Consider the following 121,330-nt stretch of genomic DNA (forward strand, 5'->3'; position numbering starts at 1 on the left):
ACATATGAGTAGTACTTAAGTCATTTATAACAAAAATGGATGGATTTGTTTGTTCTTCTTCTGTGATGGTGTACGGAGGACTGCCCTGTTGACTGATATCCATAGTAGGGCCCGACCGATATATCGGCCGGCCGATATTGGAGTCATTAGCAGTATTGGCCAAAAAGACGGCTGATGTGGCCGATATTGCGCTACCTATCCAGCAGTTGGTGCCAGCTTTATGAACTCATGTTGTGTGGCTCCAAGAACTTTGAACACAAATTATTGTTTTGGAACTTTTTTTAAATGTATTCTTATGTTTCTTATGTGCAATTATTTCCTGACCAGGGTGAATAAGTTCACCAATGTTAACTTCCACAGAGTATTAATTTGTTACAAAGCACAAGTATTACATTTTATTTATTGCTGCATTTTTATTATTTTAATATTCTTATAGGGATCTTCTGTCCCTAAACTTGTTGTGTGTTGTTAGATTCCCCAGAGTTAGCTAAGTCAGCAAAAACATTTTGTAACCAGTTGTTTTAGCATAAAGAAATGGAAGGGAAGGCTTGCATTCACCTACATAAAAAAAAACACTACAATGTAAGTGAATTCACTTACATTGTTTTATGCTAAACTAAGAAAACCAACTGCTGCCAGATCATACTGGGTTCGTTATGAAATGCTTTTTCTGACTTGTCTAACTCTGGGGAATCTTAACAAGACACAACTTTACTGAGTGGTGGAATATTCCTTTAAGTTAAAATGTATTTATGGAAACCACAGTTTACAAGAAAAAACTTGAATGTTAGATTTATGCTGTGACTGAGTTTGTGTGTTCTGTTGTTTTTGAGATCTGCTAAATAAATCTTATTTGCATTACTTGGAAACGCTGGTGAGTTATTGACACAGTTCTTTGGTGTGTAATAGAGAAATAAGTTTGCATCAAAAAGGCAGAGAATGAAGGGTTTAAGCTTAAGAAAATTTTTTATTCTTTTTTTTGTGAGGGAGATTTATCGGCCATTATATCGGCTATCGGCCTTTGTTAAAAGTTTTATATCGGTATCAGTCCCAAAAAAAGCATATTGGCCAGGCCCTAATCCATAGTGGTCAGCACAACGTCACATTCGTTGTTTTGTTTGGTCCTAGCGCTGTCCAGTTGGAGACATTTTGAAATACAACCATAGATATCGCACCACAACAGGCTTTTTTCCATAACTTGTGGCCAGACGACATATATAGGATGGCTCGCCAGGCTAGCAAATGCATGCTGAACGTGAAGTTTTTCTTCAAAGCTATCATCTGCATTAGCCACAGTGAGGAAAGTATGGAAAAAAGATTTGGTCAGAAAAAGTCAGTCTCTTCTATGTCACAGAGAAAATGAGCAATCATGGCCCTGCCCATCCTGGCTTGTGACCACTCACGGGAAGGAAAGAGCAGATTGCGTCTCGGCTAGTAGATGCTAACCATCAGCAACTCCACATCATGGCAGAACACGTTCTGTCTTTTGTTACTTTTTACCAAAGAGAATATATTTTACAGTATTCTGACTTTTGTTAACAAAGGTAGCAGGAGAGTAGCATTGCTGTTAGCCAATCAGGGAAGAGACAATAGCCTTTCAAGTATTTTAACGAGTAAGACTTGTAATCCTGCCATTTTCCTCCCTCCGCTCCTTTGATAAACGTCTAACTTGAAACAGGAGTGCGAGAGTTTTTGCTCCACAGAGAACAACTCACAAAGCATTCACATTTACAGATTCTAGCAAATAACCATTGCATGTTATGGATTTGATTTAATTTAAATATATGAAGCAGATGGACAATGATCCCTTGTGGCATGAATTTGATTTTAGGCCTTTTGTAACCATAAATTAATTATTCAGTAAGATATAAGTGATGGATCTAAGAATAACAACACTCTCCTCCAGGAATGTTTCCTATGTTTCCTCAAGTTGGTCATCAGGTCAGCCAACGGGTTTGGAAGCAGAGGAAAGGTCTCCATCATTAACAATAGGTACGGGTAATAAGTAAAGGGGTGGAGCTTGATCAGATGTCTTCTTCCATCTGCTTCTTTTCGTTCGTGGATTTTGTGTTGAAATTTAATATTTGGTGATTTTATTTTAGTCTTGTTTTTTACTCCTTTTTGAATCAAACAAGCAGATAAATAGTACACCTGGACAGACACCAAGGGACTAACCCTCCTTGCTGTGGACATTGAGACACAGCAAATGTATCAAATGCAGAAAATAACTGCTACCCAAGGAAAGGACAAAACTATAAAAAGCCATTACTCATGTAACACTTTTAACTAATCAATAGTAGTTGCTTGGTGTTGCCAATTTTAGAAAAAGTAATCATTGAAATGTCAATGTTTATGGTTATCGTTAAACAGGAAGTATTTATGCTCACTAGCTCTCCAACATTTAGCATTTAGGAGGAAAATTAAACAACAATCTTGCTTTAAATCAGAAAAATAACTGAGTCTGTTTGTGCCAACATCAATGTAGATTCAAATATTCAAACCACAGATTTGTCTAAACAAGAAGCCGATTAATGCCCAGCATATAATACATACTGGAGAACATTTTAACCTTTAAGCTCATTGTCCATATATATTCATCCAAATTTAGCGAGTTTTTATGACCACAGGAAAACTAAAAGAGCTGGAGTTTAACAATCAGTGAAGTGAGACTATGATGGACTTCTTTATGCTTCATGCAGCCGGCTGATGTTGCAGCTAAAACGTGGGCTGCTCTTTAGACGAGTCTGCTTTATGAAATGTGAAATTGAAGCCGACAGCCTTTGCAAGCGCCCAGGAAGCTGGCAAATACGGAGGCATCAGTGTGACACCAACTAAACTTTCTGTGGATGTTAGGTTTATTTACTGCTGCCTCTGCAGGATTTCACAGTCTGGAAATACTGGTGTTGCACACGCTGATAGATGATCCTGGCATCCAGTATTTCAAGAGAAAATCAGCACAAATCAAGCGGACTAGTGGGAATGCATTTTGTGAGTTTCCAGCACACAATCATACTGGTTCAATCGCTGCTGAGCCAAGAGTCCAGCTATAAAAAACAACACAATGTGCAATGAAACAGATTCCATGAGCCATTTTATCTCAGATATCTGTTTCTTGCAGACTAAAAGGGCTAAAAGCACATGTCTGTTAATAGCAACAGATAGTGGGGAAGATATGTGATGATAATGAGAAATGTGTTTTTATTCTTATGAAAAAGACAGGTCCGCATTCACAATCCTGCTCTACGAAAAACCTTTCAGCAGCAGAGCAGGAAAAGCTAGGAAGCATTTTTTATTATTACGAGTGACCTCTTCCAGCTTCCAGAGGCTCATTAGCTGTTCACGGCTGAAAGCCCTTCTGTTAAATGAGTTAGATCTGACTTGGATTGCCTCTGTGATTTAAAAGCTGTTATGGGAGACATTGCTGTAGGTCACTGGTACCTGCATTGCAGGTCTGTATGTGTGCTACTGCATGTGTGCTGCTGAGGTAGTGAGGGTTTTAAACAGCTGTTCCAGCTTTACAAGCAGCTCCTGACAACCTCTGAAGGTTCAGAAAGCTCGATCTTGCAGCTGAAGCAGCCCATCAGACTTCAAAACAGCATTTCCAGCTGTCACCATTCTACCAACATGACTGTTGCACCTGTACGTACACGAGTTTCAGATTTAAGTCGGTGCTCTCAGGCAAGTCTACAGAAACTCGCCTTTTTTCCAAGACACTAATGCCTTTCCTGGGGATGTTTTTGTGCTCGTAACTTGCACAAAGCAGGAGAGTAATGGTTCTGGCTCCAATTTGAAGAAAATGTTGAATTGAATTAAAACTAAGACATATTATTCCATTAAGGAATGCATTTTGCCACTTCTCAAACCTTGGTTGGGAAAAGATAGATGGGTATCGTAACTTCCAGCTCTTGCAACATGAAACAACAGCTCAATATCTGTGAAAATGAACGTTACAGACATCTTTGTGCCGATTCTAAAAGGCTAACTAGTAGATGTACACCCAGGCATTACTTAGATGTACACCCAGGCATTACTTTGAGAGTTTCATACAATTCTGTTTAGTGATCTGTGAAAATATATTGTGAACACACACACCAGCAAAAACATTATCACACGCTGCACAGCACACAAGTTAAAGGATACAAAAGGAATTGAGTGACTAGAAAATGCAATGATGGAGGAGAAAATGACAGAAATCAGGAGGAAATCCACTGAAGCAGCCTGTTTTCTAGTAAATACTGCAAACTAATTCTCCATCCCCTGCATCCTCCCTCAGACTGAAAGAGATATCTGGCAGCACACCTCGTTTCTAGTTTCCCAGGACTCTGCAAACTTGGCAAGTAGCTGCATTTTTCCATTTCCTCACAAAAATATAAGAACACTAATAAACAAACGTTTCACTACAAAACAACAGATGTTCACAGATGTTCTCTGGAACTTCAGTGTCTATGGTCATACATTGTTTTTCTTTGTGATATTTGCAATAGAAATGTAATCTATCACTTTCTGATTTTCCTTTTGGCAAAAAAGGATCTAACTAGGTAGTCAATAAACAAAAATATTTTAATGGTCATGGTAACGTTCCCTATTTCCATATTTCATTTGATTCATCACATTCAATAAGGCAAACTGTAAAAGTCTCTAACAGGAACCATGAGAAAAGAAACTGCATCAGGGAGAAAATTGACATGCATGCTCATATTTTTCTCTTCTCACTTCCTTTTCTTGGGATCTGTGTCTGCCAGGGACAATTTTCCATGACATAAGCTTTGGTATACTTCAAAAGAAAAGTTTACACTGCCGTCTCAGGTGTTTGGAAACCTTAAAAACTATCAAAATGTTCAAAAAGTCCTTTGGATTAAAATATATCTCCTTTTAGAAAACAGGCAAACTACTTTTGTTTGTTTGCTGACTAGGGCTGCAACAAACGATTATTTGGATAATCGATGAATCGGATGGGGTCTTGACACGATTAATCGATTAATCGGATTACATGGGGACATTTTTAAAAACTGCTAGGGAAACGTTATTTCTCTCCTTCCTTCACTTTATTAAACACAACATTATTGGAAAACAGTTCAATAGCAGAAACACAACATGCCATCACCTAAATTGTCTTATAAGGTGTATAGACAGAGACCCTAAGCTACACCTATCTGTGACCTAAAATGCTTGGTCCAAGTTAAACAGCTTAAAGAGCAAGTCAACCCCTACCAGAGTCTAACTCCACTCCCACTTCATGTTTGAAAAATGTAACAAATGCTGTTGCCTGGCAGACCGAGAGGGCGGAGCCGCTAACAAATACACACACACTCAGGCTCACGACAGCATTGTGACATCATAGCATCATAGCATACTTCTTAGCCAATAGCGATGGCAGATTTAAATTAAAATACAGTGCAGAGTTTTTACCTGACAACGGCACAACACTGCCAGTTTTAGGCAGAATATTTAAATTTGAACTAAGATGCACTGAAGTGCCAAATTATTGACGACACGTGTCTGCAGCACGATTAGACACTCATTTATTTAGTTTATCAGCAAAAAAAAAATGTTTATTTGGGGGTGACTTGCTCTTTAAGGGGAATTCTCATCTGTTTTGTTTGATCTCATCTGTAGACATTTATTATAACTGGGGATGTCAAAGAACTAATTTTTAAATGTAATTAAACAAAGGCTGTGAATTAATCAAAATTAATCACTACTTCCAAAAATGACTGAAAAAATACCAAATAAAACAAAAGTAAATGAATGCCATCCTCCTAGTGATGATGCCCTGGGCAAATGCCATAAAGTCACATCAAGAAATGCTGCTGATCATTCCAATGATCCCAAATAGTCTCACATTAGGCCACATGAAAGCAAATGAACCCAAAAATACACTAACCAGTATATAACTGCACTCTCACAACACGCCTGCAGCAACAGTTAGTACTTCTCCCTCCCTTTTAAAAGCGTTTTCGCTTCCAAGGACATTGTGGGTTGTAAAACCACATGGCCCCGGTGTGATCAACCAGTTTCTGCGGGAATGTGACGGCGGAACCGGTTTGCAGCAGCGCGAGTCCCCCCCCCCTCTCCCGTCTTCCTAATAGCGTCGCGCTTACGATTTTATAGACTTTTTTTTACGAGCTTAGGGCATGTCTAGCCTGTGTAATAATCCGGGGCTTGGGTGAATCACTTTTGAAAAGTTTTTATCTTACTGTCCCGGACACAGAGCTCTCTCCCTCCTCGCTGATGATTCGGCAAGCTTGCGTTTAAGATGCTGCACCGTAGTACTCCCGTGCCATGCTAAGTCTGGCCTACAAACGTTGCAGGTAACGAATGTCTTCGCCTGATTTAACTGAAAATGCTCCCAAACTTTAGAAGTTTTTACTTTTTTGGGTCTCGCTGCTTCTGCCATGTTCCTCTTCCGAACACCTGCCGACTCTCTCCCTCGCGCTGATCTGACTTGCTTCCGGTCTGTGCGCAACGGCGGCCGGGGGGGCTTTTGGAAGAGTTGCGCAACACAACAAATCGATGACGCAATTCGTTGCCAACGCTTTTAGTAATCGATTTTCATCGAATTTATCGATTCGTTGTTGCAGCCCTATTGCTGATACAACTTATTAAAGACCAAGTTCACTTATTCTTTCAACACATTTGCAGTGGTCTCTAAACAAATTAATGCCTTGTGAGTCGATTTATGAGAGCAAAAAAATCCAGAGCAGAGCAGAGCAGACTACTGGATTTAAGTCTTATTTCCTGATATTCGGTGTTCTCGTTTCTGATTGGACAACAGCAACATGACTCTACTTCGGAGTCCATTTGCTCTGCAATGTTGATGTTTATTCCCCACAAATAACACAAGCCTGAAGGAGTTCAGCTCTATGGTGAAGTTGCTAAAGCTAATGGTTAGCTTCTGTTAGAGAGGAGTTCTGCTCTCTCCTGAACATTAACCTATTGAGCCTATTTAGCGTGCAAAGGCACACTGAAAATAGATGCTAAACAGTCTATTTTCTAGCGTGTTAAAACTCAGAGTAACCGATCACATTTCAAAATCAAGTAAAAAATGGTTTATCAGTGAACTTGGCTTTTAATTCCACCACAAACAAGAAAAGTAACTCTTTATATCAAAATATCATCATCATAAATATTTAAAAATGTGTCATGTACCTGCATCAATGTCTAAATTTACCATGAATACCAAAAGACAGATTACTGCTGCCTGTAACTGAATAAAAGCAAATAGTACAACATCATTTAATGATGGACAACCTCTATTCTATCAGATAATATCAGAAAGGTCTGGACAGCCAATTAGAATGATCTAGTTAGCCAGATCAAAGTAAAATCTTAAATTAGCATCTGGCAGCCAATAAATAACTGTCCAGTTGAAAATGTAGTAAATAATACTAAAGATGAGTTCAACTATGATGATATCTGCACATAGCACTGGACTTTGCACAATAAAATCAGTCATTTGATAATGTTTCTTTTGGCAGTGGTTGATCACTATCAAGAATCCATCGGATCACTCTACATTCACAGGCTACTTAAGGACGGTGGAGGCTAAGGTGATGCAACATGAACAGAGAGGCTGGCCATAAATGTTGACTCATGTCTGGATCAAACAGTGTCACTGTGAGAACACGCTGAGCTTTTGCCTGCCTTGTTAGAGTCGTGCTCAGTTTGTGATTAAGAACCTTCAGTGTCAACAGGCTTAAAACCAAACAGGCAGAAGACAAAAGAGCCTTTGTGACAGGTGTCATAGGGACGGCTTTCATGTGTCGCCTCAAGAACAAACGGAGAATGACTGAGTTTATCTTTCAATGAGCTTCTGACTGATACAAAATAAGCTGGATTTAAACCGAAAAATACATAAACGACTTCATCATTAGTAAAAGTAACGAGTTTGCATCCGAGAGCTAGAAAAAACAGGATAGCTTCTGTTAAATCAAGTTTAATCATAATCTCTCAAAGAAGACATAAAAATCATGACGAGTGCTGTTAGGAGGCTGTTCCCAGAGATTTGCCTAGTTGTCATTAAAAACAGGTAAAGAATGTTTGTGTTTGTGTGTGTGTGTGTGTGTGTGTGTGTGTGTGTGTGTGTGTGTGTGTGTGTGTGTGTGTGTGTGTGTGTGTGTGTGTGTGTGTGCAAAAGAAAAAATGAGCTGTTCCCACTCTTGCAGTCCCAACTGAAGCATCTCAATTCAAAAGTAGACTAAATGAAGTTTGTTTAAACATGTTTAAAGACACATTCATGGAGGACGTTTTAGAGACTCTTTCCACTAAAGACACATCAGTGACCATGATAAGAGGCTCCTCTTATAAATAAGTACACTGAATATTGTGTGGGAACAATTCAGAGGACAAGTGAGTTTATAAAGAGATGCAACAACAAAAAAATACACTTTGTTTGTTGCATTTTCTGCTTGATATCAACTTCCAGGCTGCTGACGGCAGCAAAACGCTGTGTGGGAGAGGAGCTCTCTATCTGCAACAGATAGTGTTGAGAGCTGACCGTCAAATCCTTATCCGAACCCACCAGAGAAATTCCCACTTGCACTCATGTGCATTTTTCTAATAATGTTTCAAAGCTTTTGCGTGAATTAAATTAATTCAAACAGAGCAAAAGGATTTTATTTCTTTGTCTCTAAAAGATCCTGTGGACATCTGATTTGCTCAATCTCCACAGATGAAACTCAAAGAAAGCACACATTTTTTAAATGAAGTACAAAATCTGTTTATCTTCCAATAAATGTGGGTTTCAAGTCAAATTTCCTCTCTAATCGAGTCAAACTTGAGCTCTGTATTTGCTCCTACTTACAGTTTGTTTCCTCTGAGGGCGGCGTAGTGCAGCAGGTTGAAGCTTGGTTGGTTCTGCAGAGTAAATTCAATGTTGGGAACCGCCACAAGGATCTCAATAATATTTCTGAAGTCTCTAGCGATGGCATCGTGAAGCGCTGTCCCCCCGTATAAACCCTAAAGAGAAAATAAAAACAGGCTTAAAACAAATCAGCCTGTTTTCCTGAATTGCATTGAGCCGAGGAGAAATCAACATTCACCTAATTAATCATTGTGTTAACTAAAAGTTTTAATTTCTGGTCATTCTAACAAAAACAATATAAAAACAGACCATATTTATATTTCCTCACACAGAAAACCCAAATAAACTTCAGGCAGACATGTTTTTAGTTGAGTAGCTGCAACATTCGAGCAGAATGAAATGAGTTAGTCAAATTTGGGCCTGGTTGCAGGCGAGTTTACACTAGAATTCCCAGAGAAGGGTCATTTAGCATTTCTACCTTTGGAACCCAGAGATGGGTCGAGTGACCTGAAGGATTTTAGCTAACATTGTATAATGAGTTGTGAACAGCCACTTTTGTTTTGTAAATAAGGTTTTCCAGGTCCAGCTGTGAGCAAAGACCAGAAGCGTTTGTGTCTAAGTCAAGAGGACTGAAATTTCAGCATGAGAAATATACAAAAGAACAACTGTTATTAGTTTCCATGCTTTTTATTTTTGTCATAAAAATGATCCAAAAAATACAAGGAATAAAACAATTTCACACATATTTACACTAAGCTGCAGTGGGTGCTGTGTGTGTGTGTGTGTGTGTGTGTGTGTGTGTGTGTGTGTGTGTGTGTGTGTGTGTGTGTGTGTGTGTGTGTGTGCGTGCATGCGTGTGAAGCCGGGCGTACACTGTGCGACTTTTTCACTTTTTTGAGCCGATATTCCAGTCGTGCGAGAAGCCACGACATCGGGGCGAGTTTTGCGCCGAGCGGTCGTGTAGTGTACAGGGGGTTACGAGAGGCGATTAACACCACGTGACCAGCCGCCGATCAGCAGTCGTGAGGTCGCAGGGACTTCTGGTGTGTTTAATATTTCGCTTGTCCCTCGTGAGGGTATCGCACTGTTGAAGCGGCGCTGCGAACAGCTACGATCCAAAAAAGTATCAGAACCGCTCACGGCGCATGCGCGCGCAATCCTGCATCAACGCCGGTCGCTCGCTATTTCCCTAATAACACACGCTGTTCGTTTTTGTTTCTACACGTTTTTTTTACTCACAGATTGTCAAGAAAGCGTGTTTGTCGTGTTCATGTCAAATTAAACTGATCACAAAACACAGATTCACTTTCTTTATTTCGTTTTCCTCATCCAACCCCCATAAATCCCTGTGTGTCCTCCTGCAGCTCTCCCGAAGGACAACAGGCAAGACAAAAAAGTCTGACGTGTTGAGTAAAAACTGCTATTTTTAGCACATTTTTAGGGCCGACGTGTTGCTACCAGACGTACAGTGTGAGCAGTCAGGTCGCATGCGAGAACTGGGTCGTACAGTGTGAGCACACGACTCGTGAGATCTGCTCTGCGAGGAAGTCGTACAGTTTGAGCTGAAGCTGAACGCTGCGAGTGAAAAAGTTGCACGCCCGGCTTGAGTGAGTGCATCAGTCTGCACTGTCGGAACATACCTGGCCATGCCAGGGTATGACTCTGGTACATTTGCCACATGTACATTTGTAGCAGTCAACACATCTCACAGTTGCACAATTGTTTGTGCAACGATGGTTGACCTGACACTTTGCCCTTTTGCCAGGGCTGGGTGTGGAAGGTTTTAGCCGAAGCAGTTTCTCCTTGCATGCCTTCTTCTCACTCACATGACCGTCACCCAACTCTTTTGCAAGCTCAACCAGGAAGTTCACCCATCTCTCCTGCACCCCAATGCATGCCTGATAAAGCACATGTGCATTCAGTGCTGCCATGTCAATCATGTTGTAGAACACGGCGACTGGCCATCTCTGTGTTCCTGCACGCACGCTGTACTCCCGCACCATTTGGTCCATCACATCCACAATGGCCTTAGCCATTGGCTCTCCAGCTGTGGCGTAAGGTTATATTGGAGTGATATGGAGACATGTCCCCACTTGTTTTTCACACCACACAGTGCCATCTTTTGAGGTCTCTGTCAGCTCACTCCCCAACCAAGCTCTCTTTTTTGGTAGAGTCGTCTCTGCATCTGCAAGATAAACAATTTTAAATTAACTTTTTGTTTGGTTCTAAATAAAAAGAGAAAGGCAGGAAATGAAAATAGGTAGTTTGAGAAATCTAACCTGAAGACAGCTCAGAGTCCGAATCTGGTTGTCTTCTCCATCTGAGTCACAAGGGTTGGCCTTGCTCACGATCAGTTCCAATGCCTGTTGAGTGGTTAGCCTCCTTTGCATTAGGTGAAGCAGTCACCTATTTATCCTCCACAGCACTAAAGGCTGCATGCAAATTTCTGTAGCTGTTGCTTAGGATAGCCCAAGCCCCCACAATGCCGCTCTAAAAATGGTCCCATCACGGAAGTAAGAAAAATTGCAGTTCCACTCTCATCCGCTGGGGGCTGGTACCAGAAGCGAGCAAATCCTCATTGACCCCCATGTTAAAAATGCCATTTTCACAGCAGAAATAAACATGTTTACAGCCTGGTTCAAAAAATGGTTTTTTGTCTAAATTATCTAGTTTATACTCATGACAACTCTGAGGGGGGTGAATTTTTTTCTCACTCTTCTGTTTAAGTGTATTGAAAGCCTAAAATTCTGTATAATTAATGAGCATCCGACACACGTGACCGCCGCCTCAGACCCACGTGACCACATAGCTAGCTCCGTGGAAAGGCCTCAGTACAGCCTCGGTCTCTCCTGGAAACTGTGTCGGGATTTTGAGTCTCTGTGCTTGTGAATTCTGTTTTGGATATTATTGGTGCAATTGTTGGACAAAATGACTTGCTGTGGTATTAATTGCACTAATAGAGCGTCCAAGGAGTCTCCACTTCATTTTTTTCGGTAAGTTAAAATCTATATTTGTATTTTATGTCACTGCTGCCTAGCTGAGTTTACCGAAGTAGCTAGCTAACTATCATTTTAACGTGTAGCATGTACTGTTTAACCATGAAATTTAAATGTAAAATACGGTAAAATAATTAATAGGGCATATTTCGATGGGTAAAAGGGTAAAACCCAGTGCATTTAAGATAAAAATGGGTTGAAAGATGACGCAGCGCGCCGCTTGGAGGGACACCTGTGCTCCATTCTTTCATCCGGTAATCCCCGACCGATCCGGCGCCTACTTGCTGCGCCTAGCTGCTGCGCGGTCTGACCGCTCGTGGAGTTTTTCATGTCTGACTTTAACCGCATCTAATACTGTATTACGGCTTGAGCGCAACAGCGACAACTTAATATCGATGTGTAAGCAGCCTGAGTGGTAGGGTGTTTTCATCTGAACCCTTAAAACCTCCAGCAGGCTACGCTGCACTATTGACGTGTTAGCGCGCGGCGCTAACAACTTAGCAACGTGACATGTCTCTGAGACAGCGTAAAACACGGACGCTTCTTCTGAAGCGGAAAATAACACTTCTTCTTAAGCAGAGCAGGATGTCGCCTCGGCTCGTTCACGGCCGAGCCGGACTGAGCTCGATAACATTGACCAAGCACAGCCACTTGGTCGTTGTAGCTGCCACCAGGCCTGCTGAAGGAACTCCAGCGGGTTTCATCAGACTCGTAAAGTTTCTTGTTTTTGCTGGGGATTTCTGTATTTTACCGCTCCCTCCTGCAGTCTTCCCCTATTAAAATTTAAAATGTGTAACTTTATGTATTGTGATGAATGACTAATATTCATGTAAAACTAAAACGTTAGGCATTTAGGGGGAAAAAACAAAATAATAAACATTATACAGATGTCAAATAAATCAAACTGTAATTAAACTATATATTTTCGAAGTCATATAGACAGCATGATGGTTTGTGTGATCCGCGCGGTTTCACTTACACCCCTTTAATGATCAGGCTGTTTTTTATTATTTTTATCAGCTGATAGCAGTTAAAATTATGGTAAAAAATACTTTTATCTGTTTTTGATAACTTAATGCCCAGGAAGAACATCTTCTCTAGACATTAAATATAACCCAAATGTTTTCTTATGAGCAGATCTGATGAAGGTGTAGACAAGCAGTCTGCAAAGTAAAACTTGTTTAGAGTCCAAACTCTTACTAAAGCTTTTGAAAAGAAAAAATGGTTGAATTTTGAGAAATATCCACAACAGGGGAGCGAGACCTCTGAAAAATGTATATTTTCTCTGAATTCATAGAATAATGTGAAGATTCTGGGAAAAGTTGGGATTCTGAGATTAAAACGTAAATCTTTCTAATCATAATTCTGGCAGTTTTTGTGTCCTTCTGCTGTGGAAAGTCGTGCAACATGAAGATACTGAGAAGATGCTTAAAACCTGTATTTTTATTCCATCCATAAATAAAATCATGAGCTATTTTTTTAATCCAAATTTGATCCAAAGGGCCATCGTTGGTTCCAGACCCGTTCTAGAACATTCCTCTAATCTTAAAGTCATCATCAGTTTCTTCCTTTTAACAAATATTTATTTGTTCAAATATTTAATATTTATAACTGGAATATTTGTTCCTTCCTTTCCCACTGCAGTTAGTCCTGTCCTGCAACCCTGTTTTTGCAGCTTAGTGAAGCCAACCATCACTAACCTGGGGGTGGTTTTGGACCCAGAGATGCGGATGGACTCCCACATTAGCCAGGTGGTTAGATCCTGCTTTTCCCGGCTTCGCCAGCTACCAAAGATGAAGTCCATCCTGAAAGACGTGTCATATTTTCTCCCCAAGCCGGACCTGACCGTCATGTATCGGTCCAAAATAGTGTGATGATATTGTGTTTTTTGTACATAACAGACTTTTTAACAGACAAATTTGTCGCATTCTCCTACACCTCTTCACGGGCTCGCCACAGTAAATATTCTATTTGGCGAGAGATAAACTTTATTGTATTTATCCTAGTGAATCTATAATTAAACGGGTAAACTAGTAGTAGCACATCCAACATCAAAGAAAGTAAAATGTTACTATCAGGAGAGGGAGAATGTTTAAGTGGTTAGCAGCAGTGTGCTAGATGATGGCCCCCTCCATGAGGCCACCACAGCTCAGCAAAACGTCATTGTAGCTTCTTCTGGGGAGAAAAACACTTAGAGAAAAAATAAAGTTAACAGCTGAAATAGCAGGAAATAATACAGTTAAAGAGCAGATTGTAGAAGAAAGAAACCCCTGGGTTAAACTGGTCTGTCTACTGCATAATGCTGAACTCTAACATGTGTCCTCAGGGAAGGACCTGATTGGTGTCCAGAACCTGCTGAAGAAGCACCAGGCTCTGCAGGCTGAGATCACAGGTCATGAACCTCGCATCAAGGCTGTCACCCAGAAAGGAGAGACCATGGTGGAAGAAGGTAGAGCAGGTCTGGTCCTGACATGTTTCTGAGGTGTCTGCAGGTTCTGGCTCACTTTTTTTGGGTCCAGGTCACTTCGCTGGTGAGGAAGTGAAGACTAAACTGTGGGAGCTTCATGGACGTTGGGACACGCTGAAGGCCAAGGCGTCCCAGAGGAGGCAGTACCTGGAGGACTCTCTGCAGGCCCAGCAGTACTTTGCGGATGCTAATGAGGCCGAGTCCTGGATGAGGGAGAAGGAGCCCATCGTTGGAAGTCCAGACTAAGGGAAAGACGAGGACTTGGCCGAGGTATGGAAGTCCCTTCCTGAGAAACTCCAATCGCTTTTCTTTGCTCTCTTTCCAGTCCTTCATAATTAGTGTTTCTGTATTTGTCATTTCCTTCGGTTGTCTACCAGACATCGTTGCTCGTTTGAGCGTCTCATGGGTTAGGGGTAGAAGTGCTGGCCTCGCACAGGAAGTGATGACAAACGTGTTCCCGTCGCTCTTATTTCAAACGGTTTACAAGCTGTGATGTGTGTTCCCGCTGCAGAGCAGCCATGACACGTGGCAGCCGGCAGAAGGCTCACGCTTTTCCACTAAACACCCGCAGAGCTGCGTCTGCGGTGAACTGAGCAGGGTTTGTTTTACAGTGGCGGATCCGATTGGACCATCGCTGCGAGAAAGCTCCACTTGTGTCAGACGAGCTGAAGGTTCTGATGTTCTGCTCCACAGGCTCTCCTGAAGAAGCACGAGGCCCTGATGTCGGACCTGTCGGCTTACGGCAGCAGCATCCAGGCCCTGAAGGAGCAGGCCCAGTCCTGCAGGGTGAGTTCAGAACCCTCGGCCCGTCAGAACATTCTTATCCACCACGTTCTAACACCAGACCTGTTAACCCGACAGCAACAAGGTGATCAGCAGGTGCTTTTGTCCTGCAGGACCTGAAGGCCAACGAGTCCCGCCTGAGGGACATCAACAAGGTGGCATCTGAACTGGAGTCAGAAGGTCTGATGGCTGAGGAGGCTCCTATGGTTCAGGCTCAGGTGAGCGTCACCTGTCTGCAGCAGCTGGTCCCTCTCACTTCCTGGTTTAACTCTGCTCGTCTCTGTTTGTAGCAACAAGAACATCTGGGTTCTGCTCCTGGAAAGGTGCATGTTGTCCTCCGCCTCAACCAGAACCAGACGTGGTGTTTATGTTACCACTCATTTGTTTGTTTGTTTGTTTACAGGATGAAGCCGACTCTAACACGGCGTCACCCTGGAAGGTGAGTTCATTCAGCTGATCAGAGGTCACCTCTGATGGCAGCAGTCACGGCCGACCGTGCTGACATCACACAGGAATTCAGGTGACCCGGCAGGCACCAGGTGCTGGTGAAAGTGGGGACATGTCAGCTGGTTGCCATGGTTACAGTTATCTTTATGCATCTGTATGACTGCTGACTGGTGTGTGTTTCCTGTGACCTTTGACCTCAGACCGTACGGTTGGGCGTTCAGACGACGGCTATCTTTAATTCCATCAAGGTAAGAGGAAGCTCTTCCCTTCCTGTCTGAGCGATCCGTCTCCAGGTTTCCTCGTCCGGCGTCCAGCCCGCTGGCATCCACCTTCATCTCATCTCACTTCATTTATAGTGCAATACTTTCACATTATCATTTTCCCACACTTCTGTATACCTGTATTTTGTTGTTTTTCAATAAAGAATGACAAATTATTTAAGTTTGGTTTTTGTTGCACACAAATATATATCTAGTTTCCTTGTCCGGGGATTGGACCGCCAAGGCTCCCGCCTTGGTCTGCCACCCGATTCACATTGCACCGGACCCTTCATGTTCCTCCTGCGGGTGGTGGGTCCACAGTTGGACGAGCCCATGTATCCGGTTCGGGCTGGGCCCGGCCGGGCCCCATGGGCGAAAGCCCGGCCACCAGGCGCTCGCTCACGGGCCCCAACCCCAGGCCTGGCTCCAGGGTGGGACCCCGGTAACCCTCCGGGCCGGGTACTCCGACTCTTCGTTTTCACCACCATGAAAGATCCTAGCTGTGGTCGTAAGGTGGCCGGTGCCAGTCGTGGTGGCAACCCCCGTACCCGCTGGTGGACACCAGAGGTTCGGGGAGCCGTCAGGCTGAAGAAGGAGGCCTACAGGGCGTGGCTGGTCTGTGGGTCGCCGGAGGCAGCAGACAGGTACCGGATAGCCAAGCGGGGTGCAGCAGTGGCAGTTGCCGAGGCAAAATCTCGGGCGTGGGAGGAGTTTGGTGAGGCCATGGAGAAAGACTATCGATCGGCTCCAAAGAGGTTCTGGCAAACTGTCCGGCGCCTCAGGAGAGGAAGGCAGCAACTCGCTCACACTGTTTACAGTGGGGATGGGGAGCTGCTGACGTCAACTGAGGCTATAGTCGGACGGTGGAAGGAATACTTTGAGGAGCTCCTCAATCCCACCAATGCGCATTCCGAGGAGGAACCAGAGCTGGGAGGCCTGGGGATGGACTGTCCGATCTCGGGGGCAGAAGTTGCTGAGGTAGTCAAACAACTACACAGCGGCGGAGCCCCGGGGGCGGATGAGGTTCGTCCTGGGTATCTTAAGGCTATGGATGTTGTAGGGCTGTCATGGTTGACACGTCTCTACAACATTGCGTGGTCATCGAGGGCAGTTCCTAGGGAGTGGCAGACCGGGATGGTGGTCCCCATCTTTAAGAAGGGTGACCTGAGGGTGTGTTCCAACTATAGGGGGATCACACTCCTCAGCCTCCCTGGAAAGGTCTACTCCAAGGTACTGGAGAGGAGGGTCCGATCGATAGTTGAATCTCAGATAGAGGAGGAGCAATGTGGTTTTCGTCCTGGCCGTGGAACTGTGGACCAGCTCTATACCCTTGCAAGGGTGATGGAGGGGGCATGGGAGTTTGCCCAACCAATCCACATGTGCTTTGTTGATTTGGAGAAGGCTTATGACCGTGTCCCCAGGGGCACCCTGTGGGGGACGCTCCAGGAGTATGGGGTGGGTGGCTTTCTGTTAAGGGCCATTCAGTCCCTTTACCAGAGGAGCGTGAGTTTGGTCCGCATAGCCGGTAGTAAGTCGGACCTGTTCCCAGTGAGGGTTGGACTCCGCCAGGGCTGCCCTTTGTCACCGGTTCTGTTCATCACTTTTATGGACAGAATTTCTAGACGCAGCCGTGGTGTGGAGTGTGTCGAGTTTGGTGGCAGGAGAATCTCGTCTCTGCTTTTTGCGGATGATGTGGTCCTCCTAGCTTCATCCAGCTCTGACCTTCAGCTCTTGCTGGGTAGGTTCGCGGCCGAATGTGAAGCGGCTGGGATGAGGATCAGCACCTCCAAATCTGAGACCATGGTTCTCGACCGGAAAAGGGTGGCTTGCCACCTCCGGGTCGGGGGAGAGGTCCTACCTCAAGTGGAGGAGTTTAAGTATCTCGGGGTCTTGTTCACGAGTGAGGGTAGGAGGGATCGGGAGATCGACAGGCGGATTGGTTCGGCGTCTGCAGTGATGCGGACGCTGAGCCGATCTGTCGTGGGGAAGAGGGAGCTGAGCCAGAAAGCCAGGCTCTCGATTTACCGGTCGATCTACGTCCCAATCCTCACCTATGGTCATGAGCTTTGGGTAATGACCGAAAGAACGAGATCGCGGATACAAGCGGCCGAAATGAGTTTCCTCCGTAGGGTGGCCGGGCTCAGCCTTAGAGATAGGGTGAGGAGCTCGGACATTCGGGAGGGACTCGGAGTAGAACCGCTGCTCCTCCGGATCGAAAGGAGCCAGTTGAGGTGGTTTGGGCATCTGGTCAGGATGCCTCCTGGACGCCTCCCTGGGGAGGTGTTTCGGGCATGTCCTGCCGGCAGAAGGCCCCCGGGTCGACCCAGGACACGTTGGAGAAGTTACATCTCCAATCTGGTCCGGGAACGCCTTGGGGTCCTGCCGGAGGAGCTGGTGGACAAGGCCGGGGTGAGGACGGCCTGGAGCTCCCTAGTTGGGATGCTGCCCCCGCGACCCGGACCCGGATAAGCGGAGGAAGACGAGACGAGAGACGAGAGACGAGACAAATATATATCTGTAAAAAATATCTTCAAAGCTAATGTTTACATAACAAGTATGATTGGGTTTGGCAATACGGCACTCAAGTTTATTTTAGTAAGATTTTCAAACCAAGTAAAGTTAGTAAAGAACACATTTCTATTGTCTGCTAAGAAACTGTTGGGATTTAAAATGGGCCTGTTGTACAAATAACTTGTAAATGATTATTCCTCACTTTTGTCTTAACCAAAGAAATTCCAGTAATTGAGCAAAAACATTTATTTTTAACACTACATTTTATAAAACAGGGCACAGTGTCGGCACATGTATGTATGTCGATGGTCCGCCCCAACCAAACCAAGAGACACAGACGTCAGGGAGGCCAAGGTTGTCTCTGCAGCTCTCTGGGCACCACGCCTCACTCAGCTGTTCCCAATGATCCAAATGGCTATGGAGGAAAAAAAAATTTAATAAAAGAATGAAACTTAAAAACTCCCAGACCTCATGTCATATTTACTAATCAGCTATGGCTGATTTGTTTGGATCACAGTGAGTTACACTAATTCTAATATATTTTTATTTCTATTATACATACATACTTTTTAACTGTTATTTTCACATGACTGTTATCAGGCTCTCTTGTTCTGGTTCTGATGATAACTCTGTGTCTTCCAGTAAGTTATCTTGTGCTTACTTCATCTGTATAATGTCTCTTTACTTTTGGTAAATTGTACTGAGTCCAGAATAAAGGCTAGCTGGCTGTACAAGATACAAACAAGTATTACGTTTTGGAAATATATGAAACACCGCCAGCATCTGTTAGAGCCTGTGGCGGGGTGCTGAGGGCCGGCTCCAGCCCAGGAATGAGCTCTACACGCCGGCCGGGAGGGTTTGAAACACCGCCATCCTCTCCTCTGCTGGCTGTTCATTCTGTTATGGTTACCGGTGCTTGTGTTGCAATGTGAAACGCTTGGTCTCAGATTTTGTAAGAAAGATAATAAAATGTCCCCCCAAAATACGACTTAAATATATTTTCTCTTCTTCATGATACATTTAATGGCTGGTGCGACTCAGGAGTGATAGCGCCGAAAAAAACTACTGAAAACTTGCTCAAAGCAAAATGTATTCATTACGGAAATAAATTATAAACTTACCGATTTAAAACTTTTTTAATACAGGTACTTCTCACGAACAGGCGCAGAAAACCTCCACCTAAACACCGTATGAGGTTCAGGTCGATGGGTGTTCCAGTTAGCTCCGGTTGGGTTGAAGCTAGGTGGCTACATCCGTTAGCTCGGCTCCCACCTCCGCTTTAGCTTTGGGTTAGCCAGGGTTAGCTTCAGGTTAGCTCGTAGTAGAGCCCTGCACTGAAGCCCTTCGGGCCAACGACTGTGTAATTACCTCGGACACGGGCCGGGCCGGGCGCCTTTATTTTTATTCGAAATCATTAAAAAAATTAAAACACTTAAACGCAGCAGTAGAGCCCTGTGCGGGACTGTTTTCTTCATCCCGCTCCGCTCCCGCTGAATTTCTGACCATTACAGCCTGCAACCGCAACCCACTCCCGCCCGCACCTGCAGCGTGCATGTCTACTCCCGCCCGCACCTGCAGCGTGTCTTCTATGGCGTTTAAAGCGTGCCACAACCCGTGCACGCGCATTGGGTCCACAGCGCGCGTGTGAACGGGACTCGCGAGCGGAAATATACATGGCGAGAGGTCATTTGTGCACTGAGAGGGAGCAAACTGTGTCTGTGAGCGCACAAGGATGTGCACAAGTGACAAACCTGCGTGCGCGGGTGGTCAACGAGCACACGGCAGAGGAAAACGTGCGCGCGCGGCAGCCTCTGTGCGCGCTCGGCTATGGCAAGCCAAAACCGTCACAATACGCCACTTTCCCAACCCGTCTAGTTAAGAAATGGCGAAAAAAACGCCATTTGATGTGCCAAGACGTCGTAAAATATGGCGAAAACTCTGCCAGAACGCCGTAATTTACGCCGTTCTGAACGGTCCCGTAGAACGCCCGTAAAATACGCCGTTTTTTCCGGACATTGAACGCCGTTTTTTACGTCACCCTAATCCCAGACGCGTTCTCTGTGTGGGTGGCGTAAAATACGGCGTTTGGTACGGACATTGAACGCCGCTTTTTTCGCCGTCCTGTGACATAAAACGCCGCTTTTAACGCCACTTTGTGACAGTTTTAACGCGTTTAAAATTCAACTTTACTCTCATTTATGCAGAGCCCTCCCCATGGGTTTCTCATCCACTTAATTTAAACTCCAGTGACCCAATGAAAGACGAGGAGGTTGAGGCAGCACTAATTCATCCCAGATTCGCCGGGCTGTCGGGCTGTGCGGACTCCTGTTTTCTAATACAACTCGGCTCTGTTTCAACTAATTTCACTGTATTGAAAAAGCCTTTGTTGGTCTCTCTTCCTTTAGACCAAGCACGGGTACGGAGTAGATGGAGTTAAACACCTTTTAAGTTGACAGAACGAGGAGACAAATGATCAGAAGTCCATTCACTGTTTCGCCGCTCATGAGGGGGAGAGCCTCTGCAGCAAGTCCCGCGACCTGCTCTTGCCAGATGCTTCGGACAGACTCTCGCCGTTCTGCTGAAAACGGCTGATTTTTATTGAAGATTACAGGAATGTTACATACATAGTTTGCCATACACACACGTAATTCTGCCATCATCTGCACCTGCAGACGCACGTCAGCTAATAGCCTTGTTAATGAAAGACCAATTCATCCCAAGGACATGCAACCTTGAGATGATCAGGACACATCCTGCAACATCCTTTGCTAACAAAGACAGTTGTTCTTGAATTGAGGAACTGAAGGAAGGAACGCTTTCACTCCCTTATGCAGCTGTTCAGCTTGAGCAGAAAAGGCACAGAGAGGTCTTTGATATTATAACAAGATTCCATGAAAAGGCATATAATAATGTATTTATGATAATATATAAGGGGCAAAAGTGAGAGATACATATTTAATCATATAAAAGAGCTTATAATAATATATGAAAGAGCTTATATGAGAGATATATATTTTCAATCCCCCTTTTGAACTCTTTTAAGAGTTCAATAAAGATATAAGAAATCAAAACAATAACACCAAATTCCATCAAAAAGAATCCAATAAGCAAAGTTTTTAAAATACCAATACAAACAACCAATCAGATTACATTTACTCATCTTTCTAGCAGTAAACTAATACAAAAAACATGATCATACTTTCAACTGAACATGTTACAACATGTATGGATCGCATGCAACTCCATATGAGGGCGAAAAACCCTAATTATCATATGTTTATAGGGAAAATTCCCTCATGTCCCCCCATTTGTCATATCTCAATTTTGGGGCGAACGCCTGTTGGCATAGAGTGTGCATGCCTAGGACATCAATGATCAACAAAAAATAAAACAAAACAAACAAAAAAATCATAAAAATGAACTGGTGAAGGGATGGTTACATAAATCACTGAACATTCTCACACTCTAACAACATCTTCTTCATCATGAGAGTCATCACTATCATCAGAGAGTTCCCCTCCCAAATAGATGTTAGGATTGGCTAGTAACAAGGGCATCTGGATAATTGGGTCAGCAGGTGGAGGAGAGATGGCAATGGTAATCGATCTCTGGACTAGTTGCCTAAGACAGGGGATACAGCAACAGCCGCAAGTAACAAGAATGGCAGCGAAGACAGACATGGACACCAGGACGGAGGAAACGAGGGATTTGTATTTACCAAATACATCAAGCCAAGAGTCCCACATGGAGGTGTCTACACCAGAGTGGGATTTCATTTTTTCTGTCAAAGAGCGGAGGCCGTCTAAGGCCTTAGTTAAGCTACCGTCCGAGGCCGTATTGTTGGGGATGAAAACACAGCAATCCTGCATCAAATGAAGGAAACATTCTGGAGGGATCGGAGGTGGTACAATACGGAGAGTAGGACGAGCTGAGAGGCAAACAAGACAATCCTGATCAGAAGCATTAGCTGCTTGTTCAGCCAAGAGTAACCAATTATCTGTGCTAGCGGAAATGCCGGTAACCGTCTGAAATGTCTCATCAACAGAAAGGTTTTTAGTCTCAATAGTTATCGCAGGAGAGGGTTTATTTACTTTAGCAATGTCAGTTAACACAGGAGAGGAGGGAGATTTACTTATCCCAACAATATTAAAGACGGTGGAGGTAGGTGAAGTAATATTACGGACACAGAGGTGCACTGTCCAGTAGTAGCTCCCACTAATCCAAGGAGCAAGTACAAATAGGGTACATCCAAGGGAGTTTATTGGACTAATTATGAAAGTCAAAGGGCCTGTTTTAGATCCGCCTTGTTTTATCAATTTGATTCTGGTACGCCAAGTTGTAGCTACTCCTTTGGAGTAGGATGACCAATCATCGCCTGTTTCAGCAACAAGACTGCTCCACTTCCATTGAGAGTAAGATCCCCACGTTAAGTACCAAACATGTTCTTTCAGATCAGATGGCGTGTAACGACCATGTGCAGGGTTCGAGGGCAAAACATCGTAGGGGAGTGTAACCGTGGTGGCTGTGGATAATGGGATACACAGTGTGATTGCTTGGGTTAAATAGAGAAAATCAGAGTTACAAGGAGGTGAGGGGGATGGAAGAGGTAGGGATCGCTTGTGCCGGTCAATAGGTGGTGGAGGATGGGCCGTTGGTGTTAGCGGGGTAGGCTTAGGGGATGAGGGTGGCAAGGGTGGTAAGGGGAGATCATTGCAGAGAAACAAAATAGCCAATGGGATGCATAGCAGGATAACAGTGAAAAATAGGATCAGGAGACGCTGCCTGCACGTGAGGATGGGAGGGAATGGCCAGGACATAATTAGGCTTATTCAGGTGTTAATTTAAGAAATTGTATGGGTTATAGCTGCTGTAATCAGTACCAGAGAACGCACTATATGCTAAAATTGCTATTGTTACCAAATCTTCCAGGTCAGTGAAATCGCAAAAGTATCTGTCGTTCCACAACCCCAACCTGCTGTCCCTGTATGCCAACCGGTTTAGTTTACTTGGATACCAGACTATTGGAAAGGATTCTCGTTGAATTATGTTACCCTCAGAATCTTCTTCCGGCCAGGACAAATGAGTGATCAGAATGTACATTAAGTTTGTATAAATGCAATGAGCGCAAACATATATCTAATACTAAACAGGTAAATGAGTAATAATATAAAATGAGTAGAGGGTATAAAATATAACCCTTGTAAAATAAATGAGGGTGTGAAATAGAACCCAGATAAAATAAATGGAGGGTGTTAAATATAACCCTTGTAGAATGTTCATAGGGTGGTTACTTCTTCCCCCTGTTGAGGTCCCTCCACTGGCTCCAGGCAGCTGCAGGGGGTGATGATGTCACGATTCTCGTCCTGCAGGATGTGGTGGCAGCTTGGCATGCTACTGTAGTCAGCTACTTCTCTTCCTGGTTTTTTGGATCCTTTCTCTGGTTAGTCAGATGTCAGCTGCTTCTCTTCCAGGTTAGGCTCCTCCCGTCCAGCCGGACAGCGTGTGACGTCCTCTCCGTGATCCTGTATGGCTCAGTCCACCTCGGTTCCGTCCACTTCCTTTTGGTGACTTTTAGCAGGACCCAGACGCCTGGCACCGAAGGCGAAGCATCTTCGTGTGTGTAGTTTTGGTCCAATGAAGGCTTTCTCGGCTTGTGCAGTCCTTGATCTCGGCAGATAGTTGGTAGGAAGATTCACACTCCGGCCGGACCAGAAGTTCCCCGGACCGATCGCCTAGGGATTAGAGGTTATGCACAAAAATGTCCTAGCTCTTACTGACCCTAGCCTCTGATACCTTCAATATCAGACACATACAATTACAAACAGCAAGCGCAATTAAAGGTATAGTGACATCACGACATGGACACACACAGACACACAAACACATACACATGCACATACACAGAGAGAGAGGGAGAGAGTAAGAATGTGTGTGGGAGAAAGAAATGAGTGGGATCCACTTTGCCACCAGCATCTCCACCTGTGTCACAGAGAAAAAATTGCAAAGAAATTAAAACATAAAGCAAACAACAATAATTCAATGAGTATAAATGATCAAACTAAAATATACAACCATGCATGGGTTTTATAACAGTTCCGGCAACACTGGAGAGGAAGCCTTGTATAATGAATTCTTAAGATGTCCTTCATCAATTAGAGGTTATAACCAAATTGTTTCAGGATCCTGAATTTGAATTTGAATTGGTTAATTTACTCAGAATAGTCCAATGTCTTTGTTGATGTTTCTCAAGGCTCGGCCATGCCCATATAGATAAATAAGCAAACAAACAAGACAAACACAGTCAAACACACGGTCCATACACGTCTCTGTGCCCTCACACACCAAGCAAATGTCAGACTGAAGCGAAAGTGTGAAATACTTAACCTAACGCTAAATCAGTGGAAAGAAAAAATAAGACCTAAAGCGTGTAATCAAATTAATCCAACAAAACTTCCCATAACTGCTGTTCTAAACTCACGTTGCGATGTGATCTCTCCAATTAGAAATTAGGACAATCACTTTACTATCAATTCAACCAAAAAGTTTCAGGTTGTCCCTTACCTAAACTACTTGTCTTTCTTACCTTCTTTATTTTATTTTTTTTTTAAGAACCTCACTTAGCACAAGAAATCCTAAGAATTAATTCACTACTTAAGGTTAATTTGTAAATAACGAAACTGCAGTTACAGGTTTGTTTGTGCATAGTATTGGTAATCAGCAGTTTTTTTTTTTTATCTCCACATCTAGAAGTGTGTTTCTGTGCTACTTCTCCATCTATAACACAAGTTAGTATCATCCTTAAAGCATCTGAAATTAAGCTGCATTGCTAAATCAATAACGTGATTTGTGCTAAGAAATACTCCCCTATCCTCTTCCTTTTTCCAGTGGCACTGAATGACAGATTTTAGATCAATTTAACGTTTTATGACTATTACGTTTCATTTAATTAATTTTGCTTTTTCTCTCTTATTTTTATCTATTTATTTATTTATGTTATTTATTTATTTATCATGCCATCCTGCGATGATAATCCTAAAGACTTGTTAGCCAATTTGTCGTCAAAAAGGCCAATTAAAAATATTATGTTAAAGATTTCACAAGATAAAAAATGTGAACATAATTTTTATCGAATGAGGGGTACCATTTATTCAATATCTTGTAACATTATTTTCTACCTCACTATTGTCTCGGATGAGATGTTCCATGAATCATTTAGTCAGCTGAATGCCAAATTATTTATTTAATGTTTATTTTTATGCAATGAATGGAATGGGATGGAACGTTACTATAAACTGTCCGGAAATTTGCGCATGTTTGCTCGAAGGAGAGAACTGTTGAAGCCTAAAGCGTTCTCCTAGACTTATAAATAGACACCGTTTCCTTAACTAATGAAGATAAGTGATGACGCCGATGAATGACTTTTTGAAAAGAAAATAAGGCTTTACTGCATGTCCGCTGCAGCTGAGAATCCTAAGACAATAAAGATTATATTGACGTCCAATGATGAGTTGGGCTGAAATCCAGGTTACTAATCCTATTATTTATTTATTTATTGTTATTATTATTATCTTTTTTTTTTTTTAGGCTAACTTTCTCAGTTAACTATGTTCTACAGTAGTTTAGTAAATTTTCCACAGTTCTGACATTTCATCAATTCAACTGGTTGTTGCCAAAAAGCCTTGTTCATTACCTGACTGCAGCAAGCACTCTTTTACTGGGTGTAACCATAGGAAACAGTCTCTTTTGAGCCTCTCTTTGTAAGTCCAGGATGACCACCGTCATTGATTGAAGTTCACATGTTAGCACACATGCTCCCCCTTTTGTACTTTGTTTCATCAGCAGCAGGGCAAATAAGTTTTCTGCCTCTTTGTCCATCTTGTAGTGCTCCCCGTCTTTATGTTATGAGTCACAGTTTTTGGTGAGGGCTTCCAGGTTCTCTTTGTATAGAAGTCAGACCCAAACATTCTTTGCAGCTGGTTGTGACAGGCCCACCCAGTAAAGTTCATGCCCCCACAATGCACAGCAAACGTTTTCCTTAAATATGTTGATTGAGTTGAAATGACAGAACTTTCTCTTTTACAAATCAAAATCAACGAAGGTTTCTAATATTTAGTCGACTTTATTGACTCAAAGGTAAATCTAGACTACTTCCTATGCACAATTTTTCTGAATCGTCAAATCGGTTCTACACAGGTTTTAAACTTTAGGCACAATCTATCCCAAATGCAAGATCCCTCCTTTCATTTTTTATTTATCTATTTTATTTTGGGAAAATAACTACCAGTTTTTAACTCAAAACAGCCTAGTACAGTTTCTAGCCAGGTTACAGGAAATAATACTTAGTTTATCTGTTTTTTCATTATTCAGCGTCCCAAAATCCAGCCATTAACGTTAATGGTTCTTAAAGTTGAGGCAAGACAATTATTGGATTTTGTTTTATAGCAAGATTTAACAAATATTTTATTTCCTGACTGATTATTTGTTAATTTTATGGTTTTCATAAAGATGATCCTGAGAGGTTCAGAGCTGCTTTTCGCAGCACCCTGTGCTATTTTTAGACTGCGGGACTCCTGTGTGTAAAAGTGGGTGGAGTCAGGTCCCCAGGCTGAAACTCCAGTCATTCTCACTAGATCTGTCCGAGAGGAAGGATCTCCTGAATACCCTAACCAGAAGCCTTAAGGTACGTCCAAAACACCGAAAAATATCCTTTCTAAAGTCACAAATTGCTTAAAACTGCATGTTACACAGAAAAACTGTGAGAGCGAGGGAGTCCAGCTGACTCCACGGCCCATAATCAGACAAAATACTTCCTTTATAACCACAACCATACAACTTTTGTATTTTAAAGGATTTTCTTGTCCTCACACTAACGATAAATTCTTTTTCTATTGTTTCCACAGTCTCTCGAACTAAATAACCGTCTAGTAAAAACATGGACCGCACCCTGTTTCTCAAGCAGCTGCTCCCTCTATTAAAAACTGAGTCATTCAGAAGCTCCAGCGAAAGCAGCATTTACTTCTCATGCAAGACGACACACATCCACTCATTCACATGGCACAGACGACATTCTTTGTTTGTCACAGTCTTTTTTTTTAAGTAAGTCAGTTCGTCACTTATTTATTCTCTCTCTCTCTATATATATATAATATTTTAAGCACAGAATTTATTTAACACTGCACTGGTTATTTTCAGAATTTATTGCTTACTACGCTTTTAAGCAGGACTTATGTAACATTAGAGCAAATCCAATTGCAATTTTTTGAGAGCGCTCTGAGAAATAGTTTATATATTTATTTTCTGCAGATCTGTTTCGATTTTACTGTTTAGCAGCTATCTGACTTTATGTATATGTATATCCATATGTTTCTAAAATAAAAGCTGTCATTTACAACCTTACTTGCGTTTCTTATTTATCTTTTTTATTTATTTTCTGGTACCGCATCAGGCCTTCACACACACACCCAGCGCTGTACACACACACACACACGGAGCTCCCAAAACTCTGCTCTGCATTCTGCACTCTCCTAGTGCTGCACTTTCAATCCAGAGCCGTAAGCAGCCTCTTGCTGCGCCTCACACACACAGGCTGAACTCAGCTTACACACACAGGAAGCTTGTCTACAGCTGTGCCTTTTTTTTTTTTCTCTCGATTCTGCAGCCTTCACTTCCCAAATCTTTCTCCAGTTACCTCTACTGTTAACATCTACCCCTTTTTTCTTCATCGCCTCTTCCGCTGACTTTCTCAATAAAACCTTATTTCTCGTGGCTTCAACTGGGCTGCTTGTCATATTTAAACATTGCTCATTTTATGCAAAAACAGCCAAAAGCACGCAGAAATAGCCAAAAGCACTGCTCTCTTCACACAGAAGCAGTCAAAACATTTATCATCTTATGCAAAAACAGTTACCTCAGAACATTTTTCTCATCTCATGCATAAGGCCCTTGACCTTAAAAATCCAGGGAGCTCTCTTTAGCCTCCCCTTCCCTTAACACAAAACCAGGTCCTTGACCTTAAAATCCAGGGAGCTCTCTTTAGCCTCCCAGGCCCTTTCAGCCCGTACCAGGTCCTCGACCTGTACTCTTTAAATTTAGGGAGCTCTCTTTAGCCTCCCAGGGCCTTAACCCAAAAACCAGGTCCCTGACCTGTAGAATTTTAGGCTTCCCACACCTATGGACTCCAACCAAGCTTTATATAACCTCGTTATATTTTCTATTCACTCGTCAGTAAATAGTGTGGTCAGCCACGACCTGGAAAATGGAATTTAGGACCTTGTCCTGGGCCTCCAACCCTTCTTTAAATGGAATTTAGAGCTTATTAATGCTCTGGGCCTCCAACCCCTATGGAATTTAGAGCTTATTAATGCTCTGGGCCTCCAACCCCTATTTCTGTACTATTTCCTTTTCTCATTTACTCATTAAACCATTAGAAAATCCTCATTTCATTTCACCATTAAACCATTACAGAAAAATCTCTTATTCTTTCTGCACTTGTCTCCACTTTCTTCTCCAACTATTATTTTAGGACCACAGCTACTATGATTCTGGACACAAAGACTTTGGATAAATCCAATGAGCAGATTTTAGAAAATAAGGTTCTGCTCACCTTGTTTTCCACCGCGGTGTTCTGTGCCAAGATCGTTCACTGGGTCGGTTGGTCAAATTGTCCTCCAAAAACTCCTTTTTCTTCAAAAAGAAAAAATCCTGTTCGTGACGCCAAATTTGTTGGTCTCTCTTCCTTTAGACCAAGCACGGGTACGGAGTAGATGGAGTTAAACACCTTTTAAGTTGACAGAACGAGGAGACAAATGATCAGAAGTCCATTCACTGTTTCGCCGCTCATGAGGGGGAGAGCCTCTGCAGCAAGTCCCGCGACCTGCTCTTGCCAGATGCTTCGGACAGACTCTCGCCGTTCTGCTGAAAACGGCTGATTTTTATTGAAGATTACAGGAATGTTACATACATAGTTTGCCATACACACACGTAATTCTGCCATCATCTGCACCTGCAGACGCACGTCAGCTAATAGCCTTGTTAATGAAAGACCAATTCATCCCAAGGACATGCAACCTTGAGATGATCAGGACACATCCTGCAACATCCTTTGCTAACAAAGACAGTTGTTCTTGAATTGAGGAACTGAAGGAAGGAACGCTTTCACTCCCTTATGCAGCTGTTCAGCTTGAGCAGAAAAGGCACAGAGAGGTCTTTGATATTATAACAAGATTCCATGAAAAGGCATATAATAATGTATTTATGATAATATATAAGGGGCAAAAGTGAGAGATACATATTTAATCATATAAAAGAGCTTATAATAATATATGAAAGAGCTTATATGAGAGATATATATTTTCACCTTGAAATGTAGTAATATTATCAACAATGTGTCAACATTATTATTTTTTCTGTCCACCTGTAAAAGACAGAAACGCTGTTTCAGTCAGACCTGATGATTACTTAAAAGTGTGGCTGCCGTATCAGTCTGTCCTCGTGGCTCGTGAGTCCAGCTGAAACATCAGTGCTCTTTCTGTCCAAAACTCCATTCTTCTTAAGTTCATCCACTTTCAGTATTTACTATTGTGACTGTGTGTGTGTGTGTGTGTGTGTGTGTGTGTGTGTGCTGTCGCAACATCCCGATTGATGATGTGCCCTGGCTACTAGGCCAAGGAAATGTTCCTTTGGCTGACTGGTTAGAGCGTATGACTCTTACCCGGGAAACTGGGGATCGAATCCCGCCCGAGTCCTCGTTTATCCACCTGGCCACACTATTGTTTTTTTTTTTTTTTTTTTTTTTTAACGACTGTTATACTTGTCTTACAGGAGCTTCTGAAGATGTTCTGTCTTGCTTCTCCATCATCACTCTCCAGCTCCTCAGACCAGCCACTCCAGAACCTTCCCAGATCCAGGATCAGAGCACTTTAATTAAAGTTTGAAACATGTCTGCTTGTTGTTCTCCTATAGAAGCCTTAAACTAGAATTTGCTAATGAGCTTTCTTGGCTAAAATATGCTCTTAAATGTTTTTATTTACATAATCAAGAAACACGTTTTTCATTGCTGCTTCACCAAGACACGACTCTGAGAATGTCCTCAAGATCCTGAAACGCTGGTTAAAACAAATTACTTTTAACCTCTTATAAAACAAACGTGTCTGTTGATGATTATGCCCACTACAATACTGAAGCACCTGCATACTTGCTACCGATTTGCTAACTTTCTGTAATATTTGATATTTAAGTTGAAAACATGAACTGCTGTAACACAAATTTCAAATGTTCTAGTTGAGCACTTGTTTCTAATCAACTAATCATTATTTCTGTGATTAGTCAGCTTTTTCCTTTTCAATAAACACATGGAAAAATTACAATTATCTTACTGAAAAATGGTTTAACAGTGTTGCACATGTATAATAATCTGCACTGGTTTTCACAGTTACGGCATTCTTCAAACTATAATAATAAAATAAAGTGAAAAGATATTTACAATTGATTACTTCAAGTTCCTACTATTTACATTTTATGCATCAATACTGTAAATGGCTGTTTACTAAGGCATACAGAGTCAGTGCCTGTACTTTTATTGGATTGGCTTAGTGTCTGGCTGCAGAAGCAGAACAGATCGACTGAAGCAACTGTCTCTTTAGGTTTTGAGCACTACAATTTATGAAAAATATTTACAAATTTATAATTAGATATAGATTTAGGAAGACATCGAATGAATGCAACATATCAGCTGGAGTTGTTCCTTCTGTAAGAATCTCTGGATGTTAAAAAGGTTTCTCGTGTTTGCACCTTATGACACAAAGCAGATCAGACTGTCAGGTCTTTGAAGTGATGCTTTTGGGCCTGGTCCCTGGTGGTTTCCAGACATTATTTAGTTTACAGATCTTTAGCTGCACATGGAATGTTCTCATACGGGTTCTTGCCTAGTAAGCAGGGGGTTGCCTCCTGTAAAAATGGAGATGATCAGCCTCATTTTGTCTTTCAGCACACTCCGTAAAGTCCTAAATTTAAAAAATGTGGTTTGTGGGAGAGGCTCATCTACTTTCTAAGGCTAACACTTTTAAACTCCTCTTAAGCACACACTCAACTTGTTAATAACTAAAAGGATTGTTCAATACCTGCTCAAATAAACAAGGCAATTCTACAGACTCGTGGATTTGTAAGTAGCATTAATGAAGAATACAGGATCATATAGAACAGAAATATGTAGATTTACAAGCAAACTACCTGTACAGGCACTGACTCTGTATGCCTTAGTAAACAGCCATTTACAGTATCGATGCATAAAATGTAAATAGTAGGAACTTGAAGTAATCAATTGTAAATATCTTTTCACTTGAAGAATGCCATAACTGTGAAAACCAGTGCAGATTATTATACATGTGCAACACTGTTAAACTATTTTTCAGTAAGATAATTGTAATTTTTCCATGTGTTTATTGAAAAGGAAAAAGCTGACTAATCACAGAAATAATGATTAGTTGATTAGAAACAAGTGCTCAACTAGAACATTTGGAATTTGTGTTACAGCAGTTCATGTTTTCAACTTAAATATCAAATATTACAGAAAGTTAGCAAATCGGTAGCAAGTATGCAGGTGCTTCAGTATTGTAGTGGGCATAATCATCAACAGACACGTTTGTTTTATAAGAGGTTAAAAGTAATTTGTTTTAACCAGCGTTTCAGGATCATGAGGACATTTTCAGTCATGTCTTGGTGAAGCAGCAATGAAAAACGTGTTTCTTGATTATGTAAATAAAAACATTTAAGAGCATATTTTAGCCAAGAAAGCTCATTAGCAAATTCTAGTTTAAGGCTTCTATAGGAGAACAACAAGCAGACATGTTTCAAACTTTAATTAAAGTGCTCTGATCCTGGATCTGGGAAGGTTCTGGAGTGGCTGGTCTGAGGAGCTGGAGAGTGATGATGGAGAAGCAAGACAGAACATCTTCAGAAGCTCCTGTAAGACAAGTATAACAGTCGTTAAAAAAAAAAAAAAAAAAAAACAATAGTGTGGCCAGGTGGATAAACGAGGACTCGGACGGGATTCGATCCCCAGACTACCGGGTGAGAGTCATACGCTCTAACCAGTCAGCCAAAGGAACACTTCCTTGGCTAAGTAGCCAGGGCACATCATCAATCGGGATGTTGCGACAGCTGGCACACACACACACACACACACACACACACACACACACACACACACACACACACACACACACTGTCACAATAGTAAATACTGAAAGTGGATTAACTTAAGAAGAATGGAGTTTTGGACAGAAAGAGCACTGATGTTTCAGCTGGACTCACGAGCCACGAGGACAGACTGATACGGCAGCCACACTTTTAAGTAATCATCAGGTCTGACTGAAACAGCGTTTCTGCCTTTTACAGGTGGACAGAAAAAATAATAATGTTGACACATTGTTGATAATATTACTACATTTCAAGGCTTTTTCAATACAGTGAAATTAGTTGAAACAGAGCCGAGTTGTATTAGAAAACAGCAATCCGCACAGCCCGACAGCCCGGCGAATCTGGGATGAATTAGTGCTGCCTCAACCTCCTCGTCTTTCATTGGGTCACTGGAGTTTAAATTAAGTGGATGCGAAACCCATGGGGAGGGCTCTGCATAAATGAGAGTAAAGTTGAATTTTAAACGCGTTAAAACTGTCACAAAGTGGCGTTAAAAGCGGCGTTTTATGTCACAGGACGGCGAAAAAAGCGGCGTTCAATGTCCGTACCAAACGCCGTATTTTACGCCACCCACACAGAGAACGCGTCTGGGATTAGGGTGACGTAAAAAACGGCGTTCAATGTCCGGAAAAAACGGCGTATTTTACGGGCGTTCTACGGGACCGTTCAGAACGGCGTAAATTACGGCGTTCTGGCAGAGTTTTCGCCGTATTTTACGACGTCTTGGCACGTCAAACGGCGTTTTTTTCGCCATTTCTTAACTAGACGGGTTGGGAAAGTGGCGTATTGTGACGGTTTTGGCTTGGCAAGTCTCTCTCTCTCTCTCTCTCTCTCTCTCTCTCTCTCTCTCTCTCTCTCTCTCTCTCTCTCTCTCAAGCCAAAACCGTCACAATACGCCACTTTCCCAACCCGTCTAGTTAAGAAATGGCGAAAAAAACGCCGTTTGATGTGCCAAGACGTCGTAAAATACGGCGAAAACTCTGCCGGAATATGGCAAGCCAAAACCGTCACAATACGCCACTTTCCCAACCCGTCTAGTTAAGAAATGGCGAAAAAAACGCCGTTTGATGTGCCAAGACGTCGTAAAATACGGCGAAAACTCTGCCGGAACGCCGTAATTTACGCCGTTCTGAACGGTCCCGTAGAACGCCCGTAAAATACGCCGTTTTTTCCGGACATTGAACGCCGTTTTTTACGTCACCCTAATCCCAGACGCGTTCTCTGTGTGGGTGGCGTAAAATACGGCGTTTGGTACGGACATTGAACGCCGCTTTTTTCGCCGTTCTGTGACATAAAACGCCGCTTTTAACGCCACTTTGTGACAGTTTTAACGCGTTTAAAATTCAACTTTACTCTCATTTATGCAGAGCCCTCCCCATGGGTTTCTCATCCACTTAATTTAAACTCCAGTGACCCAATGAAAGACGAGGAGGTTGAGGCAGCACTAATTCATCCCAGATTCGCCGGGCTGTCGGGCTGTGCGGATTGCTGTTTTCAAATACAACTCGGCTCTGTTTCAACTAATTTCACTGTATTGAAAAAGCCTTGAAATGTAGTAATATTATCAACAATGTGTCAACATTATTATTTTTTCTGTCCACCTGTAAAAGGCAGAAACGCTGTTTCAGTCAGACCTGATGATTACTTAAAAGTGTGGCTGCCGTATCAGTCTGTCCTCGTGGCTCGTGAGTCCAGCTGAAACATCAGTGCTCTTTCTGTCCAAAACTCCATTCTTCTTAAGTTAATCCACTTTCAGTATTTACTATTGTGACAGTGTGTGTGTGTGTGTGTGTGCTGTCGCAACGTCCCGATTGATCATGCGCCCTGGCTATTTGGTCAAGGGAATGTTCCTTTGGCTGACTGGTTAGAGCGTATGACTCCCACCCGGGAGTCGGGGATCGAATCCCGCCTGAGCTATCGTTTATCCACCTGGCCACACTATTGTTTTTTTTTTTTCGTTTTTTTTAAACGACTGTTATACTTGTCTTACAGGAGCTTCTGAAGATGTTCGGTCTTGCTTCTCCATCATCACTCTCCAGCTCCTCAGACCAGCCACTCCAGAACCTTCCCAGATCCAGGATCAGAGCACTTTAATTAAAGTTTGAAACATGTCTGCTTGTTGATCTCCTATAGAAGCCTTAAACTAGAATTTGCTAATGAGCTTTCTTGGCTAAAATATGCTCTTAAATGTTTTTATTTACATAATCAAGAAACACGTTTTTCATTGCTGCTTCACCAAGACATGACTCTGAGAATGTCCTCATGATCCTGAAACGCTGGTTAAAACAAATTACTTTTAACCTCTTATAAAACAAACGTGTCTGTTGATGATTATGCCACTATACTGAAGCACCTGCATACTTGCTACCGATTTGCTAACTTTCTGTAATATTTGATATTTAAGTTAAAAACATGAAATGCTGTAACACAAATTCCAAATGTTCTAGTTGAGCACTTGTTTCTACTCAACTAATCATTATTTCTGTGATTAGTCAGCTTTTTCCTTTTCAATAAACACATGGAAAAATTACAATTATCTTACTGAAAAATGGTTTAACAGTGTTGCACATGTATAATAATCTGCACTGGTTTTCACAGTTACGGCATTCTTCAAACTATAATAATAAAATAAAGTGAAACGATATTTACAATTGATTACTTCCTACTATTTACATTTTATGCATCGATACTGTAAATGGCTGTTTACTAAGGCATACAAAGTCAGTGGAATGTTCTCATACGGGTTCTTGCCTAGTAAGCAGGGGGTTGCCTCCTGTAAAAATGGAGATGATTAGCCTCATTGTTGTCTTTCAGCACACTCCGTAAAGTCCTAAATTTAAAAAAATGTGGTTTGTGGGAGAGGCTCATCTACTTTCTAAGGCTAACACTTTTAAACTCCTCTTAAGCACACACTCAACTTGTTAATAACTAAAAGGATTGTTCAATACCTGCTCAAATAAACAAGGCAATTCTACAGACTCGTGGATTTGTAAGTAGCATTAATGAAGAATACAGGATCATATAGAACAGAAATATGTAGATTTACAAGCAAACTACCTGTGTACAGGCACTGACTTTGTATGCCTTAGTAAACAGCCATTTACAGTATCGATGCATAAAATGTAAATAGTAGCAACTTGAAGTAATCAATTGTAAATATCTTTTCACTTTATTTTATTATTATAGTTTGAAGAATGCCGTAACTGTGAAAACCAGTGCAGATTATTATACATGTGCAACACTGTTAAACCATTTTTCAGTAAGATAATTGTAATTTTTCCATGTGTTTATTGAAAAGGAAAAAGCTGACTAATCACAGAAATAATGATTAGTTGACTAGAAACAAGTGCTCAACTAGAACATTTGGAATTTGTGTTACAGCATTTCATGTTTTCAACTTAAATATCAAATATTACAGAAAGTTAGCAAATCGGTAGCAAGTATGCAGGTGCTTCAGTATAGTGGCATAATCATCAACAGACACGTTTGTTTTATAAGAGGTTAAAAGTAATTTGTTTTAACCAGCGTTTCAGGATCATGAGGACATTCTCAGAGTCATGTCTTGGTGAAGCAGCAATGAAAAACGTGTTTCTTGATTATGTAAATAAAAACATTTAAGAGCATATTTTAGCCAAGAAAGCTCATTAGCAAATTCTAGTTTAAGGCTTCTATAGGAGAACAACAAGCAGACATGTTTCAAACTTTAATTAAAGTGCTCTGATCCTGGATCTGGGAAGGTTCTGGAGTGGCTGGTCTGAGGAGCTGGAGAGTGATGATGGAGAAGCAAGACAGAACATCTTCAGAAGCTCCTGTAAGACAAGTATAACAGTCGTTTAAAAAAAACGAAAAAAAAAAAACAATAGTGTGGCCAGGTGGATAAACGAGGGCTCGGGCGGGATTCGATCTCCAGACTCCCGGGTGAGAGTCATACGCTCTAACCAGTCAGCCAAAGGAAGATCCCCTTGACCAAGTAGCCAGGGCGCATGATCAATCGGGACGTTGCGACAGCACACACACACACACACACACACACACACACACACACACACACACACACACACACACACACTGTCACAATAGTAAATACTGAAAGTGGATTAACTTAAGAAGAATGGAGTTTTGGACAGAAAGAGCACTGATGTTTCAGCTGGACTCACGAGCCACGAGGACAGACTGATACGGCAGCCACACTTTTAAGTAATCATCAGGTCTGACTGAAACAGCGTTTCTGCCTTTTACAGGTGGACAGAAAAAATAATAATGTTGACACATTGTTGATAATATTACTACATTTCAAAGCTTTTTCAATACAGTGAAATTAGTTGAAACAGAGCCGAGTTGTATTAGAAAACAGCAATCCGCACAGCCCGACAGCCCGGCGAATCTGGGATGAATTAGTGCTGCCTCAACCTCCTCGTCTTTCATTGGGTCACTGGAGTTTAAATTAAGTGGATGAGAAACCCATGGGGAGGGCTCTGCATAAATGAGAGTAAAGTTGAATTTTAAACGCGTTAAAACTGTCACAAAGTGGCGTTAAAAGCGGCGTTTTATGTCACAGAACGGCGAAAAAAGCGGCGTTCAATGTCCGTACCAAACGCCGTATTTTACGCCACCCACACAGAGAACGCGTCTGGGATTAGGGTGACGTAAAAAACGGCGTTCAATGTCCGGAAAAAACGGCGTATTTTACGGGCGTTCTACGGGACCGTTCAGAACGGCGTAAATTACGGCGTTCCGGTATGGCAAGCCAAAACCGTCACAATACGCCACTTTCCCAACCCGTCTAGTTAAGAAATGGCGAAAAAAACGCCGTTTGATGTGCCAAGACGTCGTAAAATACGGCGAAAACTCTGCCAGAACGCCGTAATTTACGCCGTTCTGAACGGTCCCGTAGAACGCCCGTAAAATACGCCGTTTTTTCCGGACATTGAACGCCGTTTTTTACGTCACCCTAATCCCAGACGCGTTCTCTGTGTGGGTGGCGTAAAATACGGCGTTTGGTACGGACATTGAACGCCGCTTTTTTCGCCGTTCTGTGACATAAAACGCCGCTTTTAACGCCACTTTGTGACAGTTTTAACGCGTTTAAAATTCAACTTTACTCTCATTTATGCAGAGCCCTCCCCATGGGTTTCTCATCCACTTAATTTAAACTCCAGTGACCCAATGAAAGACGAGGAGGTTGAGGCAGCACTAATTCATCCCAGATTCGCCGGGCTGTCGGGCTGTGCGGATTGCTGTTTTCTAATACAACTCGGCTCTGTTTCAACTAATTTCACTGTATTGAAAAAGCCTTGAAATGTAGTAATATTATCAACAATGTGTCAACATTATTATTTTTTCTGTCCACCTGTAAAAGGCAGAAACGCTGTTTCAGTCAGACCTGATGATTACTTAAAAGTGTGGCTGCCGTATCAGTCTGTCCTCGTGGCTCGTGAGTCCAGCTGAAACATCAGTGCTCTTTCTGTCCAAAACTCCATTCTTCTTAAGTTAATCCACTTTCAGTATTTACTATTGTGACAGTGTGTGCTGTCGCAACGTCCCGATTGATCATGCGCCCTGGCTACTTGGTCAAGGGAATGGTCCTTTGGCTGACTGGTTAGAGCGTATGACTCTCACCCGGGAGTCTGGGGATCTAATCCCGCCCGAGCCCTCGTTTATCCACCTGGCCACACTATTGTTTTTTTTTTTTTCGTTTTTTTTTTAACGACTGTTATACTTGTCTTACAGGAGCTTCTGAAGATGTTCTGTCTTGCTTCTCCATCATCACTCTCCAGCTCCTCAGACCAGCCACTCCAGAACCTTCCCAGATCCAGGATCAGAGCACTTTAATTAAAGTTTGAAACATGTCTGCTTGTTGTTCTCCTATAGAAGCCTTAAACTAGAATTTGCTAATGAGCTTTCTTGGCTAAAATATGCTCTTAAATGTTTTTATTTACATAATCAAGAAACACGTTTTTCATTGCTGCTTCACCAAGACATGACTGAAAATGTCCTCATGATCCTGAAACGCTGGTTAAAACAAATTACTTTTAACCTCTTATAAAACAAACGTGCCTGTTGATGATTATGCCACTATACTGAAGCACCTGCATACTTGCTACCGATTTGCTAACTTTCTGTAATATTTGATATTTAAGTTAAAAACATGAAATGCTGTAACACAAATTCCAAATGTTCTAGTTGAGCACTTGTTTCTACTCAACTAATCATTATTTCTGTGATTAGTCAGCTTTTTCCTTTTCAATAAACACATGGAAAAATTACAATTATCTTACTGAAAAATGGTTTAACAGTGTTGCACATGTATAATAATCTGCACTGGTTTTCACAGTTACGGCATTCTTCAAACTATAATAATAAAATAAAGTGAAACGATATTTACAATTGATTACTTCCTACTATTTACATTTTATGCATCGATACTGTAAATGGCTGTTTACTAAGGCATACAAAGTCAGTGGAATGTTCTCATACGGGTTCTTGCCTAGTAAGCAGGGGGTTGCCTCCTGTAAAAATGGAGATGATTAGCCTCATTGTTGTCTTTCAGCACACTCCGTAAAGTCCTAAATTTAAAAAAATGTGGTTTGTGGGAGAGGCTCATCTACTTTCTAAGGCTAACACTTTTAAACTCCTCTTAAGCACACACTCAACTTGTTAATAACTAAAAGGATTGTTCAATACCTGCTCAAATAAACAAGGCAATTCTACAGACTCGTGGATTTGTAAGTAGCATTAATGAAGAATACAGGATCATATAGAACAGAAATATGTAGATTTACAAGCAAACTACCTGTGTACAGGCACTGACTTTGTATGCCTTAGTAAACAGCCATTTACAGTATCGATGCATAAAATGTAAATAGTAGGAACTTGAAGTAATCAATTGTAAATATCTTTTCACTTTATTTTATTATTATAGTTTGAAGAATGCCGTAACTGTGAAAACCAGTGCAGATTATTATACATGTGCAACACTGTTAAACCATTTTTCATTAAGATAATTGTAATTTTTCCATGTGTTTATTGAAAAGGAAAAAGCTGACTAATCACAGAAATAATGATTAGTTGAGTAGAAACAAGTGCTCAACTAGAACATTTGGAATTTGTGTTACAGCATTTCATGTTTTCAACTTAAATATCAAATATTACAGAAAGTTAGCAAATCGTTAGCAAGTATGCAGGTGCTTCAGTATAGTGGCATAATCATCAACAGGCACGTTTGTTTTATAAGAGGTTAAAAGTAATTTGTTTTAACCAGCGTTTCAGGATCATGAGGACATTTTCAGTCATGTCTTGGTGAAGCAGCAATGAAAAACGTGTTTCTTGATTATGTAAATAAAAACATTTAAGAGCATATTTTAGCCAAGAAAGCTCATTAGCAAATTCTAGTTTAAGGCTTCTATAGGAGAACAACAAGCAGACATGTTTCAAACTTTAATTAAAGTGCTCTGATCCTTGATCTGGGAAGGTTCTGGAGTGGCTGGTCTGAGGAGCTGGAGAGTGATGATGGAGAAGCAAGACAGAACATCTTCAGAAGCTCCTGTAAGACAAGTATAACAGTCGTTAAAAAAAAACGAAAAAAAAAAACAATAGTGTGGCCAGGTGGATAAACGAGGGCTCTGGCGGGATTAGATCCCCAGACTCCCGGGTGAGAGTCATAAGCTCTAACCAGTCAGCCAAAGGAACATTCCCTTGACCAAGTAGCCAGGGCGCATGATCAATCGGGACGTTGCGACAGCACACACTGTCACAATAGTAAATACTGAAAGTGGATTAACTTAAGAAGAATGGAGTTTTGGACAGAAAGAGCACTGATGTTTCAGCTGGACTCACGAGCCACGAGGACAGACTGATACGGCAGCCACACTTTTAAGTAATCATCAGGTCTGACTGAAACAGCGTTTCTGCCTTTTACAGGTGGACAGAAAAAATAATAATGTTGACACATTGTTGATAATATTACTACATTTCAAGGCTTTTTCAATACAGTGAAATTAGTTGAAACAGAGCCGAGTTGTATTAGAAAACAGCAATCCGCACAGCCCGACAGCCCGGCGAATCTGGGATGAATTAGTGCTGCCTCAACCTCCTCGTCTTTCATTGGGTCACTGGAGTTTAAATTAAGTGGATGAGAAACCCATGGGGAGGGCTCTGCATAAATGAGAGTAAAGTTGAATTTTAAACGCGTTAAAACTGTCACAAAGTGGCGTTAAAAGCGGCGTTTTATGTCACAGAACGGCGAAAAAAGCGGCGTTCAATGTCCGTACCAAACGCCGTATTTTACGCCACCCACACAGAGAACGCGTCTGGGATTAGGGTGACGTAAAAAACGGCGTTCAATGTCCGGAAAAAACGGCGTATTTTACGGGCGTTCTACGGGACCGTTCAGAACGGCGTCAATTACGGCGTTCTGGCAGAGTTTTCGCCGTATTTTACGACGTCTTGGCACATCAAACGGCGTTTTTTTCGCCATTTCTTAACTAGACGGGTTGGGAAAGTGGCGTATTGTGACGGTTTTGGCTTGCCATACACACGCGCGCTGTGGACCCAATGCGCGTGCACGGGTTTTGACAGGGGTATGACGCGATAGTCTACTCCCGCCCGCACCTGCAGCGTGCATGTCTACTCCCGCCCACACCTGCAGCGTGCATGTCTACTCCCGCCCGCAACCGCAAAACTCGGAGAAATTATTACCTCACAATAAAAGAGATGTATTGAGTTTGCGTCCTCAACATGTCATTTTATAGGTTATCCGCTTTCACAGCAGTGCTGCGCTCCGTTTCAATCAGGCTGTACAGCAGGATTTCCCCTCGTAGCGATATTTTCTCTAACTCTGATTGCTTCATGCTATAGACCGTTGGAAAGCTGCTTTTATGTACTTTTAGGAACCGTTGGAATTATTTGAATCTGATCAACCATTCAAAAGTTATAAAACGGAGCATTTTGGATGACAAACTCGCACGTCTCTGAATCTGTGTTGTGATTCGTTGCGCTCAAGACAGGAAATCCCGGTGGATACTGTAATGTATTGTATATGCACGGAAAGCCCCATTTTAATCTTTTCAGCACTTTTGGAATTTTAATGATATCTTGAACTAGAGCAGGGATCGGCAACCCGCGGCTCTTCCATCCATCTGCCGATGTGCTTGTAAAATAATGAATGGGTATTTAAATAAAATGCTTTATATTTTACTGAATTAATTTTATATCTGTAAGTCAATTCTATGTGAAGATTGTCTGCGTAAACCTGAACAGTTCCAACCCAGTCTTACTGTGAGACCGCGTTGGGTCACGCTTGTGCGTAATCATATGCGCTCATGAGCTGAAGAGGATGTGAGATTCTGGGATTCTCCTCAGACGGCTCCTGGATGTGTCGCACATTGGAGACAGGAACAAGCACTATTCAGCCAAAGTTTCATAATCAGGGAACATTTTCTAAGTGACAAGTCTCTCTGAGAGACCGGGTTTGGAAAACACTCGCTTCAGTGGGAAGCTTCCCGCATGCGCTTCTGCGACGCTCGGATCCTGCACATCTTTTAACACATTGGTCAGGATTGACGCACTTTGTTTTCATTTAGTTGGTTAAAAAAAGTCGGGCTTGGGCTCGGGCCGGGCCAGAGAATCCTGAAAACCTTTTCGGGCCGGGTCGGGCTGGGGCTCCACCCCCTCGGGCCGGGCCGGACACGGGCTCAGATTTTAGGCCCGTGCAGGGCTCTAGCTCGTAGCTAGTTCGCCTGGGTGTCGTCACTCGAGCCCAGCCTTACAGCCACACCCTCAGCGCCTCCTCTCTTCCCTTTTATGGAGTTGTCTGGGCTGGACGGAACCTGTGACACGGTCAAAATGGCGGTGGTGGCCACCTCCCATTATAGACAACAAACGTGTTATTGAAGCCAATGGAATCCGTTTGTCCAGTATATGTACAGCCTATGGGATAGCCCTGCAAAAAATGCAGCTGGGGGATGGGCAGACACTCTCAGGAGCAGCTTACACTCAGTCTTTGAACCAACTTATCCCCAACTTTTGAACAATTTTAAGTTGATTTTTACAGGTTGGTTTTTTTTTTCAATTAGTTTGGCTCATTTCTCGAAACTGAGATGACATTCTCAAAATTCAAGGTGTATTTGGCAAAATCCTCTATATGGTTTAGCAAAGCACCATGGAACAGCAGCAAAATGCCATATCTCTATCAAAACAGTGAAAACTTCTCTTATGTTTTCATGTCTCATGTTTCTAGTCCTCTCACATTTGGCAAAATGACCTGGATAATGCGGCACAACATCATGTGACTTTTGTGTGAATTCATCTCTCCTGCCCCATGCTGATTCCTCTGGCAATGGCCACATTTACAAATGAAGGGATGCTAATTGGAGCTATCAGAGTCATCCGTGTGGACTAAGGATCTTTTGACCCTGCTTCAGGACTTCAGCGGGGATGTTGAAATTCTTGGGACTTCCACTGAAAAATCCCACATTAAACAGATATTGCACTGGAGAAATGAGGCTGAGAGCTGAAGAAACAGCAACTTACAAACCCGCTTAAATAACCGAGAGTCTGATCGCTGCTTTAGAACACGTAAACAAGTGGCTGTGTTGGCGACTTTCAAGCCTTTGAGTCGCCGAGCAGCTGAGTAAGGGAATAATGTTGATGCGCCCGCTGTTCCAAACGTAAGTCAAAGTTCCAGGATAAAAACTCCTTTATTTGTTATCAAAGCCTTAAAATCCATTGAAAACAGTGATAAATAAAAAACATTCTAAGCTTGAGCGGTCAGCAAAAAGTCGACTCCCCCCATCACCCACTCATTCTCCCATTCCCTCGCGCCTGAACAGGTGATAGCAATCACTATTACTATTACCGACACCACGTGACCCAAAGCTACGCCTATCCACAACAGGCTGAGTTCAACTTAATCTGCAAACCTGTTTGCTCTGCTGTTCACCTCTTCTGTTTGGTTTGTTGCTAAACCAAAACAAACATCTTTAATGGCCAGATTAGTGTTTTAAAACATTTATTCTATATATAAACAACCCCTTTAACATAAGATAGACGTTTTATGTTTATTTGACTAAATGTATTGCCTGCTGAGTTGTTGCAATGCTTCAACTTCCCTCAGGATAGAGGGCTGCATCGGGATTGGGTCCTGCAGGGTCCCGCGGGACCCAACTCAAATCTTGCGGGGGCGGGCGTTGTGAATTTTGCTGCGGGCGGGAACAGTCGGCTAAAAGAAACAGTGCGGGATCGGGATGAGTATGATGGAGTCGGCAACTGATGTTGAAAAGAAGCTGAAACAAGGCCTTTATGACACAAAAACCAAAGCAAGGCAAGTCAGACATTTGGAGGAGTTTCTTCGATTGTGTTAATATTTATCATTCAGGTCTCTCTTAGAAAAGCGACCTCGATCACTGCCTGATTAGCGAGGAGAATAGAATATGAAACGGCCTTGATTTCAGTAACCCTTAGCATCATACAGTAGCTCCTTTATATTTTTTTAAAGAATTTTATAGTTTAAGTAGTGAGGAGTTATTTGAAATCACATGCGCCAAGGTGTCACCGGTGATTCTGGTGACGCCTTGGCGTTAAAGGGTTAAAAACTAAATGAAAACAAAGTGTGTCAATCCTGACCAATGTGATAAAAGATGTGCATGATCCGATTAATTTGTTTTTCCCTCATTTACAGTAACGGAAAAACAGTTAAAAGCAGGGCGTGTGCTGTGTGGACCGGATAGTTCCCGTATTTGACAGTTTATTTTGACGGACTGTAACATTTAATAAAATACATCTACTTGGTGACAGACGTGTCTGATAACAGAGTAACTAGCTGAACCAAAAAGAACACAAAACGCATTTTAAATATTAGTTAAAAATCTTACAAACACACAAGATTACAGCGCTATTTTTGTGTTGATGTAGATAAAGAAAATAGTCATAGAGGCAAGAAAATTGAAAAATCAGAGAAAAATCTCCAAAATGTTGAGAATAATGTCAAAGAGTTAGCCAAAAGAAAGAAGTCAACTTTTCCAAAAATAAAGACACTTAAAGAACAAAATGAATATTTTCTAACATTTCATTCACACATTTTCAAGGACAGATTGAATAATCCTAAATTTGCACAAAAATGGTTTAAATTCTCATGGATTAAAGTTGTGATTTTACATGGAGGACATCTGGATCTTTTTTTATCTGTCAATGGTCAATTTAAATGATAAATGATTAAATACTTAAAAATAATAAGAGGAACTCGAGTTGAACTCTACAGAAATGGAACTCAGTTATTTTTTTATTCTATAAGCAAAAGAGGAGCTTTTGAGAGAACTGGGCTAGCACCACCCTGCTGGTCATTGCCTCACTTCAGTCTTCATTATGCTAATATAATAGGAGTAAATTAGTAATTTAATCAGACTGGTAATATGTCAAAGTGCTTAGTTTGTTCTAAACAAGTTTTGAGCCTCCCCCACCCCGTCTTGGAACGGACAGCAGACTGCAGCAAACAGGAGTGCTGCACTCACCTTGTCAGGATACTTCTGCAACAACTCCTGCACTTTGCTGACACTGCCATGCGCTGCTTCAGTGACCAGCCGGCTGGGGTTGTTCTGTTCCTTGAACTCAGACAGCAGCTTCTTCAGATATGGGATGATAATACCTGGACAGAGCGGGAGAGGAAACACAAAAAAGACACAAGAGTTAGCTTTTCGATTTCAACAGTAACTACAGACGGCTTTAGAGAGGGACGAAAACTCTTAAGTTATAGGATGATGACTTTTTCAGGACTGGAATGAACACATGAATGAGCCAAAATGTCCCTCCATGCAGTGGAACCTGACCACACACCGGTTTTGGTTCTCACCTTTCAATGGTGAGGTGAACACATACATAGACAGAGCCCAAGATGATTAAGAGCCTGCTGAGAACTTCTGACATGATGACAAACGTTTGCTGAGCTGCCAAAGCTTCTTGCTGTTAATAAGCTGCATCGCGGCATGCTACAGGAAAGAGTACTTGAAGAAACCAACACCGTGCTCACACATTTGGGGAAAAAACAGAAAGGCCATTGATGGAGGCGCCTATATGAGAAAGCATGCAAAGCGAAGACAGTGCTGAAAGGAGGGCTGGAGCTGCAGCGTTTTGGGATGAGCCCCCTGGTCCCGGTGGAGGCCTTACTTCCAGGATTGATGGGGTTCTCAGCCCTCACGAGGCTGGCATCTACCTCCGCAGGCTGAGCTGCAAGGCATGCTGGGTTAAAAGTCCATGTCTGGCCTCCAAATGCAACTCGTAGGTCTCCATCTGCATACACCTTCGTCACCTTGCCGACCTGGCCAAGAACCTAGGGTAAACAATGACAGAAACCAGGTGTGAGGAGAGGGAAAGGGCAAATGAACAAATCAAGGATGTATTAACGCCCCATTTCTGTCCCTCTGACATTTTAAGTAATCAAGCAGTTAAATCCTAACTTTAAAGAGGATAACTAGTTTGCTTTAAAAGAATTCCAGTTAAATAAAATGACTGATTATAGAAAGAAAAACTGCTAAAATAAAGATGGCAAATAGATTTTTGTCATTTTGTAAATTTGTGAAAGACCACCCAAATCCCAAACAATTAATCCATCTAAACTACACTTAGACCCTCCTAAAGTCAAGTGACTTCAGCTTAAAGCTCCACTAGACCTGCATGCAGAGGTCGCCCTATCAGCCGACCTTTTAGTTAATTAGCCTATAACTCAGCATACAGGAATCATGCTGTCTGTCCACTCTCCATGACCGGCCTGCAGTCTCTTCACCGTCTCCATCTCCTCCAGCACTCGCACTAGTTCGCCAACTCCAAATGTGTTGACCTAAATAAAAATAGAATAAAAGCCAAAATATGAAATCAATCTGAATCAAAATCAGCGTATCCTGCTCTGTATTTAAGTACCTTTGTGAGTGCGCCTGGGTGGAGAGTCCAGCGGATGTTGTTGCTGTACTGGACCTGGACGCACCCTTGGTCCGTTATTCTACGAACCGTCCCAACCGTCCCGACCCGACAAATGTACTGCAAACACAAACAGAGCGTTTCGCCCTGGGTCTCCCCTCGGTGTGACTGTGACCTTATTATTCTCTTTAGCAGCTGCAATTACAAAGTTGGATGCTCAGCCTTCTTCTAAAAAGATTCGGTTTGTCCTAGTGGAGTGTTTTTGTGATTGTGGAACCAGAGTTTTGTTGAAAACAAACACATTTGTACACAACAGGCTTACTGATAAAAAAAGAAAGTTAATGAAATACTTCTACATTTTATAAAAAGCTAAAATCCTTATTGTGTTTTTCATCCGTCTGTTTTGCATTTCATACCTCAGCCACTTTGAAGTCCCATCCTCCGTAACCTTCCTGCATCTGTCTCAGGATGTCCACCTCTAAGAGACATTTCACCTTGTCTCCTTGCTGAAAGGAGTGGCCGTCAGCACTCTCCTGCCGCTGTAGCTCTGCGTGTTCTCCTGAAATCAGAGATGAGAAAGAGGAAGTCATATTGTGGTGGTAGATTTTTAGATGTTTTCTAGAACGTTTGTGTACCGACTCCCTAACAAGCGACTGGAATTGATCGAATTTTGGTTTGCCCCTTTTGAAATCTTACAACTTGATGGGGTTTTTAATTTTTCCACTGACAATGTTTATTATGAATTTTCTGTGTAAACAGAAAACTCAAAACACAAAAAGTTTGCATCTATTTGTTGTTCTCGTTGTCAATAGTTCCTCGTTTAATTTGTTCCAATGACGACTGACATCATGAGCCTCCATGTTATTTTGTGAGTTAACAGCTGAACATTTAGAGAATTGCTGTTTAGAAGAAATATTATGCAAAAATACCTTGTTGCATCCTTTTGTGTTGCCATGTGGGTCTCTAATGTCTCTTTAAACACTTGAAACACAGATAAAAACCTGTTCATCCTGTTTTTGTCAGATTTTGGTCTCGGGAATCATAGGCTTCAACAAGCCATTTCAAAATTTCCCCCTGTTGTGATGTCACAAACATAAGCATAGACACTGCCCCAACCAGTTGAAGCTTCTGCTTCTGCTTTGGATGTGGATAAGCAGCAGCTCTACTCCAAGCTCCTCCAGGATATCCGAGTTCCTCACCTCATAGCAGCCAATGAGGGGATCGGAAGGTTTGGCCAGTAACGGCTTAATTTCCTTAAAGAGTAACTAAACCCCAAAATAATATTTTTATGCTTATAAACTGTATAATTGGGTCTTTGCAAATGCAATCTTTCTGTTTCTGTGTATTTTTTGACATGTTTGTGTAAACTTGATTAAATCTATGATCTACAGTGGGGCAAAAAAGTATTTAGTCAGCCACCGATTGTGCAAGTTCTCCCACTTAAAATGATGACAGAGGTCAGTAATTTACATCATAGGTACACTTCAACTGTGAGAGACAGAATGTGAAAAAAATCCATGAATTCACATGGCAGGATTTTTAAAGAATTTATTTGTAAATCAGGGTGGAAAATAAGTATTTGGTCACTTCAAACAAGGAAAATCTCTGGCTCTCACAGACCTGTAACATCTTCTTTAAGAAGCTTTTCTGTCCTCCACTCGTTACCTGTATTAATGGAACCTGTTTGAACTCATTATCTGTATAAAAGACACCTGTCCACAGCCTCAAACAGTCAGATTCCAAACTCCACTATGGCCAAGACCAAAGAGCTGTAGAAGGACACCAGGAAAAGAATTGTAGACCTGCACCAGACTGGGAAGAGTGAATCTACAATAGGCAAGCAGCTTGGTGTGAAAAAATCAACTGTGGGAGCAATTATCAGAAAATGGAAGACATACAAGACCACTGATAATCTCCCTCGATCTGGGGCTCCACGCAAGATCTCAACCCGTCGGGTCAAAATGATCATGAGAACGGTGAGCAAGAATCCCAGAACCACACGGGGGGACCTGGTGAATGACCTGCAGAGAGCTGGGACCACAGTAACAAAGGTCACCATCAGTAAGACACTACAACGGCAGGGAATCAAATCCTGCAGTGCCAGACGTGTTCCGCTGCTGAAGCCAGTGCATGTCCAGGCCCATCTGAAGTTTGCCAGAGAGCACATGGATGATACAGCAGAGGATTGGGAGAATGTCATGTGGTCAGATGAAACCAAAGTAGAACTTTTTGGTATAAACTCAACTCGTCGTGTTTGGAGGAAGAAGAATACTGAGTTGCATCCCAAGAACACCATACCTACTGTGAAGCATGGGGATGGGAACATCATGCTTTGGGGCTGTTTTTCTGCTAAGGGGACAGGACGACTGATCCGTGTTAAGGACAGAATGAATGGGGCCATGTATCGTGAAATTCTGAGCCAAAACCTCCTTCCATCAGTGAGAGCTTTGAAGATGAAACGTGGCTGGGTTTTCCAACACGACAATGATCCCAAACACACCGCCCGGGCAACAAAGGAGTGGCTCCGTAAGAAGCATTTGAAAGTCCTGGAGTGGCCTAGCCAGTCTCCAGACCTCAACCCCATAGAAAATCTGTGGAGGGAGTTGAAAGTCCGTGTTGCTCAGCGACAGCCTGAAAACATCACTGCTCTCGAGAAGATCTGCATGGAGGAATGGGCCAAAATACCAGCTACTGTGTGTGCAAACTTGGTAAAGACCTATAATAATCGTTTGACCTCTGTTATTGCCAACAAATGTTATGTTACAAAGTATTGAGTTGAATTTTTGTTATTGACCAAATACTTATTTTCCACCCTGATTTACAAATAAATACTTTAAAAATCCTGCCATGTGAATTCATGGATTTTTTTTCACATTCTGTCTCTCACAGTTGAAGTGTACCTACGATGAAAATTACTGACCTCTGTCATCATTTTAAGTGGGAGAACTTGCACAATCGGTGGCTGACTAAATACTTTTTTGCCCCACTGTAGGTCTAAAAACGTCTTAGTGCTGCCACCTGTGGCAGAACAGCAGCTACTGCATGTTAAACTTGTGATTGACTGGGGCTGGAACAATTTTAAGTCATCGGTACAGTCTCCTACCACTCCCCCTCCCTCTCAGGATGGAAATTCCCCACACTTGGCCATGCCACTCTGTGCCTCCTGGCAACGCCCACTTTCATGGCATTTTTCAAATCTTGACTAGAGTTACATTTTCAGATGGTGTGCAGTCCCTCTTTAAAGAGGTCCTTCACTCATACATTTGATGCACTTGCAATGGACTCTTGTAGGAATAAATGAATTGTAAGTTGTAACATGACTACTATTGACTATGCTTTGCTTTACAATGTTGAAGTTTTATCTCCACAAGTAACACAAGCCTGGAGGACTTCTGCCGTGTTGAGGAGTTGCTAATAGGTGAGGCAAGGCAGCTTTTTTATATAGCACATTTCACACACACAGAGGCAATTGAATGTGTTTTCCATTAGCAAGAACATTAAAATCAACGTGACAGAAAATACAATTTAAAAACAAAAAGAAACTAAGTTAAAGTTAAAGGGTGAGCAAATACAGTGCAGAAGGTGCAGCATAAAAACATTTATTCAAAGGCTGATGAAAACATGAAGGTTTTCAATTTTGATTTAAAAGTTACTAGAGTTGGGGCACATTTGAGGTCATGAGGAAGCTGATTCCATCTGTGAGCTGCATAGGAGCTAAAAGCAGCTTCACCCTGTTTGGTTCTGACCCGGAGTTCTACCAGCTGACCGCTTCCTAAGGATCTCAGAGCCCTGCTGGGCGCATATACCTGAAGGAGATCTGACATGTATTCTGGCCCCATGCCATTGAGTGATTTATAAACTAGTAGAAGTGCTTTGAAATTGATTCTGTAGTTTACTGGTAACCAGTAAATGCTAATGGTTAGCTTTTACTAGCCATAACGTTCTCTGCTGTTTCCTGGACATTAAACCATCAACAGCCTTCCCCATTGCAAGTCAAGATGGGTGAGACCATGAATGCTGAGTGACAGTGTGATGTAGATCTGTCAGGGATTTCAAATCTGATCTGACTATTTTCTATCAGAAGCTAATGAAGGAGATAAAAAGACTATTTTCAAAAATACCAAAGTAGAAAAATAAGAGGTAAAAATGTGTTTCCATTGTCTCTTTAAATGCCTGAAATGGCTCCTTCTGGAAGGTACTGAAAATGTCAAGAATAAAACTGAGGTCAGGTTCAATGCCGATGCGTGAAGTGATCAGTCAGTGCCATGTCCTGTGATGGATCACACAGGGTAAGGTCTCATTTGTACTAATACCTTTACTTTACAACAATATTTAACGTTAGAACATCTCCTGAGCTCAGAAGCAGCTGCTTGACTTGTCGAATCCACCATTTGCCACAGTGCCAGCCTTGATGTGCAGAGTGGACTTTTTACCTCAACGGTGCCCTTTATTGGCTGGTAGATGTAAACATAAACCCTGTGTTGTGCATGTAAAAATAAATATTTGAATCTTTTAAATTAATTATAGTTTTTAAAGATCATACTGCACGCCTCTAAGCGCCTCGTGAAAGTGTTATTAAAAATATATGTAATTTTTTATTTAATTGTTCCATATTCAACCTTTAAGTTACAGTTAAAGAGAGAAAATTGTGACAGGAGACTAGAATTTATTAAAAACTAAACAAAATAATTAATAAAAAAATATTTTATAATCAAAATTAGCCAAGAAAATTGCAAATGGTGTAAGTCATATACGTCCTTAAGAAGTAGTAAACAGAAGTGCCGTCTCACCAAGCTTCGGTAGGTGATCCTTGTAATAGAAGCCTCCTTGGCCATCCGATTCATATTTGAGGTCTACTTTGCCTTCATGACCCATTGTGTAGACATAGGTGGTCCCGTTAGGCCAGGTGACCCAAGCCACGCTGCGACCAGACTCTGTGTCCCAACCGCGAATGTCCACTACCGTCCCAACCTTACTCTCCCCACCTACACACAAGTACACAGCAACAAACAAACAAAAAATATATACAAGAAACAACATTGGATGAATTTGTGGAAGAAAAAGACAAAATAAGGCGGTGAAATGTAAGTCAAAGAAACAAAGAGAAATTATTACATACATGAAAAAGGCAGTTGGTTTTGATGAATAGAAAACATGCAACAAGATTATAAATTATATATTTTAAATTGTAATTTAAAAAAATCAACTGAGCATTCTTATCAAGGAGTATTTTTTCTGCCAGAAAAATGTTTAAAAAAGCAATTAGGTTGCTTAATTGTTGAATAATCCAAACTAAACCAGTAACTTGTACCTGACATGGCTAATAAAGTCCCATATACACCAAATAACAACATTTATGACTGATAACCTATTGTAACCTCAGGGCTGGGACTTTAAAGGGATTAAAAGGACATTTTGACTAATTCGCTCTTAGAAAAAAAGGGAGCGCCGCTACTTTCACAGTGGCTCAGCAAACAAAAAGACTTATTGGCACTTGAGTTTCCACAAAAGGAACAATTCCTTAGTTCATTTACAATGAAATTAATATAAGACATTATCCAGAAAGTATTGATAGAACCTGAAGGGAAGGACATTATTCAACAGGACTGAGGCACATTTAGTCACAAAACGAAACCTGCTGACATTCAGAAGTGTCACAAGCACTCAAGGACGTAGCTGCAAAGAATGCTTTTCACTTTCTCCAAATCTACATATCAGAGTTAACGTGAAGGAGCTTTTCAGATGAAGCAGGAACCAGGAAGGAGAAGCAGAAAAAACAAGCTTGTTATAAAACAAGGACTCAGTAACGACACACACAAACAGGCTGGCACATCTGTGGGACAGACTCCGATGACTCACTGGCGCGCGCGCGCGCGCGCACACACACACACACACACACACACACACACACACACACACACACACACACACACACACACACACACACACAGTAACACAACATTATTCAGGTTAGTGAGGCGTGAGGTTAAAATGTTATTATGGCCTTCGGAGGATGAGGCACTTTGAAAACAGAGTTCCACACTAAAAAAAACAAAGCAGACATTGCAAAGATGGTAGCAATATGACTGAACAATTTGAATAAACACGCACACACACACACACACACACACACACACACACACACACACACACACACACACGCACGCACGCACGCACACACACACACACACCGTCCTGGTTGCCCCAGTCCCAGTCTGGTCCACGAACCACTTTAGCTCCCGGGAAGATTCCTTTGAGGATGATGCGAGGGAGGTTCTGCCTCGGTGTCAAACTCACTCTGCAACAAGAGAAGCAGCTGAATTAACACACGACTATCTGCAAGTGTGCAAAATATAACCCAAACCAAAAAACTCATACAGAGACAAAACTATAGTAAAAACAATGATGATGGTGACTATGACAATAGTGCACATGTATCACGTGTCCTTTGGATATGTCAGCAGAACAGGACACACAAACAACAGACTCAGTGACATTAAACCTGCTGAGGATTTTTGCTCTCAGAATACCAATGTGACGTTTAAAAGCCATTCACTGTTTAATGAGAAACCATAAACCCATCATATGCTTTCATATGAAACCAGGTGGACATCTGTTGAGTGCACCTACTGAAGCACGTTCACCACTAAAGACCACTAACACAGCTTTAGAACGTACCTTATTGTGAAGATTTGATCAGATCTTGTTGCAAACGAGCTACCTATTCCCATACTTGTGAAAATGCTCAAGCCCCAGCTTCCATTTTAACCAAACAGCTTGCTCACTCACTTAAAAGCTATTTAAAATCTAGTGTGATAAATAAAAAAAGCCTCTCTTTCTTAAAAAATCTCATAGACTTTGTTGTCCTGGCAGATCTCCCTCCTGTGCCGGAGGTTTTGCTGAACATCCTCTCAGATTCGTGGGAGCTACAGTAGAAGGCTGCAGTGCACTTGGCTTGTAGAGCCAACTAACAGTAAATCTCAGTGTGGGACTGAGCTCCTGACGGGTTTGTGCGCAGCATGTTGAGTCTGAGAGGAGCTTTGAGCTTAATCCTTAAACAGCAGAGCAAAGAGAAAGCAGGGCATCTTCAGGGAAGTCATAAACATCCACACCCTGTGATGTAAAAACATGTGCTCACATATTTACAAGCATACAGAGCTCCAAGCATTTGGAAAAGCTCAGGTTTATGTAAAACAGACATATTTTTAACAAGCAGGTTTAATTCCTGTTTACACGAAGCAGACTTGTTTTATATTTTTATGTTTTATCTCGACCAAATAACACACGACTGAAAGAGTTCTGCAGTGTGGTGAAGTTGCTAATGCTACTGGTTAGCTTTACTAGCAGAGGCATGCTCTGCTGTTTCCAGGATACTAAACCAACAACAGCCTTCCCCGTTGAGTCAAGATTGGTGAATCCACAAATGTTAAGTGACAGTGTGACACAGATCTTCCAGGATTTTCAAATCCTAGAGTTTGCCCATCTATTTTCTATCAGAAGCTAATGCATAAGACAGGTGTAGGAGACTATTTTCATGTTCAGCCTGCTTGAAAAACTCAAGAGTGACCGATTATAATCAGAAATAATCATTAAAAAATATTTTTTCAGAGTTCCACAAGTTTAAATAATACAGCTAGTTCACTGATACGAAACGTTTCCTAAAACTTGGAAACATTAAAAGCTTGAGAATGTAAAATGACAGGTGTCCCTGTTATATGACAGAGAAACACATGACCTCAGAGTTTGGCGTTTGTTTTTCACCGTAGCCTCTCTTCCAGGAGATCAAGATTTCTAATCCCACTCAGCCAAATGTCAGCACCGATCACAGAAAGGATCAGCCGGAGGGGGAAAAACAACACCTACTGACACACGGGCAGGATTGACAGTAAACAGAAGGTCCACTTTGGTGTTTAGTAACAAACTACTTGACCTACATAAGGGACAAGGACTAAAAGTGATATCTGTCAGCAAAACAAAGAGACTATCAGGTTGGGGGTTATGATTGGTATAAGATGACCTCTCAGCTTTCTTGCAAACATGAAAAAAACTAACAACAAAAATCGATTTGAGACAAGAACCGAGCAGAGAAATTCCAACTCGATCGTTAAGGCCAAAAAAATGTGGACATTTTACTAAGAACCAGCCTAAAATTAGCATCTAATTATGAGATTAGGCTGGATGCACCAAAAAAGCAACCACCGGTCAGAGAATGGAGGCAGTTTGATGGCAGCGGCGTATGTCGATGTGCTAATAAAGGATTAGGGCACCGAATCGGCCCGGGCCGGGTAGCGTAGGTTGTTTACATATCTGGGTGGCCTGGTATTTTTCCGGGCCAACCAAGGCTCATTCTAAGCCCTCTTCTCGAGGGGGTCTACTTCAGGCCGACCCGGCCCAACACGCCCACTCTCCACCGATTGGTCAAGTGATGTGTTACCCTGCCCTTTTATAAAATCTTCCTGCTCCTCTCCAAATAGAGGAGCAGCAGGTCTACTCTGAGCCCCTCCCAGATGACCGAGCTTCTCACCCTATCTCTAAGGGAGATCCAGTCCACAATGCGCAGACAACTAATTTCGACTGCTTGTATCAGTGATCATTTTGGTCACTACCCAAAGCTCATGATCATAGATTCTTCACCACGACAGACTGGTAAAAATGCCCACATCACTGCAGACCACCAATCCGCCTATCGATCTACCGGTCCATCTCTCCCTCACTCGTGAACAAGACCCCGAGATGCGTAAACTCCTCCACTTGAGGCAGGACCTCATCCCTAACCTGGAGGTTGAAACATACAAAAGTCAAATTGAACTCCAACAGCTGAAAAATGTATAAAATTGTTTTGAGGTTCACCTCCAGGAGCCAGATAGAGAAGATGGTACACTTTTTATGTAACAAGGGTATATAAAAACAAAAGTTGCTTAAGTACCATAGCTTTGCTGACTGACATATGTTTTCATTAATTTTCTTGTAGATGAGCTGACTGGATGAGTCAGTCTTTTATGGCACTTTGGACGTGTTTCAGATCATAAAATTCATTTATCTGAGAAAGTTAATTCATACGAAGACTTGGGCTCTATCGATGACGTCAACTCATTCACGAGTATCTTTTATTATTTATTTTTAAATATTTGAATTAGCTAAATAAGCTATGGGGACTCCAGAGTATGAGAGAGAATATTAAAACATTCACCTTTAAATATCAGTTTTTACATTATCAGCATATACGTTAAAGGCACAGTCTGTAACATTTAAATGTAGAATAACTTTAAAAATGTTTGATTTTGACCATCTGACACAATTTTATTAAAAAAAGTACATAATCTTTAATATTTCAATTTTCTCCTAAGTCCCTCCCCTGCCCTGTAGAGCTCAGCCAATATTTCTGCAAGCCTAACGCGTTGACCAATAGCGCTGCGTTACCACCAGAGGTAGCTGCCAATCATCGAGCACGAGCAGGTCTCAGCATGCACAACAGTGTCACGCGCCTCACTCGGCTTACTGCAGAAACATGGAGCAACAAAACCCCAAATTACCGATTCCTCGACTGCCTTCCACATCTCAAAAAACATTTAAAAAGTTTAAAAGCCCTTCTTCAAAAGTGGCTGCAAGACGTTTAAGACAGTCGAGTAGAATTTACATTGGAGATTGTTTTAAACGATGGAGAGATTTTCGCAGTGGTGGGCAGTCAGGGCCAGCAAAGCCTTCTCTGCTGGCCTAAACATACTCAAAAGCGTAAATGTATTTTTTTTCCTTTGGTAATTATTTTTAAATAAAAAAAATGTTTACTGGTCTATTTTCTTTATATCCTATTATAACCACTTGGCTGCGCTGCTTCCAGTGTTAAAATACCAAGGCTGGGTGTTATCCAATCAGATTTAAGATAGCTTGTGTTTTCAGGCAGATTAAGTCTGCCCTAGGCCTTCAGAATCAATCGAGAAGCCCGCTGTCCGCTGTAAGTGAACGGAGACGATCTAGTTGTGATAGCCAATCAGCTCATGAGTCAGCTTGGCCCGGGCCAGCTAGCTGGCCTCACGCAAAAGCTGACAAGAACGCATCCTGTGATTGGATAAGCAGTAGTAGTTAGAACTTTTCTAGCGGCATGAAGCAAAATATCAAAACTAAACACAGAGATTTGTATCTATAGGCAGCTATCGGTGTATTTTTGAACACATGATGGCTGAAAGAGGAGAAGAGACAGACTTGGTTGCAGATTAATTTGCCACACCATTTTCCAGACGGACCTTTCAAGAAAAAATGGATCTTGTGAGAACAGGTCGTCTACTCTGACTCCAACGCTAGCTGGCTTGTCCCAGCAGGGGAAAGGATTTGTTCGTCATTTTCAGGCAAGCAACTATGAACGGTACCCATGGCAAACAGCTTCAGAGAACCGCTGCTGGTTATTCTGCTGGGAATGCCTGTTGCTCGCATCAGATGGATTTGGTAGCATTAAAGCACGCTAAAACGTACGCCAGAAACACGACCCGACAGACACGTCTTTCAGCATTAGCCTCCATGTCCATAGAAAAGGATCCACTCATGGACCTGAAGTGCACGGATAAACTGTACAGAGCCACTGAGGTTTTCCTGAGGAAAGAAAGAAGGATGGATTTTATTTTCTAATGAGCAGGAGAGGAGGAGATCCATGCTGGACATTTATGTTGGTGAGTAGAAACATTTTATTAGTATTTTTTTATGTTTTGTCATTTTATTTTGTTAATAATCAATAAATGGTAACGAAATAAAATGGCAAAATGAAATTATTCTGTGTTCTGTTTCTATGCAATTTATATTGTGAATGACGTGGTGTGTGCAGCTGCGCCAACATGTTCAATTGTTTCGCGGTACAATTTTCTCCAAAACAAATGCAAATAATGTGTTTGCTTTACTTATTTATTTTATTGTCTCATCTCTTAAACCCGTCTTTCATTTCTGAGATTTGACGGGATCCGTGGTCAGCTTCCTACTCTCAACTGGGAATGCGAGTTTGATTTTAAAGACTCTGGAAATTATGTGTCTTGACCAGCCACTGGTGTGTGTGTGTGTGTGTGTGTGTGTGTGTGTGAGGTTTCTCCAGCTGTGATGTCCTATTGATGGTATTTTAGGTGTATTAAATTAGATTGGACTGAATAGGAAATCACTGAAGGCCCAGGGGTGGAATGCACCGCCCGCCACTGGATTTTCGTGATCTACACGGCCTGAAAACGGATGAAGAGTTGGCAAAGTATCTTTTGGACAGGTAAGTTATTTATTGTTTTTTGGATAAATTTACTTAAAATCTTTCTTTTACTGAAAGAAGTAATAGAGCAAACAAGCTTTGTATGCTTGGTGTCCTATTGGCTAATGTAGCATTAGCTTGAATGCTAAGTCGACATGAATCGATGCTAGTCGAACTATTTATGCTATATTTCGAATAAGTTTGAGTAACGAAAGGGGATTTTAGTTTTTTGTTTATATGGGAGCTAATGATTAGTGTGGCGTTTAACTATAGGCCATATCAGTGTATTGTTTTAAGCTCTTGTTTATAACTTCCCCATTAGCGGGGTTCGGTTAGCATCTTGAATACTGAATTAGATGTTTACACTTTCCTGAGCTGCGTGTTTGATTAAAATGAGTAATCAGCAGCTCATGTAGCACTTGTAGAAGTCTGAGGAGATGATTCAGCAGTTAGAATTAGGTGTGATTGATGAGGAACGTATCCAAAACCTTACGTTTCCATTAGCACTGAAAGACATATTGTGCTAACCTGGGTGGGCCACGTGTACAGATTACCGTCTGATTTTGTGGTCTTACCTACGTGAAAACTCCATATTAAAATAAAAGGAATGATAATCAGCTCATGCAGAAATCTTTGAAGGCTGGGGAGACTTGTTTTATTACAGTGGAACAAAGATATCTGTAACCATTTTTGGTTTTGCTGCAAGTCGGCGAACACTTATGAGTTTTTTGTAAGTACATTATTTGTGTTTTCATATAAAAAAAGTGAATGTAACTAATCGCCACATATGTCTTTTAGGACATGTGGATCGGTCTACTCCATCATGTGATTGGAGAACATGAGTGGTCTCTGGATCCTTGTCAGCATGATCCTTTACTAAGTGACAGAGAGAGAGACTGGATTCAGAAAGGCTCCACTCCACACAAAGCCCTCAGTGACATCATTCTCAGTGAACGCTGGCTGAAGTCCCAAAATATTTGAAATTCAGGTACTGTATTTAATTATAGCTATAAATAATAATATTATTGTTCTAAATGTTAAATTCTTGTTTTGGATCTACAGCAAATTTGGAGGCGTTTCACAACCATCTCCTAATGTATGCAAGCAAAAGATTCAGTTACATCCCACCTGTTTACGAGGCACGGATACTGCTTGCTGCACTGGACTACAATCACAACTCACATCGAGAAGTGAAGAGAGCAGATGGATCGATACAGTATGTATTTATTTATTTATATTTTAAATGAAACATACACTCATGAATTCATAATTCACTGGTCCAGTTTTAGTCATTTTTTTATTAACAACTTCCTCAGATGAACAACCACAACGCTCCTAACTGCTACATATTGGTTTAACAACATGCTGTCAAGAGGCCAACTGTAGAATAACAGAAACACCACATTTTCAATAATAGTGCCTCCAGGTGGGGCTTACCTAAATTATTTTTCATTTAAAACACTTTTTCAGCTAATTTGTTGTATACTACAAGTCAGAGCCCTGCACGGGCCTAAAATCTGAGCCCGTGTCCGGCCCGGCCCGAGGGGGTGGCGCCTCAGCCCGACCCGGTCCGAAAAGGTTTTCAGGATTCTCTGGCCCGACCCGAGCCCGACTTTTTTTTAACCAACTAAATGAAAACAAAGTGCGTCAATCCTGACCAATGTGTTAAAAGACGTGCAGGATACGATCAATTTGTTTTTCCCTCATTTACTGTCACGGAGATAACAGCGCAGACTCTGGTGGTAATCAAGTTAAATTTTATCTCTTTCCAACAATTTTCACAAGAAAACAGAACAGTCAAAAGCAGGGCTTGTGTTGACCGGATAGTTCCCGTATTTGACCGTTTATTTTGACGGAGAAAGAATAGAAAGAATTACCCCGACGCATGCAGACGTACTGACATTTTATTCTACGCACATTGCAGATGTAGCTAAATCACCCAAGAAAAGATTCCCATCTGAACATCTGAGCTGGGCCCTGCTCAGCGCAGCTCGCTCTCAGCGCATATGTGCACAGCGAGCTGAAGTTGTGGGGATTGGCTTGGAGCACGTCGCAGAACCAGAGCGCATGCGGGAAGGTTCCTCCCACTGAAGCGAGTGTTTTCCAAACCCGGTCTCTCAGAGAGACTTGTCACTTAGAAAATATTCCCTGATTATGAAACTTTGGCTGAATAGTGCTTGTTCCTGTCTCCAATGTGGCAACGCATCCAGGAGCCGTCTGAGGAGAAGCCCAGAATCTCTTATCCTCTCCAGCTCAGAAAGTGCATATGATTATGCACAAGCGTGACCCGTCAACCCGGTCTCACAGTAATGGGTTGGGCCTGTTCAGGTTTACGCAGACAATCTTTACATAGAATTGACTTACAGATATAAAATTAATTCAGTAAAATATAAAGCATTTTATTTAAATATCCATTCATTATTTTACAAGCACAGAGAGCCGCATCAGATTCAGATCAGCGGGAAGATTCCTCTGAATGAATTCAGTCGGAGGAATCTTCCCGCATGCGCTCTGGTTCTGCGATGCGCTCCAAGCCCCTCTCCAGATCTTCAGCTCGCTGTGTACCTTATGTTGTACATGCTGACAGCGAGCTGCGCTGAGCAGTGTCCAGCTCAGATGTTCAGATGGAAATCTTTTCTTTGGGGATTTAGCTACATCTGTGATGTGCGTAGAATAAAGTGTCAGTTCGTCTGCATGCGTCGGGGTAATTCTTTCTATTCTTTCTCCGTCAAAATAAACTGTCAATTACGGGAACTGTCCGGTCAACACAAGCCCTGCTTTTAACTGTTCTGTTTTCTTGTGAAAATTGTTGCAAAGAGATATAATTTAACTTGATTAACACCAGAGCCAGGTGCACTGCGCCGTTATCTCCGTCACTGTAAATGAGGGAAAAACAAAATGATCGGATCCTTTTCTGACCTTCCCCACTTACAAAGTTTAATTACAACAATCAAACGTGACAGAGCCTGGATTTGTATTCTGAACAGTCTAAACATGTTTTAAAAAGAAATGTATGACAAAAGTGGCACTTGCTCAGTAAAACCACCAACAGGGTGAAAAATATCAAAATGTTGTAGGCAGAGACGGGCTACAACTTCTGGATCCACTTTATATAAATCATTTTATTGATTATCGTCTTATGAAAGATAGCTTTGACGTAAACGAGTGACCGGTACTGGCTGCTGTCACCTGTTGTGAGCAGCTCTCTGCTGTCTGAGGGTAGGCCCTGCCCACAACGCCGCGGCTGCTGTGGCTCCCAGTGTTTCCTTTACTGTGGGAAACGGGTAATAATGGCTCTTTGATGGGAACAGGTTGCCGACCCCTGGTTTAGGTGTTTCAATTTTTTTTAATGAATTCGATTAAAAATAAAGGAGCCCGGCCCATGTCCGAGGTAATTACACAGTCATTGGCCCGAGGGCCGTTGGGCCGGGCCGACCCGAGGGCCTAGGGCTTCAGTGCAGGGCTCTACTACAAGTTATGGCATGTGTCATTTCAGATACCATAAAATATTCAACAAAAAATCAAGATGCTGGAGGCTGTATTCTGAGAAGGTGGCAAAAGACTACTCCTACATCCCAGAGATCCAAACCATGATCGTCAACCAACGTTTGACAAGCAAGACAGGTCTTCCTCGACGCTACAAGCTAAGGCCTGAGGATCCAAGGCGTTACGGTTTGCTGTCCGGAGTCCCTGCACCATCAACAGAGGAACTTCTACAACACCTACGGACTCGCGGTGATGGTAAAATAAAACATTATCTGCCTTACATCTTCCACACAATAGTCTATTGCTAATTGAGTTTATTTTTTATTTACAGGTAAAACTTTGCCACAGACATACAGTGGGGCAAAAAAGTATTTAGTCAGCCACCGATTGTGCAAGTTCTCCCACTTAAAATGATGACAGAGGTCAGTAATTTACATCAGAGGTACACTTCAACTGTGAGAGACAGAATGTGAAAAAAAATCCATGAATTCACATGGCAGGATTTTTAAAGAATTTATTTGTAAATCAGGGTGGAAAATAAGTATTTGGTCACTTCAAACAAGGAAAATCTCTGGCTCTCACAGACCTGTAACATCTTCGTTAAGAAGCTTTTCTGTCCTCCACTCGTTACCTGTAGTAATTGCACCTGTTTGAACTCATTATCTGTATAAAAGACACCTGTCCACAGCCTCAAACAGTCAGACTCCAAACTCCACTATGGCCAAGACCAAAGAGCTTTCGAAGGACACCAGGAAATGAATTGTAGACCTGCACCAGACTGGGAAGAGTGAATCTACAATAGGCAAGCAGCTTGGTGTGAAAAAATCAACTGTGGGAGCAATTATCAGAAAATGGAAGACATACAAGACCACTGATAATCTCCCTCGATCTGGGGCTCCACGCAAGATCTCATCCTGTTGGGTCAAAATGATCTTGAGAACAGTGAGCAAGAACCCCAGAACCACATGGGGGGACCTGTTGAATGACCTGGAGAGAGCTGGGACCACAGTAACAAAGGTCACCATTAGTAACACACTACAACGGCAGGGAATCAAATCCTGCAGTGCCAGACGTGTTCCGCTGCTGAAGCCAGTGCATGTCCAGGCCCGTCTGAAGTTTGTCAGAGAGCACATGGATGATACAGCAGAGGATTGGGACAATGTCATGTGGTCAGATGAAACCAAAGTAGAACTTTTTGGTATAAACTCAACTCGTCGTGTTTGGAGGAAGAAGAATACTGAGTTGCATCCCAAGAACACCATACCTACTGTGAAGCATGGGGGTGGGAACATCATGCTTTGGGGCTGTTTTTCTGCTAAGGGGACAGGGTGACTGATCCGTGTTAAGGACAGAATAAATGGGGCCATGTATCGTGAGATTCTGAGCCAAAACCTCCTTCCATCAGTGAGAGCTTTGAAGATGAAACGTGGCTGGGTCTTCCAACACGACAATGATCCCAAACACACCGCCCGGGCAATAAAGTAGTGGCTCCGTAAGAAGCATTTGAAAGTCCTGGAGTGGCCTAGCCAGTCTCCAGACCTCAACCCCATAGAAAATCTGTGGAGGGAGTTGAAAGTCTGTGTTGCTCGGCGACAGCCCCAAAACATCACTGCTCTCGAGAAGATCTGCATGGAGGAATGGGCCAAAATACCAGCTACTGTGTGTGCAAACTTGGTAAAGACCTATAGTAATCGTTTGACCTCTGTTATTGCCAACAAATGTTATGTTACAAAGTATTGAGTTGAATTTTTGTTATTGACCAAATACTTATTTTCCACCCTGATTTACAAATAAATTCTTTAAAAATCCTGCCATGTGAATTCATAGATTTTTTTCACATTCTGTCTCTCACAGTTGAAGTGTACCTATGATGTAAATTACTGACCTCTGTCATCATTTTAAGTGGGAGAACTTGCACAATTGGTGGCTGACTAAATACTTTTTTGCCCCACTGTAGGTGTTGGGGGAGGAAAGAGAAAACCCAAAACCTTCTTTATTTTTGTTTCCTGTGCTTTTTTTGTTTGAAAATAAAGATATATTTTGGGGAAATAAGGACTAATATTTAAAAATGTATGTAAAATGCTGGAGGTAGACTTAAGTTTTTGTTGTTGTGCAGGAGTTTTAACATTTATGGTAAGTTTACAAATGCAACACAGAGTTATGCTTTAGAACACTTTATTAGAGCATCAAAAAAAATATATATAAAAAACAAACTTATGTAAAGTATCAAATATATACATTTATTTACAATCGTCTTGGAATAAAACCAGTGTAGTTACCATTGGGGTCAGGGAATTTTTCCCTTATCCTCCAGGCCACAGCTTGAGAATACTACTCTGCGCCCTCCACCAAGTTTTCCATGCTGCCATGCTACAAATTGTCTGTAAGCTGCATGGCGGAACCGTCTGGTGTCCTCACCAGGGTCCGGGTCATCATAAACTGCTCGAAACTCATTCCACAATGTGCTGGCCAGGCGAAAAACACCATTTTGCAGAATAAACTCCTCCATGTGTGGTACAGTTGAAATACATGTCTGGGGAGGCTGTTGGCAGCATTTCTTTTCCAAATCAGTTGGCATATCTCTGCAGTGGGAGCATACACACCATGAAGGTTGATTGGATGTTGGAGATGTTGTGGCAGGTGGACCAGAGAGGGCAAGTACATCAAAGAGAACACCAGGGTCTCTGTCCAGCACCTTGGTAAGGATGTCAATAGCCTGCTGAGGGTTCAGGTTCTGTATGTGTTGCTACAAAAGTGGAAAGAGATGCTACAGCAACAGATTTTAGGATCATTTAGTGTAATTTTGTTATGCTTACACGTTCAAAGTCTATTCGCTCTCTCTCTCTCTCTCTCGAGAGAGATCTTCAACTCCAAGGTCCACAGCTGAGTGTCTCGCACTTCTTCGGCCTCTGGATGCACCGCGGCCTCTAGACGCACCACGGCCTCTGGATGCACCACGGCTTTGAGATGATTGTGGGCATCTCCTTTTTGCACCACGTCTTGAGGATGCAATGGGAGGTTCAAACTCTTCCTCAGAGGATTCCTCAATCACTGAACTCTAATTTGTATTAGAATAAAAAAAATTATACTAATATAAAAAGTACTCTTGCATATTAATCAATTTTGACACAGATCAGATTTGGGCTAAACCAACAATAACCAGAAACCCTATGAAAGCAACCATGATTATAGGAGGACTACACAGAATGCAGTGTTTATTCATGATTTCCACATAAATTATATGCTTTGATATATTCATCCCATCTTGAATGGCAAAGCAATTAAAAATAAGCTAATTACTCGTAATAAAATGCTAACAATTTGATAGGATTAATTTTTTTACAATATAGATTGTCAACTGTTACTGGTATTTTAAAATATATATATTTATAGATATTCTTTATAAAATGCCTTTTGTAAACAGTAAGTGTTTAATGTGCTGGTTAAAAACAACTTTCTTACCTCAGATAACTCCATTGCTAACACTAGCTCAGCTCTATTATGAAGAAGCAATACTCTGGTGTTGACTCGGCTTTTCCTTGCGTGCACATTGGGAGGCGTGGCTTTCGGCTCTTTCAGGAAGGGCGGGGGAGTGAGCAACAGCCGTTCGAATTTAAAAATCTCCTCCTCCTCACCCTGACGGCGTCATTTTACGGACCGTGCCTTTAATACAGCTGTTTTTATGGCTGTTCACTTAGAATTAGCTTATGCTTAACAGAAATGTATTATTGCATTCTGTAGCTACTAGTTACAGGAGTCCCATAGTAAAATATTTCTTCTCTAGGAAGCATTTAAAAAGAAACGCTATTATAAAGGTTCAACAACCTACAAACAGAAATGTAATCTTCTGAGTTATTTCTAAGTTCCAAGTTTGGCCTGGTCTCTGTCAGGGGTTACATACCAGGGCTGAGTGGGATTAAAACCTGAAATAGCTCAGATTATAGATTATAGATTATCAATTGCAAATCAATCCTAAAAATGTGTCTTTGATCCAAGAGATGATTCAACATGCTGTAAAAAATGCTACATGAACACAAAATAAACCAGGTTTAAGTTCAGCTCTAAGACATGTTTACTTTAACTCATCCACTGTGCAGAAACATATCTAGGTACATACCATACCATAAAATAAAATACCACAAAATTAGTTTCTTTTTGCTTCATCCTAGTTGGATTCAGACTATTTTTCCATCCTCTGAAGGAAAGAGAAAATTAAAATTGGCGCACACATTAAGTCACGATTGCCTCACCTATTTCCAGCTCTCATTGTACAGCCAGGCCCGGAGAAAACAAGCAGGACCAGGCTAAACTATAGAAGAAATCTGGGTCATACATATCACCTCGTTAAAATGAGAACAGGCCATCCAGCTGACATTCAGATGGCGCCCGGAGCAGTTTGGAGCTTTACTGTAAACTGATGCAGAAGAGCAGATTCTGAAGGGACGACTCACTCCAGTAAATCTGGACATGCGGGACACTAGGAATCAGCTCATTAAACATTCATTAAATCTAGGCCACACATCTAAATAAACCCTAAAAGAAACAACAACCACCTGATTAAACGTTGCACTGCAAAACCAAACTGCTCCATGGACTGATTTAATCAAACAGCTAATAATTTATCAATGTTAAGAAATTTACGTGGCCTATCCAGCTCCTAATGAAGCAAAGCTTTAGTAGAAAACAAAACTCAAACTGAATGAAGAGCTAAATGTAACGTGAAACGACCAAATGTTAAAAAGTCTGCCACCCCTTTGTAATAAGGTGTCCTTAGTAAAAAGGTAATAGAAATGTTATTAACTCATCTGTAAAACACATAATTAAAAACTGATTATTAAATATTATTAAAGGGAGACAAAGGGACAAAACTGACCGGCTTCTTGCCAAATAATGAGCCAAATATGTTCACCTATACATTTAATCTATAATTGCTATTTGGAAAATATATTGTAATGACTATTAAACATGTAGAAATGGCAAAAGGGAGCCTCATTGTACCACATAGTTTTAAGTAATGTCACAAGGCTTGTTTACATATTTATGAATGCTAAATAAGGCACTGTAAAGTGCCTTGGGGGTTGTAAAACCCTTGAAGGCGCTATATCAAATACGGGCCATTTACCATAACAATTTGTACAAAATACTGTTAACAGTAAGTGTCGGTCCTATTTGTAACGGCATGAAATGACTGCTTTCCACCAAATGTCATTTTCCCTCTACCCTCTGACTCAGGATTAGTCTGCATGAGATATCGCCTCAAGGTCTCATGCATTTGCTTCTAACCTGCTTCTTTTCAGCTGAAAGAGAAGAATGAAGAATGGATTCTCGCCTTTTAATTAATCAAAGAACTCTATTTTAATAAAGCTAATCAACCAAGTGTTAGTCAATAAAGAGATGTGACCAATCTGTGAAACCAAAATATTAATTACTTTATTATAATCCTATAGAATGAGTAATATGGCTTTAAATGTTTCACTAGGACTGATCACACATAGCGTTAAAAGACATGACACATGACTTTCACTGATCCAATCAGAATCTGCCAGATCTGACAGAGGCATGGTTTTGGTGGTGTTTGGTAAATCTGTCAACCTTTCATTCGACCATAAACCAAAACATCCAAAGTATAAAACTATGCCCACGTCATCTCTAACGCCAGTTCAAAGCATTCTAGAGAAGTTGTCGGAGTGGCCAATCCGTAACTTTCCTCTTCAACCAAATGAACCAACGACAAGCTGGATAAATCTGTTGCATTTTACCAACCAAGCAACGGTTCCTTTCAAAATAAAAGCTGAACCATCACGACCCAGGTTTGGGTCTTGTCAGACGCAGATAAACTGTCGTGACCCTGAAGTATCTCAAGACTGGTGGTTGGGCTGCCGCTGTTGATTCTACAAGCTTCGGCTGCAGACGTCCAGGCTGGACCTCTACACCTCCTGATCTAGACGAGGACCTCCACAAGGGTTCGTAGACCGACAAATGGCGTCAAATGTTTTTGTGAATCTCCTAATCTCAGCTTAGCGCGAACCATCACCTTCAGTTCCATCAGAACTAATCGCTTCTTCGGATTTGCTGGTTCTGAGCAACATTACACTCACACCATTCTCCGTCATCCACCTTAGTTACACCATACACTTAATGTTTAGAGTTAGTCTAGTTTAAATTGTTTTTAATAAATCTTTAAACTTTTAAACGTGACTCTCTTCTGTTGTCTCTGAGTGAATACGAAGCTGTTGTCTAATCCCTCCATTAAAAAGTTCCAATCTTCTGGTTTAAAATAACCTCACAGATCCATAAGGTGGATTTCATATTTCCTATGGAATCCTACGCCTTATGGCTTATTAAATAACATGTAATTTAATTTCATTACATATTGTTACAGTTGTTTACTGACCATAAATAAATGGTGCCATGTTTTACGCTTTACAGCAGGGGTGTCAAACTCAAACTCACACGGGGCCGAAATGAAACTCTGGGACGGAGTCGAGGACCAAACTTAATATTTTTTGAAAAAGTGACGGCAAATTTGCACGTTTTCTTTATCAACATATATGCAATTTTGAACCTTTAAATTTGGAAACAAACTTATTTCTGCATTAACACTGAATGTGGAATAACCAAATGACACACGAGCAAGTCAGTTTTAAATAAAAGGCATCAGTGGTATTCATTACTTGTGGTATAATCAGCATTTTATAAATCTATTCAGGATTTATGTTTTCTTGTTTATTCATTTTTTTATTTTTTATTCTCCTTTTTTTCTCCTGTAATACGTGTCATTGCTGCTGTGACGTCTAGCTTTCCCCACTGAGGAACAATAAAGGGATTTTCGATTCTATTCATCTATCTGCAGCCTTTCCACTTCCTGTTTACTGTAGGTTAAATCTTTTCTCACGGGCCAACAACAAAATAAAAATATCATTTTATCTGAAATGAAAATGCAACATCTCACCTGTTAACTTTCATGTTTTGGAGCAGAAAAAGAGCATAAAACCAACATATTTAAAGCTCCGTTTGCTCCACTGGTTTACTGTGATGCTCACCTGTTCCAGCCAGATACCTGCATCATGGGGTTGATCTGAGCTGAGGAGGAGATTCCTGTTGTTTTGTTCATCTTCATCATAATAATGACAACATTAGATGACAACAGGTGCTCACATAGGTTTGTGCTGATGAACATGTCTAAGCAGCTTGACCACGTTGTTGTGTGTCGGGGAGGAAACACAACCACAGAGTCATGCTGGTTTGAGCGTGTCGCTGCTCGCTGGAGTTATATCAGCTCTGTCTGGACGTTAGTTGGAAAACTTTTTCTTTCAGTCGTGAACACATTCTGAGCGGCTAGAATCTCAGTTTCTGGGCTTCAACGTCAGAAAACAGCTGAGTGAACTTGGCGCTGAGTGAGAGGAGCGTAGTTTGTCCGAGACAGCGGAGCTGCTGACACCTGCAGCAGACGCTGGAAAAACACAAAGGAGGGGGCGCGTCAGCTCCGCGCTGACGCCGCAAAGCATCATGGGAGTTGAAGTCTTTGCGGTAAAATCGGCCAGCGGGCCAGTTTTAATATATTTTTGATATTTATCTCGCGGGCCACATAAAAATGCTCCGCGGGCCAGGCCTTGACTCTGACATATGTGCTTTACAGTATGGCTCCATTTGACAGTTGTTAATATTTATAAAGTAGATTATTAGATGCTAAATTATGTTCATATTATTGTCTCAAATGTTTCAGTTACAGGTGAAATATGTAGGAGAACAGATTAGGCTCATTATTTGGCAAGAAACTGGTCTGTTTTATTGCTTTCTTAACCTCAATTAATGCTATTATTTGTATTAATAGTTTATAAAGCATTCAAAGATAAATATCTATACTCATATTTATGATCTAATCATTTGCTTTTAATGGCGCCACGATACTCACGGTTGGGAGTGTGCCGTCTCGTAACGTTCAAAGGGATGGCTGAGATTGTGCTTTTTGTTCATGTAACACTGAGTACACAGGTCGTAGCCGAAGCACACCTTGCACTTCCATCTCATTCCCATGATGCCGTGCGTCTTGCAGCTGTCACAAATGACAATGGAGTGACGCACCCCTGCAGAGGAGGAAGAAGTGAAAAGGGAAAGCAAAAGACAAGATTTATGTTTCTATTTTAAGCTCAGAGAAACACTTCGTGTTCAAACTGTGTCTCAGCTTGTACGGCAATGTTTTGTTACAATAATGACAACTAGAGGCAAAGAAAACCTCAAAAAAGTTCTTGATTCTATTCTGATATAAATGATAATGAACAACAAAGAAGCACAAACATGATGATGAAAAACAACTCTTTTGGTCCAGTCACTGAAAGGCAAGCTTCTGAAGCAGAAACATGTTTTAAATGGAGCTAAATGCTAATGAGTCCCACGTTAAAGCGTATCATTCAGGTTGAAAATAGAACTGGATGGTTGATGACGCGAGCCTTTAAAATTGGCTCTAAGTCCTCATAAATGCACCCAGTGAATGAACACAAGACAAACAGGATCATTACAGCTAATAGAGAAATAAATGAGGCAACATTTTACATTTATACAAACAAGCATAAAAGCTTACTTCATGTGTTAGATATTAAAAATGATCTTTTAAATAAACAAAAATTCTAAAGGACCAAATTTTTTAAGGAGGCATTGCAGACGTCAGCTGAGATTAGATTCCCACTGCCTGCTGAGCTAACCAGCCACACAACAGTTTGCAAACCTGGTCACAAGAGCGGGGTTAGGGTTAAGGTTTCTAAGCAGAGATACTAACTAGTCCTGTGTCATATTGTTCAAAATGTATTTGTTACGTCCCAAGCTGTCTGGAATGAGCTCATGGACCAAATACAGCTCAGGAACGTCCAGTTGATGATCATTTTAAAGGAACTGTGCAACTAAGACCTTATTTGCTTCATAAAAGGTCTATTTAAAGGTATAGCAATTGATCTTTTATTTTCGGGTGGATCACGTCAACCATTGGTCCGCGTAACTGTCAATCATTCTGGCGAGCGTGAGTCCGTCGTACGTGCTCGCCCCTGGGTCGCCCCTCTCCACGGACTGGTAGAGGGGTGTGCATGCGCATTTTAAAGAACGTTGAGTGGGCGGTTAATCAGAAACATCGATTGCTACACCTTTAACACAATGTATTTGTTTATATTTGTCACAGTGATAAATGATGTTAAATGTTTTTACTGCAGCCTGACGTTGCTTACCAATTTGAGCGTTATCGTACAGCAGCAGGTCGTAGGCTCCCTCAGATCCAGTACGATAGTTGGTCCGTGTGCCACTGTCCCACTGAACCAACACCGTCTTGTCCGGGGTCGTAGTGCTGTCCTGCCGACCGATCTCCACCACCGTGCCCACATGCCCCTCTCCGTCGTCCTGGTTTCCCCACTTCCAGTCAAGGCCACGCACCACACGCATGCCCACCTTCATGCTGCCTCGGCTGGGGCCTGGCCTACAGGCTGAGGGCAAAGGCTGGAGCCTGGCAGCACTGTCCCCTCCTCTTCTGCGCCGCTGCTTCTTCTGGGAGGCAGAGCTGGACCGCGCTGATGGCATCACCGGCACCAGTGTTGTCTCTGGGAATAGATCGGGGTGACTGAAAGAGAAAGAAATCGGGAAGCGAGCCAGCTTGGATCTGTTCCTCTAAATCTCTAAACCGGTGTGCTCTTTCACACAACCTGTGTACAGCTGTCAGCGACTGCTAAGGGATTCAACACGCCATATGTCTTATTAATTTCAGAGCAGTGTTCTTCTCTTGGCTGGTGGGTCCTTCACTGGAGGCCTCGCTGTGTCATGGCACACTTCTGGAGGGAGCAGCTGGACTCGACAGTTACGCCCTACTGCGTTAATCAGGCTCTGACCTGACACAAACACACACTATACACTAGGGTTGTCACGGTATGAAAATTTAACCTCACGGTTATTGTGACCAAAATTATCACGGTTTTCGGTATTATCGCTGTATTTTTTAAACGGTGTTGCATATGTTCAGAAAGCATCGATAGTCCTGTTCTACACAAACTGAAATAGTTTTGAAAAGGTTTAACAGTGTTTATTAAACCTAAAATAACACAAAGCCTTAGCAAAAGTGCAACTTTTCACAAGTAAAGGAACAAATAGCTTATTTTTCTGGAACATGTTACAGTAGTCAGTGCAGGTTTAAATTATACAAATCCAAACATTCAAAACATAAACAATATGTAAACAAATCAAAGAAACACCACTTGTTTTCTCATATACTTGTTTTCTTCATTTTCAAAATGAAAATCTAAAACTCCAGTCCACACTTGACTTGAGCACTGTACAAGTCAACCTTAAAAAATATGTATTTAAAATAAATAGCCACTTTAAACAAATTACTAAAATAACTACTACACTATGTAATCAAATCCAAATGTTCAAGTATAAATTGCATTGAATAAGTAAACAAATCAATGACAAGGAACTAATTGTATATTTCTCTTCATCATCAACAAATAAGATGCTTCATCCAGCAACAGGGTGTCCGTGACACGGTTTAAATGCTGGCAGAGGACGCTGCGGCTGCAGTCTATAGTGACTCGTTGCATTCTCCCTCAACCAAAAGTCCTCACGTCATGCATTTAAGCTAAAATGCTAATGTTAACTTACCTTACACTGGCTGTAGAGACGTGGGTGATGGTCACGCAGATGTGCCATTAGATTTGAAGTGTTGCTGCCTTTTGCAGACACTTGTTTCCTGCACGTTCTGCAAACGGGATAGCCATCTTCTATTAACTGTCCCTCAACATTTTTTCAGAAATCAAAATATGCCCATACTTCCTATTTAGTCTTCTTTGAGGGCTGATGGATGTCCTGGGCGCTGCCGTCTCCTCCTTCGGCCATTATTTCAGCTTCAAAGTTTTGGTGCCATTGCAAACTAAAAAGTGCGTGTGCGCGCCGCGGGAACTTCAGCTGAAGCGACGGTGGCTGGTAAGGGTCACCGCGCCGAAACCGCGGCCACGGTAAACCCACCGAGCTAATTTAGTTTTTTTAAAACTGGACGGTTATTTTTATTGTCAACTTTTTTACCGGGGTTTACCGCTATACCGGTTACCGTGACAACCCTACGGCGTCAGTTTGTTTTCAGAATTGCTGGGGACAATAACCATACACTTGAGTGGGGTTTAAAAATTGCTGGGGACAATAAAGTAGGCTAGCAAAGGGGTCGGCGGCTCTGGAGCCGCATGCGGCTCTTCCATCCATCTGATGCGCTCTCTGTGCTTGTAAAATAATGAATGGATGTTTAAATAAAAAGCTTTATATTTTACTGCATTAATTTTACATCTGTATGCCAATTCTAAATGTAAAGACTGTCTGCGTAAACCTGAACAGGTCCAACCCGGTCTTACTCTGAGACCGGGTTGATGCGTCACGCTTGTGCGTAATCATATCGGCGCATTCTGAGCTGGAGGATGTCAGATTGTGGGCTTCTCCTCAGACAGGTTCCTGGATGCGTCGCCACATTGGAGACAGGAACAAGCACTATTCAGCCAAAGTTTCATAATCAGGTGTGGCAGTGTGAGTGTCCTGTCACAGTGTCCCGATAGATAATGCGCCATAGGCGTCATTTTAACCGGGGACGCCGGGGACATGTCCCCGGCAAAATTTGTGATTGGCAGCTGTGTCCCCCCCACTTTCAAAAAAGCCTGCTGATGAGGATTTTTGTTTTACCAGCTGAGATCTTATACCAGGGGTCGGCAACCTGTTCCCATCAAAGAGCCATTATTACCCGTTTCTCACAGTAAAGAAAACACCGCAGCAGCCGCGGCGTTGTGGGCGGGGCCTACCCTCAGACAGCAGAGAGCTGCTCACAACCAGGTGACAGCAGCAGGTAATGGTCGCTCGCATGGGCGTCGCACCCGTGGGGGATTCAACACCCACACTTTTCCAGCTGTTTTGCTCACCTCCACACCAGTCTGGTTTCTTTATGTCGCACTCACTCTGTTTGCCTCATCTCCTTCTTCACCTCCCGCTTCTGACAGCCGATGTCGGGTTTCCAGGAGAGCAGGAGAGGGAGGGACGGAAGAGCTCGACTGAATTCATCATTTTACATCTTGACATTAGCTGTACAAAGTCTGAGTTTGATAACGTGAAGATCAACAATTTGCAGAGGTTTATAACAGGCGCGGCGCCAGGTTTTCATTTTTGGGTGGGCCACGGTAATTCTGGACGGACCTTAATAAGCAGTGGCTTAAGTGAAGCAGGCAGGTCGCGCTAGAAAATTTCGTTTAAAAATACGTCATAAATGTGTTCCCCCGTCATTTTTATTTCTAAAATATGAAGTAAAAACTCCCAATTTAATTTTCATTCATTTGTCATTAATATGTAGTCTACACCCGTGCGTTAAGTGGACCATCTTCTAGTAAACGCAAAGCATCCCATCTCTCCAAATGCGTAAAATGTGCACCACAGCCGTTAAGCCTGGTTTATGCTTCTCCGTCAGCTCCGCAAGGGACAGACACGCACGGACTGACGGAAGCGTTTTGCTCTCATGCTTCTCCGTCTCCTGGAGAGTGTTGCAAAGCAATTGCCCGGCAGGACAGCAGAGGGCATAGCGCTGTTCTGTGGTATCCTGTCATGTATCGGTCCAAGATAGTGTGTTTATATTGTGTTTTTTGTGTATATAAGAGACTTTTAACACGGACATATTTGTCTCTCATTCTCCCACCGCTTCATGCGCTCCCCACCTCTAAACCCACGTTTCCTGTCATTTCCGTCCACAAATAAAACACTTGCTGCGCATCTTTTCACTCCTCCAGTCACGGGAGGATGAAACGTTCATATTTTTAGAGTTTTTTCGCGAGGTATTCTTCAAGCTTCTCTGTGTCTGCCGCTAGTTATCCTCGGCTCGCTTTGCAATGGCGGCGCTGTAAACAACAGCGGCGTCCTGACCAATCACAAGCTTGCGTAATCCGTCTCATTCGACGGATGTTTAAAAAAGTGGGCTCGACTCTGTACGTACTTGCGGGCCTGCCGGAGCCCTACGCAAGGACGGATAATGACGTTGCGTGTCTCCACACTGACGCAGACGGAGAAGCATAAATCAGGCTTTAGGCGCGCCGCGCGCACCGTCAGCTACATCAGTCCAGACGAGAGCAGAGCGAATAGAGGATAATTGTGTCTGGATGTGGATGGAGATTACATTGTACAGCAGCCTGATCATCATTTAAATAAAACCATCACCTGTCTTCTAGTCCATGCTATCAGCATTATTTTAATTGGTGTGTGTGTGTGTGTGTGTGTGTGTGTGTGTGTGTGTGTGTGTGTGTGTGTGTGTGTGTGTGTGTGTGTGTGTGTGTGTGTGTGTGTGTGTGTGTGTGTGTGTTTTCCACTTCCAACACTGGTCTAACCAACCAGACCAGCGTGTCCAGTAACACATTAATGTTACAATTAAACAGTTTCACTTCATGTAGGCTAGGAACGTTTCACCTGCTGTGGCCCGACCGCTTCTGCTCCACATAAACTTTGTGCGTAATCAAATGTCTCTACAGGTGCTTTCTGAGCTGAAGAGGCGATTCTGCCTCAGACTGGATGCGTCATGCGTCTCCATATTAGAGACGGGAAAAAGCGCTGTTCAGCCAAAGTTTCATAATTTCATAAAAAGAACATTTTTCCAAGCTCATCCATGCGCATCAGTGTGCGCTGGGGTAATTCTTTCAAAACAGCCAGCATCCTTGAGTTTATCCATCAAAATACAGTCAAATGGAAATATCTGTAACCTGCCATTTAACTGTTTTGCCTTCTTGTGAAGATTGTTGCAAAGAGAAACAATTAAACTTGATTAACCCCAGAGCCACGCGCACTGCGCTGTACGTCGTGACTGTAAATGAGGGGAAACGATTTAATCGGATCCTTTTCTTTTCAACATGGTTTAAACTAAAGTTTCATTCAGTACAAACTTTAGTTACACCAATCTAACGAGACAGAGCCTGATTTGTATTCTGAACAGTTTAAACATGTTTAAAACGGAGACATGCGTGACGCTCTAAAATTCGCACCTGCTCCGCTATTATGGAAACAAGGGTTATAACAAGGTGAATAACATCAAATTATTTTAGGCACAGACAACATCTCCCACACTTTTGAAAATCTTGCAACGCGCCTGGTCGCTCGTGTACGTCAAAGTTATCTTTCATAAGACGATAATCAATAAAAATATTTATATAAAGATGATCCAGAAGTTGTAGCCCGTCTCTGCCTTCAATATTTTGATATTTTTCACCCTGTTGGTGGTTTTACTGAGCAGGTGCCACTTTTGTCTTACGTTTCTTTTAAAAACATGTTTAGACTGTTCAGAATACAAATCCAGGCTCTCAGAACCAGAGCGCATGTGAAAGGTTCCTCCCACTGAAGCGAGTGTTTTCCAAACCCTGTCTCTCAGAGACTTGTCACTTAGAAAATGTTCCCTGATTATGAAACTTTGGCTGAATAGTGCTTGTTCCTGTCTCCAATGTGGCGACGCATCCAGGAGCCGTCTGAGGAGAATCCCAGAATCTGACATCCTCCAGCTCAGGAAGCGCATATGATTACGCACAAGCGTGACGCGTCAACCCGGTCTCACAGTAAGACCGGGTCGGAACTGTTCAGGTTTACGCAGATAATCTTTACATTTAGAATTAGCATACAGATGTAAAATTAATGCAGTAAAATATAAAGCTTTTTATTTAAATATCAATTCATTATTTTAAGAGCACAGAGAGCCGCATCAGATGGATGGAAGAGCCGCATGCGGCTACAGAGCCGCCGACCCCTGTGCTAGCCTATATTGTCCCCAGCAATTTTTAAACACCACTCAAGTGTGTGGTTATTGTCCCCAGCAATTCTGAAAACAAACTGACGCCCTTGTAATGCGCCCTGGCTACTTAGCCAAGGGGTTGTACCTTTGGCTGACTGGTTAGAGCGTATGACTCTCACCCGGGAGTCTGGGGATCGAATCCCGCCCGGGCCCTCGTTTCTCCACCTTGCCACATATTGACGGATAAATGCGATAAGATTTCCTCCCACTGAAGCGTTCTGGAAACCCGGTCTCTCTGAGGGATGTGTCACTTGGAAAAATGTTCTTTTTATGAAATTATGAAACTTTGGCTGAACAGCGCTTGTTCCCGTCTCTAATATGAAGACGCATGACGCGTAGAGACATTTGATCACGCACAAAGTTTATGTGGAGCAGAAGCGGTCGGGCCACGGCAGGTGGAATGTTCCTAGCCTACATGAAGTGAAACTGTTTAATTGTAACATTAATGTGTTACTGGACACGCTGGTCTGGTTGGTTAGACCAGTGTTTGAAGTGGAAAACACACACACACACACCAATTAAAATAATGCTGATAGCGTGGACTAGAAGACAGGTGATAGTTTACGTATTTAAATGATGATCAGGCTGCTGTAAAATGTAATCTCCATCCACATCCAGACACAATTATCCTCTATTCTTTCTCTATTTGCTCTGCTCTTGTCTGGGCTGACAGCTGATGGTGCGCGCGGCACGCCTAACTAGCGGCTGATGCACATTTTACGCATTTGGAGAGGTGGACTGGATGCTTTGCGTTTACTGGAAGATGGTCCACTTAACGCACGGGTGTAGACTACATATTAATGACAAATGAATGAAAATTAAATTGTGAGTTTTTACTTCATATTGTATAAATAAAAATGACGGGGGAACACATTTATGACGCCTTTTTAAACTAAATTTTCTAGCGCGACCTGCCTGCTTCACTTAAGTCACTGCTTATTAAGGTCCGTCCAGAATTACTGTGGGAAATGAGTAATAATGGCTCTTTGATGGGAATAGGTTGCCGACCCCTGGTATAAGATCTGAGCTGGTAAAACAAAAATCCTCATCAGCAGGCGTTTTTGAAAGTGGGGGGACACAGCTGCCAATCACAAATTTTGCCGGGGACATGTCCCCGGCGTCCCCAGTTAAAATGACGCCTATGCTACTATACACACTCCACAACAGGACCCGCTAGCATCATCAGCCTCATTCTTCCTCTAAACACTAAACACATTCATACAGAGTGAACCTTAACCAAAGAAATTCACCTATTTTAACTATTTTTATCATGGTCCAACCTTACTTGGTGTCATACTACGGATGCTGAAAGGAGAACTCCACCCTACACATCAGCCTCTGAGCCATCTTGTTGCTATAATACGTCTCCCTTAACAAAATATTTATTAAAAACCACTTCTTCCATCTTCTAATACAGACTTTTTCTACCTGACAACCTGAAAGAGAAATTCACTCTAAGCAATGTGAGCTAATAACTTCAGAGATCTAGACCTTTACAGGGCTTCTGCCAAGTGTGTGACTCTCGAAAAGAAGAATTAACTATACCTTCAACGAGTATCACAAAGAAGGCTCAACATCTCACTTTTCACCGCCATGATTGATTGCACCAGAGCTTTGTAACGAGTGTGAGGAGGACAAGAAAGGAAATAAAACTGAAAGAAAGGAGGATGTGGAAGCCTGAGTCAGCAAATAGGAAACAAAACTTCTGCTGAAGAGGACGATAATCTAATTACACTCATTAATCATAAAAGACATCTGAAATACCGTAAATCCTCTAATACAGGCTGGTATTCAATTAAAGGCCGGGTCTCCAATTTTGGCCGGTGTCAGAGTCAGCGGAGGTAAATAATGGCCGGTCTCTTATTGTGGCCGGATGGAATGTGGTAACAAGCAAGTACAAGCGTCCCAGCGGCAGGGTTATAGTCCCTAAATCAACCAGCAGGGGGCAGTAGGGATTCACGCAGACATTTATTAGGCTTTTTCTTCAAGCTTTATAACGCTTCAGACACGATCCTCTATCACGCTCCTACCACACAGAGTCACGGTGTCATTTAACCATGCTAATTCAACCCGCTCCACAGAACACACATCACCTTCCCTGTGGCTTACATAACACTCACACAACACGCAAATCAGCACATAGGAACTAGCAGAACGATAGGAAACACATATAACACAATACCCAGAATGCACCTGGCTTACAACCCCAGCCAGGTCATTACACTATCAAGTTCAAAGAGAACATGCTGATTATGCTGCAGAACACTCTGGGGAGCAGCAGTAGGGGGTGTATGAACTACAGTAATCCCTCGTTTATCGCGGTAGATGCGTTCCAGACCTGGCCGCGATAGGTGAAAATCCGCGAAGTAGGGACTCCCAGCATGCCCCTCGCGGGGATTCCCTCCACGTCGCACCTACGTCACAAACCGCGGCTATAAACGGAAGTCGCCTTTACAGCTCAGTCATCGTTTCTTCAGATTCATGATCAGAGTTTCCAACCTACCGATCAATCCAACGAACTATCAGCTCATAGTAAGTTATCTTACTTACTTCTGGAAAGCCAGGCATTTCCGTGTCACTTCGTTGACGCTCGAACGCTCGGGGGTTTCCTAGAGCAGCCGGCGTTTCACCGACGCTATCACTTCCGCGTCTGTGAAACCACGCTCCCTATTGAATTATCGTATGATCACATTCTCTGTGATCAGCAATGCGCTGTGCCAGACCGTAGGTACTGACACGCGATCGTTCATGTCGGTTCATTTCCTTTAATGTTTTCTGTCTTTTATTTGCGCCTGATGCGTTTCGCTGCATGCTGTGGAGCGGGGCGGTGCGCGCATCAACTTGTCCTCCAACGCACTGATCACTGATACGGCCGCCAAACAGCAAGCGCTCCGCTGTTTTTGCGGTCGGTAGATATTTTAGAACTGCAGTTCAAAGGTAACTCATAAGGTGAATATATATGAACCCAGGCAGCAGTTTTTCTTTAGGATTGAGAGGAGATGCAGGAAGATAATAAACAGACAGGACAGAAAAATAGTCAAATAAAAACAAGTTAGTTTTTGTACCTGCTGTTGCAACATACAGACACCATTGAAGGTAATCAGAAGTGAGGAACAGAAAATGAAATAATTATTTTAATGTTTAGAGCAGCAGGAACTCCGAGAGGCTGCAGGCGCATCAGTGAGTTTGCGGCTGCTGCGCGGGGGGAGGGGGGAGAGGGCTGAAGCAGAAACTACCGTTGTTAAAAGAAATGTGTTTAACTTTGAAAATGTGGGCACAATTTTAATTGTCAAAAACTCCAGCAAACCATTAGTTAATTTTGCTCAAATAGAAATAGAGGCCTGCCTCTAATACTGGCCCTCCTTCCAATAAAGGCCTGGAGCTTGATGAGCTTGAGTCAAATACAGGCCCGGGCCTGTATTAGAGGATTTACGGTATTTGTTCACGGACTGCTGTAGTGTTCTGCCTCTACTATGTACAAAAATGGTGCGTTAATGCTGAGATGTCAGCGTAATAATACAAACAATAGTTAAAAATCAAGCATGCAAATGTAAAAAAAAAAATCTGTTGTTTCCTCCATAATGTACTGCACAAAAGTCTGCCGGCACTTTGAGTCAATATTTTGTTTTTCTACACTTTTACCCTTTCTTTTTCTCAACTTTAATGTTGCTGCATCAACTGAGCAGTAATTTCCTGTTACAACTGTCAGGGACGTACGTAGTTAACCGGTTAATTGTTGTTAAAGTTGTAACCAGGTAAACTAGCTTTGCCCAGTTAACTGCTTCAAGTTCTTCTGCTGCGCTGGGTGCACTATATTTTGTGCCACCAGAAGGGGGAAGAGGGCCGCTATCAAATATGTTTCCTGGGTGACCTTAAAAGAAGAAATGAGCTTGTCACATGACCAAACAAATGCGCTCAAACGCGAAGCGGTTAACAGTAAGGCAGCGTTGGAGCTGTTTATTCTTAGTTATTTAATTCTTGGGACACAATAAGCCTCACATCAAAGCACTGAGCCTGGCACAACACAACGCAGCAAACCAAGACCAGCAAAAGGTCAGTGTGCTGTGCTGCTCCTTGTGTCTGAATCCTAATTTGTCTAGTAAAATAAAGAAACGCCAGTGTAAATATTAAGTTAAATGTAAGAAGACTTTTTTTTTAAACCGGGGCCTCTAGAATGCACTGTGGGGGGAGGGGTGTTTTTTCGATTAACCGGCTATTAACTGTTGAGGGCCGTCAAAAGGCGGTTAAAGAAGTTTTGGTAAAAGTACATCCTTAACAACCGTTATTCCTTTCATTTTATTTTTGTATATGACGGACCACTATCACCTGCATTAACCGCAGAAAGGAAATAGAAAAAATGAGCGAGTCACAAAAAGCCCGTCTCTCCCACGTCACTGGGAAAATTAGTATTCGTGGCCTCAACCACCTTGGCTTGGGACCGCCTACAGAATGGAGAGAGCAGAGCACATCTCGGCTAGTAGAAGCTAAGCCGATAGCATCAGCAAATATACAACATGGTGGACGTTCAGGCCTGTGCTATTTAAATTTTCTACCCAGACCAACATGTTTTACAGTTATCTGAGTTTCATTAACAAACTTAACAGAAGATTCATGTTGTTCAGCGAACCAGGAAGCAGAAAGTACAACAAAAAAATCAGCCGTAACAGACGACTGCACAAGGGAAAATCATATAATGACAATCTTCTATCTTTAGAGCACAAGAGTTCTTTACTCATACCAGAGACCACAGCTAACTTATTTACAAAAATGTATGAAAGAGACCTGTCAGGATGACTTCACAGGCTTCTGTTTTTGGAGCAAAGTTACCATTTAAGAAAAGAAGAAGCTGACCTTTGTGGACATGAAACTGACATCTGCCATTTACAATGAGTCAGCAGAACCAAAGATGACAAACTAAATTAACTCATGGCCGGTCTTACCAATGACTTGTACACACTACAGGATTAAACTGGCCAACACATAGTAATAGATGTGAGTAATAGATGATTTATGATGTGTGAAATAGTCGGTGACACATTTTAGTTCAAACGTTTTAAAGATCAGCAGGTGAAGCTGTAGGTAAATCTCAGACGTTTACTCTTTGGCATGTCCTCCAGTGACATTTTCTGTGTGTGTGTGTGTGTGTGTGTGTGTGTGTGTGTGTGTGTGTGTGTGTGTGTGTGTGTGTGTGTGTGTGTGTGCGTGCGTGTGTGTGTGTGTGTGTGCGTGCGTGCGTGTGTGTGTGTCATGTCCAGGCCACCTGTGTTGTTGAGATGTCACTGCCAATCTACAGCAGAGGTAGGCGGGTGGGATTACGGCTCTCAGCCTAAAATAACAGATGGGTTGACTTCCATCACATACGCTGCTGAGGGTCGGTCAAGGAGGGCGAGAGCCTTCACAAATACAACCGAAGTGTCTTCTGGCTGCCACACAAACACACGTTCTCCATCATACAAATCTAAACTTTTTACGTACGTGTTGCACACATGAATAGTCAGTGTGTTTTGTTGCGGGTTTTATTCCATCTTTGGCTGTTAACAGACGAGAGCGCAATGAGCAGCGTCTTCTCCAACAGTCAAACAGCACTGGATTAACCGTTTAACGCTTAACATAAACATTCACATCCTTAGCTTGACCTAAATAAAAATAAGTCAGATACAGCTCACTCCTTTCAAGCACACAAAATTTATAGCAGCATCAGTAAGTCCTGGCACAACTGGTAAAAGTTAGCTTAGCTGTTAGCTTACTCACGCTACCACATAAAACTAAAATTTTACAAAACAAACATAGAGATAGACGGCCAACATTCCCCTCATTACCCCGGACTTCTAACCAATCTCCTTCATTGCTGTTATTGTGCTATTTGTGCATTTTTACCTGTTAACACAGACGACAGTGCAACGAGCAGTGTCTTCAACAGACGACAGCGCAACGAGCAGCGTCTTGAAACAGCACTGAATTAACCGTAGAACCGTTGAGTCAGCTGTACTCGCTGTGACCGTTGTGCCCCTTTGTGGCGAAATGTTGTTACTGCATCGTTTACTCATTAACTTAGTTCACAGGGAGAAGTCGAGCTATAATGAACTTTCTAAAAGGTTAGTAGTGACATGAAATGAAGTCAAACAAATTAAAGAGAGAGGGGGGGGCCATCTCCACTCTCTCACACTCTCCCCTCAAAAATGTAATGTCATCCCGACATTCAAGTACCGAACACTAACACAGTGTAATAATCAGTTCACATATCCTTCAAATGCTTTACATTTATGCAGAGTACATCTAATCAGGAGTCAGAGTTCATTTGTAGAAAGAGATGCCATGCTGTATCCAGTCTTAAAATATGACACATATCTCCCGTTAATGTCATATTTCCGCAGTTGATGTCATTGTGCACGATGACTATCCACCACTTGATTCGCCTGTAGCATCAATATCTGCAATCTCTTCTGAGAGTAAGGTACTCACATAGAAGTATACTTAACCTTAAAGAAAATGTTTAAACTGACCTCACAAGTACCACTATTCTCTAACATGCTGACCAGAATCCTAAACAAAACTGTAGCAAAATATTTGAACCCATGACAGGAAAATAGCAAAACTGCATGAGAACTGAGTTTATTGATCAAACATGTTCTCTATAAACTCTCTTAACTCATTCATTTGGCATAACAAGCTGCCCTAACTTATGGTAAGTAAACCTCAATGTAGGTTTTCTTATTCTGAAAGGATACCTCCTGTGAAGTGATATGTCAGCATCTTCATCATCATTTGAGCTTGAAATGCAAGGTAGCTCCTCGCTTTCCACAGTCCCTGACTGGACATTGCCATCCAGTAATACATGTCTGTCTCCTCCCAGAGTTTGTTGTGATCCTGTTCCAACATCATCCTCAGTCCAGTTACTTTGCATGTCTCCCATTTGTGTGGAACTCTGGTGCCTCTGCTCTTAGCTGACTCTCAGTATGATGATTGGACTCAAATTCAAATCAAATCAAATTCAAATTTTATTTGTCACATACACATTCATACACAGTACGAAATGCAGTGAAATGCCTTACACAACTGCTCGTGACCTAAGAGTTGAAAATAAAAAGACTGGACACAATGGATTAAAATGAAGGGTAAATTAACTGGGAAAGAGTAAGGTAAAATATATCTGAATTAAAGTTGAATAATAGAATAGTTTTACAACAAAATACACAACACAATACAAATTAGAATAAAAGGTAAATTTAGCTGGGAAGGAATAAGATAAAATATATATAAGTTGAAGCTGAGAATAAAGTAACTGTACAACAAAATACACAGTATGTAAATGTATAAGAATGTATGAAGAAATAAAAATATCTGTACAAAACAGCGGCTAAACAAGTATTAAATGGAAATGAAAAATATATATATATAATGTCCAGAGTTGTGCAAACACATTTTAGTGACTTTGTAGTGCAACTGTGCTTAAGCAAAGTCCAGACTGTTCAGTGTGTGTGAGAACCATGTGTGTGTGCACTGAATATGTGGTGGTGTGGTTTAAAGATCGTATCGCCTGCGGGAAGAAACTCCTCCTCAGCCTCTCTGTATTGGTCTTCAGGGAGAGGAATCGCTTCCCTGACCTCAACAGAGCGAACAGTCTGTTATTTGGATGGCTGAGGTCCTTCACAATCTTCCTGGCCTTGGTCCAGCACCGCCTGCTGTAGATCGAGTGCAGGTCAGGGAGCTCGGAGCGGATGGTGCGCACAGCTGATCGAATAACCCTCTGTGGAGCTCGTCTGTCCTGCATGGTGCTGTTCCCGAACCAGGTTATGATGTTCCCCGTCAGGATGCTCTCTATGGTGCACGAGTAGAAGTTCCTGAGCACCCTGGGGGGCAGTCGGAAGTCTCTCAAGCGTCTGAGGTAGTAGAGACGCTGCCGGGCCTTTTTCACCATGCTGTTGATGTGACAGGACCATGACAGGTCCTGCGTGATGTGAACACCGAGGTATTTGAAGCTGCTCACTCTCTCCACTGGGCACTCGTTGATGACGGGGATCTGGTAGTTCCTCTCCTGCTTTGTGCTGAAGTTCACTATCACAGGGTATCCGCGGGTCCTTGAAAAGTCTTAAAAAGTCTTAAATTTGCTTTTCCAAATTTAAGGCCTTGAAAATCCTTAAAAATGACAAATAATCCTTAAATCCAGTTTCCAAAGGTCTTAAATGACCAAAGACCAAATAAACAAGATTATTTTATTTCTATAAAATGTTCGTGAATTTCTAGTGTTCTGCATTTTTTGTGTACGATGTTGGCGTAAGCAGAACCGTACACGTTCAGTTGGTTGTGAAAGGGGGCTATTTTTAGATGAGCACATTAGCTGGTTAAGCTAGTGGGAGCTTGCGCCATGGGGAAGTGCGAGTTTAATGGTAACTGGATGGCTAATCCCACGTTTGCGACGTGGTTAGCACCGTTTCTAGGCAATAGCTGGAAATTATAGCTTAAATTTAATTTTAAAAATAGCTTAAATTTGGTCAAAGTGGCCTTAAAAAGGTCTTAAAAAGTCTTAAATTTGGCTCCTTTAAACCTGCAGATACCCTGTATAAACTCCTTCGTTTTGCTGACGTTTATAAGGAGGTTGTTCCTCTTGCACCAGGTCTCCAGATTCCTGACCTCCTTTAAGTAGGCCGCCTCGTTGTTGTCAGAGATCAGGCCCACCATGACGGTATCGTCAGCAAACTTAATGATGGTGGTGGAGCTGGTACTGGCCACACAGTCGTATGTGTACAAAGAGTACAGCAGGGGGCTTAGAACACACCCCTGGGGGGCTCCAGTGCTGAGAGTGGTGGGTGTTGAGACATGTCCGCCCATCCTTACTGCCTGTGGTCTGCCAGTTAAGAAGTTGGAGATCCACTGGCACTGGCACTGAGCTCAGTCCCAGGTGCTCCAGTTTGGTGGTGAGTGTGGAGGGAATTATGGTATTAAATGCAGAGCTGTAGTCGATGAAGAGCATTTTAACATAATTCCCCCTTCTAGTGTCCAAGTGAGTGAGTGATGTGTGGAGGAGATGACAGATGGCATCGTCTGTAGAACGATTTGGACGGTAAGCGAACTGTAGTGGGTCCAGTGTGTCTGGTGGTGAAGAAATGATGAAGTCTCTGACCAGGCGTTCGAAGCACTTCATCACTACTGAGGTGAGGGCTACGGGGCGATAGTCATTGAGAGAAGCAGGGTGGGGTTTCTTCGGGACAGGAACAATGATGGACTCCTTGAAGCATGTGGGGATCACCGACTGAGATAAAGAGATGTTGAATATCTCAGTGAACACAGGAGCTAGATGGTGTGCGCAGTCTCTGAGGATATGACCTGGGATGCCGTCTGGTCCTGCTACTTTCCTGGTGTTCACTCTCTTGAAGGCTCTCCTCACGTCATGCTCGGAGATGACGAGCATATTTCCAGTGATGGCAGTATCTTCCTGTCTGCAGCCTCGAAGCGAGCATAGAAAGTGTTCAGCTCGTCTGCCAGAGTCGCGTCCGCGTTCGTCATACTGGTTGTTGGTGCTTTATATTCCGTTATTGTCCTCAGTCCCCGCCACAGGCTCCTAGAGTCACTCTGTTGGAGTTGTGACTCTAGTTTCCTCCCGTAGCGCTGCTTCGCCTCTTTTACCGCCTTCCGCACGTGATATGACGCAGCTTTGTACGGGTTCATGTCCCCCATCACGAGTCCCATGTTATAGGCAGCTGTGCGGGATCTCAGAGCTTCGCGGATGGTTTTATCCACCCACGGCTTCTGGTTGGGAAACGTAGTGATAGTCCTTGTCTCCACGGTATCATCCGCTAGTTTCCCGATGAATCCCACAACCGCTTCTGTAAACACGTTGACGTCATCGGAGCTGTTTCTGAACATGTCCCAGTCTGTTTCGTCGAGTGCATCCTGTAATGCAGACACCGATTGGTCCGTCCAGCGCGCGACCTTCCTCTGAACCGGAGCTTCCTGTTTCAGCCTTTGTTTATATTTTGGCATGAGGAAGATGGCGGCATGATCGGATTTGCCAAACGGAGGGCGAGATTGTGCCTTGTAGCCGTCCTTGAACGTAGTGTAGCAGTGGTCCAGTGTCCTTTCACCTCTGGTGGGGCAGGTGATATGTTGGTAAAAGTTCGGCGCTGCGCGTTTGAGGTTGGCACCGTTGAAGTCCCCCGTCACAATAAATGCGGCATCCCGGTGTTGTATCTGGTGCTGGGTGAGAGCCTCATGCAGCTCGCATAAGGCAGTGTCCGTGTCCGCTTGTGGTGGTATATAAACGGCACTTATAATGACCGATGTAAACTCCCGAGGTAGATAAAAAGGACGACACATGATGGACAGTAGTTCCAGATTTGGTGTGCAGGAGCGTGTCAAAGGAACAACGTTCGCACTGTTGCACCAATTGTTGTTCACAATTAAACATACGCCGCCTCCCCTTGACTTCCCCGAGTCCCGTGTCCTGTCCATGCAGTGAACCGAGAAGAACTCGGCCGGCTGGATGGCGTAGTCCGGCACCGCTGGGGTCAGCCATGTCTCAATGAAGCAGAGGAGATTGCAGTCCCGAATGTCTCTCTGGAACTTTATCCTGGCCCTGAGGTCATCAAGCTTGTTCTCCAGTGACTGGACGTTGGCGAGCAGGATGCTAGGCAGAGGTGTGCGGTGTGCACGGGCTCTCAGCCTGTTCCTGACGCCGGCACGTTTCCCTCGAGGCCGCCGCTTCACGTCGCGTCTGTTGTTCTCCCTCAAGATCTCACTCGGCCAGCTCAGATCCGGAGTTAAAAACCCCTGAACTGTGAGTACATTGTACACCAATAGAAACAAGAGTGGCACTGTCATACCTAATGTACCCAATGGTGATTAATTGGGAAGCGATCATCAGCCCACATCAGCAGAATCACGACACTCCATGTCGTGATTCTGCTGACGTGGGCTGATGATTGCTTCCCAATCTTCTTCATCCTCAGAACTGTCTCCAGGCGTTTCGTTGTCTCTTCTTTTTTTTCTTCTTTGGTTGAGTGGGAGTTTCTAAGTCTCCAGTTGAAAGAAAATCACATGGCAGCAGTAGGTTTCTGTGGATAACCCTAACTCGCCCCTTCCCGCTTTCTGGTTGGATTTCATATACTGGGCTTTCATGTTTCCTCTCTTTGACAACATACACCTGCTCTTCCCAGAATGCTCTCAACTTCCCTGGTCCTCCTTTTTCATTCAGATTGCGTACCAGTACTCTGCATCCCGGATACAACTCTGCTCCATGTATCTTTCTGTCATAAAGAGCTTTCCCTCTCATTGCCTGCTTACTGTGCTGGATGCCAGTTGATAAGCTTCACTCATTATGACTCTCCATTTTTCTGCATAATCTTGGTGAGATGAGCTCTGGTCCCCTGCGCTGAGGCCGAACATGAGGTCAATAGGGAGTCTGGGTTGGCGACCAAACAAGAGGAAATAGGGAGCTTAACCAGTGGCTTCACTACGGGTGCAGTTGTATGCGTGAACCACTTTTGCTGGAGAAGATTTCCAATCTGATTTTTCAATCTCTGGCAGATTTCTCAGCATAGCCAGCAGCGTCCTATTGAACCTCTCCACCTGGCCATTTCCCTGAGGGTGGTACGGTGTTGTCCGTGACCCATTGACCCCGCTGTACTTCTCCAGTGTTGAAAATAGCTTATTTTCAAACTCCCTCCCCTGATCATGATGAAGCCTTGTGGGGAAACCAAACCTCAACACAAAATCACTAAATATCTTCTCTGCTGCTGTTTTGGCAGCTTTGTTTCTGCAGGGTGTTGGTCTTTCTTCTGTTAGACCAAGCACGGGTACGGAGAAGATGGAGATAAACACCTTTTGAGTTGGCAGAATGTGGAGTCAAATGATCAGAGGAGTCCAGTCACTGTTTCACCGCTCGAGAGGGGGAGAGCCTTTACAACTTCCAGCAGGTCCCGCGATCTGCTCCTGACAGTTGCTTCGGACAGACTCTTGCCGTTCTGCTGAAAACGGCTGATTTTTATTGAAGATTACAGGAATGTTACATACGCAGTTTGCCATGTACATACGTCATTGGTCATGACAGGTAAAAAATAACAGCCTTGTTAGTGGACAGTTTAATACATCACTAGAACATGCATCCTTGAGATTACTAGGAACATCCTGATACATGAAGATACATTTCACCGGTGCCGAGAGGAAAGTGAGAGGAGCTGGAACGTGCTCACTCCCTTCAAGGTTGCAGAACAGAACATGCTGCTGTAAATCTTTGTGTAGAGGCCTTGAGTATCTGAGCAAGTGTCCATAGCATAGAGTAATGCAAATGAGCTTAAAAGGTAAATATATAAAAGAAGCTTATAAGGTAAATATAAAAGAAGCTTATAAGGTAGATACATATATTTTCAATCCCCCTTTTGAACTCTTTTAAGAGTTCAACAAAGATGTAGGAAATCAAAACAACAACACCAAATTTCATCAAAAAGAATCTAATAAGCAAAGTTTTAAAATACCAATACAAACAATCAATCAGATTACAGCTTCTCATATTTCTAGCAGTAAACTAATACAAAAAACATGATCATATATGTAACTGAACATGTTACAACATGAATGGATCGCATGCTCACCCGTATGAGGGCGAAAAACCCTAATTATCGTACGTCAAATAGGGAAAATTCCCCCATGTCCTCCCATTTTGGGACGAACGCCTTTTGGCACAGAGTGGGCATGCCTAGGTCAACAATGATCAAAAAAAAAAAAAACCAACACAATCAAAAACTCATAGAAATAAACAGGTGAAAGGATTGTTACATAAATCACTGAACATTCTCACACTCTAACAACATCTTCTTCATCATGAGAGTCATCACTATCATCAGAGGGTTCCCCTCCCAAATAGATGTTAGGATTGGCTAGTAACAAGGGCATCTGGATAATTGGGTCAGCAGGTGGAGGAGAGATGGCAATGGTTATCAATCTCTGGACTAGTTGCCTAAGACAGGGGATACAGCAGCAGCCGCAAGTAACAAGAATGGCAGCGAAGACAGACATGGACACCAGGACGGAGGAAACGAGGGATTTGTATTTACCAAATACATCAAGCCAAGAGTCCCACATGGAGGTGTCTACACCAGAGTGGGATTTCATTTTTTCTGTCAAAGAGAGGAGGCCGTCTAAAGCCTTAGTTAAGCTACCGTCCAAGGCCGTATTGTTGGGGATGAAGACACAGCAATCCTGAGAAAACATGGAACACACGACCCCTTTTTCAGCTAACAGCATGTCTACAGCAATTCTATTTTGGAAAGCCATCAATGAAGTAGCCGATAGTTGTTGGTGAACTGCCTCAAGTGCAGTACGAGTATAGTTACTTAAGAGTTGAACATTGAAATGGATGTAGTTAATGCGGTCGACATTTTTATTGGGAGTTATCCAGACAAAAATAGATTCCCATCCGGCGGCTATTTGGTCAACTAATTTGTATTCGTCTGGAATGCCTCTGGGGACGCCAATTGCATCTATATAAGTGGGATTGTGAAATGCAGGTAAAGCTGGTAAAGAGCGCTTTCGTCGGGTGCTAGAGTAAGAGCTGGAAATAGGGGTATCATGAAGGGTTACGGGAGTAACAGTGACAGGTAACAGTAAAGTAATAAGGGCACACAAACCTGAAGATTTCCTGGGAAAACCATTATAAAGCTGAGGAGCACCACACCACCACCAGAGATTGGCACGCTTTTTGGGTTTGAATTGTGAAGAAACTGACACGGTTGTATTAACGCACCAATTTGTGGTGACATTCCCCAGAAAAGGACCGCCTCGTCCAATTAGATGAATACAACTGAAGTTATTAGGGGCCACAATGTCTGAAAAGAAGGGCGTACCAATGTCATCACCTGGTTTTTGCTTTGGAAAGATTTGTCCAAACTTGGTGCAATTGGAATTTAGGGAAGTCCCGTTCATCAAATGAAGGAAACATTCTGGAGGGATCGGAGGTGGTACAATACGGAGAGTAGGACGAGCTGAAAGGCAAACAAGACAATCCTGATCTGAAGCATTAGCTGCTTGTTCAGCCAGGAGTAACCAATTATTAGTGCTAGCGGAAATGCCAGTAACCGTCTGAAATGTCTCATCAACAGAAAGGTTTTTAGTCTCAATAGTTATCGCAGGCGAGGGTTTATTTACTTTAGCAATGTCAGTTAACACAGGAGTGGAGGGAGATTTAATTATCCCGACAATATCAAAGACAGTAGAGGTAGGTGAAGTAATATTACGGACACAGAGGTGCACTGTCCAGTAGTAGCTTCCACTAATCCAAGGAGCAAGTACAAATAGGGTACATCCGAGAGAGTTTATTGGACTAATTATGAAAGTCAAAGGGCCTGTTTTGGATCCGCCTTGTTTTATCAATTTGATTCTGGTACGCCAAGTTGTAGCTACTCCTTTGGAGTAGGATGACCAATCATCGCCTGTTTCAGCAACAAGACTGCTCCACTTCCATTGAGAGTAAGATCCCCACGTTAAGTACCAAACCTACTTTTTCAGATCAGATGGCGTGTAACGACCATGTGCAGGGTTCGGGGGCAAAACATCGTAGGGGAGTGTAACCGTGGTGGCTGTGGATAATGGAATACACAGGGTGATTGCTTGGGTTAGATAGAGAAAATCAGAGTTACAAGGAGGTGAGGGGGATGGAAGAGGTAGGGATCGCTTGTGCCGGTCAATAGGTGGTGGAGGATGGGCTGTTGGTGTTAGCGGGGTATCCTTAGGGGATGTAGGGGGTGAGGGTGGCAAGGGGAGGTCATTACAGAGGAACAAAATAGCCAATGGGATACATAGCAGGATAACAGTGAGAAGTAGGATCAGGAGACGCTGCCTGCACGTGAGGATGGGAGGGAATGGCCAGGACATAATTAGGCTTATACAGGTGTTAATTTAAGAAATTGTATGGGTTATAGCTGCTGTAATCAGTACCAGAGAACGCACTATAAGCTAAAATTGCTATTGTTACCAATTCTTCTAAATCAGAGAAATCGCGAAAGTATCTGTCGTTCCACAACCCCAACCTGCTGTCCCTGTATGCCAACCGGTTCAGTCTACTTGGATACCAGACTAATGGAAAGGATTCTCGTTGAATTATGTTACCCTCAGAATCTTCTTCCGGCCAGGACAAATGAGTGATCAGAATGTACATTAAGTTTGTAGAAATGCAATGAGCGCAAACATATATCTAATACTAAACAGGTAAATGAGTAATAATATAAAATGAGTAGTGGGTATAAAATATAACCCTTGTAAAATAAATGAGGGTGTGAAATAGAACCCAGATAAAATAAATGGAGGGTGTTAAATATAACCCTTCTAAAATAAATGAGGTTGTTAAATAGAACCCTTGTAGAATGTTCATAGGGTGGTTACTTCTTCCCCCTGTTGAGGTCCCTTCACTGGCTCCAGGCAGCTGCAGGGGGTGATGATGTCACAATTCTCGTCCTGCAGGATGTGATGGTAGCTTGGCACGCTACCTCGTCCCGCAGAATTGGTAGCTTGGCACGCTACTGTAGTCAGCTACTTCTCTTCCTGGTTTTTGGATCCCTTTTTTTTTTTTGTCAGGCAGATGTCAGCTGCTTCTCGTCCTGGTCCTTGGGTCCTCTTTCTGGTCAGGCAGACGTCGGCTGCTTCTCTTCCAGGTTAGGCTCCTCCCTCTGTGACAGGTTCTCTTGGACCTCGGTCAGGGCACGGTGTGGCTCCTCCGCTGCAGCACACTGGGTCCAATGGTACCAGGAGTCTCCTTTGCCGTCCAGCCGGACAGCGTGTGACGTCCTCTCTGTGATCCTGTAGGGTCCGGTCCACCTCGGTTCCGTCCACTTCCTTTTGGTGACTTTCAGCAGGACCCAGTCTGTCCCAGGTTGTGGAGATGGGGCATCTGTGGTGGTACGGTCAGCCTTAACCTGTAACGAGAACTGAGAGACAAGACTATGCAACAGGTTATAATATGACCTTGAGTCGAGGGAGTCAGTCAGGTCAGCAGTCAGAGGTAGTTTTGTGGCAGGTCCTGGAAACGGCCGTCCATTCTGTAATTCAAAGGGAGTGAACCTTGTGGTTTTGTTAACTGAGCTCCGTGTGGACATCAGAGCAAGGGGCAAAGCATCTAACCAAGTTAATTTGGTCTGTGCACAGATTTTAGCCAATTTGACCTTTAGCGTTTGATTCATCCTTTCCACCTTTCCCTGGGACTGAGGATGATACACTGAACCAAACTTGTGTTTCAGTCCCAGCATGGTTTCAACCTCTTGTAGATCTTTGTTCTTAAAATGTGTCCCATTGTCCGATCTAATTTTTTCCAGGAACCCGTGTTGGGGAATGTAATGATTGATCAAACATTTGATGACTGTTTTGCTGTCTTCTTTTTTCGCAGGCCAAGCCTCCGGCCATCCAGTGTAGGCATCTACACACACTAGGAGATACCTGTAGCCTTATACCCTGTCAATCATATCTGTGAAATCTATGATTATCTCTTTTCCAGGGCATGTTGGTATTGGAAATTGACCTTGGATTGGTTTCAGGGTAGGTTTAATGCCAAACTGAGTACACTCTGTACAAGTTTTAACCAAATATCTGGCCATGTCTGTTAGGTATGGATGCCACCAGGGGGACAAATTTCTCATCATCTGTGCTACACCAACATGTCCAACACCATGTGCTTCTTCCATTGCTGTTTGCCTGATGCCAGGTGGTGTTATGGGTCTACCATCTGGACTTCTCCAAACATCTGTGTTAGTGGCACCTCTTGCCAACCATAAAGTTTTTTCCTGTGCTGAAGCTTGATCTTGCATGTCTTTCAGTGTTTCTCTTGTGATGGAGATTCTAGGATCAATGCTTTTTTCAACAGTTACTGTTTCAACCACTAGATTATATACAGGAAGATATTCAGCTGTTATCTTGGCAGCTCTATCTGCCTCCTGATTTCCCTTAGATACAAAGTCAGAGCCCTGACTATGTCCTTTGCATTTTATCACCGCCACTTCTGCTGGAAGGAATAAAGCTTCTGCTAGTTCCCTCATCTCAGACTCATGTTTTATGGGTTTCACCCCAGCAGTCACAAAGCCAGCTCTCAACCATTGCTTAAGTTCAACATGTACGGCTCCTACAGCATAAGCTGAGTCACTGTAAATATTTACTTTCTTCCCTGTACTCATTTTGAGAGCGGCAATAATAGCTAACACTTCTGCTCTCTGTGCTGACTGTTGTCCTTTCAGCTTTTCCGCTCCTGCAGTGAACCACTCGCCTGTAGGGAGTTGCTCTACTACTGCCCAGGCAGCTTTTAATCCATCATTGTCATCTCTGTAGCAACAGCCATCTGTGAACCAGTTCTTATCAGGGTTTTGTAGTGGGATTGCACTTAGATCTGGTCTGACTTTTTCTTCTATTGCTGTTCTTTGTTCGCACGAATGAGGTTCCCCATTACCCATGTGGTCTGCCATGTTTATCCTTTCATGTGTGTAGGTGATGTGTGGGGCCTCTAGGATCTTACTGATTTTTCTTTGTCTCAGTGGGGTCATGGTGAAAGCTTGTGATGTAATGTAAGCTACTACACTGTGTGTTGTTAGTACTTTCAGAGGATAGCCCATTACAATATGTGCTGTTTTTTGTAAAATTTTTGCAAGGCCTGCTACATGTTGTGTGCAGGGTGGGTGTCTTTTTTCCATGTTATCTAGCATGACACTTATGTACATCAAGACTTGTCTCTGACCTCCCCCTTTTTTCTGGAACAGAACTCCATTTACATGAGTTTCTGATCCAGAAACATCAAGGGAAAACGTAGACTTGTAGTCTGCAGTAGCTAAATCACTAGCAGTTGAGAGTTGTTGTTTGAGTTTTATGAAAGCTTCTTCTGCTGGAATAGTCCAGTTCAGGTGAGCTGTGAGTTGACGCATCCCAAAAGGTGCTATAAGAGCACGTAGTGGGGCAGTGAGACCAACATAGTTAGGGATGAAGTGTCTACTGTAGCCTGTCAGGCCTAGGAAGGATAACATGTCTTTGACTGTTTCAGGTTTAGAGTGATGGAGAATGGAGTTTCTGTGATCTGGTGATAATGAAACACCAACTTGTGAAACCATTCTGCCCAAAAATGACACTTGTTTCCTGGCTATTTGAAGTTTGGACCGGCTGACCTTAAATCCAAGCTTGGCCAAATGAGTTAGTAATGTTTGAGTAGCTTGCAGACAGGAGCCTGCAGAGGGCGCTGACAGGAGCAAATCATCAACATACTGCACTAAAACACAGTCATCAGGTAGGGGGCATGTGTCTAGGAGCTGACGCAAACATTGGTTGAACAAACCAGGTGACAGGGTGAACCCTTGTGGCAACCTAGTGTATCTGAATTGCTGCCCTCTGAATGTGAAAGAGAAAATGTCCCTCAGAGACTCATGAAGTGGAAGACAAAAGAATGCATTTGCCAAATCTATGCAGGTAAACCATGCATGTGAAGGTGGTAAGTTTGTCAGAGCCACATATGGGTTAGGGACGGGAAGTGAGTCTGTGTTAAGTAGGGCGTTTATACGACGCAAGTCATGAACCATTCGATATTTACCAGTATTTTTCTTTTCTACAGGTAAAATCGGAGTGTTCCATTCTGACATGGATGGCTCCAACACCCCTGCCTGCAACAGGCCATTGATGGTGTCTGCTATCCCCTCTTCAGCATATGGTTTGTGTGGGTATTGTGGAACCCACAGGGGAGCATGATCTTTTAGGTGAAAGGTCACAGGTGGGATGGACACCAACCCAACATCAGTGGGGCCTGTTGACCACAGGGAGGTGGGAAGCGAGTCTAACATTATCAGAGCATCAGGGTGATCGGTTCGTTCACGGCCATGAGATCTGCTAATAGTTTCCTGTTGTAAATGTGTCGAATTAGTACAAACCGCAGTGATTTTAAATGTCTGAGTTGAGTCTGAATACGACACTTGTGGAAGAGGAGTTGAACGCCAATCAGTGGTTGCTAAGGAACGTTTAACCATTCCTCCTAGTTCTTTTGCCTGATGGGCTGGATGTAAAGCAAGAGAGACATGAGGTACTGCCTCATCTTCCATCATGTACCATGCCAATTGTTCCTGGGTTAGGTTGGCTGCCGCGGCCACACCTTCTGGTGCAGCATAAATATCTGTTGTTTGTACACACCATTGCTGTCCCTCTAAATGATTTTGGAAGGCTTCCTTGTACCAAACTGAATCATGCCTATCATAGAATAATGTTAGGCGAGGAGGGTCAGGGGGAGAAACATAAGGATGGACCTGAGTCAGCCAGGGTTTCCACTGCTGGTACAGAGTCATTAAGCCAGGAGTGTCCTTGGTTTCTGTGTCCAACAGAGCCCAATAAATCTCAGCACAGTCTGATATGTCAGGCAGTTTTTGGGCCAAGTACATGCCATCACTGGCTTCTCCGGTGCAGGGCAAAATAGTCCCTTCTGGCAGAGTGACAGTAAGTCCCGTAGGACCACACAAAATGGTGGCTCCTAATTTGATGAGGAGATCTCTTCCTAGTAAGTTGACTGGAACTGTAGGTGAACAGACGAAGCTGTGCAGTACTGTCTGATTTCCCACCGTAGTTGGGAGTGGCAGGGAGAAAGGCAGAGTTTGTTGTTCCCCAGAGAAGCCCGTAACTGAGATAGTGCGCGTAGATGTCTTAGAGGGCGGTACAGTTTGTATGGTGGAGCAGGTGGCACCAGTGTCAACCAAAAATGGTTGATGTTGTCCATCTACAGTTATTGACAGCAGGGGGTCTGCCGTGGCTCCCTGACCGTCGGAGTTTCTCTGTGGGGCGTCCTATTGTCTTGGACCACCCTCCCACTGTTCCCAGCCCATCATTGGCATCTGGGTGTGGGGTCCGGTAGGCCCTCCTCGTCCTGAAAAGGTGCCTCTGCCTTGACCTTCCTTTTGTGGGCTGTATGGCAAGGGGCAGTTCCTGTACCAATGTCCTGGTTGACCACAGTTGTAGCAAATGTCTTGTGCACGTGGTCCCCCTTTGCCGCCTACTGGCCTCCACTGTCCCCTTCCCCTGAAACCGCCTCTGGTTCGACCAGCAAAAGGTGGTCGCTGGGCAGCATATGGGTTGGGTGTGTTTACATATGGCCCTGAATATTGTGGCTGTGGCTGTGGCTGTGGCTGTGGCTGCCCTGAATATGGTGGCTGCGGCTGCCAAGCTATAGGTGAAACCTGATCAGGAAGTGTCTGCTGTGGTGGGGGTGTGGCTGTGGACGCAACCATTTGTTTCTTAACCTTGTCCCCCTTTTCTCCTAAAGTCTTTTTTGCAGCTTGTAATTGGACCCTGAGCAATTGTTTTTGTAAATCTTCTAAGTTATCAGAGTCTTTTTCTTCCTTTACCTGCATTTTATTAAGGTTAAAAATAAGATGTTTTTTCCACTTGCTAAAATCACAATCCTGCAAATCAGGGTTGTCCTCCATTTTCTGAGTCACCGAGTCAGGGACTCCTTTCAGGACTGCATTTTTAAACCACATACTGCTCGTGCCCCGTTTGGATGGGTGTTGGCCAGTTTGGGCCACCCAGGTGTCAATGGCTTGGTTCAGGTAAATTGAAGGATTTTGTTTAGCATCCCATTTAAATTTGCACATTGAGCTGCTATCTTTCAGCGGAAACATCTTTCTGACTGCTGGGCCTAATTGAGCTATCACTCTACCGAGAGGTACAGAATTAGAATCACGAGTTGTGCCAGCATCCTTCTCTAAGGCCTCCGCCTGTGAGCGTGACGTGCATCTAGTGATTACTGCTCTGAAGTCTCCCAATGCAAGATCCTGTCCAGCAGTGAGGGTGTCAAAGTCTGAGAGCCAAGTGTTTCCACCCTCCTGTATGTCTGGTAATTTATCTATTAAAGCCTGAATGTCCCCAAGGGAATACGGCTGATAGACTTTCTGGGCGTTGGGTTTATTCTGCACCAGGGGTAATTGGTAAGTGGGTGGTCCCATGGACCTAGTGTGTCTTCTTTCTGGTTCTGGGGACTGAGGGCGGGAAAGCAAATCCCCTTCTCCCCCAAACTCTTCCTTAGTGGGCGGCTCTGGCCATTCCTCCTCTAGGAGAGATTCATGACTCTGACTGGCTGCTGGAGGGGGATCAGATGATTCATGCCCTACCAGAACCATCTTAACCACTACACTTTTATTAGGGTCTTCCTGCTCTTCACCTTTTAACTGGGAGGATGCAAACATTGGTGTTTGCTTTTGATCTTGTGCATTAGGCCATACTGGTGGGCAGTTTGCCCAAGGCGCTGGAGGGGGAGCATGGGAGCTCATACCCGTGCTGTAGTCAGGTGCGACCAGGCCCTGATTGAAGTAGGGAGGGGTGAACTGTTTTTGTGAGTTATCTATTTCCTGTCGTTTAGCTCTTAATTCGAACGGTGCAGCTGGGTTGGTTGCAGACGGACTGCTGTTTAATGTTTCATTGCTTATCAGAAAAGGATTATGTGTCTCAGGGGCTGAGGGCCTGACTTTAACGTCTGATCCTGAGGTCATAGTTACACTTGACCACTCACTCATATTATCAAGCGGGACTTCAGGCTGAATGTCCAACGTACCGCTAGTAACTTTAATTAATGGATACATTCCAGCTGGCGGAGCAGTGGTAGAAGAATAAGGAGGTGGAGATTTATTTTCCTTCTTTACTTTTTTCATGTTGGGTCTGGCGGCGTTCCATAACATTATCCACTGCATGTATTTACTCACACGAGCTGCCTGCTTGTCAACCTCACTTTTTACTTTCTTTCTTGTCAACACTCCAGCTTCCCTCAGAGTCTCTGCAGCTTCCTGCCTTTTTTCTCTCGCTTCTGCAGCCTTCACTTCCCAAATCTTGCTCCAGTTACCTCTGCTGTTAACATCTACTCCTTTTTCCTTCATCGCCTTCTCTGCTGACTTTCTCAATAAAACCTTATTTCTCGTGGCTTCAACTGGGCTACTTGTCAAATTTATTACAGTCTCCATGCAAGCTAATTGCTCTCCCAGTGTACTCAGAATGTCATCAGGTCCCCATCCATCATCCTCCGTTCCACAATCATATTCTTTTTCCATCATTCTGTTAGTATGTTGCTGATTTTGGTGACAATTTGGACTGACGAGGGTTTTAGCCCATAGGGGGCTCTAACTCACCAGTATTAATTAGTGAGACAGTGCCAATGACCTTTGTGGTATTTGCTTCTTCAACCGTATTTCAGGTGAGGAAATCTTGCCTAGAGCATCCACAAAGGCGAGCTGTATATCTCTCACTTACACATACAATTTGTTAGTACAGTTCATTCATTCATTACCCATCTTAACTGCGGTGGGTGTGGTGATCACCGCTTATTCAACTAATCCCTATTAGCTGTGATATGAAAAATCTATGTGTTTTTACACTTATCCTTACTATTCTGCACTTGTGAGAGCAGATAATATGTTTGCTAAGCCTAAAGAGACTTATGCACTCTCATTTGGAGTTTATTCTGTCTCTTTTATTATGTGATTCAAGTTAATCAGTCAGCTCCATCTGTTTTACCGACAAAGCTGATTGAGACTTGACATTCATACAGCGTGTTCTCTAACTATAGCGTGTGTTTTGTGTAAAAAAAAACAGTTTCACAACAAAATTGCTCATTTCACGCAGAAACAGCCAAAAACATTGCTCATTTCATGCAGAAACAGCCAAAAGCACTGCTCACTTCACGCAGAAACAGCCAAAAACATTGCTCATTTTATGCAAAAACAGTTAAAAACATTTCTTATTTTATGCAAAAACAGTTACCTTAGAACATTTTTCTCATCTCATGCAAAGGTCCTCGACCTTTAGAATTTAGGGAGCTCTCTCTCTAGCCTCCCAGGCCCTTAACCCGAACCAGGTCCTCGACCTGTGCTATAAAATTTAGGGAGCTCTCTCTCTAGCCTCCCAGGGCCTTAACTCGAACCAGGTCCTCGACCTGTGGACTTTTAGGGTTCCCACCCCTATGGAATCCTAGCCAAGCGTTATATAACCTCGTTATATTTTCTATTCACTCGTCAGCAAATAGTGTGGTCAGCCACGACCTGGAAAATGGATTTTAGGGCTCTTCTAATAACCCTGGGCCTCCAACCCCTCTTCTGTACTATTTCCTTATCTCATTTATCATTAAACCATTGTAAAAAAATCCTTATCTTATTTTACCATTAAACCATTACAAAAATCTCTTATTTTTTCTGCACTTGTCTCCACTTTCTTCTCCAACTATTATTTTAGGACCACAGCTACTATGATTCTGGACACAAAGGCTTTGGATAAATCCAATAGGCAGATTTTAGATAAAAGGCTCTGCTTACCTTATTTCCACCGCGGTGTTTTTGTGCCAAGATCGTTCACTGGGTCGGATGGTCGAATCGTCCTCCAAAAACTCCTTTTTCTTCAAAAAGAAAAAATCCTGTTCGTGACGCCAAATTTTGTTGGTCTTTCTTCTGTTAGACCAAGCACGGGTACGGAGAAGATGGAGATAAACACCTTTTGAGTTGGCAGAATGTGGAGTCAAATGATCAGAGGAGTCCAGTCACTGTTTCACCGCTCGAGAGGGGGATAGCCTTTACAACTTCCAGCAGGTCCCGCGATCTGCTCCTGACAGTTGCTTCGGACAGACTCTCGCCGTTCTGCTGAAAACGGCTGATTTTTATTGAAGATTACAGGAATGTTACATACGCAGTTTGCCATGTACATACGTCATTGGTCATGACAGGTAAAAAATAACAGCCTTGTTAGTGGACAGTTTAATACATCACTAGAACATGCATCCTTGAGATTACTAGGAACATCCTGATACATGAAGATACATTTCACCGGTGCCGAGAGGAAAGTGAGAGGAGCTGGAACGTGCTCACTCCCTTCAAGGTTGCAGAACAGAACATGCTGCTGTAAATCTTTGTGTAGAGGCCTTGAGTATCTGAGCAAGTGTCCATAGCATAGAGTAATGCAAATGAGCTTATAAGGTAAATATAAAAGAAGCTTATAAGGTAGATACATATATTTTCAAGGGGTAAGACTGGGCTAACCTGGTGAAATGGTCCATCACCACCAGGATGTACTCATACCCTTCACTGCATTTCTCTAAATGTAAGAAGTCAATGGAGACTAACTCAAAAGGGTATGTAGTGATGATGTTGGTGAAGAGAGCTTGAGATGGTTTGTTAGGCCGCTTCCTTTTCAAACAACTGCAGACACAGTTGACATAGTGTTCAACATCACCCTGCATGTGAGGCCAAAAGAAATGGTTCCTGATCAGGTTTAGCACTCTCTCGACTCCAAGATGACCCATCTCCTCATGAAGTTCCTTAAAAATAAGTGGATGGTATTTCTTTGGGAAGAGAAGCCGTGAACAGTTGGCTGTCTTGCGATGAAGTAGTCCATCCTTACGTGAGGAAATATGGGTTTTCTGTCACAATGGTGGTGTTGGACGCAGCTGGGTCAAAGCTGGGTCATTGAGAACTTTCACCCACAGATTAAGACCTGAACGCCAGCGAGTCTGGGAGGAAACCATAACATCAGCCACCTGCAGTCTACCAGAAGATGTGTTTCCATGAGTTGTACCCAGACCAAGTCAAAACATAAAGTTTCAACTTCTTTTTCTTGATTTTAATGTTAAAGTAACCATTATCATTTTGCTCATTATAAATGTGTTTAATCAAATGAATGGTTCTTATGCTTTGGGGTAATTATAATGGATTAATGAATCCACACTTAAGTAGATAATGTTGAATGTTTGGTACTGACCTTCACACACACTCAAGCACACAAACATTCACACACACCCACACACATCTTCCCACAGTAAACTCCAGACACATTTGATGACGCACACTTTTGCTTTGAGAAGAGAAAGGTTTTTGGTAAGTTTCAGTCTTATGATTCCAGTTCGTGCTTGACAACGAAAGAGAACAGACCTGAAAACCAAAGGGGGGGCAGAGCCTGTTGGCTCGTTCTTCCCCCCTTTCACGCTGTTTCTGCCAAGCCAGGCAGAATAGCTGAATCGCAACTTCTAACGCAGACTCATTATCGAGTCTTTTGATTTCTGAGTGAATTAACTTAAGAAAGCGCGTCGACAAAACGCTTTACCATAAACGTGTACCGAGGGCAACTCTGGACCGGTTCCGTTCGACACCTACGTCTTCCCTGTCAGCCGTTGAGTGTCATCTGGATGAACCACAACATCCTCCACGGCCCGGATCCGAAAGAGGGTCCACAAGAGTTCGGTGAGACAGAACACGGTGTTTAGCGTTTGGGTGCATCTTTTCCAACTAAACCTAAGTTTATTCAAACCATCACTTTTCACTCAGACACCTGTTTCTTCCTGAAGCAAAATCAGACTCACACACGCATTCATGTCACGACATTCTCAATCTTCGTAAATTCACCAGAAGGTCTATTTGAGCAAGAACAGCATATCAACTGTTAAAGATTGTCCCACAAAGTTGCAAATGTTGATTGTTATTTCCTGTTTGTCAATTTTCAAAATCATTAGTTTAATTTGAAGAATTAAAACTTTTAATTGTGAAACTGGTTTCCTCATTGAAATGAAACACAGACACTCAGATATTATCGGCAGTTTATCGATGAAAACAACCTTTGAGTCTTCTTAACAATAAAACTGAGTAAAGACAGTTTCTCCTTACAATATGACCAGCCAGCCAGTTTTACAATATAACTGAGCCAGTCAATATTTTCTTTACAATATGGCTGAGCCAACCAGTTTCTCTCGCTAATATGGCGAGCGTATCCAGTCTTCTATATCTGCGATATGTCTGATTTCTAACATCTGAAAGCAAATTTTTCACAATTTTCGCCTTTTCTCTGTGCTTCACTTTGATGTCTTATTTTGAAAAAAAACGGAAATTATTCCGCTGAAGTCACTCTTCCGGGAGACGTCCTGGTGGAAACTTGACGGTGAAGATCTCCGATCTCAAATTGTCCGCATATTACAGACAGTACTTTGATTTATCCCATCTTCGCCTTCGGAGCGAACGTGTGAGTTGTGCTTTTGACTAAATTCTGTCCATTTTGACGCAACGCCGCGTCTCTAATCTCTTCAGGTCGGAAAGCTGCATTTCCGCTCTGAAACTTGCTGGGTGAGCTACCGTGAGCAGCTTATCCGCAGTCCTAAAATTAAAACTAAATTCTCCGAACCTCCGTACCGAAACTAAATTCTCGGACACCCTTCGTCTCAGTGTGTTGACACTGTGGGCGAGCTATTGTGGAAGATATTTCCATTACATAGGCGAAGCCTAATCTAACCGGAATGCTCGTAGGCACCTACCGTAGCTTAAATTGCTAGGTAAACACTGTACAACGGGTTATGGCCGTAACGCGTTACTGCATACAGATTGCGTACGCTTTAAAGTCCGTATTAAAAGCGGAGCGAGATGCCTGCTTGTTAATCGGGAAAATTTAAGTCTGGTTGCTACAGATAGAAAAGCTAGACCTAGCCGGAGAGCTAAGCTAGCGAGCCACAGTTGGACAAAAGGGAACGCGTCCCGGTAAATTGTCAAACCATTTCTGACACAGTCAGTCTGTGTCCTCACAAAACCCGCATTGGCGGTGATTCTTGTAATTCACTACGGTGTGTAGAATCTACAGTTTGCTACGTTTGTCCGCCTGATAACATCTCGGCAGCGTAGGGTTTATTATTATATATTTTTTTATTTTGGACCGGTGAACGGGTCGGCTTTCACAGCCTCCGTTGCTCGGTTCCATGCCTTTTTCTTCCATCTTGTGAAGTTGTGTGTATTCATTTCTCTATCAACAATTCCTTGTTTTACCCTGTGTCATAAAGTGAAGTTACGCTATGGACAGTCCTTGATTGTGAGATAAATTAAGGAATTTGCCCGGAGTTTTACGTCGACTCAGAAGGTAAAAACGCGAGTTGCTCTGAACTTAATGAGGGATGGACGAGACACGACAAAATCTTTCTTGCACTGTTACACCTGATGTAAGGTTCTCTGACGTTCTGCTTCCAGGACATGCCAAGACGCAGGAGTCTGTTTACCGGCCGGGCCACGCTGGTCCCTCCGCCCACCCGAACGGGCCCGCATTAGGCGGGTGCCGCCGGTCGGGCACGGTGGGGACTAGTGGCAGCGGTTCGGTGCCAGCTGCTTTGGGTCGTAGGTGGTTCTGGTCTGCAATTCATGACGTGAATTCAAACAACATGCTGTTTAAAGTCATAACGCTTTTTCTTTACTTTTATTTCTTCCAGGGGGTCAAAAACCCACCATCAATATCAAGGTTTGAAATGAACAACACTTTCTCTGCTACTTTTAAGCTGAATAAATCTCTTGAGCCTATGGTTAACATCTCTGACAAACAGGTTGTGCTTAACCCTTTGGTTCCTGATGCTTTTTCTCTGTCATCCATGTTAAAGGCTGACCATCTCTCCAGCATGGGTGTGAAATCTTCAGGCTGTGATCCACCGCTTCAGTAAGAGGTCTGCTTTACTCGTCAGTCCGCCTCATGCACAAGCCAGCTACTTTATCGGGGCGTGATGGAAACGTCAGCCGCCGTGAAACACTTGTGGTCTCCAGACGGAGCTACCATGCCATTTAAAGGGTTTGTGCCCGGACATCTTGACCTTTATGTGAATGACCTTGTCACTTTTCAGTTTGTGACCTCTGCTAATACGGTGGCCAATTCCTTTCTCCTTTCACAGGGGTGTGACTTAGTCTCTGGCCTCTGTGCTCTCTTTCCTGTGATTTCTCTTACAGGTGACCACGACGACGCAGAAAGCCCTGCGGTTTCCAGCAGTCAAGTGGTCAGTGGCGATATTGAGGGAGCTCCGGTGGTTGCTGCGGGCATCTCTCTCACGGGCCCGGGGGCGCCACCCGGCCCGGGAGCAGTAGGTGCGTGCAGTGATGCTCTGCTCGGGGCCCCGCCTGACAAAGGGGGGGTGCTGAGTGGCACTGAGTTTTCCGTTGCGGACTTCAGGCTGTTCGGGGGAAACCCTCCTCCGAGCGGGCGGGTCATTGCTGGAATCGACACTGACCTTCCACCATTTCAGCTGACAACATTGACCTCTGACCCGGAGTTAGGTGCTGCACCTTCTACGGGGCGGAGTTCTAGTCAGTCTGTAAATACTCTGGTTAAACCGGGTTTTTCTGATTCTGTGTGGGCACCTCCATCATTGTTGGGAATAAAGTATTCTTGGCTTCAGTTTTCAGGACAGACCATGTTCCCAAAGCTAGCATCATGTCTGTATCTGATTCTAAACATGGCTAGGTTTGCTTTGACACCCGTGACACAACCATCCTTGGATCACTCCTTTTCAGAACCTCCAAGTCCAACACCTCCAGGTCTTTGGACATCTGAACACCTACTCTTTCAGCACGATTCAGGTGACGCTGTGCATCTTCTTGGTAATAGGGCTTTTAAGAGCTTAAGAACTGTTCTTTGTTATGCTTCTCCTGTCTCACAGACATGGCTTAAGTTTGAGCAACAAAAGGGGGGTGGGGAGCCTCCTCCTGCTTTGCGAGCATCATTTTCGCATTTCCAGTTCACTACTATTTCTGATCACAACACAGTCGCCTCCGTAAAGCTGCAACCCAACTTTGAGCAGGTAAAATCAGGTTCTGATCTAACAGCTAAACCATCAGCTTCACTCCAGTTCCAAACGGAACCCTCAGGTAAATTCAAACAAGTTTCCCTGTGGGTTCGTAACACAAGATACAAACAGTTTGATAACCAAATCGCTTATGAGCCTGCTCCCACAGATACGTCCAAACTCGTGTCTCTGTGGGTCCGCAATACCACATTCAAAACGCTTACTGAACGCCTCTATTCTGACCAACTCTATTCTGACCGGATTCTTTTCCACTAACTGGTGGGCCGTTACAAATTCTCTCGTTTGTGGGATGAATTTTTAACAAATGTGATATCCTTTGAGTTTTTTTTTCAGGTTACCTGCCTCCAGCCAGGGTCCTGTTGCTAACTCACATTTTTAGGGATTACTAACCTACTGATTTACATTTTTAGAATTGATTTACATCTCTATCTTTTTATTAGTGCTTTGTGTAGCATGATTATATTTGATTACAAATTTGATTTTATTTTGTTACTATTACTTAAAGGGCCACAAGCCAATTTGCCCTTCATTTTCATGATTATTTCTTTTATATATATGCCTTTAATTAATGCAGCCTGCTGAGTTTCACATATCAGTTAGGATTTACTTTCTTTTATTTGTGTTTTCACTGCATCACGTTTTTACATGACATGTAGAGCAGGGTGCAGAACATTTCTTCTTTAGATAATTCACAAAAGGCATCCACATTTTCCCAGAGGTACCCATAGATAGGTTTTGATTGATTTCTTTGATTTGCATCAAATGCTATCTATCGTGTGGGCTGTCTAACTTTGTCTCCTTCTCCGAGCTCGTATGGACTACATCCCATCAGAGGGGTCGTCTTCACCATCCTTCAACTGGTTTCCTGTCGCATGGGGCTTCGGTCGTGGTTCGAGAGGTGTCGAGGTCGTCACTGGACTTCGCCTGGACTACGCCCGAGGAATACATCACCTGCCCAGCTCCGTGTGGCACACGAGCTGCTTATCCTTTGAATACCTTGGCATTATTGCTGATGAAATTAACTGCTATTGAAATAGCTCTGCTTTCAAGATTCCCTAAGTGGATTACTTTACAATGATTGCAACAGTTTTGGCCTTAATCATCTGATCAGGATAGACTCCCTTCTACACGAGACCTGTGGTGACGCTTCATCGTTCCTGCCTTCATCTGGGATGTCTACCTTCACGAGTACATCACGTTATTGAGGTTGTGTCGTCAGGTGGCCTCTGCTTGACCACCATGTCGTCACAAAAAGGGGGGTCTGTAACGGAGGAAATATGGGTTTTCTGTCACAATGGTGGTGTTGGACGCAGCTGGGTCAAAGCTGGGTCATTGAGAACTTTCACCCACAGATTAAGACCTGAACGCCAGCGAGTCTGGGAGGAAACCATAACATCAGCCACCTGCAGTCTACCAGAAGATGTGTTTCCATGAGTTGTACCCAGACCAAGTCAAAACATAAAGTTTCAACTTCTTTTTCTTGATTTTAATGTTAAAGTAACCATTATCATTTTGCTCATTATAAATGTGTTTAATCAAATGAATGGTTCTTATGCTTTGGGGTAATTATAATGGATTAATGAATCCACACTTAAGTAGATAATGTTCAATGTTTGGTACTGACCTTCACACACACTCAAGCACACAAACATTCACACACACCCACACACATCTTCCCACAGTAAACTCCAGACACATTTGATGACGCACACGTTTGCTTTGAGAAGAGAAAGGTTTTTGGTAAGTTTCAGTCTTATGATTCCAGTTTGTGCTTGACAACGAAAGAGAACAGACCTGAAAACCAAAGGGGGGGCAGAGCCTGTTGGCTCGTTCTTCCCCCCTTTCACGCTGTTTCTGCCAAGCCAGGCAGAATAGCTGAATCGCAACTTCTAACGCAGACTCATTACCGAGTCTTTTGATTTCTGAGTGAATTAACTTAAGAAAGCGCGTCGACAAAACGCTTTACCATCAACGTGTACCGAGGGCAACTCTCGACACCTACGTCTTCCCTGTCAGCCGTTGAGTGTCACCTGTTCGGTGAGACAGAACACAGTGTTTAGCGTTTGGATGCATCTTTTCCAACTAAACCTAAGTTTATTCAAACCATCACTTTTCACTCAGACACCTGTTTCTTCCTGAAGCAAAATCAGACTCACACACGCATTCATGTCACGACATTCTCAATCTTCGTAAATTCACCAGAAGGTCTATTTGAGCAAGAACAGCATATCAACTGTTAAAGATTGTCCCACAAAGTTGCAAATGTTGATTGTTATTTCCTGTTTGTCAATTTTCAATATCATTAGTTTAATTTGAAGAATTAAAACTTTTAATTGTGAAACTGGTTTCCTCATTGAACTGAAACACAGACACTCAGATATTATCGGCAGTTTATCGATGAAAACAACCTTTGAGTCTTCTTAACAATAAAACTGAGTAAAGACAGTTTCTCCTTACAATATGACCAGCCAGCCAGTTTTACAATATAACTGAGCCAGTCAATATTTTCTTTACACCACATACAGTCTGTGTTTTTGTCTCATGTGTGTCCCTTAGGGTTTTAAACCGAATGCCCCAGGATATCACAAAGGCGGTCTTGTCACATTCCTCCATCTCTATCTGGTAGTACCCAGATTTTAAGTCCATTACCGAGAACCATTTGGAACCGGCCAGGGCTGAAAAGGCCTCTTCAAGATGAGGAAGTGCGTACGCGTCGCGTATCGTCAGGGAATTCAACTTTCTGTAATCAATGCAGAGACGGACCTCTCCATTTTTTTTCTGGACTACCACAATGGGAGAAGAATATGGTGATTCCAATTCACGGATCACACCTGCCTCCAAAAGGGCCTGCAGGTGTTTTCTTACAGCTTCGTAATCAATGGGATGTATTGGTCTTGATCTCTGCTTGAAAGGTGTGCTGTCTTTCAACTGAATGTGATGTTTAACTTTGGATGTATGCCCAAAGTCTAAGTCATGCTGCGCAAAGACATCAGCATGTGTTGAGACTCCTTGTTATTCTTTCTTTCCATTCCTGTGGAAGAGGGGACTCACCAAAATCAAATGTGAGATTTGACTTGTTTAAGTCAGAAATTGACTGACAAGCAACTACAGGGACCTCAATGTCAGGATGATTTTGGGAGACAGAGGGAGTACTGTAAACAGCTGCTGGGACCTGGAGTTCAGCAATGACACAACTACATGGAAGTGTTACATCATGTTCATTTTCATTTCTTATCCACACAGGTAATTTGTGATGGTGCTGTTTGGGTATGTTGACCAGAGATAATTCTACAAAAACTCCTCAATCAATCAATCAATCAATCAATCAATCAATCAATCAATCAATCAATCAATCAATCAATCAATCAATCAATCAATCAATCAATCAATCAATAAATCAACCAACCAATCAATCAATCAATCAATCAATCAATCAATCAAAGCTTTATTTATAAAGCGCCTTCCGCAACCCTGTCAGGAAGCCCAAGGCGCTGAACATGGTACAGTAGATGTACAAATATAGTGAATAAATCAAGAATAAAAGCAATTCAAAAATAAAAGCAATTCAAATTACAAAATACTAATTACAAAAAAAGGTGAAACATTCTAGTACAGGACAGATGGGTAAAACAAGGGATAGAGTGAAACAATGAAGACTGTGAAAGAAATTCTACGTAAAAGAGGGCCGAATCAAACATGTTCAGGAAACGCCAAGCGGAGGAAGTGTGTTTTTAGGCGACTCTTAAAGGCTGGCAGAAATGGGGAAAGCCTAACTGAGGGTGGCAACTGCTTCCAGAGGGACGGTGCTAGGACTGAGAAAGCCCGGTCCCCGGGAGTACGACACCTAGAACGAGGGACAGCGAGCAGGCCTTGGTCAGAGGAGCGCAGAGCGCGTGATGGGGAATGTTTGTTCAGGAGAGTGGCCAGATAGGGGGGAGCACAACCCTGGAAGAAATTGTAAACAAAGACAAGGATTTTGAATTGTGCACGATAGCAAATCGGAAGCCAGTGCAGGGAGGCCAGAACCGGACTGATGTGGTCCCGTTTCCTGGTCCCAGTCAGGAACCTTGCTGCGCTGTTCTGCACAACCTGTAGGCGACGCAGTGATGACTGAGACAACCCTGCATAGATAGAGTTGCAGTAGTCAAGCCTAGAAATAACAAAGGCATGCAGTACCCGCTCCAGGTGGGCTCTCGACAGCATAGGCTTGATATTTGCAAGTCGTCTCAGGTGAAAGAAACTGGACCGGATCAATGAGTTGATGTGAGCCTCAAATTTAAGTCCAGCATCAAGTTTCACCCCCAAACTGGTAACAACTGGTTTTGAGTAGGGAGAAAGAGGGCCAAGATCAACATAACGACCCACATTCCTGCTGTTGGGGTGAGAAACAATGAGCTCTCACTCTCTACAAAAACTCCTCCAGGTAGGTTGGAAGAAGTAGGCTGTTCGATGATTGCACAGCCATCTGTGACATTTGGTTTGATAAAACCCTCTACAAGCATTCTCCCTTGTGCAAGAATGGTTCTTTGTTCTTTACTTTTTAGGGTTACCAACCCATTTCTCCCAGTTGAGTTTGTGTGCTTCCTCAGCTTCAGGGTACGAATAATTTGTCAGAACCCATAAAAAGGGGACAAATCATTTGGGTCTTTTCCAGAGCAGTGTTCATCATACAGAACATAAAGCACATTGGTTCCTATTAGGACAGGAAGATCATAGCTGGTACGTGTGTCTGGATCAACAAGTGCTAAGGTTGACACCTCAGGCTCAGTTTCAACAAAGCCTTTTGGGAACTTAAGGGTAAGGGGGATATAACCCAAGTAAGGAACAGTTTTACCACTGGCACCTTTGACATGAAGATCATCTAGTGGCTGAATGGGATGTTCTCCCAGATGGCTTTTATAGAAAGATGCAGATACATTAGTCACTTGAGACCCAGTATCAAGAAGGCAGTTACATTCAATTCCCAATACTGTTATGTTAGCTGTACATTTTTGTCCAATAAGCCCTGTTGGAGTTCCACTCTATGTGAATGAATAGACACTTGATGTGGATTGGGTTTGGGACATGACTGCTCCTTTTCAGTTCCTGTCAGTCCCACAACAGGAGCTGATATTAGTTTAAAGTGTGTCTATTCGGTTGTTCCCATGTTAGTTGTTTTAGCCTGAATTCTTCACGTTTCTTTTCGACTTGTTTTGGATTTGGTTCAGTACTGCAAGAAGGTGCAATATGACTGTCCTCTCCACATTTAAAGCAATAGCCAGGACGTGGCTTTCTTCCAGGAATGAACTCAACTGGAGAAGGAGGTGTCAGTTCAGTGAGGCTCTTTGGTTTAGATTGGCTGATTGGCTGCACCTGGCGGTAAAGCGTTTCCTGTTTCCTGTTTTCAGTGTTGCACTCCGTGAAGCTGTTTGGTGTCTGGGGCTCGCTAAAACCGATTTAATTTCTCTGTAACAGGATATCTCTGAGTTATTGTAGCACGTAAGCACGCTAAAACACACATTTTCTGTTGTTCCACCTAGCTTTTAGGGATATTGTAAAGCTGCTGAAATACTGAGCTGCCTTAAATCAAAACTCAACTTTTTAGAATTGCTTTTGAATTATGTCATAGCACATCATTCATCATTTAGTTTCTTTTCAACTTGCTGCAACAAGCTAATATCGTACTTTTTTCTTTGCCTTGTCTGCCGTTTTTATATTGCTGTCAAATTGTTTTTCTTTTTTGCAAATTTAATAATTTAAAGCACCTTGAATAACTGCTGTTATTGTGCTGTAAGTGTGCTATATGCCTTGCCTAAATGTTTGTTTTTAAATTTTTTAAATTGATTAGGTGTTTATTTATTGCCTGATCTTAATTATTAGATCAGATTGGAGTTAAAAACTACCATTGTCAAACAATGTGCTTTGTATGCAATGCATACAGTTAAAAAATATCTGCAATCATTAAATTTAACTTTTAACTTACCTTCATCCTTTCACTCAGTGAAGTGCACACTCTGGATTTGAATTCCCCCACTTTGCTGGTGTCTTCCTCGTCTGTCTTGAGATGCACGTTGATCAGGCTGAAGGTGATGGGATACGTGTCTGATACGGACACCTCAGTCTCAGCAGACATGACGGTCGTTGCACTCTTGAGTGTTTCCAGCACTGGCGCCACATCCTCCATCAACTGCCAGTATTCATCTCTCAATTCCAGCGTCCTCGCATCTGAGAGTTTGGTTACTGTGCGGTCAGACAGTACAGCAGACACGGCCCACCTCTGCTCCGTTAGTCTGTTAAACATTTCACTGACTGAATTCCACCTGGTTTTGCAGGATTGGATGAGTTTATGAGGCGGCAGCTGCATTTGTTGTTGTTTAGCTTTGAGCGCTATGTTTGCTAGGCTACTATGATTGAAGTGTTGCACGAGTCTACTAGCAGCTATAATGACTCGGTTAATGTAGGTGGTGAATCCGTCGTTAATGGCCAACTGCAGCGTGTGGGCGAAACATGGAACTGAGTGCCAGTTGACTCGTGTGGGACTGTTTGCTGAGACGATATTCCGTGCATTGTCGTGCACACATGCAACTACACGCCCCGTGAGTCCCCATGTTTCCACAGCCTGGTTTAGCTTGTCGGCTAAATTGTCTGCCGTATGCCTCACCGTTATTCTCTCTGTGAGTAGGACTGCTGACTTTACCCGCCAGTCCGGTTCAATGTAGTGGCATGTCACTGTGATGTAGCTTTCCGTAGTCAAGGAAGTCCAACAGTCTGTCGTGAGGACCACATTCGCAGTTGCAAGTTCTCAATTCGGTCTTCTTCTTCGCGTAACTTGCTTCCAAGCGAGTGGTTATAGTTGTTCTAGAAGGGATATTGTACCCTGGCTCAACGTATTTTATCAGTTCTTGAAATCCCTGTCCTTCAACGACATTTATCGGCAGCATGTCTGTAGTAACCATGTTACATATTCGCTGGGTAATGCCCTCTGCTTTTGTGGAGTCACATACCCTTCTTCCCAATGCCATGGCGATTGTAGGCTGAGTGCCACTCGCAGTTTGTAGCACGGCTGAATGTGACGTACTTAGTTGGTAGTTCAACGAAGTTGTAGATTTGTTGTACTTCAGAATACTTCCACATATTGTGCATTTGGCATCGTTGTCATTGACCAGCGTGAAGTGGCTCCATACTGCACTCCGTTTTGTCCTCCTCATCCTCTGCGTACTCTTTCTCCTCTGTTGTTGTCGTCGTCGGAGCCTTCCTCTCTCGTGATCCCGCATGTGCGTCAAGTACGTCTGGTGTCAAGCGCGCCCCCACGCGGACTGGCGGGGAATTACATGTTTAAAACGCAATTAATTGCAATTAATTTATTTTAATCGAGTAATTTCTTATCGACAATTAATTGATAATCAATTAATTGCTTGCATCCCTAATAGCTACAGTTCGTTCGAACATCTTATTCTTAGTTTTCCTAATCCAGATTGCAAAACTGTAAAACCACTCTTGTTTGTAGTTTTATACCGTCCACCTGGCCCTTACTCTGAGTTTTTGGATCAGATCTCTGATTTTTTATCAGATTTGGTGCTAAATACTGATAAGGTCATTGTAGTGGGGGATTTTAACATTCATGTGGACATTGAAAATGATAGCCTCAATGTAGCCTTTAGTAATATCCTAGACTCAATTGGTTTTACTCAAAGAATACATAGCTCCACCCACTCCTGCCATCATACATCTGACCTTGTGCTGACTTATGGCATAGAGTGTGAGGAAATAACAATCTTTCCACATAATCCAGTCCTCTCGGACCACTTTCTGATAACCTTTGAGTTTTTTATAACTGAGTTTTCGAGACATGAAAGTAAATTTCACTATAGTCGGTCTCTATCTGACAACGCAGTTGCATCTTTTAAATCAACTGTTCCATCTTTACTGTCCTCAGCATCTCAGAGGAACGTAGCAGAGGGCAATATTTTCAGTTCTAACCCCTCACAAATTTATGTCTTAGTTCATCATGTTAATTCCTCTTTACGTGTGGCATTAGATGATGTTGCCCCTTTAAAAAAGAAGGTAATTTGGGACAGGAAGTTGGCTCCCTGGTTTAATTCTCATTTACGAGCCTTAAAACAAAACTCTAGGAAATTGGAGATAACATGGGGCTCTACGCACCATGAGGAGGCCTACCTATCCTGGAAAAATAGTCTTGCGCTTTATAAAAATAAGCTTCGACAAACTAGAACTGCTTATTTCTCAACATTAATTGAGGAGAATAAGCATAATCCTAAATTTCTTTTCAGTACCCTTGCTAAACTTACACAGAATCATAGCTCTGAGCCATCTATTCCCTTAGCCCTCAGCAGCAATGACTTCATGGGATTTTTTACAAGTAAAATTAATTCTATTAGAAACAAAATCTTTAGCATCCTCCCTAATGCGATTTCTTCTTCCTCAGTAAGTGAGGCAGCATCAGAGGTGACTTTAGAACCTCATCTGTGCTTGAACCGTTTTGATCCAGTTGAGCTTTCAGATTTATCAAAAATGTTATCTTCATCTAAACCTTCAACTTGCATTTTGGCTCCAATCTCAACCAAATTATTTAAAGAAGCATTTCCTTTGGTTACTGCCCCCATTCTAGATATAATCAATCTATCCTTAGTGAATGGATATGTACCACAGGATTTTAAGGTTGCTGTAATCAAACCTTCACTTAAGAAGCCTTCTCTGGATCCAGATGACCCAATGAATTATAGACCAATATCTAACCTTCCATTTTTATCCAAAGTCCTGGAGAAAATAGTGGCCATCCAAGTATGTGAGCATTTAAACACTAATGCTCTGTTTGAGGAATTTCAGTCTGGTTTTAGAGAGTATCACAGCACTGAAACTGCATTAGTGAGAGTTACAAATGATATTCTCATGGCCTCAGATAAGAATCTTGTGTCTGTTCTAGTCTTGTTAGATCTCAGTGCTGCCTTTGACACGGTTGATTACAATGTTCATTTAGAAAGACTTGAACATGTTGTAGGGATCAAAGGAGCAGCGTTAGGCTGGTTTAAATCCTACCTGTCTGACAGATTTCATTTTGTAAATGTACATGACAAATCGTCTTCATACTCCAGGGTTACTTGTGGAGTACCACAGGGTTCAGTGGTGGGACCAATTATTTTTACTATATATATGCTCCCAATTGGTAAAATCATTAGACAGCATGGGATAAACTTCCACTGTTATGCTGATAATACTCAGCTATATTTATCCATTAACCCTGATGAACCTAATCGGTTAGATAGATTACAGGCTTGTCTTGAGGACATAAAACATTGGATGACTCTAAACTTTTTGCTTTTAAATCAAGACAAGATGGAAGTTCTCATCTTTGGACCAGAAATCCAGAAAAGAAAATTGCTTAGTCAATCACCTGACCTGAATGGCATTACATTAATCTCAGAGAACAAAGTAAGGAACCTTGGTGTTATCTTTGACCAGGACATGTCTTTCAATTCCCATGTTAAACAGGTTTGTAGGATTTCCTTTTTCCACCTTCGGAATATTGCTAAGATTAGAAGCATCCTTTCCAGGAGTGAATCTGAAAAACTAGTTCATGCATTTATTACATCAAGACTGGATTACTGTAATTCATTACTCTCAGGAAGGCCACAGAATGTAGTTAAAAGTCTTCAGCTTGTCCAAAATGCTGCAGCTAGAGTTCTGATGAGAATTAAAAAGAGAGATCATATCTCTCCTGTCTTGGCTTCCCTACATTGGCTACCTGTTAAATTCAGAATAGATTTTAAGATCCTCCTTCTCACATACAAAGCTCTTAATAATCAAGCTCCATCATACATCAGTGATCTGATTGTTCCATACGTTCCTAACCGAGCACTTCGCTCTCAGACTGCAGGTTTACTGGTGGTTCCCAGAATATCTAAAATTAGGATGGGAGGCAGATCTTTTAGTTATCAGGCTTCTCTCCTGTGGAACCAGCTCCCAGCCTTAGTCCGTGAGGCAGACACTTTGTCTACATTTAAGAATAGGCTTAAAACATTTTTATTTGATAGGGCTTATGGTTAAAATCTGATGTTAGCCTAAATCTGGACAAGTGGGGGAGTAGAGGGAGGTGGAGTGTACAGTCGGTAAAGACGACTCTCCCATGCCCTGCCTCCAACATGCCTCCATCTAAATAGGATAGATTATCCAGAGTTTTCTCTGTATTTATGCTGCTATAGGCTTAGACTGCTGGAGGATACACTGACCACTTTTCACACTCTACTACTTTATTCTACAATCTGCTCTTTAACTGTATTATTTTCTGCCATTTCAGCTGTTAACTTTATTTTCTCTCTAAGTGTTTTTCTCCCCAGAAGAAGCTACAACGATGTTCTGCTGAGCTGTGGTGGCCTCATGGAGGGGGCCATCGTCTAGCACACTGCTGCTAACCACTAAAACATTCTCCCTCTCCTGATAATAACTTTTTGCTTTCCTTGACGTTGGACGTGTTACTGCTAGTTTACCCGTTTAATTAGAGATCCACTAGGATAAATACAATAAAGTTTATCTCACCAAATAGAATATTTACTAAGACATCACAATAGAACTATAGACACATTACTTGTGTGTGTGTGTGTGTGTGTGTGTGTGTGTGTGTGTGTGTGTGTGTGTGTGTGTGTGTGTGTGTGTGTGTGTGTGTGTGTGTGTGTGTGTGTGGGTGTGTGTGTGTGTGTGTGCAGAGCCGGATTAAATAAATGGACTACACTAGGCAGGTTGCATTTTTAGGGCCCCCCCTCCATCGATGTTATGTAATGAATTGAAATCTGAAACTTACAAAATTTACTTATAAAAGTTCATTCACATTTTACATAGCCTAGTTTTTGGTTACAAATTGGTTGTTTGTATGCCAAAATAAGTCATGTGTTGTAGGCTGTTGCCTCTGCTGAATCAGAAATTCTGTCAATTTTCTGAGTGTGAACTTATTGTTTTGCTATTTGAACATTAATAAAATTATTTGACAAATAATTAATAAAACCAGCAACACTTACCAAGGAAACCATTTAGCATTCTCTACTCCGGGATAATCTTCAGCCTTCCAGCATCACAGGGCCTCAATCACAGCAGAAACACGTCTAAAGAAATGTTCCTTGGTTAAGCTTCAGTCTATGTCTCCAGATTTCCTCTGTGATGCAGAAGAATATCCAATATTTTGAGAGGGATAGTTTAGTGCAAAGTACTCATCAGTTTGGTAACACTTTGCAGGATCAGATGGGCAGCTAGTTGTTAATACCCTGTCTGGGTCTAGAGGCTCCTGTAAGACTATATTGGGCTCACTTCTGGCTGACTGCTGTTCTTCCAGTTTGTCCTTCTGTGAAGGCGTTGATGTTGACGGCGTTGGCGCTACAGCATCTTCCGCCACATCTTCCACTGCGTCTTCGGGTTGTGTCTCCTCCGGGTCTGACTTGGGCCCGGCCTCTGGCTCTGCTGACTCGAGCATGTTCACAGCTGTCGGACGGCTGCCCGAGCAGCCCGACAGAAACTTCTGTAAAGCCCCCCGCTGTCTCTTCTTTAGTTCCTCTTCATTTAAATATTTTTCTTTTTTACGTTTTGCCGCACCCGAAAGCATCGTGAAAGTTAGCCTACTCAAAAACACCTGCGAGCTTTGTTGTGTCCCGCTCTAACTCTGACCGCTTCTCTGACGTCCTTCATTGGGTGGCGCCTTAACCCTCTGGGGTCCAGGGTGTAATTTGCAGTGAGTTTTCCTTTGTATTTCCAAAATAAAAACCATAACCACTGCCTTATGTGGTATCAATCTTTTCAGCACAACCTGGACTTTATGAATCTATACTTATTTTGTATATTTGGACATAAAGGGGTTGCGTATTAGACCTTAAATCACTCAAAAACATAAAATCTGAATAGGAAAAAGGTTGTTTATTTTACTGTGAAGCCAACAAACATTTATGACAAATGTTTTTTATCATTTAGACTGATAATCTAGACTGTACATTTATAAAAAATATGACTAAATATAGCAAATAACTAATTAAAAAAAGTTATTAGCTCTCTGGGATCCAGAGTGTAAATCACCGTTTTTGACTCATTTTGGTTTTTCTTTTGTATTTTCTAATAAAAACAATAAATATTGCCTTATGGGGTATCATTAATTTCAGGACAACCTGGACTATCTGAATTTATACTTATTTTATTAATTTGGCAATGATGTACATGGATTTTGGAGTGGGGAGTGGCTCTGTCTCACGCCGAGATCTGACAGCTGCGCGGCGCCGCCCACTCCTCTTGATGGATCTCCGAGGAGCTGGATCTCTGCCTTCATCCTCTACCTCATCATGACCCAACTCTTCTATGAGAAGGATGGATCTGCCACATCATCATCATCATCCTCGCTATTTGCCTCAGACTCCGGCTGCGAGTCTCCGTCCACTTCCTCTGCTTCCAGTTCAAAAAACAGCCGTACTATCTGAACTGCCTGGTGGACATTTATCCTTCTCATCATCCTTTATTAAAGCCTAATAAAAGCCTACTAAACTGCAGAGACAATATATCTGTCCGGATCGCTCCAAAATACAAAGTTTACCGTCAATATCTGTCTAATTGTTTGTTGTTACTCCGTTCGCGCCACTCCTTTCCCCGCGAAGCGGCTCCTTTTTGCGCACATCTCTTTACTCGTGTGATACTTTTTATCAGCTGAATATGTGAGACGTCCACCAACAGCAAAAGGATCTCGTGTTTTTGTGGGTTTTTAATGTTCACAAGCACATTCCCGCTCACAGATTACTAAACCGCTGTTTTGACAAGTTATCAGATTGTCTAAAAATAGGTCATTTTTTAGTTTAGTATAGCTCCGCTTTTACGTTGCCTATTAACAAAATTTAAAAACTGGGGTGTAGTTTATAATCTGCTTTTTAAAGCTGAATTGAAACCGAAACTCAGGGAGGCGGAGTCTTGCTGCTACAGCATCCCAAATCAGACCTGTTCAAAAGACGCGTATACTCGTCCGTGGACCCCAGAGGTTTAATGTGACGTAGCCAATGAAACGGTCTATGGTTAAGATAAACATTGTCACTATTTTTAGTTAATTAATAAATATTGAAACAAATTGTAGATAGGAGTCCTAGCTACAAATTCTATCATAGGACATGTGTATATTTAATTTTTAATTTATTTATTTATAATTTTGTTCCTCTGTCTGGGCCCCATCCAGCCAATCAGGCCCTAGGCACGTGCCTACTTTGCCTTTGCGTTAATCCGGCTCTGTGTGTGTGTGTCTGTCTGTGTCTGTCTGCTCTGTCTTCTTGATCCCCAGTGAGTCATGGAGGATGGCTGCTTATACTGAGCCAGGATTCTCTGGAGGTTTCTTCCTGTTAAAAGGGAGTTTTCCTCTCCACTGTCGCTGCATGCTTGCTTAGTATGAGGATTGCTGTATAGTCACTGACACTAGTCAGGGACTTGATGCAATTTGCTGGGTTCCTTATATAGGACACATTATTTCTGATTGGCTTAATGAACTGTGAATTGGAATGTTTATTATGTGAAGTGCCTTGAGACGACTCTTGTCGTGATTTGGCGCTATATAAATAAACTTGAATTGAATTGAATTAAATAGACTTTGATTTTTGTTTGTGATTAGCAGATTGACCCAACTTGTTACTTAAGGATGCTGTAAGAGAAGCTATTTGGGCTTGCAAGGCCGCAATTTGCTTCTCTAATTTATTTGTCACAGAGGAAGGAGCTGCAGCTGGAGCTTCATCAGCACCAACCGAAACATCTTCGCAGACAGGAAGAGAGTTTGATTGGACTTTAGTCTTGGGAAAACCAAATCAGTCCATTCGATTGAGCTCAACCGGGTAATAATTCAGATCCCAAAATGTATGTGTGTGTGTGTGTGTGCTGTTCACGTTGTCCTCTAGTATTACTAATCCTACTACCCGGGTAGGTTGCTAATGTGAGTGTCTTATCTGTGATCAATGGATTGTTGCAATAATCCAAGGATTTCTGGGCAAGAAGCGCGGCTGGCCACACCGCATCACCAACTGCCTTCAGGACCACTGGGCTGGGCTCGCCATCCAATCTTCCAAATCGCTGACAGTTCTGATCATCCAGATCAGACAGAGGAAAAAAAAACCCGGAGTTTCAAGCAGTTAAAAGAAAAGGTAAATCCTCCTGGTCTCACACTCTGGTAATATTCATCACATCTCTTGTCCAAAATAGTCAGGTCATTGTTTTATTCACAACAGTTCGTTGTTTGTTTGTCGTCCTAAGTTGATGTCTGTAGCTGTCTGCCTTGCGTCTCTCTCTCTGCACTCTAGTGCTGCTGACACTCGGCTCTTCTAAACAGGAAGTGACGTCCTGTGGAGTAAGTGCTTAACATGTCAGACTACATGGATTAGTCTTATATCCTGACTTTCTACATGGTTTACACATATATAAAAATATGTTTAAAAAACATTAAAAATCTTAAATACGATTCTTTTCCTGCATCAAGGAATTGACGCAGGTTTTGCTTTACCGTTTCATGTCACCTGTAAAAAGCAAAAAGGTGGGAGTAAATATGACTCTCTTAGGGGCGTCAACTAGCTAAAGCCGTCTCTTTTCCAAGGATGATTCAAGGAAGGGGGCCTGGGTGTTGGCTTGCTGGAGTCTCCTCCTCAATAGGCTCTCCTCAATAGACCTGGCCAGGGAATGCCTTGGGATTCCCCCGGAGGAGCTGGCCCAAGTGGCTGGGGAGAGGGAAGTCTGGACCTCTCGCCTTAGGCTACTGCCCCTGCGACCCGACTCTGGATAAGCAGGTGAAAATGGATGGATGGATGGATGATGGAACTTAAGTATGGTTTTAGTAAGGATTCTACGCAATGTTTGAAAAATGAGACCCCAGCTCTTTAGGTAACAAGATGCTGAGAAGATGTACTTACACATTCAATCACATCTTTGTCCAAATCTCTGTGCTTTTAATGTTATGACCATCCATGCATCCATCATCACAGTCGCTGACGTCCGAGGGTACAAAAACCTTTATGCAGGATTAAAATAGTCTGTTTCTAATCATTAAAGAATGAATCTCCGTAAGATTCATGTGGTCGCCTAGTCTTTAAGATCTTGTGCCACAAATTTTAATGTTGTTTTCTGTAAAACAACCAAGAGAAAAAAAGATGACTGGAGAACAGTTGATCATACTTTCTGTGACATACTTTAAATACTGTACAAGAATGTTTCCCTCAAACACACACACACACACACACACACACACACACTGACGCATACAGAAATGCATCTGACTGGTCCTTTAATTATCCTGCAGCATGACTTTAATCCCAAATCCTGCTACAAATCGTTTAGCTCCTACAGTGCTGTCATTTCAACAGCAGGTAGACTAAAATTGCTCAAATTCACTGAGCGACAAACACAACTTCTAATAAAGGTACAGACAGAAAAAAAGTTTAAAGAAAATATAAGGTGTTTCTTGGAAATTCTTTACTACTTTCCAGATAAAGAAGATGTGTTCATGTTATGGGGATGTTCATCTGTTCAGAGCCGATCCGTCCAAGGCATATGCAAATTAAGCGACTGCTTGGGCCCCCCCAAAAAGCACCAAGATGATTTGAGGAAAAACTGTTTTATTCATTTTTAAATCATACAAACTAAAGCCCTTTTTACAAGAAATCCGTGCCGGCAAATTAGCGTAATATTACCGCAATGGTGTGCCTTATAAAAACCCCATGGCAGCATGACATTGCGCGAATTTTGCGCAACATCATGCTCAGCTGGCAACAATGTTGAAAATGAAAGTAAACACGAGCCGTACGTTTTGCTTTTTGAACAAAATCAGCTGAGACGGCAAACTGGAGCGCTGCAGCGCTCCATGAGCATTTCTCTGTTAGAGCTGAAGCTCAGATCATCAGAGATTGCACAGGGACTGATGGGGACAGACACCTTTAGGAACGGCTTGTTAAAAAAAAACATAACGATCACGGCTTCAATCGCAATAAAAAGCAAGTTATGTCCAAGATAAATGGGAGTCCGTGATATCTCCATCTTTATGCCGCCATCGCCTAATCTTTTATAAAAGGACACGATTGCACCACATGACCACCATGGTCTGACCACTTATAAATGACCTAAGGGTCCTTGATGCTGCCACGGCGTTGCGGCTAATTAACGGCATTATTTTGTAAAAACGGCTTCAATGATATAACACAAGGAAATTTGTGTTATATACTTTACAAGGGCTTTAAATGTTATTTTCTGTATTGTCATTTGATTTTGTGTTGTAGTGATTGCACATTTTACACATCTAGTCCAAATTTTAAGAGCAAACAACAATAAACTTAACTTGTTTACTATATATTCAGTGTATATCCACTGAGGCTACTTTGAAATGCTGTGCTGGTGAAATGCTGGTGCTGTGAAGCTTGGAGGATTTTTACTGCTATTTTTCTCTTTTTTCACTTTTTGAGCATTTGTTATTATGTGTAACCATGGCAACAAGCTGGTTTACAATCGGGAGCAGCTGATTAACATTGGAAAGGCTGAAATAATACCTCAACTGAAGCCACAAGTCCCAAATGAGCTAAAACGCAAGAAGCGCGGGTGCAGAGAGGGACCAAAATGGAGACAAAGAAAGAGGAAATTCAAACCATCTCTTCCATCGATCATAATGGGCAATGTGAGATCACTGGCCAACAAGATGGATGAACTCCAAGCCCTTTCAAGGACTCAGCTAGAGTATCGGCAGTGCAGTGTTATGTGTTTCACTGAGACGTGGCTGCAGGACCATATCCCCGATTCCAGCATCTCTCCGCCAGGATTCCTGACTGTACGAGCAGACAGAGATCTGAAGAGGAGCGGGAAAAGAAAAGGAGGTGGAGTGGCAGTGCTTGTCAACAACAGATGGTGCCATCCA

At 42.6% G+C, this 121,330-nt stretch overlaps 3 protein-coding genes across 3 annotated transcripts; 2 read left to right on the plus strand and 1 right to left on the minus strand.

Annotated features, from left to right (window-relative positions):
* The first annotated feature begins 14,405 nt into the window (after nt 1-14,405).
* Nucleotides 14,406-15,887, plus strand: LOC139063278 (spectrin alpha chain, non-erythrocytic 1-like). The gene is made up of 6 exons (XM_070544642.1): nt 14,406-14,536; nt 14,960-15,052; nt 15,163-15,267; nt 15,340-15,372; nt 15,453-15,488; nt 15,697-15,887. Exons 2-6 carry the CDS (start codon nt 14,987-14,989, stop codon nt 15,772-15,774), a joined length of 318 nt encoding a protein of 105 aa, XP_070400743.1. The 5' UTR covers nt 14,406-14,536; nt 14,960-14,986; the 3' UTR covers nt 15,775-15,887.
* A 7,915-nt stretch (nt 15,888-23,802) lies between these two features.
* Nucleotides 23,803-81,844, minus strand: LOC107372708 (E3 ubiquitin-protein ligase MIB2-like). Its single transcript, XM_070544641.1, has 11 exons — nt 81,768-81,844; nt 70,285-70,670; nt 68,985-69,156; nt 52,560-52,666; nt 51,159-51,353; nt 46,785-46,927; nt 46,372-46,488; nt 46,187-46,291; nt 45,622-45,784; nt 44,970-45,103; nt 23,803-24,246 (listed from the first exon to the last, which is right to left on the minus strand). The coding sequence occupies exons 2-11, from the start codon at nt 70,628-70,630 to the stop codon at nt 24,031-24,033; spliced, it is 1,698 nt and encodes a 565-aa protein (XP_070400742.1). The 5' UTR covers nt 70,631-70,670; nt 81,768-81,844; the 3' UTR covers nt 23,803-24,030.
* Nucleotides 81,845-113,595: 31,751 nt separating this feature from the next.
* Nucleotides 113,596-115,031, plus strand: LOC139063379 (uncharacterized; the record flags this gene model as incomplete). Its single annotated transcript, XM_070545142.1, has 1 exon — nt 113,596-115,031. A coding segment is annotated over one exon (897 nt), but the record flags the coding sequence as incomplete, so codon positions are not given.
* Between the last annotated feature and the right edge of the window lie 6,299 nt (nt 115,032-121,330).

The sequence above is a fragment of the Nothobranchius furzeri genome, chromosome 15 (assembly GCF_043380555.1).
Source record: "Nothobranchius furzeri strain GRZ-AD chromosome 15, NfurGRZ-RIMD1, whole genome shotgun sequence".
In the NCBI taxonomy this organism is placed as follows: Eukaryota; Metazoa; Chordata; class Actinopteri; order Cyprinodontiformes; family Nothobranchiidae; genus Nothobranchius; species Nothobranchius furzeri.

What these genes read in the sequence shown, in the direction of transcription:
- LOC107372708 (XM_070544641.1), bottom strand. Translation starts at nt 70,630, where the DNA reads ATGCCATCAGCGCGGTCCAGCTCTGCCTCCCAGAAGAAGCAGCGGCGC. An exon ending in GGATCACCTACCGAAGCTTG is followed by an intron (nt 46,928 to 51,158) that starts GTGAGACGGCAC and finishes CTCTGATTTCAG; the next exon opens with GAGAACACGCAGAGCTACAG. An exon ending in GGACAGACAGCATGATTCCT is followed by an intron (nt 45,785 to 46,186) that starts GTATGCTGAGTT and finishes TGTTTACCCTAG; the next exon opens with GTTCTTGGCCAGGTCGGCAA.
- LOC139063278 (XM_070544642.1), top strand. Translation starts at nt 14,987, where the DNA reads ATGTCGGACCTGTCGGCTTACGGCAGCAGCATCCAGGCCCTGAAGGAG. An exon ending in CTCCTATGGTTCAGGCTCAG is followed by an intron (nt 15,268 to 15,339) that starts GTGAGCGTCACC and finishes CTCTGTTTGTAG; the next exon opens with CAACAAGAACATCTGGGTTC. An exon ending in ACACGGCGTCACCCTGGAAG is followed by an intron (nt 15,489 to 15,696) that starts GTGAGTTCATTC and finishes CTTTGACCTCAG; the next exon opens with ACCGTACGGTTGGGCGTTCA.